General features: G+C 32.4%; 4 protein-coding genes across 9 annotated transcripts; 3 read left to right on the forward strand and 1 right to left on the reverse strand.

The window, feature by feature from the left end:
- The first annotated feature begins 2,285 nt into the window (after positions 1 to 2,285).
- On the forward strand, positions 2,286 to 33,232 carry LOC148620194 (ethanolamine-phosphate cytidylyltransferase-like). 2 transcript variants are annotated; one of them, XM_088580881.1, is made up of 16 exons: positions 2,286 to 2,460; positions 3,861 to 3,903; positions 8,757 to 8,802; positions 9,753 to 9,838; positions 10,856 to 10,931; positions 11,381 to 11,447; positions 13,491 to 13,538; positions 14,122 to 14,203; positions 16,228 to 16,245; positions 20,970 to 21,108; positions 22,896 to 22,972; positions 24,246 to 24,323; positions 26,061 to 26,126; positions 30,102 to 30,167; positions 30,968 to 31,056; positions 31,471 to 33,232. In XM_088580881.1, the coding sequence occupies exons 1-16, from the start codon at positions 2,378 to 2,380 to the stop codon at positions 31,562 to 31,564; spliced, it is 1,158 nt and encodes a 385-aa protein (XP_088437007.1). In that variant the 5' UTR covers positions 2,286 to 2,377; the 3' UTR covers positions 31,565 to 33,232. The 2 variants fall into 2 exon arrangements, with proteins under 2 accessions (XP_088437007.1, XP_088437008.1); XM_088580882.1 differs by lacking the exon at positions 16,228 to 16,245.
- Positions 33,233 to 33,992: 760 nt separating this feature from the next.
- Positions 33,993 to 48,438, reverse strand: LOC148620195 (NADPH-dependent 3-demethoxyubiquinone 3-hydroxylase, mitochondrial-like). 2 transcript variants are annotated; one of them, XM_088580883.1, is made up of 7 exons: positions 48,304 to 48,438; positions 44,010 to 44,215; positions 40,571 to 40,685; positions 38,490 to 38,574; positions 36,711 to 36,765; positions 36,173 to 36,241; positions 33,993 to 34,300 (listed from the first exon to the last, which is right to left on the reverse strand). In XM_088580883.1, the coding sequence occupies exons 2-7, from the start codon at positions 44,193 to 44,195 to the stop codon at positions 34,223 to 34,225; spliced, it is 588 nt and encodes a 195-aa protein (XP_088437009.1). In that variant the 5' UTR covers positions 44,196 to 44,215; positions 48,304 to 48,438; the 3' UTR covers positions 33,993 to 34,222. The 2 variants fall into 2 exon arrangements, with proteins under 2 accessions (XP_088437009.1, XP_088437010.1); XM_088580884.1 differs by lacking the exon at positions 48,304 to 48,438 and adding an exon at positions 48,130 to 48,264.
- A 151-nt stretch (positions 48,439 to 48,589) lies between these two features.
- Positions 48,590 to 88,785, forward strand: LOC148620196 (uncharacterized). 4 transcript variants are annotated; one of them, XM_088580876.1, is made up of 3 exons: positions 48,590 to 48,769; positions 73,400 to 73,566; positions 78,942 to 88,785. In XM_088580876.1, the coding sequence occupies exons 2-3, from the start codon at positions 73,419 to 73,421 to the stop codon at positions 80,048 to 80,050; spliced, it is 1,257 nt and encodes a 418-aa protein (XP_088437002.1). In that variant the 5' UTR covers positions 48,590 to 48,769; positions 73,400 to 73,418; the 3' UTR covers positions 80,051 to 88,785. The 4 variants fall into 4 exon arrangements, with proteins under 4 accessions (XP_088437002.1, XP_088437005.1, XP_088437006.1 ...); XM_088580879.1 differs by lacking the exon at positions 48,590 to 48,769 and adding an exon at positions 66,918 to 66,958; XM_088580880.1 differs by lacking the exon at positions 48,590 to 48,769 and adding an exon at positions 69,626 to 69,757.
- Positions 88,786 to 111,464: 22,679 nt separating this feature from the next.
- Positions 111,465 to 117,948, forward strand: LOC148620197 (uncharacterized). The gene is made up of 4 exons (XM_088576987.1): positions 111,465 to 111,539; positions 113,184 to 113,321; positions 114,761 to 114,883; positions 117,730 to 117,948. The coding sequence occupies exons 1-4, from the start codon at positions 111,470 to 111,472 to the stop codon at positions 117,894 to 117,896; spliced, it is 498 nt and encodes a 165-aa protein (XP_088433113.1). The 5' UTR covers positions 111,465 to 111,469; the 3' UTR covers positions 117,897 to 117,948.
- The last annotated feature ends 5,588 nt before the right edge of the window (positions 117,949 to 123,536 follow it).

A 123,536-nucleotide genomic window follows, 5' to 3' on the forward strand; every position in this document is an offset into this window, starting at 1 on the left:
ACATGTGTATTTTATTGAAAATAAATTCTCCTTTATTTTGATTTGTTAGTTTTATTACAATAGATGCATCAGGGGGACATTTGAAAGTTCATTAAATAACAAATATTGCAATTCAGTCTTTGTTCTAACTTAAACTTTAGCCACATACTACCAAAAACACTTCTATTGTATAACCACAGGACATTGATTGAAAAGGGGAGATAATTCAAGAAATCATTTGATATGTTGAACTATGTTATATTACATTAGTCAATGGTTCCATGTTTTTTGTTGGTTTGGGAGGTAGACCTAGGATAAGGGACATAACTCTTGAAATCAGTGATTTGTTTGTATCATATTCAATTTCATCAAAGTTAGTCAAGCTTTCATTTGAAACAGAATGAAATCAGTCCTAGTTACTTTGATGCTTACATGAGATTGATGTCAAATGCTGAATACAAACGATCCAGTGATGTGTAAAAGTTGTGTTCCTTTACCCTAGGTCTACCTCCTTAAATAAGAAATTATATATCAGAGACGGGTCCAGGCATAATGGGTATATGCCCCCTTTAAAAAAAAAACAACAACAACTATCGTTATCTGCTAAATATTGTATTGAATATGGCAATTTATCATATTCATTCATTAAACAAATCATAATCTGGTTTTTTTTTATACTGATTCTTGTAATTACGCCTCCCCTGCATAAAATCCTGGATCCTATATTTGTATATTTGTATTTGCTAATTTCAATAATCAAAGTCTTAGATCATGAAGAAAATAGATGATAAAGGATTAGTGCTGCTGTAGGAATAAAAATGCTTATCTTGGTCAGTTCTTGACACATGTTTTATGACATTACAATTGAATTCAAATAAAGCATCTGCCTAGAACTAAAAAAAGTCTTTATGATCATTTACTTCATTTGGTATATTTAGCGTGATATCTGTGTGTTAGGATTACAGTTGTGCAATGAGCATATCAATTATGCTGTTCATTCTATTGAATTGATATTGAAATTGACAAAATGACTAAAAATGTATATTCTATGCACCATTTGTATCAAAGTTAAACTCAATATTTTAACTTATCATTAGCATGATATAGGTTATGCTTATCTAATATAGGCATAATCTTTCAACTCGGACTCCACTAAAAACTGGGAACATGGATCAGGTGCACTGATAGGGTAAGCATCCTCTGCTTTTCTAGAAACACCCACCGAGTTGCTCATTAAAAGTCAAGTCTGGGGTAGTCGAAAAAAGAAAAGGAAAACTATGACACACTGAACAAATCAGTTTTCATGGCACAGATGGACACACCTTAACGATCCACGAGTTCATATGATATTAAATTGACATATCTATCAATAAGACCTCTTTATCTTATATCTTCATCCTCTTAGGGATGCCCATTTGATTCTGAGGGGGGAGGGCTGACATATTTTGAAAAATATAATCTGACTTTCATTATGCTGGAACCAAAAAATTGACCTTTTATCATACCAGAAAATATTCTTTCTTCAACAGTTGCTTGCTTCTAATCCTGTGGTAACTTGAAAATAAATATTCACACACTGACTTAAAACTTTTATTTCTTTTTGCTCACTGCCCTTGCTATATTGAATAAATATAAGGAGAATGGATATGGTGAATATGTCAAAGAGACAACAACTCCACATGTACACCTAGCTGCACCTTGCACCTCTACCCTCTATAGTCTTATAGCATTTTTAGTATCTTAGGTATATGTTATTCTATTTTTTTTAATTTTGACCTATACTTACAATATTTATATAAAATATTTTTTTTTACTCTTACAAATAAAAAAAATCAGTTATGTCAGACTGGAAATGAATTTTCTGACGCGAAGAAATTTCCCATTTCTAACCATTTATTTTTTAAAAGGCTAATAGGCAGTTTTTTTCACAGATTGGCAGAGCTATTGTCTCCTTGACACATTCCCTGTTTTTTTTTATATTCATAGGACAAGTTGATTTTGGAATTTTCAAACATTTACTCTGGGTATTTGTGTATGTTATGTCATTGATTTAAGATATTTTTATATTGTAAATAGTATGTACCCACATTATTGGTGAATTAAAGAAAAATGTGAGACATTATGAAAAAGGTATTCATCAGATTGAAATTTTTAAACCAGTGTAGTTCTTGTTGTATGAATTTTGTGTATAGAACTGACTTGCCATATCCCAATCATTTTTTGAGTAAAAAAAAATACCAAAAACGGAATTATTACCGGTTATTTTCCGTCTTTGTATCTATTTTTACGATTTGTTTATACTGGTTTCCGTAGCTTTTTGGGAAAGAAGGACCAGGCGGTACTAGGTTAAAGTTTGTTTTGCAGAACGGCTCGTGTCTTAACAAGCACAATTTAAATTATGTCATCTAAAAGAACTCAAGAAGATGCAGGAGATGCTGTCGGGAAGAAACAGAAGAAAGTGCGAGTTTGGGTTGATGGATGGTGAGCACAAATAAAATTTTCTCAATAGCGAACGATATTAATATTTTATTGATTAAAAAAATTATCGGACGTGCACTGCAGCATAGTGTGTACGGAACGAAGTGTATTCACTCTTCACTTCAAACAAGGGATCCCAAATAAGATTAAAAAGATCAGTGAATGTCATTTCTGTAATTTGACTCGTGCTTAACAGTGCCATGAAGTTTTGAACCTGATACAGTGATAGATACATTGTAGATCTGCAAAATAAATTTCTTGTATTGACAACTTCAGTTCAGCCTTATAATATTTTTGACACTTAGTAAAGTGGTGAACACAAAATCTTCAATCCAAATAAAGAATTTGACCCATCTTATATAGGTGGGGGCTGAAACAATACAGTTACATGTACATGTACCTCACAATATGATGCACAATGTTTTTCTTCCAAATGTTACTATTACTTTCAATATGATACATTTTTACATTTTACATTTTGTGATTTTATAACTATATTTATGGATTATTATTGTTTTATTTTATCCTCACAATCAATTTGAATCCAAAGTACTTCTAAAATTGTGATGGGGAGGTAGCAGGGGAATATTTGATCAGAATTGGTCAGCCATGCTATCTGAGGTCACCATTTTGTTCATGAACTGAATTATAGCCTCAGTGTTTAAGATTTCTCATTGGGAACTACCAAAATAATGACTTCTGTGCCCAAGGATGTACCAAATCGGAAAAGTAGCAAGTTGCACCGTGCACCAAAAATGGAAGAAAAACTCTTATTCGACGGTACCTTAAGGGTATCGTTTCACCCCTAATTACAGGGGGAGTAAGAACTGTAGAGATAGAAAATTATGTGACAAGTTTAATATCCTGCAATGAGACCAACAAAAACTGCTTTAATTTTTGTACAAATTTCTGACTACTGCAATACAAAAAGTTTTTCAGCAGTACCATACATGTACTTGCCATGTATACCAAATTTGAAAATTAAAAAAAAAAAATTGAAACACATAAGTAGTGAGGCAAATAATAATATGTCTGTTTCCTGTTAGTACTCTACTGTACCCTACCCTACATACATGTATGTGCCTTCCCTAAACATTTTATGGCAATTTTTTCTCAATCACAGTTAAAGTCTGTATTGTTTCCCATTAACTCAAAGTGAATTATTTCGAAAAAAAATAAACTTTTGTGGGATTCTTACATACCATATAGAGTTGAGTTAAGGCTGTTATTTTGATTTGGCATATTATGATAACATGTGCGAAGTGTCTATTTTATGTACAATTTTAACCTCACAAACACAACAAACAAATGCTAAGACTGCTTATGCCCACTGAATAAGAAATAAAAGAGAAAGTTACTGGTTTTTTACTTGCATGATCATTTTCTAAAATTTTTATTTTTAGCTTTGACATGGCACATTTTGGACATGCAAATGCATGTAGACAAGTAAGTACACATGTTAACTTCCCATTTTACAGTATTGAAAACTATTGAAATTGAGCAATTTTATCCTGGTTTTTACTTTGGTGTAGTGGCAGTGGAGTCGCATTGGAGGACATGAGTGACTCCACTGTAAAGATTGGGGAAATTAAAATTTTGGTTGACAGTAGTGTAAAAATCTACCATTCTGATTATCTTCTGCTTTTTGAAGTTAAGTGTAAATTATACAGTACTGGGTAGCATGTTAATTGACAGTCACATCATTCTTCAATCTTACCTGTGTCACCAATGGTGGAAGCATGTCCAGTGGCTGCTCAACTCCGTCTGTAATGCTTATAATAATAAACAAATTATTTATTATTTATTAAATGCTTAAGGGTACCTACTTCATGTTTTCTGTAACTCAAACAGTACATGTATATAACCAATATTATTTAAAAAAATATTATCAAAACTTTGCCCTGTGCTTATATACATATTGAAGATGTGCACCTCCTGTCTTTGACATATTTTATATTTGACATGATTTTTTACCAGTTAAACTTATATGTTTATATGTATATTAAATTTATTACTTTGAATACCACAACTACAATATACATGTTTAAGTAATGTGATACTGATGATGTGCAGTATGTGTCCACTGTACTTAATTCTTTGGTTGAGCAAATCATAAATTTTGACTCAGACTAGAGTTAAGTTCAATGAAATTATATTTATTTTATGCTGGGATGTGATTTTTCCACTGATTTGGGGATTTCTACTTCTACAAATTTGTACTGTACCATTGGAAATTTTTATTCATTGTTTATTTGCTTCCCATTTTGTCCATTTTCTGTTGTCCCTTATATCTTATCCCTGTTTTATGGGAATTTAATTGTCAACCTGAAGTTCAGGCTAGTACAATATATTTTTTGATACAGACTGTGATAAAATTTTCATAGAAAAATTATGCAGTTCATGAATTACATATTAACAAATGCATAACAATTTTTGTCATATGCAGTCCTTTTAGTAACATCTGTTAAAAGTCATGTCATTGAATAGCGACAGTATATCATACAGATCAGATGTGTATTCATTGATTAAATAATATATATATTTACCTGAAAAAAAAAGACTAATATAAGTTATTACATCTGTATTTGTAACATGAGGCAAAATTTCATTCATGAACTGATATTCTACATTGATCAGTAGTGAATTCTACCCACACAGTCATAACTCATTAACTGTACATTTGAACATTATATTATGATGTCAGTACCAGGACTTTTGAAAAAAATTGGACTTACAACTTTCGTGAGATTCTCCCACACAATCAAAGTTGAGAGAAGTATAAAAAAAATCACCCTGTCACATTTCCCAAATACAGTTACTAGTACAGAGAAACCCGTCTAAACCAAACTCCATTTTGGACTTTAAGATCAGTTTGGTTAAGACAGGTGTTTGATTTACCAAGGTTGAAAATAAATTAAAATTTATATAAAGGGACATTAAAAGTGTCTTTTTTTAGACAGGTTTCAGAACTTTTAAAGGGTCTGTTAAGACAGATTTCACTGTACTACTAATGCACTGAAGCTCTTCATGTTTAAAGTCAATTGGTCCATCGTTGGGCCTGTAATTATTTGGTATGTGTGAAAATGATGGTTTCAAGCTAGGTACCAGTGGCACAAAAAGATTGTAATATAAATCTATTGTAAGTTTGGACTTTACAATACAGTATATTAACCTAATGTTCTTTCAGAACCTAGAGGCACTTTTAGACTTTCATGGAAACAGATAACTGTTATGAATATGTGAAGCTTTTAAAACTAAAAAAAATATTGTAGAACCTAAATTAGTGCAAGAAAGACACATACAGTTACTTTATTTCACCCCTTTATCAACATGTACTACATAATTATCTTACCCTTTATCTACTTAGTGTTGCATTGTAACTGAGGGCTTGATATATAGGTTGTTGAAATTTAGAGTGAAAGTCAGTGATCCAGATTGGGGTGCATGTAGTATAAATACAAAGTTCACAGGACTTATCAGACAATGTTGGGTAAAAATTCCCTGGTCTGATAAAAAAAATATTTTTGTAAAACATAGGAGAAAAGTGTAAAATTATAGATTCAGTTTGGTCATCCCCGAACCGTTTTCACGTACATTGCATCTTTCACAATTCACCTGAAAATATTCCATTAATGTCATACAAATTAACAATGACTTTTAACAAGTAGGGTCAATGACATGTACATGTAGAAGTATGAATGTCAAAAGAAAATTGCTTAGTGTCAAAACACCAACGCAACTACTGCAACAAATTTTAAAAAACTTCGTAGATGATTAGGACATGATTTTATAGTTGTGCATAATACCAGGAATTTGTGATCCGCTGAATTTTGTGCAGTTTTACCCCTTTAACTTCAGATGGTAGGAGAGAAAAAGGCAAAAAATAACTAGGTTTCACCATCCTTTTTTGTGTTTGATTGCTGATTGCATTAATACAGTTTTAAATGGGTAAAATGTTTCTTAACCATTAGAATATAATCTTAATTATGACAAATTCATCTTAACTTTTTAAATACTTATCCATTTACTGTAATTTCATACATTATATTGCGTCGTTCATATGTCTGTCTCAGTTCCCCAACAGTTTTTAGAAGATATTGAAGAACCTTTTTAAAATTTGTGTAGTAATTGTGTTCTGTGAAAGTACTATTGATCATGGGGTACCAATTTTTTGTGGTTTTCATAGGTGAACCAGACCATGAAATTTGGTTCCAAACAAAAAGAAGATTCCCATGGATGTACTGAAAACCTCAAAACCACGAATTCAAGAATCCATCAACTTGTGTATTTCCCTGATCCACAAAAATTGGTTTTGTTTGTTTGTTTGTTTGTTTGTTTGTTTGTTGGGGTTTAACACCCGAGCATCAATATTTCAGCTATATTCAGGTGATTAACATGAAATGGATGATAAAATGAACATGAAATGATGATGAGATGAAAAAAAGGATGGGACTCAAGGAAAATAGGGTCGACAAATTTTGATTGCCACTAGAAAAAGGAGGGGGGTGGGTAAAGTCGGGCAATTTAGCCTCCTGTGGCAGAGCACAAAGGTTCCTACTCCTATTGAATACCACAGCAGGGTTCTTTAACGTGCGAGGAAGATGACATCTTTTCCAACACGGTGCACCACTATGGTTTGCGGTCTGGTTTTCCATTTATAGCCGCCCGTGCAGGTCTTGGTGTTAAAAGAATAGGCCTGCAGCAGCGCTAAGCTCATCGTAAAAGGCGACTAAATAGTGCTCAGAACCCTAGCCAGGGGCTAGGACGCTCTGCCCACTGAGCAACTGGGATGTGTGCCCCAGGTGGTGGAATGGGGTGCCCCTGGCGTGTTACAGGCTGGGGTTGTCAGGATATAATACGGAAAACCTGACCGCAAACCATAGTGGTGCATCATGTTGGGAAAGATGCCACGTTCCTTGCACGTTAAAGAACCCTACTGTGGTATTCTCCCGGAGTAGGAACCATAGGGCTCCGCCACAGGAGGCTAAATTGCCCGACCCTACCACCTCTCCCTATTTCCAGTGGCAAAATTTGTCGACCCCATTATCCTTTTGTCCCATCCCATTTTTCATTTCATCGTCATTTCATTTTATCATCCACTTCATGTTCATCTCCTGAATATAGCTGAAATATTGCTGCTTAAACCCCAACAAACAAACAAATGTATTATAGCCTGACAACCCCAGCATGTAATATGCCAGGGGTACCCCATTCCACCACCTGGGGCACACATCCCAGTTGCTCTGTGGGGCAGAGCGCCTAGCCCCCGGCTAGGTTACTGAGCACTATTTAGTCGCCTTTTACGACACTTAGCACTGCTGCAGGCCTATTTTTTTTTACACCCGGACCTTCATGGGGCACAAAAATTGGTATCCACAAATTAAAGTACTTTCACAGTATTGCATAATACAGATCAAGTTCGAATTTCAGTTTGATCGGGTTATATACACAAAAGTTGTGGCCATTTTAAGTTGTTTTTTACCCAAAATTTTTATGCTACATGGAGGGGTGTCATTTTATGTCTCATTATATGCTCATATTTATTTTAAATACCAGTCCATATAAAATTCAGACCATGTCCATATTAAAGTGATTAATGGTGAAGAAAAACCCACCAAACAAAGGTTTTTTTTTTCAATCTACGTTGGCTATATTTTTATGTAGCAGTTGTACTTTCCATATTCAGATCTGTACTTATGATAAAAGTCATACATTTATCTCCCACTGAAAACAACCAAATCAAACAAAATCAAGAAGGATGTAAATTTTATCTCAAAAGTGCAACACTCTAATGAAAAACTATGACTGGTTATGTGGTTTGTAACTGATTCTGAATAAGAAATAAAAGTAAATTTGGTGGGTTTTTGACATGAATGAATCACCTCCTGTCTGATTTTTATATGGACTGCTAGTAAAGTGACAAGTCAGTCAATTTTTTTCTGACACAGTCGGTATAGTTTCGCTTTTTACCATTTGACTTTAAGTCATCTGATCACAATTTTGTTTCCTGATTGGCCAAATACTGATAGTGATAACGTAGTGGCGTTAAAACAAAATTGTATCGAAACTTTGTAATTGCCTGCCATGTGTTATTTTCTTCAAAAAAAAGTAGAAACTTAGAAATAAAAAGAAAAGTTTACTGCAATGGTTATCATTTTTTTTAAAGATATTGCTTGTTCACAATAATATGGCAATTATTTCTGAATTTATACTACTGGTATTTGTTTTGTTTAACATAGGAAATATTTTTGTATACTTACATGTACATGTAAAATTTTAAAAAATATTGTATTTCACAGGCTAAGATGATGGGAGACTACTTAATAGCAGGTGTACATTCTGATGGTAAGTATGGTGGTTAGATTGATTGATTGTTGGGGTTTAACGTCTGAGCGGCAATATTTCAGCTATATTCAGATGATGTATGGTGGTTAGTATTCATTGTAAGACTCATGAAATAGAAAAGATATTTTATTCTTTCTGTAAAATACCACCAATGGAATGTCAGATATAAATAGATGCATTTACACTTGTGGATGCCGTTGACAAAAATGATACATTTTCCTGTTGTTTTCGTACAAAATTCTCCTTCAACTTACAGATTAACAATATCACAATTTGAAATTACATTGTTTCAGTGACATCAAAAGGTTATTATGAGACAAATCTGGGGTCATTTGGAGCAAAATGACAAGTGTGAATTCATGTATTCTTGAAAATACTCAATAAAAGAAAATTGCAACCAGCTACTTTTAAAGATCCTTATTGTTGATTTCGTAATGGAACAAGGTACAGTAAAACCTGTCTAAACAGAACCCTTTTTGGACGGTAGAATTTGTACTGTTTAGACAAGTGTTCAGTTTACTGAGATTCTAAATACATTTAAACTTATATAAAAGGACTTCAAAAGTGTCTGGTTTTCACAGGTTTTTGGTTAATTCAGGGTTTGGTTTTTGACAGATTTCACCTCATCAACATTGTCCAGTGAAAATAAAAGTCCTCACTGGCTTTATTTGTTTAAACAGCAATATTCGTTCCACAACAATGGCAATGACTAGGAACCATTGTTGGTGTCATTTTTTAGTTTTTAAAAATTGTTCACTGCTGAATATCAAAGAAATAAATAGGGATGGAGATTTATTTTAGTATCTTCCACATGCTTGTGTGTGCAAAATGTCTTTCTCTTGTTGTGGTAAATTCCAGACTGAATTTGTCACATTCATGGGAGACAACCCAGATCTTCACTATGCAATCATGTAAGAACCTCTTTATCATTACAAGTTGTATCTTTTCAGAGGAGATTAAGAAAAATAAAGGTCCTCCAGTCTACAATGAGGAAGAGAGGTATAAAATGGTTCGAGCTATTAAATGGGTCGATGAGGTAAGGTCCTATGATTATGTTACATGTGTCACTGTTTTTTGAATAGACGAAATATGTTTCTTAAGATAGAACAGTTCTATTAAAACATTAAAGTACAGGGATGGAAGACACTTTTTAATTTAATCATGAGTGGCTGTCAAAACTGGTGACAAATTACATGTACTAAGGCAGTACTTTACTTCGTAGATACCAATTTTTGTTATTTAGGGAAGAAACACAAGTTCAAGGATTCTTGAATTTGTGGTTTTGAAAATTTTCAGTGTACATATCAATGGGATCTTCTATTCATTGGGTACCAAATTTTGTGGTTTGTCCTACCCATGAAAACAATGAAAATTGGTACCCCACGATCAATAGTACTTTCACAGTATATGAAATATATATATATGTACATTTACACTTAAAATCGATTGTTACTGTGGATGAGGCCTCAAGCAAAGAAGTGCCTTTCAAATAAAATTGTTATAAACTAGAACCTGATACATTTTGATGGAACAGTCCTAGAATACAATCTGAATATTGTTATATCAAACTAGTCATCTTTTTTTCCTAATTAATTTTGAGAGATAATTTTGTCTCTGATAACGACAACAGTTGATTGAAGGGAAGTGTAAATACACTGAATCTTTTATAAAGTTCAGATTTTTTCAATTTCGTTTATTTTCTTTATGTACATCTTTCATGGTAAATACTATGGATGCCTGTGTTTACTCTTGTACTATATTTGATATTTTACCAACTTTTCTTGGTGGTAATGTTGTGCCGCCTGTTTATATTTCAATATACTGGATACAATTAATCGTAATGGAAGCTGGAGGTTTAGCCTGTTGTAAGACCTTGTTTAACCCACCATTTGCTGTACCAAATCAAGACCATTTTGGTCACTTCCAAATTTCTTATTTTTCACCTTAATATTGCCATTTGTTATACATGCTAACTTAATATAATTATTCCTTTTGGCTATTACCTGGAATTTTTGCCTATCAGATCTATAATTTTGTTTTTACCTTTATTTAGGTTGTAGAAGGTGCACCATATGTGACAACATTAGAGACACTAGAAAAATATAACTGTGATTTCTGTGTTCATGGAGGTAAAGCTAAATATGCTCAACCAATTAGAACCAAACTTAGTATGAATGTTCCATAGGGTATTCTGCATAGAACTGATGTGGGGATTTTTTATTTGTTAAAACCACAGCCACTGTTACTAAAATAGATCATAAGGGTCAGACACAGGTTTTTAGAGCCTCTAGTTTCACTTATAAAAAGTAATGCATAGAGAAAATGTGAACAGTGGATACGAAAAATATCAACTTCCTGTTTTGGGGGACTTTGCCACTTTTCACTATAGGGAATGACATAGAATGTTTTGATCTAAAAAATCTCGTCTCAGAATGGATGAATTGATTTCATATTTGGTATGGCAGGACATATGTTGTAGGTGATTTTGGGTGCTCTACGATATCAACTTATGGTATAGGTTGGGGTATACCTAGCACAACAATGCATGTAACTTCCTGATTTTTGTTTATATTTTCAGATGACATAACAACTACTGCTGATGGTACAGATACTTACCACTTAGTCAAAGCTGCTAAGAAATACAAGTAAATATTTTTATGATGCAACACTGTTCTGGTCTGAGAGTACAAAAATGAAGATCTCATCATTTTTAGGACTCGAGCATTCTCATAAATCTGTTCACCAAAGTTTTATTCCTCAATTAATTTTTTATATGATAGCACATTTTTAGTGCAAAATATCAGCAATCTGTTGGGATGTTTTATCTTAAGTAGTACTCCAGCTAAGAATCATGCAAAATGTGATTCATGGTTAAAAAGTCAACATATTTTTATTTTTGATATTTTGTTTAAATTGCCTAGAAAACAGAAATTAACATTCCGTTTTGCACATAACCTGTGTTCTTAGGCGATAAAAATTATATAGAATGCACTGTTGATTTCAAAATTAAGGGAGATAACTCTGTCAATGACTCAAATACAATAGAATCTATTGGATTTTCAATGTTCATTATCTCCTAAGAGCAGACAGATTGGAATGAATAATTACACATTTCATAATACAGACCCATTAAAAAAACTCAATTACAAAAATAAAAATATGTAGCCTTTTTCTGGGTGTATCACATTTTTCAGATTTTACATGATTATCTTACAAAGACAGCTACTTAAAATTTACACATGAACCTGATTGATAGTAGAGATTAAAAATTGGATGGCAGGAATTACTTGCCAGCAAGAACAGCTCTTTGACCAGTATGTACTGGTGTTTTTTCTTGGTTATGTTTTCAGTACATATTTCTTCCTTTCTTGGAAATTTTAAACCACAAATTTTCCATCGCTATTGTTTTGTTTTTGAATTATCCAGTGATTGTATATTTAAGTAGCACTCCAGGTAAGGATCATGCAAAATGTGTATCATGGGTAAAAAGCCTACATATTTTTATTTTTGATATTTTGTTTGAAATATCATAGTAAACAGAAATAAACATGTGGTTTTTCATATAACCCATGCTCTTAGAAGATAAAAATTATATAGAATGCACTGTAGATTTCAAAATTAAGGGAGACAACTCTTTAAATGGTACTCAAATACAATAGAATCTACTGTATTTTCAATGTCAATTATCTTCTAAGAGCAGGCAGATTTGAATGAATAATTACACATTTCATAGTATAGACCCATAAAACAACTTAATTACAAAAATAAAAATATGTAGCCTTTTTTGGGGTGTGTATCACATTTTTCCGATTATGCATGATTCTTACAAAGACATCTTCTTAAATCATGCAAAAAAACTCTGTCTTTTAACAGAAAGGCAAGGCTGATGAAAAAATTAATATATTGATATGAATGTTAAAGACAGTTCTGGAAAATTCACTAGATTCCTCAGTGTAAATGCATGACAAAATGTACCACAATTACAAGGAAATGGAACTGTCAAGCTTGAATGCTTTTCATGAAAATGTTTCTCCAAGAAATACTACATTTACTGTTCTTGAATTACAAGCAGTTGTGTCCATTCACAAATTATGCTTTAAAATTAAAGTTGTGTATTAGATCTGTATAAAACAGAAATATGTCAATTTACATCTTTGGATGTCTTCCTATTGAGCTATCACATTATCAGAGAACAAATATTGTTTTTATCTATTAAAAAAGAATGGTCTAGATTGTTTATTTAAGGAGTGTAACTAATATTTGAATATATTATCTCATATAAAGAATTATGGTTTAATTTACACAGAATAAACTGTGAATCTGTTTATGTTATGCTCAAATCGAACCAAAGCTCTTTATACAAAATAATATATTCAGATATAAGTTACATTCCTTATAATTTAGTATTTTGGCAAATACTATGATAAATTCATATTTATTTATTCCAATACTCAAGCCTTTTATTTTTTAGATTGGATTATTTCATTGGTAAAAGTAGTCCAAATAAAGTGGGTGTGGTCTAAAGTTCATGAGCTTGTTTATTGATCAGGTGATAGGAAAATTTTGTATCAAAGATAAAATGAAAATGATGGCATCTTTTTTCTAACAGTAAAAATGGTCATATTTAATTACTTTATTATATGGGAAATGTAAACATACACCATATTAATATATTTTTATTTTTCCAGAGAATGTAAAAGAACTGCTGGAGTCTCCACAACAGATTTAGTAGGAAGGTATTAACAGTCTAACAAGTGTAATACATACCAAGCTTTTTCCGCAGGATAAGTTTGTTTAAAAATGTAAATGAGTAAGGCTTGGTGTATATCTTTTGTAACATAATACAGGGATGATTTTCTTTCATTGTTTTAGGGGATTTCCGCTATTTCAAAACCTGATTTTTACCATTACGATTCTTTTTTTTACTGTATATTTACATCCTATTTTGCCAATTTCCACTTTGTTTGTTGACCTCGTAAGATGATCTCTGATAATGTTCAACCAATGAAATTGGTCATAGGCATGCAATTCTAGAGCTCTAAAAATAAAATTGATTCAGTCTGGTACTGCACATTCATTATTATATCTTAAATATGGATTCACAGAAGATGTAAGCTGAAGATGAATTTGATTTGTCCATTAGTAGTTCTCTAGGCTGTTTCAAATGATTTTATTTTATTATTGTGTAGAAAACTGTTTACTGCACCTTGACAACACCGCCCAATATTTTTTTTTTTTTGAAAACAGTTCTATAATTATGTATAAATACTCAACACTATTTACAAGAGAGGAACAACCTAGTTACATGCTCTATTTCAGAATGTTACTGGTAACAAAACAGCATCATGAAAGAGATGAAGAAAAGATGATGGATAAAGAAAAAGTTGAAGATATTGGAAAGGTTTGTAGCATCTAGCAAATGTCTAAGAATGTAGATTGATGGTCTTAGTATGTATGATATGAAGTGGTTGTTGTGCTGTAATTTTTTTTCAATTGCCACCAACAGAGTCAAGGTTTTTTATATATGATATCAGGGCCTAATCCAATTATCCATGACAAGAAGGAGTTTCAGTGAATTCTGTTGAAAAAAAAAAACAATATTGATACTTTTGTCTATGTATTCTATTATAAAAACATCTCCCTCTCAAAGACAAATAGGAGAAGTAAGCATGAACAAGAAGTTTTTCACTGAACATTTTTCCTTATAGTTAAAAAATGAGCAAAACTTATATTACATTTCTTTGAACATTTTCTGCCAATTATCTCCCCTTTGAAGGAGTTTTTAAGTAGCACTCCACATAAGAATCATGCAAAATGTGATTCATGGTTGGAGAGCCTACATATTTTTATTTTTGATATTTTGTTTAAAATGTCATAGTAAATAGAAAGTAACATGCGGTTTTTCATACAGCCCATGTTCATAGGAGATAAAAATTATATAGAATGCACTGTAGATTTCAAAAGTAAGGGAGATAACTCTGTAAATGATACCCAAATACAATAGAATCTATTGGTTTTTCTATGTTGATTATCTCCTAAGAGCAGGCATATTTGAATGAATAATTACACATTTCATAATACAGACCCATAAAACAACTGAATTACAAAAATACAAATATGTAGCCTTTTTTGGGGTGTATCACATTTTTCCAATTTTGCATGATTCTTACAAAGACTGCTACTTAAGATATAAATTATTGTTTGAACTCACAAAGACTCTGTATTGATTTTTTTAAAGAGAATTTTTATTGGTAATATTGTGTGATGTTTTTATTTCAATACATGTCGTTTTTGTTATTGGTTTCTTAGTGTTGTCTTCATCTATGCATATTTGAATTTTGAACTGGTCTTGTTTGATTTTATATTTTCATAGATTTACATTATTCTCCAAGAAAGAAGATCTTTATTTTATTGTTGCATGGAATAAATGTACATTAATTTTTAAGCCAAATGAAATAAAGTCTGTTCCTTGTTACCAAGGCAAAAAAAATCAAGGTCTGGATTTTATTTTTTTTTTTAATTTCTTTTTATGAAGATATAACAAACAAGACAAACATATTCAGTTTTATTTGGGGTAACAGGGAACAAACATATGTTTTTGTTTTTGGCCTTACTCAACAAGCAAATGATAATATAAGTAGTTGCATGTAAGTGTTCAAATTTATCCCTCTTGTCAGAAATCTAAGGATTTCCTAGGTTAAGAAAATGTAATAATCGAATGCTTACTGAGAAAGATTCTGTTTCTAATTCTTTTTCTTACAATAACCATCCTTACAAGTACAAAAAAAACCACATTTTTCTCGCGCTTTTTGTCCACTGTGAAAATGAGTACACCATGAAAATCAATACTTATACAGTAACCTTTAAGTAGTAACTCTTTGCATAATGTCACAGTTGTTTGAAAATAGAAAAAACAGAAATGGCAGACAAAAATTGACTAAAATTTGATAAATTCAATTACGGGAGGTTTTTACGGGAGGAATTCTTGAAACCAGGAGATCGCTGCCTCCTGCACGAAAGACTCTTTTGGGGGGGTCAAAAGGTAAAATTATGGGAGACTATTGCAAAAACAAACGGGAGGATTAACACCTATGATTACAGATTTGTAAATGTGTGTACCTTATGCATTGAAAACTGTTTTAACTCTTTGGGACTGAAGGACTTATTCTGTTTATGAAGATGTTTGTTTTATATATGTTCAAAATGTATCAAAATTGATGCAAAGGAACTTCAGAATAAGTCTGGTTTGGAGATGGTCATCACTTTATTCTTTATTCAGGTTTTGGTTTAGACAGGTCTCACTGTATGCCTGGTAAAAACTTTGTTATAACTGAATGTATTTCAAGTTCATGAATGAAACATGCTATTATTGTTTTATTTTACTAATTTTTTTTTTCATCCATTTGTGCAATTAATTTTGTATAGATGAGTGGAACTAGCAAGGTGAGGATAACAACAGTGGTCACCTTCATTCCTTCTCTCCATTTCATTCATTTGATTTGCTAGAACAGTTCATTTGCACATTACTGGGAATGTTCTCTTTTCAAATTTTTACAGCGAGCTATATAGTTAACTTCAAAGAATAGAGTTGATCTTTCCTAGGTTAAATGACAATCACCTGATGAGCTGCCTTAGGTAGTTAACTGGATAATTGACAAAGAGATTTCAACTTTCTATCAAACTGAAGATTAAACATATGGAACGATAGAAAGTTTAAATTTCTTTGTTTAATGTCCAGTTCTCTCCCTTAGTTCACTACCATCAGGTAATTGTCATTTGATCAAGTGAAGACAAACTCTATTCCACGAAGTTAACTATGTTACTGGCTGTAACATTATGTGAATTATCGTGCTAAATAGATATGAAAAATTTTTTGGCTTGCCATATTAAAAGCCAAAATTGGACCCTTACATTAAATAATAGCTGATATTTACTGTGAATGTACATGTACTTATATTTGTGGGTATCAATTTTCGTGGTTTAGGGGAAAAGGAGAAGTTCGTTGATTCTTGAATTTGTGGTTTTGATAATCCTGTCATGCAATTTGAAATAGATAATCTTTTTCATTGGGAATCAAATTTCCTTATTTACCTTACCCAAGAAATCCATGAAAATTGATATCCCACAAACAATAGTATGTTCACAGTAGTTCCATCGTAAATCATTATTCTGAAATTTACAATTTTGACAATAATGTGTTGTCAAAAGAAAATAATATAACAGACTAAACAGTCATGAAATCAATTTTGAGCAAAAGTTTTGTATAGCTTCAAGTCACATAGCTTTCAGAAAATTCATTTGAATATGGCCTACTAGTACACTTAATTGTTAAATAAATTGAATTGCAAACAAAAATCATGTAAATTTCATATAAACTTTTGCATATGTGTGTTTCAAGAACCCTAAGTTCAGTAATATGCAAATGAAATACAATTCATCAGTTCTGATACATTGTGTTTGCTGTTAATAGAAATTATTAGATTGTTTTATCATATACACATACAGTATTGATATTTTTGTTTTAAAGTTGACAGAGGTCTGTACTCCTTTATAAACCTTTTTCAGTCTTTATTTGATAATAGATCTACTATATTTTTTTATTTACACATATACATTTAGGGCATTCAAATGTGTAATTATTTGCTTCCTAATAAATGATAGTCATATGATGCTCCATTCATATGAATCAAGTGATTCATTTGATTAACATATGTAATTATTTGCTTCCTAGTATATGAGTATCATTTGTTTGTGGAAAACATGATTATCATGTGAATATCATATGTAAACTGAAGTATAGGTTAGTCATATCACAATTGATTCATATGATAAACACATGTTGTATTTCATATGATTCTTATGTGAAATGATAAATCAATCGTATCAAAAGTAGGATTTGTCAGTGTGTTTGCTTGAACTTTCCAATTCTATGAGAATTCTCTGTTGCACTGTTATCTCTAATTCTTAGATTTAAGCAGAACACTCATAGAAATTCTATATTAAGGCAATGATTTTTGTGATGCTGCACAATTGTTAATTCCAAATATCCCAGTCTAGCTGACAGTGCTCCAGCTAAAACATTAGGATGGAGGGACACAATAATAGATTTAGGGAACTTTGGTAGATTTTAGGCCATTTGAATATAATTTCTTGGTTGTCAAGCCATTTTTCAAGACAAAAAAATATGTACTACCAATATATTCAATGATTGAAAGTTAATTCAGACAGTTTACTCATAAGTTATTATCCGTTTTTCTTCTGAAGGCTACATCAAAAAGGGGGGACTGCACTTTATCTCTCTACGGAAGCCTGGCTGGAATACTGGACTATAGAAGATAGAACTTCTATCATCTAAGTTATTATTGTTAAACAGTATCTTCACCAGTATTATCACGTATTGTAAATTCAGAAATTTTCTTGATGCTTTTAAGAAGTACTCCAGCTAAGAATCTTGCAAAATGTGATTCATGGGTGAAAAGCCTACTTATTTTTATTTTTTATATTTTGTTTGAAATGCCATAGTAAACAGAAATTAACATTCAGTTTTTCATATAACCCATGCTATTAGGAGATAAAAAAAAATCATATAGAATACACTGTCGATTTCATAATTAAGGGAGATAACTCTGTAAATGACACTCAAATACAATAGAATATATTGGATTTTCAATGTTGATTATCTCCTAAGAGCAGATAGATTTGAATGAATAATTACACATTTCTTAGACCCATAAAACAACTTAATTACAAAAACATAAATATGTAGCCTTTTTTGGGGGGTGTATCACATTTTTCAGATTTTGCATGATTTTTACAAAGACAGCTACTTAATAATGCAAAAAAATGTGGTCGCATTAAAAAAAACTCGCATTTTGAATGTCTACACTTGTGTCCTTGATTTACTTAGTATCTCCTACACTAAATTATACAACAAATGTAAAACGTGAAATTGTATATTTAAGTTTCAACATCCCTAATAACCACATTTACTTAAGTTCTAAAACACAACTTTTTACCTGTGGTTGGATCCCCATTCAGGTTGAAGGTAATAATTGAAAGAAGATGTATATTGCATCCAAATACAGGTTGGTTGACACTTTTCAACATTTGTAAGGTAAACTCGGTCACTAATTAAATAATAATTGAAAACACGGAAAATTCTCAGTTTTATTTTTTTGCTCTAAGAGGAGAATTGCAAAAATAAACCTCACATTTTTTCCCAAGTGACTGAATCTTGAAATGAAATGCAAACAAAAATTTCTGAATTCACAGTATCCTCTTTCAAACATTTTTTTTTCATTGTATATATAGAAAAAAACGCAGCACAAATATCAAATCAACATCTTTCCAGTGAAGATTTAAATTGCAGTGTTTGTAAGAATCATGTAAATTCTATAAATAATATGTGATACACCTAAAAAAAAAAGCTACACATTTTTATTTTTGTTATTAAGTTGTTTGATGGGTCTATATGGTGAAATGTATTATCATTCATTACAATCTGTCTGCTTATAGGAGATAATCCACACTGAATATCCAATAGTTTCTATTATAGTTTAGTGTCATTTATAGAGTTGTCTCCCTTAATTTGGAATTTTATAGTACATTCTATATATTTTTTTATCTCCAGAGAGCACAGGTTATATGGAAACCACATGTTTTTTTCTGTTTACTATAACATTTTAAACAAAATATCAAAAATAAAAAAATGAATCACATTTTGTATGATTCTTATCTGGAGTGCTACTTTATTCTCTGTCTGTAAATAATGTGATAATTGTCTCAACTTACATTTGAAGATATGATTTTTTTTTATTCAAACTTAAAAGTAAATATAGAAATTGATCAATATTTAATCTTGAAAATATTTAATGACTGGCACTGCAGTATAGATATTTTTTGTCTAAAATTTTCCATCAGGGTTCTATCTTTTAAGAGTAACAAAATTTGAGGGTATACTTTTCTGTTCGCTTCTAAATGGAATGTATATGTATATGTGTGTTTTTAATTCAAATTTAGACACTAAGTACAATTTTACTTAAGAACCATGCACCTAATTTTGATAAAGTAATTTTATTCTTCACATTGCATTGTATGACTAAATCAATCTCTCCAGAATTTTAAGACATTTTATTTATTTCTATGGTTTTAATTCCCAATGACCAGTATTTTCCGTCACACCATATAAGGTAACACTCTATGTAAAGGTTGGTAAACCATTAATTGCAGTGGTCATTTATCTATCTGTCACATTCTTTCCCATCTATCACATTTCTACTCTCCATTACTGTTCTAATATCATCAAAGGAAATTTTGTAAAAATCAGTACTATCATTAGATTTTATTTTGCTTAAAATTTTGTTATGTATATTACTGTAATAGGTCAGAATAGTGTTCCTATATACTCTACAGAGTTAGAAAACAACTTGCCAGCAAACTTCTAGAATTGCTTAGGTGTGGATCCAGGTTTTAAGATGGGGGTTCAAAGGGATTTCTATGCTATTATTTGCTCATTTTTGCCAAAATTTTGCATAATTACACAATTTTCAAAGGAAAGAGGGTGTTACAGTCCTTTGATCCCCCACTGTTGCTGGATTACTGTACACACCATTTTGTTTAGATAAAATGGTACACATACCAATTACATGTGTCTCTTAAGGAGGCTTTTAAATTTTGTATTTAAATTGAAATGTACATGTAGTTTCATAAGTGGTTTCTTAAGCATTAGGTTAGATTGGAATAGTTTGAATTACATGTATTTTCAGACGTGCAGAGGAACATATAAAAACACTAAGATTTTCAATATTTATTTCTTTGTGAGTTGTATTACTCAATTGAACTTGTGATTACTATAAAAAAGAATGTCAGGTATAATGTAATCCCATAATCAGTTAGTTCTATTATGTATTTTAAATTAATTAAAATGTCATTTTCAAGAATATTTAAAAAATGTTAATTTCAAAAAATATTTTTAAACATGGCAATTTCAAGAAATGTTAAAAATGTCTATTTCAATATTTAATCAATTTGAACCTAAAAAGTGAAAATTTCTTCAAATTATCAGTGAAGTGAATCATCTTAACACTAAGGAATTTATTATTATTTAAAACTGTATATGTTGTGTGATTTTAAGTACGATTTAGATGAATGTTGTGTTTTATTTACAGGGAGCAACAGCTAGAAGTCCATATACTGGTGTGTCACAGTTCTTGCCAACCTCCAATAAGATTATACAGTTCTCAGATGGGAAGTCTCCTCAGCCGGGAGATAAAATTGTTTACGTTGCAGGTGCTTTTGACTTGTTCCGTATCCTTTAATACCTGCATCAACAGTGGTGGGAGAAGGTCTAGTAGCCACTCTACTTTGTGCATCCTTTGGTTTCGTCCATTATTTTAGGGGGTTCCTTCTTCCTGTAATCTGTAGCTCAGAAAGTAGTAAAGTAGTCAATCAATATAATTCAGACTTGCACAGTGCTAATTTACTTGTTGAACATCAAAGATATGATGGTGACATTGGTCTAGTCATGTTGTGGGAATTTTTTTTGCCAAATTGTACACAGAAAAATTTTTAAAAGGTTGTCCTTGGAACATGCTTGAAATTTTCATTGTCCAATTTTAGAACTTTTGTTGCTTTCAAATACATTGAAACCTGTCTGAACTGAACCCTCCTTGGACTTTAAATTTGGTTTGGTTTAGACCAGTGTTGGTTTACCAAAGTTCAAAATACATTTCAACCGATATAAAGAGCCTTAGAAAAGTGTCTGGTTTAGACAGTTATTTTGATTATTCAGGGTTTGGTTTAGACTGGTTTTACTGTATATATTTCCCTTATAAAGTTTTTTTTTAAATATTGATACACTATTGAATGAAATATATCCATGTTGAAGTTAGTTGGATTTTCAGAGTTTTGCCTTGACATAATACTTTGAGAATTATATGCTATTTTGCTTCCATTTGTGGTGAATTTTAAAGGTTTTAGTTGCCGGCGTTATGCATCAGTATGAAAATTAAAAATTTTGTTTGATTCATGTTTTGAACAGAATCATCATTAAATGTCACTTTGACAATCAATTTGTAAAGGTATTTTGCAAATAATTTAAGTGTTAGTCTCTGTAAGATATCAGGCAGTGGGTGAAACATGGTATTTCAAAATATCAACCATTTTGAAAATAATTTAGTCTCTGTAAGATATCAGGCAGTGGGTGAAACATGGTATTTCAAAATATACTTCATTTTGAAAATAATTTGACTATTTGCACCATCGGAATCAGGGAAAAAAACAATTTTCCTTATACCTTTGGTAAATTGAGTTAAAACATCATTGAAATGAGCTAAAAATGAACAATTTAAGAGCTGATAAGTCTTTCAAAAACCTAATTTTTACCTTATTCTTACAAAAACTCATACTTTAATCCACCATTCCTCTACAAAGACAATTGTAGTTTCCAAGTTTCCAGTTTTTCCATTGGTATTGCCATTTGTTAAACAGACTTGCCTTTTGATTATTGCCCTTCATTGATTTTATTTCTTTGTTACAGTCTCTGAACTGATCTGTACAACTATTTGATGGATCTATGAGCCATGATTGCTGATAGATCAATAAACAATGACCAATCTGATTGCATATATGTTATGTAAAATTACAAATGGTCGGTTCATGTAAATTTCAGAATTTTAATTGGAACGAATCAGATAGTTTTATTTTTAATGTACTGACCGCATGCAATGATAAATGTTTTGTTTTTCATTAAAAATAGTAAATTTAAGGAAAAGTCAATGAATTAATGTCTGAATTTAGATTATTTACATGTAGTAAACTTGTTTAAAACAAGACATCAAAACAAACCAATCCGTATATTAACCTATCACTGGTCAAGTGATGTAAAATAGAAGCGATCACAGGTTAAACTGATCAGTTGATGGATCGATGACTGATCAGAAACTGATCAGTGATCAATGAATGATCAGAAACTGATCAGTGTTCAATGAATGATCATATGTGTAGTTGCACAGATTGGTTCAGGTACTGTAAGCATTACACTGATATTTATGACATATTACAATATAAAGTGTTTGTACCTTAATTAATATTAGATGTAGGATTTGTAGATTTCTTAGAGAAGGTAGCAAAAGAGGGAGACTTTGTTATTGTTGGTTTACATACAGATCCTGTAAGTTAAATATATAGAATAACACAAGTTTTGAAAATAATGTCAGAAATTATGAATTGTATCACAGGAAGCCTGAAAGAGTCTGAATAATATGTGTTGGGTTGCCTATCTGTGTGTTATTGCTTCTGTGAGCTTGCACATGCCAGTAAACATAAAAAAATCTTGCTCAGCACGTCGAACTAGTGCAAAGCTGGCTTTGTTGGATTGATCTAACTTTCTCATCCTGAAATACACAAATTGTCTGTCTCAGCGTCTGGTAGTAGTACTCTTATCAGTCAAAGTGTAAAATCATCCTTAAAATGAAAATATCAGGTAAGTACATTACAAAAAACAATCAGTTGTATAGAAAATGATGAAATCAAGGAAAAATCAAATTACCGTTAATCAGATAGTAATTGGAACTCTTAATTTGACACAATAAATGAGCTTGTACACAGGATAATAACAATAAAGGTCTCGGAACTGTCACAAAATACAGTACTACACAGGGTTTTGAATACTCATTTGTCAAATTTGTTAGGTTCTACGTAATACTCACAATATCAGGAAATATATCTTAAGTGTGTATTATACTTTTCCTTGGTTACCGTTTGGAGAAAAATCTGTTGGGTGTATGGAGAGGTTTAAGATTTCAAGTTTAAATTTATGAACCCTAGTTATAATTTTAAGTATCATTTACTTTTCATGTAAAAAAAAACCACAGACAAGAGTAAATCAGTATACACCTTTGGAGTGGGGTATAATTATATTTTTAAATATTTCTTGGCAATAACATTTTTGTGATTGAGTAGCAGTCTTGTGTGAATCTTATATTAATATCAGACAGCAGGAGATACAAGCATGTCAAAAACCCACAAAATTATTTTTTTTCTAATTCAGAAAGAGTTAGAGACAATATATTGTGAAGTACTATTGTTCGTCTGGTACCATTGTTTGTGGTTTTCGAGGAAAGGCGAGATTTTCATATGTGTGTTGCACTTATGAGATAAAATTTATGTAGATTATACGTAAAAATAGCACTTTGCAAGAGTTATCATTCTTGATTTGGTTTTATTTGGTTGCTTTTAGTTTTTTTTTTTTCAAAAGTGCAGACCTAAATATTAAAAAGACAATTGTCACATAAAAATATAGCATATGTAGACCAAAAAAGCATTGACTGATCCATGGGTTTTCTACACCATGAATCACCTTACCATAGGCAGTGCCTGAATTTTATATGGACTGGTACTTAATAAGTGCAAGATCATATAGCATGTTAATTTGAATATTTCAGGTTGTTAACAGATATAAAGGCTCTAATTATCCTATTATGAATTTACATGAGAGAGTTCTTAGTGTTTTAGCTTGTAGAGTAAGTACATGTAGTTATATTGATTTGTATGGCCTACCATTAAGAGATGGGTGTATAGTTTCCTGGTCTGTCTTTCCATGCTTAATCAACTTTTAAAAACTTATAAACTTTTCTTTGTTTTTTGTTTATTATAAATCTTCAATAGCAGGGATGATTTTCATGAGGACCAAGGCCAAAAGTGAAATTTTGTTTGTTTCCCCAATCCCAACCCAACCCTTTTGAAATCCCCACAACCCAAAACATTTTATTTCAATTTTAGGACAATTTTTTTTTATAGAAAATTCATTGTTTTCTTTTCAAAATGCATTTGAGATATATTGCATGCTGAAATTTTACCTATCGGTACATGAAAGAAGAAAAAAATTGTTGCCTAATGACTTACCTAAACTTTTTTGTAGGGCTGAGGTTTGGGAAACAAAGAATTATTTATTTAAGGCCTTACAGAAAAGTTGAAAAATTGGGGTCATTTAAAAAAATTTATCTGTCTTCATCAATGTTGCCTATGGAGCTAATCAGTACTTGCTTTTATTGGGATAATATATGCATCTGTATGACAATTAAACACAAAGATGATACAGTACGAAGTATTCTTCTTTCTAAGATAAAGGCAAAAATGTGTATAAGGCACATGGAAAAAAAATGCAGAGATATTTGCAATATTTAGACTGTAAACGTATTAATTTTCGAGGTTGCTAATTTTCACGGATTGTGTTAAGTGAACATGTTTGTGGTTATCAATTTTCACGGATTGTGTCAAGTGAACATGTTTGTGGTTATCAATTTTCACGGATTGTGTCAAGTGAACATGTTTGTGGGTATCAATTTTCTCAGATTGTGTGAAGTGAACATGTTTGTGGGTATCAATTTTCACGGATTGTGTCTAGTGAACATGTTAGTGGGTATCAATTTTCACGTATTGTGTCTAGTGAACATGTTTGTGGGTATCAATTTTCACGTATTGTGTCAAGTGAACATGTTTGTGGGTATCAATTTTCACGGATTGTGTCTAGTGAACATGTTTGTGGGTATCAATTTTCACGGATTGTGTCTAGTGAACATGTTTGTGGTTATCAATTTTCACGTATTGTGTCTAGTGAACATGTTTGTGGTTATCAATTTTCACGTATTGTGTCTAGTGAACATGTTTGTGGGTATCAATTTTCACGGATTGTGTTAAGTGAACATGTTTGTGGGTATCAATTTTCACGTATTGTGTCTAGTGAACATGTTTGTGGGTATCAATTTTCGCGGTTTCAAAAATTGATAAGGGTTATATAGTGATAAAAATCAATTTCGTGTGTACTATTTTTTGGTGATTTTCTGTCAACAGCAAAAATAGCAAACCTCCAAAAATTAGTACGTTTGCAGTACCTTGTAACCTCCATAAATTTTTCCACACTTTAACCCTATATAAGCAGTCAAAAAAAATGAGCACAGATGCTGCTGAATAAATTTAAATACCTCATTGTTTTTTACATGTGTTGAATATGTTTGAGGCAAAAAAGACCAAATGGAGAAAAATATTGTGCCACCCATTGCCTGATTCTAACACAAAACGGTACTTAAAAACAAGTGGTTATAAACATTTGTATTGTATTGACATATGTAAGACTCCCTACTTTTGGAGTAAGTCAGAAATAATGATAACAATATACTTACCATACTTTGTGATATGTTTTTAGATACGAAGATTGTATTAGCATTGTTCAAATTGAAGCTCTGGTTTATATTTTGTAGTATGTCAATGAAGTTGTAATAGGTGCCCCATATGCAGTTACTGCAGAGTTGATGGATCATTTTAAGGTAATTAAACTACAAAATGTTTGTCAACAGGAAGGTACAGACCTATAAGCAGTGATTTTATAGCACTTGTCACTTTTTTCTTTTCGTAAATACAGAAAAAAAATTGTCTCCTTTTGTCACCCCAAAAAAATGTAATGTTGGTTATTAAGCTTCAGATGGCTTAGGTGGAGAAAGTGACAGTTTTATTACCTAAAGTTAATTACCATTTTCAACATTGTCAATATTCTGTCAAAATATGAACCTTACTAGCCTTGAAAAAAAAGCTGTTCTGATTGTATTAATCTAACCGAAGTATAGGAGAGGCAAGTATTATTGTTTGGGGATCAATGCTGTCTGTTGTGTCAAAATTTGTTCATAACACAGGTTATGTGTAAAATATTCCTGCCATCAGTGGAGAATTCTCTACAAATTATGAATCAGTCCTGGGCCAGTGTCATAATTTTGCTAGCCGAGATTCCTCAGAAAAATGGGGAGGGGGCTGCTAGGATATTATTTGTCATTATTTGTCTATTTTACACATGAAAATGACAAATTTTCCAATAAAAAGAGTGTGTTGCCAACCCACTGCACCCCCTCTGGATCTGCCATTGCAATTTTGCTGAATGCAAAAAAGTGCTTGTAGGGGTAAAATGATGTTCCAGGTTACAGACCACCAATTCAACCAACGAGCATTTGGAACGTACGCAAAAATAGTCCTACGCAGAAATTACCCCTGTTCCTCATAGTGCTGTGAAAAAAGTTTAAAGTTAAAATTTAAACAGTTTCTGAAAGGAAAAATATTTCTGTACATTTTATAGGTGCATTTTGCTTCTTGTGATGTGAAGCCTAATCTCCATAATGATTTTTAAATATACCCCTATCTTGTGAAAACACTGTGATTTCCCATGCTATTTATAGACCCTTCACTTCCGGTGACCAGTACTGCACTGCAAGTCTGCTAACCCCACATGCCATTCTGAGGATTGTGAGCTGACATATGTAGAATCATGCTGATATATAATCCTCTGCAGGTTAAAGTTAAGGTAAAGTCCAGAGAAGCCATTGAATATTGTGAAATTAGCATAGAAGTCTATGGGAAGTGGAATTAGTGGTTTTTAGCCTTAAGCTGAAGCCATGGCAAAATGAAAAGTTTCTTGAAATAGCTTTAAACTACTTGAAGATCTTGTTAACTTTGCCATGAGAGGAATACACTACAAAAATCCTTCAAAATAAGCATTTTTTTAAGTTATAGGTCCAAATTATGGAAAATTGGTCTTTTTGGCTGATTTTTATGTCCTATCTTGTAAAAAGTGTAGAAAATTAGTAAAAATATCAAATATTAAACTTTGAGGGCTATATTTACCTAAATATGGTGGTAATAAGCACTTGAAATCAAGTTATGTGTAGATTTGAGCAAAAATTAGGTTAGAAATGAGGAAAAACTCACTTTCATTACTGCGGTTAAGGCCATATAAGCATTCCCCTATGGCAACATGGAAAATCCATTATTGAGTACTTTTTTTTTGCTTTAGGTGCCCTTTACTGGTCATGTTTTAATGTGAAAACACTGTATTTACAAATTTAAAGCCAAATATATCACCTTTTGTGAAAATTTAAAGATTTAGGATTTTTGACATGTGATCAAGAAAAAGGGGGAGGCATGTCAGAAATAAATTTTTAAAAATAGACCAATTTCTCAGAAAATGATTACCTTTAAAACTATTTCTTCATTAATATTGTTAAAAAACAAGTTGTGATTGATATTTTTTATTTGAAAAGTCAGAAAAAGTTCTTTGCAAATATTTAATGCATTTAAGTATGGTAGAATATTGTCACTTTTTTGCTCGCACAACTTGGTTACCCTATATTAAAAAATCAAATATTTAAAAAAGAGCTTGTCACATTTCACTGAAACTTTGCAAATGCATTCAGTATGTGTGTAGGAAGATACCTGTATAGTTATTTATTTTTTCTAAGACAAAAAGTGACTCTTTAGGTTACAGACCACCAATTCAACCAATGAGCATTTGGAACGTACGCAAAAATAGTCCTACGCAGAAATTATCCCTGTTCCTCATAGTGCTGTGAATAAAGTTCTTATCTTATTTAAAAAATTTAAACAGTTTCTGAAAGGAAAAACATTTCTGTACATTTTTTAGGAGCATTTTGCTTCTTGTGATGTGAAGCCTAATCTCCATAATGATTTTTAAATATACCCTTATCTTGTGAAAACACTGGGATTTCCCATGCTATTTATAGACCCTTCACTTCCGGTGACCAGTACTGCACTGCAAGTCTGCTAACCCCACATGCCATTCTGAGGATTGTGAGCTGACATATGTAGAATCATGCTGATATATAGTCCTCTGCAGGTTAAAGTTAAGGTAAAGTCCAGAGAAGCCATTGAATATTGTGAAATTAGCATAGAAGTCTATGGGAAGTGGAATTAGTGGTTTTTAGCCTCCAAGTATTGTGTAGTTAAAAGTGCCCGCTTATACTCTGGTTGTTGTGCCCTGTTCAAGCAAGCTTAAAGGTGTGGTTACACTTTTTGTGACCTCTGAAAGTATTTATTATTGGCTCACCTGGCCGAAGGCCATGTGAACTATTGCCATCACTTGGCGTCCGTCGTCGTCCTGAACAATTCTGCAAACTCTTCTCCTCTGACGCCACTGGACCAATTGGAACCAAACTTGGTATGAATGTTCCTTGGGGTATCCTGCATAGAACTGATGTGGGGATTTTTGATCCATCGAAAAACATGGCTGCCACTACTAAAAATAGAACATAGGGGTCAGACAGTAGTTTTTCGTGTAAATCTCAAAAACCATTAGATTTAGCCAAATTCTGACATGGGTTAAAAGTGTTCAGCATGATGAGATCTATCTGTGGTCAAATTTTCATTTTTCATCTCACTAACCACTTCTAACGTTTCCATTACTTTGCATGTTAAAAAAGTAATTTTCAAAGTCTCACTGTAAATTCCCAGGACAAATGACATCTTAAAGTTGCATACCGTTGCAAAGCTTGGAAAATAAGGCTTCCGAAATCATTATGCTAATGGTATGATGATAGTAGAAATTCTTCACAAAATTTACTTGAATAATTAATACTGAAAATCCACATTTTTACCTGTTCTGCTAACTGACAGCATGGAGGCAAATTAACTCACACATGTGAACAATATTCATACACTTTTGTAGTTAATTACATATATGATTTTAAAGTACACATTCTCAGCTTCATTTTGACTACTTTTAATCATAATACACACAAATAATGCACTAACAATGCATATGTCTAGGTTCAGTGTGATTTTGGTACTACATAGGGGGGTGGCCATTTGACCCGGAAGTGGTTAGTGAGACCTATGCCATGTTGGAGTTATTGCCCTTTTTCGAAATTTTTTGGCTATTTTGAATGTTATTTCTTTCAAAAATCATCTCCTCTGATACCACTTGACCAATTAGAACGGAACTTGGTATGAATGTACCTTGAGGTATCGTGCATAGAACTGTAGTGGGTATTTTTGATCAAAGGGGTCAGACAATAGTTTTTCATAAGTATCTCCAAAACCGTTAAGTTTAGCAAAATTATTTCTTAGCTGAAATGACCCTTATTATAAGGCCTTCAAAAGTCGTCAGGGATCAAAGTTGTCAGGTGACTCCTGTAAGAGTTATTGCCCTTGAAAGATGAAAAATGACAGGGTTTTTTTTTCAGTTTTCAGCCAATATCTTTAAAATTAAAAGAAACTTTCTATCGCTGAAATGATCCTTATGATAGTCCTACCAAAGTCTTCTTGAGTCATAATTGTTGGACAACTCCTTGTTAAATTTCTTGCCCTTGAAAGCCAAACTTAAACAAGGTTAGCAATTCAGGCTCCTGGAAGCCTTTTGTTTTGTATTTAGGCTATATTCTAGTGCATTTGTTGCATTTCACCATATCTGTTATTTTTTCTGTCCTTATTATGATATGCCATAAATCTTATACTATTTACAGGTAGATTTAGTATGCCATGGGGATACCCCTATCATGGATGATGTGAATGGTTCTGATCCATATGCTGTAAGTATTAACACGTCAATATGTCTCGTGATGCTAATTTTGGTATATTTTAGCTGTCTGTCTAAAAATGCCAAATAGATTTTGCAAAATATTTACTCTTGGCTTAAGTACTTAGTGCACCACTTATCATATGCCGAAATTAGAAAAGCCAAAGTTTTTTTCGTTTACCTTTTTAGCACCAAAGTAACCTGCCATAAGGTATTACATAGGAAAGTTGATTTGGGCTTTACCTTATTTGTAACATGGCTGTTAATCAACCAAATTATCAATATCAAATTAATGGCTTTTATAACCCACCAGTGGTAAGGTATTATGTGATACCCTCTGAAAAGTTGCTTGTCCTTCCGTCTGCCTGTCCATCTGTCATCCTTCTGTCTCCTGACAGTTTTCAGATGATCAATTCAGAGGATATTAAAGGATCCTTTTCAAACTTTGTATAGTGTTATTCAGTATTATAAAATTCAGATCAAGTTTGATTATTTACACAAAATTTTTGCCCATTTTAAGTTAGGGTTACCCCTTTCCGAAAAATTTTTGTAATGTGGTGGGGTGTCATTTAATGTTCTATAAGATGCCCTATATTTCTTTATCTTTTTTTCAGATTGATTTCATGTAATGTTACTGTCTTGATTACTGATTGACAATTAACTATTAAATAATAAATATAACATTTGCAGTTTATAACTCATCACAACTCATAGTGTCCCTCAAATTTGATTCAAATAGATAAAGTTTGCTTTTTTCCTACAAAAAGCTGATGATACCTCGCTCTGCCCTTCTCATATTTTTTTTCTTTCTAGGAACCAAAGAAGAGAGGAAAGTTCAAGACCATTTCTAGCAATAACAATATGACAACAGCTCTGATCATAGAAAGAATTATAGCTCATAGGTATGTTCCATATAGTACTCCTACCATTCATAAAGCAAGGAGATGTAGAATTAAGAACAGAGATTCTGCAACATTTTTTTTAATCTGGATTTCATAGTAATGACCCTTATTTTTTTACTGCATATTTACTTCCAACAACAGTCAAAATTTTAAAACCTGTAACTTTTCATTTCTGATATAAATAGTGCATTGCAAAATTTATTAGTTTCCTTCTGGCAACAGATGTCGGTCAGTCTGTTTGTCAAACATGTTTTCCAACCTTTTTTTTTTGGAAATGAATTTTGGTATGAGAGTATTTTGAATACCAACAGATCAAGTCTCCTTATGGGTTGCACATAGATGATTGTGATGAAGTTTTCCAGCTGGTAGCTATATGTAATTCTTGTCTCAAATCTAACCATATGATTTTTCTAGGCTCCAGTTTGAGGCAAGGAATAAAAAGAAAGAAGAGAAAGAAATGAAAATTGTCCAAGCACAACAAGCAAGACAGGGTCTTATTGAAAATTAGTGCAAAATTTTCACATCATGTGACATTGGGAAAATTTTTAATTAGAATCATAGGGTATAGATTCATCCTGTGGGACTTAAATACTTATATGTCGTAATATACTCGTCAGAGTTGTATTTATTTATTTTACAAATTTTTAAATTCAATTTTTATTGTTGTTATGGCTTATACTAAGCCAAGAAATATTCTGTGTTAATGAAACATACGTCGATTTATTTCTACTTTTTTTTAAACATTACTTTAAGGCTAAATAAAATTAATTGGTGAATTCTCATCTTCCACTCCTTAAAAATTGACAAAAATGAGAAAATGGGGCAGGAAATTCAAAATCAGTTTCTAGTATGTGTTGAGATACTATAACACAGAAATCTTTCATTTCTTGGATAACTAAAACCATGTTTCTTCTCTGAAACTGATTTGGCTATGGATTTAGAACATATCTATTATAAACCAAATAGCTAAAGTTAGGCTTGCAAATATCTGGTAAGAAACCAAAAAAAAACAAAAAAAATAAAATCCCCCCACCATCTATTTATTTTTTGTGAAGGTTGGTTGAGAATCTAATTAAAATATTTGTTATATTTGATGAGAATATACCATTTAAGTTTACTTGGCCTAATTTCTATAGAGTCACAATTCTAACAGATACTGATGGAATAATTCCAACAACGGTTCAAATAGGCACTGGTTTGAGGTCCGAGACCATCATTTTTGTGATGCAGGACCATTGACATTTTATTTTCCTGGGTCCTGGACCTATCATACTTAACATTTACTTTTATTGAGGACCTTTACTTTCTTCTGGTGGACCTTTCATTTGGATACAAAAGTCCAGGACCTGACCTTTTACTCTTGGAAGTTAATTTGAACCTCTCTTCTAAACAAGAAAGGGTGTGTTAAGTATAAGTTAGAATGTTATTCTAATTTATCATTTATTTAAAAATTCAATATCTCTTTTATAGGCATGTGTTATAAAATTTATATGCATAGTTTCAAAATTTATTAAAAAGCCATGTTATACCTTTGTTGAGGCTGCACCTTTATATTGTAGTATTGGTGATGTCTTCACCAATGTGACTTTGTGAGGCTTCATAGAACCCATGCTCAGCACCTGCATTTAAACTCCAAACAATCATTTCCAACAGATTGATTTTGACCTATTCATGTTTCAGACTCCGTACCTACATAGAACTTCATTGACACTCTGCCACAATTGCTGCTGGAATTGTTGTGTTTTTGTTTTCTATAAAAATAACAATCAGGTCTGAAGGCAGCATCCTTATACCTCATATATGAACAAATGTCATTTTGTAGGGGTTTCATATTTGAATTTTGTAGCATGGTGTTTCCATTCCAATTCAAATGTATATTACAATTGTTCACGTCGTTATCCATAGCATGGTGTATCGCTTCATTTCATGTTAACGAAAGCTTGCGCTTGTTACTGCTTTATAAGAAACATTGAACCATTTTAACCCCCCCCTTTTTTATGCTAGCTAGTTCTGATGGTTCTTTATTGTCTTCATCTATTTGAAAACCATATTTGACATTCTAGTACATGTAGTAACATGTATTCATAGTAACTGTAATTTATTTCTATTTAATTTGTGATATTTTTCTCTATATTAAGACTATATTACCATTTTTTAAATAAAAATTATTTTGGTACTTTATCATTTTCTTTTTGTGTTGAGTGTATACACATTCAAGCTTAGAAAAGAGGGTATTTTTTAAACTTTTTAGTATTTTGAAGGGAAGGCATACTTGCAGCACACCACATTTAAGCATACACAGCACATGAGTTTTAAGTATATGATATATATCGACAAAAAAACTTGGGGAAAAATCAGGACAATTCAGTGACATAAAAATTCAAGTACCAGTACATGGCTAAAATGTGATAATAGGGAAAAAGGGACAATCTACATACACAAAGTTAAAACAGAATGGAGCACAATTGCCTATAAAAACTTCAGATATTTAAGGAAAGCAAGACATCACACAAAAAACTCAATATTCAATATGAACTAACAAAAAAAAATCAGAAGTGACATCACATGCTCTGGAGGGGTAAGCAGGTCCTGTTCTGCCAGCAACACCAGTGATCAAGATGTTGTGGAGCTCTGATGCATTTTGTCAAGGCAAAGCAACAAAGGGCCAAAAAAAGCCCAACCTCAGGTGCAATTCACAGCTGGGCAATACAAATTCATTTAAAATGTTTAATTATGTAAATAATATCTAAATGGTGGAATATCATCCAAAAGTAGATTTTAAAAAATCACCTGGAAAACTAATTCATTGGACGATTCCACCTTTCAATGCTGAACAATTGATCTTGAACTTGATAAATCATGCAATTATTTACAGACCCAACATTAGTAAATATTTTCTTGTACTGGATTGTACTTGAATGGTCAAAAGACTGCAACTGTTTTAAAATTTATTCACAGATCATGTTACATGCAGTTTATAAAGCTTACAAATATTTACAATAAAAAAAATGTTAACAAGATTCATGCATGTCAATACAGTAAAACCTATCTAAATCAGAATTTTATTCTTTGAGTCCTAACTGGGTTAGATTAATGACAGGTTTTACTATTTAACAGCAGCTTCTTCTTTCATCATCCATTAATACAAGAATTAAATCTCCTTTCATCAAACCCTTTCTGATATCCATATAGCTCCTTTGCATCCTAACTTTATAACTTGTGACATAGCTTCATAAAATGGAGCCTGCAAAAAAAAAAAAAAAAATTATACATTGTAAAAGATCAATTTTTTCTTAACTTCTTACATGTAATGAAATTAGTAAGGCAAGTGATACCCTGCCATGTAAAGGTGAAAAAAGGGGATGGCAAAATGTTCAAATCGGCCTAACTCTAAAACTACACTTTGCATTTGCTAAAAATTTAACCCACTCTGTATTTTATGGTACTAAACAACTGTGCTTTTTAAAAAAACAATTCATTGATCCATTCTCAGGTTATCATCTGGAAACTGCAGGGGGAATTAACAGATGGATAGACAGAAGGACATGAAACTTTTCGTTGGGTATCACATTATAACTCTCCACTTGGTACAGTATAAAAATGTGGTTGAGTGAAATCTATCTAAACCAAACTCCTTTTGGACTTTTAAGTACTGCTCCATCTAAGATTCAAGCAAAATTGTATATAAACTTTGGCACATGAAGGAAAAAAATGCAGAGATGTTGCACTAACCAATTAATTATACCCAATAACCACAAGAAATAACTATCAAAGTGTTTGTAAAATTTGCCTTTTTAATATATTGATAGGTCAAATTCAGTTCGAATGCACTATAGAAAAAATGGGGGGAAATTTTCCTGCACTCTTTCCCTATAAGCAGTAAAGAAATATCTATGTCACAGATGCTTCAGGATAAACTTAAATAACTTTTTGGTTATTTTCTAGATGTAATGAATATATTATAGGCAAAAATGAGTAAATTGGGGAAAATGATGTGCCACCCACTGCCTGATTCTTACACAGAATGGTACTTAAATTGTTGATAATATGGGGAAAAAATGTGTGGTTTTAACAGGTTTCCAGATTATTTAGAATTCAGTTTACACATTATTCCCTATATTTGTTGCCATCAAGTACCTGGTAGATGGGTAGGCAGGCCTGGATCTACAAATTTTAAAATTGGGATGTTTCTAACCCCCTGAATGAACCACTAAGTAGGCAATTTTTTCTCTAGGATTTGTCTCTCAGGGGTGGATTTGAAGATAAATCATCAAATGTATAATTCATATAGTTGAAACAACAAAACTCTCCAGTAAGGACAAATGTACCAAAGAGTAGTCTCTGAATTTTAAATCAGAAAAAATATGTCATGCTTAACATCCTTAAAAATTGATAATTTTCACAGTTATATCAGTGAAGTTTGAAAGTACAGATGCTCAGAGTGCACACAGCACAGATAGAAGGAGGTTGACTGTTTCTAGGCCCTTAAGTTAAATAGCAGCAAAATAAACTAGAAAAACTGAGAGCAAAGTTCACAAGCCCCAGTTAACATATGGGTCAAAGTATTCATAGAGTTGTCAGACAGGCAGTCAATTCCACTACAATCTAAAATTGAATCCCTTAATAATGCATAACTATATAAAGCTTTTGTCCAAGCCAAGTCTCTGTGATTAGTAGTTGAACAGTTAACTGTAAGAAAAAGTTATGGAGGGATGAATGGACAAACACTACAGTAACTTCTCTTACAAAGTAGGGTATAACAAGTCTACAATGCAGGGTCTTCCCATTGTTGTCACTGAATTGAAATTTAAGTGTAAATGTTTGTAAGAAGCAGGCAAAGAGGCTTTGCTCAGAAAATTTTCAATACAATCTTAGAAAAATGAGGTTTTTGACAGAGTTATCTGCTCTTGAAATATTCATTTTTCAGTGCATTGCAATGAAATTGTAACTCAAAGGTTCAGCATGATATGGAAAATCTTGTCTGTTTTCCTTAATTATGATGGTGCAAATAGTCAAATTATACTACCAAAATGATGGGTTTTTCATACCATGTTTCACCTACTGCCTGATTCTTACTGGAACTGACAAATAAAAGAACATGTAAAATCAGTTATACCTTTTCTGCATCATGTTCTAGGCCTGTATCATGGTGATGAAGTTCCTCATCTCTAAATCTTTTTATTAACTACAATGATGAAAATTACTTTACCAATATCAAGATACGAATATACAATGAATCAAATTATACCTTATAAATTTTGCAGAAAATGTTGACAATGATGTCCTGTTAAAAAAAACGACCTCAAAAGCATTAGCTGACATTATTACATTTTTTTCTAGAAAATCTTAAAACGATACAGATAATATAAACAATCTGTCAAATTATCTTAATAATGCAACCCTTTTTGCATTCAATAGATCCTCAAGGCAAACCATTATCTGAGAAACTACTGGCGAGGGGAAGCACAGACCAGGGGCACTTTCCATTCATTCCAATTGAACCACAGACTTGTGTACCATTACTTGTTTGTATCAAGTGGTTTGTCTCAGATGATGAATCAGATGGACCAGAAGTAGAATTAGAGAAAGCTGGTTTGTACCGATGAATAGAAAAAAAAGCCAAGAGTGTATAAAGATATCAACAAAAAAACTACCTTTAAAATTTCTTTATGTTTCTCTGGATCATCCTCCATTAACTCTCTGATCTGACTACAATGAAACAAAAACATCCTTCAAAAATATTCGATCATTTATTTCTTGGAACATAACTACAAAGTTAATTTCTACTGTCCATTCAGACAATGGTCAGCTAATTTTCATGAATTTAAAACCCTAAATTAATGCTACATAATAACTACTGAACAGTGCTACTTGAGCTCATATTATGCCTGTCAAATGTTTTTGTGGTTTTTTTTTAAACTTTTTTCTCAGTGTTTTAAGGAGGTAGACCTAGGGTAAGGGACACAACTCTTAAAAATCATTGGAACGTTTGTATTCAGCATTTTACATAAATGTCATCTCAATGCATCAAAGTAACTTAGATTGATTTCATTCTGTGTCAAATGAAAGCTTGATAGGATTTGGTGAAATTGAATATGATACAAACATATCACTGACCTCATGACTTATGTCTCTTACCCAAGGTCTACCTCCTTAAGTCTCATTACTCTGAAACAATTATACATGTACAAATTTGGGACCAAAACATTTTATTGCAGTTGCGTAAAAAATCAGACAAACAATGACAAATTTATGGGGGGTTCCCTCTACAAGGACAATACAGTGAAATTTCTCCAAACCGGCCACCACTGGGACAAAAAAAAATGGCCGGTTTTGTAAAAAATAGCAATGCATTCTAAGATGTGTTCTATAACCCTACACCTTGACAGTTTGTTTGTCGAGACATGTTTAATGCCAATTCAAAACTTTTGGCTTTTTATTACATTTCAAATCTTGCATCATTTGTAAATGATTTGAATTTACAAACGGTACTGATGACAAAATAATGTTCACGGTTTTGAAAGAATGAGTATTAAAGAACAAAGCGCTATTGATGGTAATTAATTATTTGTATTGTTTTCATAAATTACCTATCAAAAAAGTCTAATAATTTCACCGCTATGTTGTTTTAGGTTGGGTACAGGTCACCTTAATTGAAGTTAAAAGATAGTAAAGATCGTACTATTAAATGACCCTGGTTGCCTGACGTGTGTACATACCAATTAACAGCCAACCAGTGACAAAATGTGATGCCTGGATTAAATTTGTTGTTTAAATTATTGTCCCCTTCAGTTATCATCTGTCCACTGATGAAATGCAAACTGGTCAGTGAATGAATTATTAATTACGTAATATTGCATAATCATTTACAGTTGTACACCTGTAATAAATGTTGACACATTTATTACAGGTGAACAATAATTGGGTGGCTGGAATTGAACTAAAACTGTGAAAAACTGGCCGATGTACTGTTTTAGGGGGTGGCCAGTCTATTGAAGACAAAACACATAGGTTTTAAGGTATATCGGCAGGGACTTTTGAAAACGGCTGGTTTTCAGGGACAACCAGTTTTCTGAGGGTCCGGTTTGGAGAAGTTTCACTGTACACTGTACGTAGCAAAACAATTTAATTACTGAATTTGTACAATTTGATGACTAGGGGAATACCAAAAGATGGATGTGTAATAATTTCAAATAGAATCACACATCTATGTAAAAATAATGGCTTTGTCAGCGAGTTTGCATTCAGTCCCTCAGCAGTTTCAATAAATATCAGACCTATCTATGCCACTTAATGACTGTATTTTATGAAAATGGTCTGTGATTTTAACATTGATAGTCTGGAGAATTCACGAACTGTAGAGCAAAATTCACTGTCAAAATTTGTAGAAACTACAGAAAATCTGTAAATTTAAAACCTACTGTTATACAAACCTATTATAGTGATCACCTATGACTGATTCAACAGCTACTGTACATGCCATGGCTCCCTCTTTTCCCAAAAGGGCAGTTCCAGCACCTAAATAAAAACAAAACATTATTAAAAGGAAATCAATGGAATTAGGACTAAAACAGTATTAAAGTTGGAAATATTTGAACAAATAAAATGACAGCAGAGTTGATTGTTCAAACTCTCCCCAGAAATATGGAAAAGGTTTGGACAGTCTTGGCAAAAACTGATAGAACCATCCGAGTTTCTACGGCCTAGCATAAATTTTCAATAAAATTTCTACAACTTCACAAAGAAAGCTCAATATTCATGGAAACATGAATACACGGTTCAATTAACCCAAGAAATCTAAATACTGCTACCACAGTAAAAGATAGGTGATGTCCTGTAAAAATGGTATTCAGCTTGGAATTTTCTAAAAAAAAAAACTACAGCTTTTTCATAAAGTGAAGGAAATAAGAAATCACTGTAACTTATTAGACAAGTAAAAAAATAATGAATATGATGACAGAAATAGCGATTGTTAATCCTATATTAATACAGTGCACATGTTAGCAACACATATTTTTTCCAATGTGGTCACGTAATTTTGATGCTTACAGAGAAATGATGTTAAGTTACTTGAAGTACATAATGTAAAGGCTGCTGCCCAGGCAGCAAAATTGTTACATTATTGAGCAATATCCCTAAAAAATTTACACAACATTGTTTGGCCTCAAGAGTCAAAGGACCCAATTTTTGTAATCAATAACCTACAAGATGGACCTCTTTTAAACTAGAGGCTTCCATGAGCCCGAATCACTCACTTGGTTCATGTTTTACCTTTCAAGGTTAATAACTAAACAAGGAGTCATTCAACAACTTTGACCAATGGAGACTTTTGTAGGCCTTATGATCAATCATATGGATCATTTCTATCATTAAAGATTTTTTTAATCTACTTTGTTTTTCAAGATACAAATGTATTGGCTTAAACTGCAAAAAATACCATTTTTCTCCTTTCAAGGGTAATAAACCTAACAAGGAGTGGTCCTACAACGTCAACCCAATAATAACATTTGGAGAACTCTTCAACCCAAGAAAAATGGTCACCTTCATTTTTCTCTATTACTCATATATACCTTAAATAAAGTGGCTTTACCCTTGTGTTCTATAAATAGACATGGTAGCCACGTTTTAAATGGTAAAAAAAATAAAAACACAACTTATGTGCAGGAACATTCCAGCCAAATTCATTAAAATCTTTTAAGTTGTTTTAGAGAAGAAGATGTTTGAAGAAAAGTTTTCAGACATCGACGAAACCGTTGATGCAGAGGCCAAGTAATGGCAATGGCTCATATGGATCTTTCGATAAACGTGAATGTGCACATGTTGATTTGCTAGGTACATGTATATCACAACGTGAATGTGCACATGTTGATGTGCTAGGTACATGTATATCACAACATGAATGTGCACATGTTGATGTGCTAGGTACATGTATATCACAACTCATACAAGAAGTTTACAATCGACAGCAACCAAAATTGCAAACAATGTAAACCTAATCTATATAAAGTCCAGTAGAGCTGCCAATGAAAAGTTATGAAAAATAGAAACTGCTGGAGTTTTCTGTGAGGAGAAAACATTTTTACTGTATAAAGCTTCTACATGAGCTCAAAATCCATGAGGTTCATTTTGAACAGTAAAATACATTACTGGCAAATGCCAAAAAGACTGCAAAGCAGATTTTACTGATTTTTAATCCAGAAACGGCAATGGCTATGAAAAAAATCTGGATTTTCTTTTTCTTTTTTTCACAAAAAAACCCCCAGAAAATCGTAAGATAAACTTCCTTTTCTGTACACCCTATTTTAATGGTCAAAACTGAAACAGAAAGACTAATGCTAAAATAGTAAGGGTTGTATGAGCTCTGAAAGTCCCATACTACATCTGAAATAATTTGTCCAGTGTCAAAAATAATCCAGCAGATAGAATTTCAGAAGGGAGAGACAAGGTGATTTCAATATTCCATCCACTTTTGAGTGGAGCGAGTAATGAGTAATGTGACCGAATATATACTGACCTAATGCAAACCCAGCTATATTCCACAAAGGTAGTAATGCTGTTGGCCTGGCTCTGTGTTGTACCATCAGTTTATTGAAGGTTTCTAAATGTTCTTTCTCCTGTTCCCACATTTCCTGTAAAATATGAAAAGTGTTCAGTGTAAGTGTTTGTAAGAATCTGGCAAAATGGGAAAATTCAGAAACATGCATGTCAAAACCCCACCAATCTGACAATAAATATCACTCAAGGATGATTTCTCTATTTGAAAAGACCATTATTTCAACCCTGCATCATTGGATTTGCTCAGCCATTTTTCAATGGAATCTTAGAAAAATGAGGTTTTTGACAGAGTTATCTGCCCTTGAGATGTTCATTTTCAGTTTCAGTGCATTTCAATGAAATTGTAACTCAATGGTCCAGCATGAAATGGAAAATCTTGTCAGTTTTCCTTGATTCTGATGGTGCAAATAATCAAATTACACTATAAAAATAATGTTTTTTTTTCATACCATGTATTACCTACTCCTTGATTCTTACAGGGACTGACACTTAGTTAAGAAATTATTGCAAAAAAATGCCACAAACTTGAAATCATTGCAATTACAACTTAGATTGTGGAATTTTTACCATGGATAATGTTGGATTCTCTCATATTGCACACAAATTAGAAGTGAATTTTCTGCTAACAACAAATGACAAAATTGCAATAATTGATGCATGTAATAATATCTGAATTTGCAGTATTAAGACAAAAAAAAATGTCAGACTAGTATGTAGTGACAATAACTATGAGCAATTATTATCATCTGAATAAATATGCCACAAATTGTTAATTCAGAATTTTTGGTCGAATTGTATATTGTGATTTTGTAAATTTTATTAAAAAAACATTATTTTTGTTTAGTAATGTCCAAGATTTAATGAGAATTTTGATTATTTGCCATTAGAGTCGAGTCTTATCTTTTGTAACAACAAATAAATACATTGCAATAACTAGTAATAAATTTTAATAATGATTTTACAATAACTGTTTCTTAACACTTTTTTTAACAGCAGATGTTTATGAGCACTTTTTGTAATAACTCTAATTAAAAACAAGTACATTTCTTTCAAGAAAATAACACATGGCATGCAATGTCATATTTTCGATTGTTTTTTTCTAACGCAATTTCAAATTTTCGATATAGTTTTTTCGAACGCCACTAAGTAAGCTTTATTTGGCCAATCGGAAACATAATTACGAATACGAGCGTCCATAAGGTCAAAGGGTAAAAAGCGAAACTATACAGACTGCGTTGGAAATAATAAGTAAATAACCAAGAATATACCTATGAGCTTTCCAAGGAGGGCAAAATTTGTCCAACATATCTACAGTGAACCTTCCTAACTTTAACCCCATTTAGACTGTAGACTTTGTTTGGTTTAGTTGAGTGATTGGTTTATTCAGGTTAAAAATACATTTAAACTGATAAGAGGGGACTTCAGAAGGTGTCTGGTTTTGACAGGTTTTCAGTTTATTTGAGGTTCAGTTTAGACAGGTTTCACTGTATAAAAAAAAGTTTATCACAAATCACTGCATGAAGACATGTACTGCATGTTTAAACAAACTTCCCTAAAAAAATGATGCCTATATAAGTTCTGTAACAGGGAAAATCATTCCAGTCATAAATTCAGTGGGAAGTGTTTCAATTTTGAATAAAAGCAAATCATTTTCTCCTCATTTCTCACCAATAACAACTTTATTTGCACTCTTTTACATAAATTTAAAGTCACACAATCCTAAGTTCTTACGATTCATGTACTTTTAGTGAAGTTACATAATAATTCAGTTACACCACTTCATCAATTCAATAGACATTTCAAATTCTGACATTTTGGTCTTTTTTACAAGTTTTAAAAGCAAAACAATCATGTCTGACCTTTTTGTGTCTTCTTTTAAGGATTTATATACAGAAATAAAATCAGATAACTTTATCTTTGGTTTTAAGGGTTACAAACACTGTTCAGACAAAAATAAAATTTCCGCCCTTAAGCAGACTTGTATAAAAATCATCTTAAAAGCGCAAAACCTGACAAAATTAATTAACTGTGAAACAACTGAGTTTTATATGACGAGTTTTCATCATCTAAATTGAAGAAAAACATTGATTTTTCAAGTTACTGTAAGTACTTAAAAGAAAAATCAAGTGATTAGATGCCATAGACTAGAGCTAAATTGATCTTTGTCCTGAGAAAGTAAGATATAATTGAATTAGTCATATCTATAACAGAATAATGGCAGTTTTAAAGTCAAGACAGAAAGAATCACAACAAACCTGAATTAGACATGGCAAGATACAAATCAACAATGATTTTATTATGTTTACTGATAAAAAATACATCGCATATGCTGCCTGAAAAAAAGTTTTACTTATAAAATCAAGACCTTTATATTGAGAGATATTCTGCTTCTGACAAAAAGATTATAGATGATGAATTTTAATTATATCAAAATACTTTCAGTACCATTAGTTCTGACTAATGATTTTACCAACTAGGCCCAGCGGCAATTTTATGCTGCCAATTTGTATTACAATTAAGTGGAGACAACTGTAATAAAGACGGGAGGTTAAGCATGCTAAAAAAACCGGGTTTAAACGACCTTTTCATTGGAAATTCCGTACCAAGTTAGGACCATTATGGTTGTTTCCAACTGCCTGGTTTTTGCCTAGATATTGCCATTTGTTATATTTTCTTTTTGACTTTTCCTATTGATCATTGCCTAGAGTTCATCTGTCCAGTAATTTTGTTATTATCCTTTGTGATGATATGACAAATAGCCTTGTAATTGTAATGGTAAGTATTTTAAGTTCAAGACATGGATAAAATTACTTACCCATTTCAAAGTGGGCAAATACATGTACAGATGAAGAGCACTTTTTTTGGCTTTTAAGACACATTTGACATAATAGGAATCATGAGCATGTCAGTAGTACAAATTTGGAAATACAAGCAGGTAGCCCAGACCATATTTTTGTTTAATATTTTCTATATGTTCAACTTAATTTTACCCAAAAGTTTGGCAGCGCCAGCTCAAAATCTAGTAGCCATGGGCTACAGGGCAACTGCTAATTTTTATCCCTGCATGTAATACAACACTTTAAGTAAAAAATTTGTACAGTACATGTATGATTAACTACATTTGTATTTAAAGTAATATAAAACATCAAAATCTAATATTATGTCAACCAATTGTCAAACTATTTTTCTTTTGGAAGGGTAAGCATGTCCAGGGCCAGGTTTCATTGAAAATCTCAAATTGAGATTCCCTCAAATCCTTCCTAACCTCTCAAATATCAACCAATCAAATCACTTGAACTTGAAATTGGAGGACAAACTCAAGGATTTGAAGATTTTTTATGAAACAAAGCACTGCTACGCCAACAGCACCCGATAAATGTGTAATACATGTATCTTACCTTAATAACAGGTCCAACAGAAGTTTTCCCTAGAACAGCCAACTGGCCTGCATATATTCTGTCAGCTCCCAGTTCTCCAGCCTGGTCAACACGAATAATTCTGTCAAGCAATGCCTTAGTTCTCCTTTGTCTTGCAGTTTGACTTAAACAGCGACATGGTATCCTGGTGAATGATGAAAGAGCCATTTTATGGCACTTGTGGAGTTCTGAAAAAATTTAACAGCCTAATCTATACTTGATATAAATTTTATTCAAATCAATACAGTGGATTTGGAGGAGTTAGTCTTACAAAGTTCAATTACCGTATCTCCTTTTGCAAGCATCAAACAATACTTATCTTTCTTCATGCACATTTTCATATGATGCCTGTCTTATTAAGATCCTACAAAGGTTGCAAAAGGGCATCCGTTTGGTAAACACCTTAAGAGTACTCCTACCACGAAAGAGATCTGGCAGATGAATATTAAAATGTATCAAATTGATTATTTCATATAAATACATTGCCCATTTTTACAATATTCAACTGAAATTATATTTTCTGTAATTGATTGTCAAAGGAAAATTCAAATACATATATAGAAATTTGAACTATATTTTATCAATGCTTTTGATATCCATATACATGGATTCCACATGATTGACTATGTTTTAACTTAAAATTAGGATGTCAAGATTACAAATTGAGAAACAAAATAAAAACAAAATGAAACAAAATGCAAAAATGAAAAAGAAATTTACATGAAATTTTGAATCATCTAGTACTGTTTAGTAATGGTGAAAGTGCTGATCCCATTGTAAATAATTAAACTTTTTGAAAATACAGAATGAATAAATTGCCATCAGTAGATTATGATTAGCATCTTATAAGCTTTTAAAATACTAATAAATATCTCATGATTTCTGAGATTCAGCACCATCGGCACTTTGACTCAATAGAGTGACTTAGGAGCATTTAAGCATAGAAATGTACTTCAGACATACATGATATTTGTCAGGTCACTGCAAGGGGGGATTATTCAAATTAGGTTTGAACATGATTTGAGCCTACTTGCTGCATGAGTATTCTCTTTGTAAGAATGCTCATAGCAATTCTAGTTTTTATCATACAAATAGAGCTTAAGTAGCAGTCTTTGTAAGAATCATGCAAAATCTGAAAAATGTGATACACCCCAAAAAAGGCTACATTTTTTTATTTTTGTAATTAAGTTGTTTTATGGGTCTATACTATGAAATGTGTAATTATTCATTCAAATCTGCCTGCTCCTAGGAGATAATCCGCATTGAAAATCAAATTAACATGCAAACTTGTACACATCAACCACAGCCACAGGTTCTTTGCTTATAGCCTTTAAATTACTGGTATGGTAGCTTCTTTCATAAAGAATCCATACTGATTACCTGGTCAATTACTAACCAGAACTATGAAGCCATTCTCTTATACAAAATGGTAGCCATATTGCTGAGTTGTTCTGATATTAGACAACTCAGCCCAAGTCGTTCCAAGATTACTAATCTGTAACTCTGTAAACCATTGTATCAACAGCCGTTTTCATAATAAAGTATACATACTAGTACAACATCTAACAGGATGAGTGACATACAATATGTATCTATCAACAGGGATTGAATTTAAGAATTTTTTCCACTAGCTAAATTTAGAAAGTACTGAAAATTTATGCTTGCAAAATTGAAGTTTTTTGGGGGTTATTTCTGAACTTTACCTTTATTACATACAGAATTCCACAAGCAAGTTTTAGCAAGTGGAAATAATTTCTACTAGCAAAATTGAATTTCAACTTGCATTTAGCAAGAATTTCCCCTTAAATTTGATCACTGATCAATAAAAGTTTTTTGCGCATACAAAAAAACACATGTATGTCTCCCCTCATTTCAAAGTCCAAGTGGTATAACTCCCATAAAATTCACCTGATCATAAATTACACAACTACATATCATTTCTAACTACCTACAGTTTCCTGTAATTTGGTGGAGTTGTTTTTCAGGAGTTGTACGTACAAAGGTGTGACAGACATAGACAACCGAAAACAATATGTCTCCCTACCAAAGTGGGACAGACATAAAAAGGCCACTACAACTAATTACTTCATACTGTGCAAAAGATTAAACCCGCCTAATCATACTAACAAAAAAAATAATAGAAAGCGGACAGGAATGTCAAACACCAAATCAATATCATCAAATTGAAATGTCTTTTCTTCCATCTTGCGGCTTCATTAAAATCATTTTATCATCATCACCAGCTGCATTGTTTCAGGTAGCAACCATTTGATTTTCTGGAAGGGGGCCAAATGGATTTTTTTTAAGTTTGTTTCTGGAAAATTTGAAAAAAAATTATTTGATTCATCACTGGAGAAAGAAAAAGGTTTGTTTAAAAAGAATGACAAAAAATTTAATCATGTTGACTATGTGGAAGATACTATGCAGTAGCGAGATGACCAAAATAGATAGTGAAAAACATATTTGTGTTTGATTGGTCCAGGAAAAAATTACAAGTCATTTAGCTCAAGGTAAAAAAATTGTACCCCCCAAAAAAAAAATCCACAGCCCTCCCCCCAGAATTCAAATGGTTGCTGCCTTATTGAAGTACAGAACTTTTGTTTTTGCAGCCAATGTACTGGCATTAATTTAAAACCAGAGGCTCCTAGGAGCTTGAATCGCTCACCTGGTTAAATTTTGTCTATTAAGGGCAATAAATTTAACAAGGAGTTGTCCAACAATTTTGGTAGAACATAACATAAGAATCATTTCTGCGGTAGGACTTAAAAGGATCATTTCCGCATTTAAAAGTTTTTCTCTATCTATCATAGTTTTCAAGATATTGGATCAAAACTGTAAAAAAAAACTTTCAAGGGCTACAACTCTTACAAGGAGTTGTCTGACAACTCTGATCCCTCGGAAACTTTTGTAGGCCTTATAATAAGGATCATTTCAACAACTAAAAGAATTTGGCTAAACCTAATAGTTTTGGAAATATAATAAGCGAAAAACTACTGTCTGACCCCGATGTTTTTTTTAAGTAACAGCGGTTATTTTTTTTGACAGATCAAAAATCCCTACAACAGTTCTATGCAGGATAACCAAGGGAACATCCATACCAAGTTTGGCTCCAATTGGTCAAGCAGTGTCAAAGGAGAAGATTTTTTAAAGAAATAACATTAAAAATAGCAACAAAAAAAGGACCATAACTCCAACATGGCTTAACAGATTAAAACAAGAATGTCCCCTCATATAGACCTCATCATGCTGAACAATTTCACCCCATCAGAATTTGGCTCAACCTAGCGGTTTTGGAGATATTTGCAAAAAAAAACTACTGTTGGATCCCTATGTTCTATTTTTAGTAACAGTCGCCATGATTTTCGAAGGATCAAAATTCCCCACATCAGTTCTATGCAGGATACCCCAAAGAACATTCATACCAAGTTTGGTTCCAATTGGTCAAGTATTGTAAGATGAGATTTTTAAAAGAAATTACATTAAAAATAGCAAAATAAAACATTGAAAAGGAGTGATAACTCCAACATGGCTTACTAGATTAAAATAAAAAACGACCACAGATAGATCTCATCATGCTGAACACTTTCACCCCATGTCAGAATTTGGCTAAACCTAACCGTTTTGGAGATATATGCAAAAAACTACTGTCTGAACCCTATATTCTATTTTTAGTAATGGCAGCCATGTTTAACAACAGATCAAAAATCACATCAGTTGTATGCAAGATACCCCAAGGAACATTCATATCAAGTTTGGTTCCAATTGGTCAAGTGGTGGCAGAGGAGAAGAGTTATCAACAATTGTTAACCACAACGAGGGGCACCAACACGCAACGATGACGGATGCCGAGTGAAGGCAATAGCTCACCTGGCCTTTGGCCAAATGAGCTAAAAAAATGACTTATTCATAGCTACAAATACTAGTAAATTAATAGCTACAAATGTAAGCAAATCTATGCGCAAACTTCTATGTCACATACTTTCATAATATCATTATCAAACTATATAATTTCCACAACTACAGCTTCTGCAAGTGTTCCACGTGTAAAAAAACATGTGAATTCGTTATTAATGGGATTGCAGAATAAACCAAAGACACTTACCACGCAAATTCTAGTGTAGTTTTACTGTTTTAGATCTTTAAATTCACTTTTTACGTACGTGATGAAAGTCAGGTCACTCATTGACTCATGAATTATTGAATGTGACTCAGGTCAGGTAATGACATTTCACACGAACACTTGATTCTGAAATAACCAAAGCTTACTTGAACTTACCACAGGGTTTATAATATTTTTTTAGCAGTCGTCACTCGAATACGCTTACTTATCAAAGAAAATTATATAAATCGTCTGCAAACCCATGGAGGCTGACATGTTGAAGTATCGCAGTGAATATTATAAAAACCCACAACAAATATATAAAAACATTATTTCTCTGTAACCTTTCCATTATTTTTCAGTGGCTCTTGCTGTACTCAAATTTATTCTGGGAAAATTATATTTTTCATTGATAAAAAAATATTTTTGACAGTTATGTTTTGACCAATCAAATCTTTGTGATTTCGTAATATTTTGACTAAACAGCTGAGAGCAGGTGCACCAGATTTATGAAATTTATGAATGGAATTACTCATATTATGTGTATTAAGAAATTTCATCAGATACAGGACTAACAGAATACACAGAAAAAGATTAAAGAGAAATAAATAAACACTGCTTGATAGCTGACATGATAATTTAGGTAAGAAAATAATATTCTATTTGCCAGTATTGTAATTACGGCTTTAATTAAGTATGAACTGATTGTCACTGTGTGTATTGGATTGTTGAATGGGACTAGACAACTGTGTATTGCAACTCTTGTTAATTAAATGTATGAAGATAATTGCTGCAAATTATTGTCAGCTGAACGAATTTTCATCCGTCAGAAAATCTGTTATTATTTCTGGAAAGTGTAAAAATTAGTGACATATAATTGATTCTGAGCCAATATTTATTAACATTGTATGTACATGTATTACCTGGATTGAATGAATTAACTTGGACTGTATTTTCCCCAGGAAATTATAATTTAAAAAATTCAATACAATATACATGTGTGCAAAATTGCTTTTGATAATTACTAAATGATTTTTAAATGGTGCAGAATGGTACTAAATGTAAGATATTTATGTCTCCATGGTTCTGACATAGCTGTCATGTCTTTTACTAACACATCCTTCCCAGTTTTATCATCTTTATCTGCAGTCCCAAACAATTTTGAATTTTCAATACAGATATTGCTGGCCTGTATTTTTTTACCAGCTTCAGGCTTTGGACTACTGCATACCTGTCAACTGTCAATATTTGTATGAGTTTTCCCCCAGGAATGATCCAAAATTTAAATATACAAGGAGTAATATTGACCAAAATTTACAATTTAAGATTCAGATATAAATAAATGTAAGAAAAAAGTGTGTATATTGAGTCAGCACATAGAAGTCCATGAAGATTTCAGTTTCACCACAGAAGGTTGGCAGGTATACTATTGGTTTATTGTGAAGACTGCAAATTCATACCTTCAAAACAATTAATGAATTGATTTATAGACTGAAAGCAGTTTGTGGCACTGGTTTTACACTGAACATATGTATAGCTAACATTTCAATGAGGTGTTATCTAACTAATTACATGCAGCCTCAGCATTTGTGTCTATTTCTCTTATTATTCAATTGAATTGCAGATGTAATCATTCCTGTATATGTAACTATAATACAGGACAGGTGGTTCATTGTATTTGTGTATATGTTTGATGTCTGGCTGTCTGCCAGTATCTTGGACAAAGACAAAGACCAGACATGGAAAACAGATATACACAACAAAGAACATAAAGTAACTAAAATCATACATACAAAGTAACAAAGGCAAATGAGCAACTCAGACTGCACTAAAAACTGGGAGCATGGACCATGTGCACTGGTAGGGTAAGCGTCCTCTGCTTTTCTAGAAACACCCGCCGAGTTGCTGAGTAAGTTTCTAAGTAGTTGTGATAATTTGTTGTAGTTGATTACTGATAATGTCATAGTATTTGATAACAAAGGAAATGAACATAAACATGAAATTTACTACAATTTACATCTTACTACATTGATTCGTGAACAGACTCAATCGTAACTGTTACATTGTAATCCTTTATTGTATTTCCACCAACATTTTCTTAGTAGATCCTTAAAAATAAAAAAAAATTTAAAATGAAAAACCCAATGCTATGAGAATAAGATTCATACATGTACTTATATCTTCAAACATTATTCTGAAATTCATGTTTATGTAATCAGATGTGCAAAAACTTGTCAAAAGTATATGTACTGGAAATAATTACATGTAGTCTGATATAACATATTTCCCTGGTGGTATCTGAAAAATGACAAATGGGCCATGATTTATTTTAAAAAAAAATCTCAATATTTTGATTTAAACAAAGACATGAAGGGTTTTTCTTTATGGCAAATGAATGGTCACAAAACCCTAATAATCCAGTTATTATTAAGTAATCAGAAAAAAATGGAGCGGATCTAAAATCTTAAGGTGCCTTTCAGCATGAGTGTTATAAGGCCTGGTCTGTAGTTAACTGTTAGATTTCAATGTTCTATGTTTTTACTTAAATGGGCAGTTTGGAGAAGTTCATTTTTCCGACACAGTCGGTATAGCTTCGCTCTTTACGCTTTGACCTTATGACACTCTTCTGTGGAAACGCAAGTCACGTGATCACAGTTCTTTTTCCCGATTGGCCAAATACTGATAATTTAGTGGCATGTGAAAAATCTGTATCGAAAATTTCGAAATTGTGTTGGAAAAAAAAATTATTGGAACCTTAAAAATTGTGTGCCATGCGTTATTTTCTTAAAAGAATTGTAGAAACTTAGAAGTAGTTTTTCTGCGTCTGCTATCTTTTTGTTAAAGATAGTACTTGTTATTTCTATCTCTTATTTTTAATATTTCCAGAAAATTTCTGCTGTAGAAAATTAAATTGCAAAAAAAAACTATAAAAATGAGTGAGGTAAGTTGGAATACATGTGCTTGTTTATGAAAATAATTCGAAAAATTATGGAAAAGAAATGGTGAACATGTAGAACTAGCCGGCATTAAACATTGTATGCCCTATTTGTATAAAGGGATTTGGGGAAATTATCAAATGGGCCATGATTTATAACAAAAATCTCAAGTCTTTTTCATTTCAAAAAAGTTCAACAAAAACTCCAATAACTTTTGAACTTAAACGATATACATGTACATGCAGTTTGAATAAAGGGATTGCATGTAAATCTGGATAGATTCGTCATCATTCAAATTTTGTACTTGTACATTTTTAACATGAAAATGAAATAAAACATATAGACAATATTTTCTCCTTTCTTTTAACGTGCAACAGTTCTTTCCTTGAAGATTTTAGGAGAATCAAGATATGTGTAATATTATTACCAAACGTAAAATTTAAATATCATACAAAATCCTATCAATTTTATTTGTCAGGTTCAAGTCCCTAAGGATTATCATATTCTGTGAAAATATTTACATTGTGCTTGTCTAGATTGGCCCTATTATCATAGTCAATTATGGATCTATTGCTAAGTTTTGGTTATAATATAAACAGCTATAAAAGTCAATCTTAATAGCCTTTGTAATATAAGGTCAATTAATGCTAGATACATAAATGGAAAACAAGGCATATTATTTAGACCTACAGGTATATGTAGTTTAATGATATCAGTGTTTAAGTAAACAATAAACAAATGCATTAAAGTGAAAGATTTTATTTGGAAAAAAATGCCCTAATGGATTATTCTCTTTTATTCTATACTTTTTTTTTTGTATAATTGATTTTACATGTGATTGTTTTTCAGCAAAGTAGTCTTGTACAAATCAAGGTATATGTACAATGTATATGTATTTTGGTATTGTCTGAAAAATCCATATACATTGTTGCTACATATACTTGTACATTCACTAAATTATGCCACACCAAGCACAGATGCAGAGACTTTGAAAAGGGAAGTTCCAGGCTATTATTTTTTTCTTTTTTTTTACCTCCACATTTTGCGAGAAATTAACAAACCTTCCCACCAAAAGGGGGTTTAATCCCCCAGACCCCTAAAAATACGCAACTGCAGACCCACTCTTTACAATATCTTTTAATTATATTTTTCAAGCCAAAGCACATGTAAATTTAAAAAGGCAATGATCTCAAAGGAATTTAACCAACAACAATAAACTTATGACAGAAAAACATAAGTTATGAAAATAGAATTTAAGTTGTGGTGCATGTACTGAAATATAGTGCCATCTGAATAGAATAACCAAATGAAACTTGAGGGATTTTATAAAGGTTTTCATTTTTCTATGAATTGTTAGCATTTATATTTACCCGATAGGAGATTGGAATATATATGTACAAATGTACATTCATTAGACATGAACATATTTAGATCTGAATTTCTTTGATAGCACTCAAGTCATAAAAATGTTAAGTATTTATTTCTTTTGTTTTTTTTTTCTTTGAGGAGTCTGAAAACAAAAGAAAGATGACTTGTAAGTTTGAAGCTTGGAAAAATTCTGAAAGTACTTCCTTGATATTTTGATATACAAGTACATGACAAGTGAATCTGATTATACATGTATACATATATTTTTATATGTACATGTTTGTGTTTCATATAAGGTCTTTTAATTTTATGAACGTATGTTTTGAGTGATTTTAAAAGAATGTAAAGTTGAATTTAATTGCATTGTGTTTACATAGCTGCAGAATGTACAATCGTATATATACAGATGTATATTTGTACACACCATGAGAACTGATTTGTTCCACATGTTATAGTTTTCCTTTCCTATTTTGTCTACCCTAGACATGACTTTTTATGAGCAACTTGGTGGGTGTTTCTAGAAAAGCAGAGGATGCTTACCCTACCAGTGCACCTGGTCCATGCTCAGAGTTTTTAGTGGAGTCGAGTTGCTCATTTGCTTTTGTTACTTTGTATGTATGATTTAGTTAATCTATGTTCTTTGTTGTGTATGTCTGTTTTCCATGTCTGGCCTTTGTCCCTGGATTACATTCTTCTGATTACCGCTAAAGCCTTGGTTCCCTTGATTACTCTTTCAAGCAGTGAATTAATTCAATTTTGGCAGTATTGCAGGGTTTTTTTTGAAACAATAATATAACAACATCAAACTGCTTTTAAGAAATGTAATAAATTTGTGGTTTTTGTTTTTTTTCTATGTGTCATCACTCTCAATTACAACCGTTTCTGCCAAGAATTGAGTTTAAAATTGGATCGACATGTTTTCCATAGAATTCAGTCACATCTGTATAGAACATTACATAACATTTGATATAAAAAAAGAACAAACTTAAAATATTATATGGTTCAGAATTGATGGCAGTCAGAAATAAATGCAATTTTCATAGTTATTGATTTTTTAAGAATGATACATGTAAGGCATACTGGTATGGTGGATTTACCTTCACAATTGTAAATTTCACTGTGCATTCCATACAAATTATCTCCCTTTGACAAAAGATATATGTAAATATGAAAAGCATGTACATGCAGTTATTTGATAGTGTAGTTGACAAATTACGCATAGAATCTCCTTTAGTAATGAGTGGTTTTAACTATTTCTCCACTCAAGATGGTAAAATTAATTTTGATTTTACCATACGAAGTGCCGCAATAATTTAAATCAAGAATAGGCTCAAGAGAACCATTTTCTCCTATAGAATCTTCAGAAACCTGTGAAAGTGTAAAATGACAGGGAAACTCTCCCAGAAGTTTAATCACCACCTGGTGTTTAAAAAGTCACATGCATTTTTAATCACCAGCTTAGGATAAGAGAAATAAATTGTTAACTCTTTAATGAAGAATTGGTATATAATGATTTTATGTTGCTATATGGTATTTCAGTAAGCAATAAACAAAACTCTTGAATTTTAATTTTTCTGCATAAAAAAAATAGCTTGAAGAAGAAAAGAAAAAAAATCTGCAGGTACACATGTACTTTAATGATGGACCAACAGAATTTAAGGCCTTTATGATAGACCCACCAAGATTAGGGCCCTATTGATACAAGTACTTGTATGTTCTGATTTAAAAATGTTCTTCTAAATGCTTCACTATGAATGGAGAGCTTTAAAAAAAAAAAAAACTGTTGTGGTTTGTCGTATTTTATGATGAATTATGCATCAAATGTAATGTGCCATTTGTGACAAACATTTTCTAGGCTACAGCTACATAAATGTAAATAATGATTTTATTTTTTACAAGTTACATAATACATGTAATTATCTGATGCATATTAGTATTCTTTGTTTATTTAATTTTTCCAGTGGATTTTCCTACTTTGTCAAAGTTCATGTACAGTATGTGTGTAAATTCTTGTGGTTATTGCTTGTAATGTAAGTTTTTTTAAGATGATGTTTTATTATCGTTCAGCTAATAGTTACAATGTAAATGTGAGCATTACATATGTTGGGTGACATTTGATTCTGGTGAAGTCATACTCAGGTCATGTTAAATTCTGGTGAAGTTGTACTCAGGTCATGTTTGATTCTGGTGAAGTCATACTTAGGTCATGTTCGATTCTGGTTGTTGTACTCTGGTCATGTTGGATTCTGGTGAAGTCGTACTCAGGTCATGTTCGATTTTGGTGAAGTCGTACTCAGGTCATTCGTTGATTCTGGTAAAGTAGTACTCATGTCATGTTTGGTTCTGGTGAAGTCATACTCAGGTCATGTTCAATTCTGGTAGTCTTACTCAGGTCATGGATTCTGGTGAAGTTGTACTCAGGTCATATTCGATTCTGGTGAAGTCATACTCAGTATTAAAAAAAAATCTCAATATTTTGATTTATACAAAGACATGAAGGTATTTTTAGCTCACCTGGCAAAAGGCCATGTGAGCTATTGCCATCACTTGGCATCCGTTGTCTTCGTCCGTCGTCGTCATTAACAATTACACAAAATTCTTCTCCTCAGAAACTCCTTCATTTATTTGAACAAAACTTGGTATAAATGTTCTTTGTGGTATCCTGCATAGAACTGATGTGGGGATGTTTGATTCATTGAAAAACATGGCCGCCTTTACTAAAAATAGAACATAGGGGTCAGACAGTAATTTTTCACATATATCTCCAAAACTTAGGTTTAGCTAAATTCTGAAGGGCTAAAGTGTTGAGCATGATGAGATCTATCTCTAACCAAATTTTGGTGTTAATTCGTGAAGCCATGTTGGAGTTATTGCCCTTTTTCAACGATTTTTGCTATTTTTAATGTTATTTCTTTCAAAAATTTTCTCCTCTGGCACTACTTGACCAGTTGAAACCAAACTTGTTATGAATGTTCCTTGGGGTAGCCTGCATAGAACTGGTGTGGGGATTTTTGATTCGTTGAAAAATATGGCCACCATTACTAAAAATAGCACATAGGTTTTTGCATATATCTCGAAAACCGTTAGGTTTAGCTAAATTCTAACACAAGTTAAAGTTTTTAGCATGATGAGATCTATTTGTTATCAAATTTTGGTTATAATCTGTTATGCCATGTTGGAGTTATTGTCCTTTTTCAACGATTTTTGCTATTTTAATGTTATTTCTTTTAAAAAATCTTCTCCTCTGATACTACTTAACCAATTGAAACCAAACTTGGTATGAATGTTCCTTGGGGTATCCTACATAGAATTGGTTTGGGGATTTTTGATCCATCAAAAAACATGGCCACCATTACTAAAAAGAGAACATAGGGGTCAGACAGTAGTTTTTTGCATATATCTCCAAAACCGTTAGGTTTAGGGAAATTCTTTCATTTAGATTAGGATTGAATTGTTGGATAAATAGTAATAAAGACTGAGTAAAGACAGGCAAAAACATTTATAGGGTACTGGTTGAATTTGTAAAAAAAAATATTTTAAGCCCCCCCCCCCCAACAAAATTATACCAATTTTAGAGGAGGGCATATGCCAGGTCCGTCCCCCTATGAATTTGCAACTCGTCTCAAGTGAAATGATCTACTAGTGAATATACATTGTACACTTACATCTAGAAATGTTTTAAAATAGGTAGCATCATTTTATGGTTCAAACTATATGAGATGAGTATCAGGAGTTCAAATTAGTGGTGGTCTGAGGTCCAGGACCTTCTATATCTAACCTTTGAAAATTCATTTACAATTAGTGGTCCAGGCCAGGGGTTCATAAAAATCTTAAATTTATATTTTCCTCAAATCTTCAATTTCAAGTGATTATAATTGGTCAGAATTTTAGTTGAGGAAGGATTTGAGGAAAATCTCAATTTGAGATTCTTTATGAAACCAGTCCCTGGACCATCAACCCTTTCAACTGACACTTTATTATGAAATTTTCATTTTGCTCAAGTGGGCCTGTGATTTAAAACTTGCAAAAATCGAGGTCCAGTTTCATAAAGAATCTCAAGTTGAGATTTTCATCAAATCTTTCCATAATTTAAATTCTGACCAATCAAATCACATTTAAATTGAAGATTTTAGGGAAAACTCAAGGATTTGAGGAAAATCTCAATTTGAGATTTTTTATGAAACCCATGCCAGGATCATCTTTTTAAGGTAAATTTGAACCACCCAGCATTCTTTGGCATCAGTGTAGTATTGAAGCATTTTTTGTGTGTTTTTTTAGTGTGGTATACATATGTACATGCATCTTTGATAGTGTACATGTACATGTACAAAAAATGTAGCTATCCTTCTTAGATGTTTGACTAACCAAAAATGAAAGATAAATAACAGAGTGCTATTAAACAACAAAGCTAAATCGATTTTCTGTCAACTTTTTTGGGACTATATAAAGAGTAATTTTCCCTTGCCTCCATTAAAATTTATTGTGACTGCCATTAGAGCACCATTAAAAAGCCTTTGGGAAAGTGCTCTGTGAAAACAAACAATTAGTTCTGTGCTGTCTTTGACATAGTGTTTTACTAAAAGCTAATTCCAAACCTTTTCACTTGGAGTCACTTGCCTTCCTGCATGTAATGAACAATAATTAGCAGCTGTCAACAGTTAGAGTTGTCCATTATATGCAGTACTGCAGGGAAAAGAGAGTGCCATAGTTACACAGCAGGCACAAGTGGAATTATCTCTAGCAGTTTCAACCTTAAATTTTTTATTTGGTTAAAAATGCTTTGAATTGTTTTATATTTTTTTAAATTATAATGTGATATATAACAAAAAAGAAATTGTTGCAAAATTTGGAATGCTGTAAATGTGTTTCAAAGATAAAAATAGATTGCAATTTATTGTAAAAAAAACACAGAGATTTCTTTTAAATTCACTATCTGCTTATGCTTAAAAAAAACCTGCATTTCAGCTAACCCTACCGATACACATTTTTTGTGCTTACCCTTTTAGTTTTTTTGCCATTTTTTGACCAGCACTTTTTTATTCTTAATGTGTCTCCAAAACAAACCAGAATAGAAAGTTTTGCCTACTTACTGACCCAAGTATTTAAGAACATGCTAGCAGAAACACATGTATATTTTCTTGGCCTTATTTGATAGAGTATGTGTATGATAAGTTAGATTTAATACTTGCCATTGTATCATAAATAACTAAAATTGAAATTTAAAAAAAAATTCTTCCCAACATTTTTTAATATGACATCTTAAAAATTTCTTGAATTAACAGTGAAACTTGTGTTAATAAAACCCTGAAATAAAAAATGAAAATCAGTCTACACTTAATTCTTGTCTACTTGACTATTTACATGAGATACCTGTTGATTGCCTTTGTATCAGTATACCTGCATTTTGAACCTTAGAAAACCAAACACTGTCTAAACCAAACTCTGTCTAAACCAAACCCTCTCTTAACCAAACACATCTAAACCAAGCTCTGTCTAAACCAAACAAATTTTACAGCCCAAAAGAGGCTTGGTTTTTAAAGATTTTACTATATAACTTCTCTTTATTGTTTGGTTTTATACAGCTATTCCATCTTTGATTTTTATTATATTCAGTACGTGACTTTATTTGAGCAATGATAATAAAATTATTATTTCCATTGGAAATTTAGATATAAGGAAGCAATGAAATTTTAATAATCTATTTATGATTAAATAGCACATGTACTTTTTCACCTTACGCTTTTAGAGTTATTTTGTATAACCTGTTGAAAAATTTGAATCATTCTGTAGGTTTAATTTTTAATGAATTCAAATCTAAATATCAGGATTTTGTCCATTATCAAAAAGAAATTTTGTTTGGGATTATCTGAGTTGTGGAGTGCAGACCAATCAACATTAATGAGGTCACAGTACCGAAGCAAGTTATACAAAATAACTCGAAATGTTCAAAGAGGATCAACCAATCAGAAAGCTTCTTACAAATTTCATTAGGGAATGCCTGAGACTTCTTTCTTTTAACCCTTTTTAACTTAATTTGGATCTAGTATAAAAAGCATGTAGAACAATTTTTTGTAAAATTTGGTTACAAAACTTTAGTACCTGTATGCTTTCCTCTGAACTATGAGCAAAAGGAACCTTGTCAAATCTTTAAGAAGGGAATCAACATGAATAATTTATTGTATCCTAGTAGCAATAATTCTAAAGAAAATTGACTTGGCAATCAGATCGAATGATTCTGTCTCCAATTGCTATTTATGATCATGTCCTTATAAAAGAAACTATCAGGATACTTAATGAAAATTTTAACCCTTCAAGTATAATTGTCTTGTTCCAAAAATACAGGGCTTCAAAGAAATAAAATACAGGCATTCTGATTGGGAGGTTGGTTAACCAGACTGTGGCTACGATAGGATTATTTCCATTATGAATGACCTCGGAAACTTGTCTTAGTTTGCTATAAATTAGGATTTGTTTTGCTCTGGTTTTTTTATTGCTCTTTGTTAGGTGAAAAAAACCTTATTATGTATCTTTCTCATGAGATTTTTTTTTTAAAGCAAATATCTATAGGACAATTATTGTCAATATATTTACTTGGATAGAATGAGAGATCTGTTGATGAAGACATTTTATGCATTACTGGACTAGAGTATTTTGTCATATGGAGGACCTCACTTTGTTATATGAGGCAAGTTGAATATTTTGTCATTTTTACAATTTGACTTGATTTATTTTCATCATAATTAAACAAAACTTAAAGATGTGAGCAACATATAATTTTGTTAAAGATACATAACTAGTTAAGATCTGTACTCTAGTATTTCAGGTAATGAGGTTAACTTCCTGTCAGACTGAAATTTGGCTCTCAGTTCTTCTAAGGTCAAAGGTTATATTTGTATTGATTAATATAATGAGGACAATAGTAGTTTTAAAGGTTGATGGTATGTGTATTTGTTCACAAAACTCTGGAGGAAGACAAGTTGTAGCATTAATCTTACTCTGGAACAGTACCAATAAGATAAATTATATTGACTAAGAAGACAACAAGACTTTATGTGGAAAAGACTATAGTTAGGCTGTAGTCACTCTTAACTTACCTTATGAAATCTTTGGTCAAGGCCTAACTCATAGGAAGATGACTTCTTGGTATGGTGCATTATTTACCTATGAGCTTTTCCCTTTTCATTACTATAACCATATATTGGTAGTAATATTGAATTGTTCAAATGCTAATTTTGTAGATTTTGTGAAATTAAGATATTTGCAAATATAATTTAAAAAAAGGATTTTTGCAGTTTAAAATACTATATATTATGAGATCATCATTTGTCTGCTGCTAAAAGGCTTATATCTATTGTTACAACTTATATCTATAGCAGCACCATATTACACAGAGTAATATTGTTAACTTAAGGAGCAAGGTATGGTCTTCCCTTCATTGAATGGCCATTACCTGATGAAATGTCTTAGGTAGTTCACTGGATATTTAACTAAGAGACTTGATCTTATGAAATGATGGGAAGTTTAAATCTCCTTTATCAACCTTATGAAATGATAGAAAGTTTAAATCTCCTTTATCAACCTTATGAAATGATAGGAAGTTTAAATCTCCTTTATCAGCCTTATGAAATGATAGAAAGTTTAAATCTCCTTTGTCAGGTGATTGTCATTTAATCAAGGGCAGATCAACTCAATATCCAGAAGTTTTCTTCGTTACTCGCTGTGATAATATCTTCTGTAAGATTCAAAACTACATTCGATTCTTGTACTGTAGAGGTAACTTCTCATCCATAATAAATTAATAGCCCACTCCATAACCTCAGTTGGTAGAGCAGTGATTTTCCTGCTGTTTTAGGATAGGGGTCCAGAGCCCATGCAGTTGAGAAAAAGAGCATGAAAATTGTGACTTAGGGAAAAAATATATATATACACCTTTTGTCATATACAGGATTTTTATACAGTATTTTATCAGAACTTCTTTTTCAATTGTATTGAGTCTAATTAAGTCTAAGAGGTTACCTCTAGAAAAAAACAATTGTCTGGAGAGAGGCTTTTAATTGTCTGGAGAGAGGCTTTTGTATTTCTTTCAAATATCCATTTTAGTCATATACAAATTATGAGGTGATGGTTTTAGTCACAATTGTGAATTTTTCTGCAGAACAGTGCCGTAAAACCGCCAAATGTTTCTCTTAAATATCATACACGTGTTTGCTTGTATGAAAACGGGAAGTTTACATTAAAAGATGAAATGATTGGTTATCATTGAAATAAATGTAATATTACTTAGTCTCCAAAGCATATTTCTCTTTGGGAATGAGGCCTAAAACCTGAGCAAAAATAACTATTGGTAAGTTGCTAGAGAGCATCAGTTAACAGTGTCCAAGATCTCTGGTTCAACTCCTAGCAGGTACTCTTGTGAATTTTTGCAGTGCACCGTGTTCTGCTGTTAAATTTAATTGTAGGAAATTTATGATATTGTAATTACATTTGCATGTATGTATATATAACTGGTAAGGACAGATGGTGTAGTGATACATGAATTCACACTTGTCCTTTTGCTCCGAATGACCCAAGATTTGTCTCCGAATAATCTTTTGACGTCAATGAAACAATGTAATTTTATATTGTGATGTCATTGATCTTTAAGTTGAAGGAGAATTCAGTAATATAACAATGGGAAAATATATTATTTTCTTCAATGGCATCCACAAGTGTAAATTTGTCTGTTCATAGCAAGAACACCTTCGACCATCATCTGAAACTAATAACATGAAGATTATTGTCTACAAGATATTAAGAATGTCGGGATATAATCCCCCTGTCAAGGAGGTATGACAAAAAATATTCTAGAAAGTCATTGAAGGAATAAAACACCATTTTTAAGATATTGTTAATGATGAAACCAGGCAGATCCTTTGATATTGTTGGTAGAAAGTAAATTTTATCCAACAAATTTTATTGCCTCAATATAATTATAAACTCATAATGATGTCAAAAGGAATCGAAAGTGGATGATTCAAAGTTAATTGAAATCTAAACTAAATTATGAGCTGATTGAAGAGTTATTTGCCTTTATTTTAAAAATTTTAGTATTTATTTTTTTATTCTTATTACAAAACAAGATTCATATCTAAGAAAACGTTAGTCTGTGATCTATACTTGATGAAATCTTTTTGAAAACAAAATCAAGCATATACTACCCATTTTCTTGGTCTTAAGTGGACAGCCTTATAACCCATAGCATATATGGCCAGTTATAATGTCCTAAACAAATTCAAATGCACAGATTTATGGACTTTGTACTGACCTTAAATTTACGTGCAGATCAGAGTTAAATTCTCTGAAGGCAGGGTCATATAAATCACTTCTACAGACTATTTAACAGAATGAACCTTTGAATCACCTTATCAAGTTCAATGTTTAAATGGTTGGAACCTTATTCAGGAAGTCTGCAATTAAATGATTGATTTGGATCAGTTAAAAGACACTATTGGTTGTGTATTAAGGCTAGTATTATTTTTTTTTTTTGCAAACACTTTATGAAGACATCAATTTTTTCTGATTTAATTTGTTCTTCCACATTTTATAACATTCTGTGTGTGTGTTCCTTTTTATACTGTATATATACCTTTGATTTCATCAATTTCCTTGGCTTTTTTGTTGCCTCAGTAAAAGCTTATCTGTTTATTGGGGTACTGCAGGTTTTTTATTTTTTGATTATGTAGTTTTAGTTAACATGAAAAGTTTTTAAAGTTTTAGTTAAAAACAATTGAGTTACTTCTCCGTTTTAAAGTATCTGAGAGTAAAAAGATGATTGCTATAAAAATTTATCATCAATTTGGGAAAAATGTGTCAGAGAAAGTTTCTGTGATTCACCTGTCAAGGCACACAAATCAAGAATACCTCCCTACAGTTCCAAAGTAGAAGATACTGGCTTGATTTATAGTGAGAAATATAGTGAACTTTATGAAATAGAGTTGGTCTTCCCTTGATTGAAAGACCATTACTTGATGAATATTATTAACAGGACGAAGAGGTATAAACTTTCAGGTATTCCATAGGTATTTTAATCTAAGTTTGATATAATTAGAATTTCTTGTCTATTGTTGATTAATTAATTAAGGAAGTTCATCAGGTAATAGTCATTCAGTCAAGGGAAGACCAACTCTATTACCCAAAGTTAACTATGTTACTCGCTGTAAGAATTGTCTAAATTTATTTAAGGATATCAGGACCCAGGTAAAATTTCAGTAGATGTAATTAACTGATGTAAAAAGCTTTTGTAACCTTCTTTACAAAGAGATATAGGTACAGCATACCTATTCATTAGTAAAATGAATCTAAATCTGTAGCATTATAAATGTGGCCGTTTACCCCAGATTTCAGTGAATAAATGTATGTAATTTTAATTAAATTTTGTGGACCAAAATTGTCTTTAAAACATAGTATTGCATGTAAACAATATGGTTTTTTATTGTCATAAGACAACTTTTTTTTGTTACAATTCTGAATGTTAAATTTCTGAATACAAATTATACTGCAATAAACAGTCCTCAATCATGAGTAATTAATGAAACCAAATTTGAGTGGTAATCAAAAGAATATATTCAAGGATAAAGACTGAACATGGAAGAGTAATCAAGGAACCAAGGTTATAGCCATAGTCAAAAGAATGTAATCCAGGGACAAAGACCAGTCATGGAAAACAGACACACACAACAAAGAACATAAAGTAACTTAAATCATACATACAAAGTAACAAAAGCAAATGAGCATTTCGGACTCTACTAAAAACTGGGAACATGGACCAGGTGTAACAGTACGGTAAAACAGACATACACAACAAAGAACATAAAATAACCTAAATGATATATACAAAGAAATAAATGCAAATGAGCAACCCTTACTCTACTGAAAACTGGGAGCATGGACCAGGTGCACCGATAGGGTAAGTGTCCTCTGCTTTTCTAGAAACACCCTACTAGTTGCTCATAAAATGTTACATTAGGGTATCTAGGAAAACTGGGAGCATGGATCAAGTGCACCGATAGGGTAAGTGTTCTCTGCTTCTTATGGTATCTAGGAAAACTGGAATCTTATGTACATGTAAAGGTTCCTTTCATTAATATGATAAAACTTTGAATTATTCAGATTCATGATTACCAGATTCTATAGATCTGTGCCAGTCATAGCCTTGTATTCCCATGATGAATCATTCTTTGGTTTATCATATATACTTTTCCCAATAGAGTCATCATGAGATAATGCTTTACCCAGAAGCTGACTATACCTGTAAGAAAGTTGTTGCTTAGGAAACCTCCCAGAACAAGTTGCATACATGCTGCTGACAAAATGCATCAGAAAATCACTGCATGCTAAACCTGGATTTTTTTTTTAAACTGACAGAAAACTAATATAGCTACGTTATTACATAACATTAAACAAAATCATTACAATATTCATCAATTGTTAGAGATATTTTAGCAGATTGGCGAGTGTGTGATTGATTGATTTATCGGCTGGAATAGAAGCTGACCTTCACCTTAAGATAACGTCTGATTAAGTACATAAACCTAATATGCTTTATGCTTGGACAGATTGAGACTTCTTTCCTGTCAGAAGTGCAGATCTGCAACAAAATGGCTCCCCATATTTTTTTTTTTTTAATGAAATTAGATTGTAGCATTTAAAACAATTAGCATGTATATTTAGAAGTACTTTAAAGAATCTTGATCATCCCGTGATTGCATGGAAGTTTAGTTCTTGATTTTAAGACCAAGCCAATTTAAAGTTTGGTGCTTTGTTTTATGAATCCTACATTTTGATTTGTCCATTTGTGTGTTTATCTATCCACACAATCCTTTGCTTTATGAGAGTAATCAAGGGAACCAAGATTCTAGTGGAAATCAAAAGAATGTAATCCAGGGACAAAGACCAGACATGGAAAACAGACAAACACAACAAAAAACATAAAATAACCAAAATAATACATACCAAGTAACAAAATAAATGAGCAACTCAGACTCCACTAAGAACTGGAAGCATGGACCAGGTGCACCGGTAGGATAAGCATCCTCTTTAAAAACCTTTTAAAAGCAATTGTTTAAATACCAAACCACAAAAAAACTCCAAATATGTTTATATCCATGTATTACAATATATATAGTGAAACCTGTCTAAACCAAATCCTGAATTAAATGAAAACCTGTCTAAACCAGACCCTGAATGGTCTGAAAACCTGTCTAACCAGACCCTGAATTAACTGAAAACCTGTCTAACCAGACATTTTTTGAAGTCTTTCATATCAGTTTTATTGTATTTTAACCTTGGTAAACTGAACCTTTCATATTATGTTTTGGTAGTTCTGATTTTTTTTATCTCTGCTTAAAGAGGGATACAAGCATACAAATATTAACTGGACTGGAACCTTTGCAAGACCATCCAAGTTAGGACTGCTACATGATTCTTTGTTTTAAACTCTTGTTCACACCATCTTTTCTTTAAAAAGATGTAAGATATGATTCCTAACTCCATATTTTTCATGGCTGGATGGTACAGACAGATAGTATTTGTTATGAAGCTGTCTTAGTAAGAATCATGCAAAATCTGAAAAATGTGATACACCCCAAAAAGCCTACATATTTTTATTTTTTTGTAATTATGTTGTTTTATGGGTCTATATTATGAAATGTGTAATTATTCATTAAATCTGCCTGCTCTTGGGAGGAATCAACTTTGAAAATCCAATAGCTTCTATTGTATTTGAGTGTCATTTACAGAGTTATCTCCCTTAATTTGGAACTTAACACATAATAGAAAACCCAGTCAATAAGACTTCCAGATGCAGGTCAATTACAGCCATATATTTAAAATTTGAACAAGTTATTCATGATAAAGATGTTGGGATGTCATGAGGTATTACTCAATAATGAAGATAGAAGTTGACACCTTATAAAGAGTTACTTAGATAAGCCCGAAAGAAGGTGTAAACCACTGCCAAGTATAAATTTTGGAGTACTCATCTTTACAAATTTGACAGCAAGACACTTTATTCCAAAATAAGTTCTCAACAGCATGGAATATTGCAATTTGAATTAGAACATCATTGACATTCACTAAACAGTACTTTCAGAAAGATGTGAAAAAAAAATGCTTTTGCACATAAGTAGTAGTCTTTGTAAGAATTGTGCAAAATCTATATGTGGTACACCCCAAAAAATGCTACATATTTTTATTTTTGTAATTAAGTTGTTTTATGTGTCTATGTTATGAAATGTGTAATTTTTCATTAAAATCTGCCTGCTCTTAAGAGATAATCAAAATTGAAAATCCAATAGATTCTATTGTATTTGAGTGTCATTTACAGAGTTATCTCCCTTATTTTGGAAATCTACCTTTCATTCTATGTAATTTTTTTCTCCTAAGAACACGGGTTATATGAAAAACTGAATGTTAATTTCTGTTTACTATGCCAATTCAAACAAAAAATATGTAGGCTTTTTACCCATGAATCACATTTTGCATGATTCTTAGCTGGAGTGCTACTTGTATTCATTGATTTTGAGTCACATGTCTTGCATAGAAAGACAAAGATTACAGTTGTTATTGAATTATTGAATCAGAGGAGCAGTATTTAAAGTTCCTGAAATGTTTTAATTTGTTTATTTAATGAATTTTATTGTAGATGTTCACAAATCAATAGGCCCCAACTCCTGGTCCATGACATGTGCTAATGTGTGACTAGCTCTAGAATTCATGACATTTTGAAAATTCTTGATGAGTAATTCAAGGGCCATTACTTTTGACATCTTGGGACTACTTCGTGGGTCATAGGATCAGTTCCCTGAGGTCAAGGACATGTACTGGAATATTGCAGATTTACGTTGGGCATTCTGTAACTCCCTTTGGAAAACACTTTTGGTTCAGGGAGGCTCTAGAGTTGGAAAACCCTTTCATTTTGTTGGATTTAATTGAACAATTTGAAAATTTTGTGTGTACCGGTATTTTTAGGAAAACTAACAAATACTGCAAATAGTTTAGATCGCCACTTTTTAAAATCTCTGAATCTGTGACCTCTGTTGTTTTACACAACTTTAACACAATAATCTGTCGTTTTACGTCTCAATGAAAATTGTTGTATAAGATGTTCAAAGATGTTTAGGAAAAAAACATTCAAAGTTTACATGACAACATAATACAGGGTCAGTACAATGTCTGCCATGTATGCCCTTTTCACTTAAATAGTCTGATTAATAGGATGTTGTACAAGCTTTTATGAAAGAGTTCAGAATGATAATTGGGCCAATTTGTAGTCCCGATAGTGTTCAACTGAATAGGTAAAATTTGAAGTTTATATCTCTTATGCCAGCAGACAGATGAAGTACATATATCTGATATGCCTTTATTAACCATCTCAAGTGACTTGTAGTTGACCTTTGAATCTGAAGACAAGTGCAAGTTATTATAGTCAACATCTTTACTTAAGTACCTATATGCATGTGGAAATTGAAGTGCACTATTCTGAAAATTCGGTAGGTCTTGCCTTTGAAAACAAAAAAACATATACTTTTTTTTATTAGTTTAAACGCTTTTTATTGTAGAGTATACATTTTCAAATTGATTCAATTTTGTAAAGAGGCATGTGTAATTGTAAATTAATTGAATTAAACTTTCTCCACAATACAATTCTGGTCATGAATAAAATGTCTATATTGGAACAATCCAAATTTTTAATAGATATATTCAAGTACAGGTAGGTTTTGAAATGTCTGAAATATATATATTTTGAATTATTGTTGTTGATATAAAAAAAATGGTTGTTGATGCTTTAAACATCACTGTATGTCCTTATAAGAGTTATTTGTACTTAGACTAAAAATGATATACTTCCTGTTCCTGTTTAAAGATTTATAAACCTGAATATTTTTTTTGCTGGCTGGAAAAAAGCTGTGAAATCTATCAAAACCAAACATGAGAATTTTTTTAAAATTAACACTTTTTAAGTAGCACTCCAGTTAAGAATCATGCAAAATGTGATTCATGGATAAAAAGCCAACATATTTTAATTTTTGATATTTTGTTTGAATTGCCATAATAAACAGAAATAGATATTCAGTTTTTCAGGTAACCCATGCTCTTAGGAGATAAATATTATATAGAATGCACTGTAGATTTCAAAATTAAGGGAGATAACTCTGTAAATGACACTCAAATACAATAGAATATATTTTCAATGTTGATTATCTCCTAAGAGAGGCAGATTTGAATGAATAATTACACATTTCATAGTATAGACCCATATAACGACTTCATTACAAAAATAAAAAATATGTAGCATTTTTTGGATGTATCACATTTTTCAGATTTTGCATGATTCTTACAAAGACAGCTACTTAACACTTTTTAAAGTCTCTGAAAGTTTCCTTGTTTGTTGCTATGGTATATCAAGTCACGATCAGATATAGTGTTTTTTTTATATATTGGTATTGTCCCATGTTTTATTGTATATTTATCTTAACTTAATTTGTCTTTTTTTTATTCGGAAGTGTGAATTGTTAATTTATGTTGGGGAGCTGCATTATTGTTGCTTGACTATAACTGGATTTTACACTCACTCTCAGTATGACAGTTGTTGCTAGTGGTGCCAGACAAACTAACTCTTCCAGAGCACCTGATGTCACTTCCGTGTTTTTGAAGGAGTTCTTATTGCTAGTGCTTTAGTTTTTTGTATTACGTCTTGTCTTCTTTATGTTCAGTTTTTTTATACCCAAGCAATTCCATTGTGTATGTAGATCATCTTTGTTTCCCATTTTCACGTTCTGGCCATGTTTTGGGATTTTGACAAATTTGAATTGTTCACTTTAAATTGTCCAATTTGAATTGTTCGTGCTTTAGTATTGTTTTGCAGATATTTATATCAATCAAAATGTATTTTGAAACTTGGTAAATCAAGCACATGTCTGAACCAACCAATTTGAAATTCGAAAAAGGGAGAGTGGTTTAGACATGTTTCATTGTATTTGTTTTGAAACTTAATAAGGTAACAAATGTATGCATGATGTTTGACCTTTCATTACGATAAGAAGTATTTATCTTTTTTTTATCCAGTCTATTTTCATTCATTGTGACTACATGTATCTTACATAATAAAATATTTATGAACTACCGGTAGTAACCTTCAAATTTAATCGGATATACTGATACATGTAGGAGTTCATATTTGGTCAAAATTATTATTAATCAGGATTTTGTGTTACGAAATTCTTATGTAAATTTAGATAGTAAATAATCAATAGAGGGACAGTTTATATTGAAAACAAAGGTAAATTTATGTAAAGGAGAGATAACTCATAGGTATTGGCATGATTTATTGGTTATTTATAGAGTTCCTGCATTATTAAATTAATTGAATATCTAATAAAGATGTGTTTGAGATTTTAATAGCTTTTAATTGGTTCTGAAAACTTGATAATCAAAATGTGGATACCTAATTTGCTCAACTGAAAAATCAGCTGAAACTTACAGATAAATATGATTTTCTTTTTACCCATAATCTGCTTACCTGTTTAAGCTTTTAGTTTGTTTTTCAGGTTACACCAATTTCTGTACCTACCATTTTTTGAAAATGCAGAAAAAGACACAATGGTTTAGAAACAGAAATTTATAAAGGGGGTTCTGATTTTAACATTTATATAAAAAGGGGTTCAAACCCCAAGACCCCCCCAAGGGGATCCCTGGAAGCAACTCACACATCATGAATAGTAACTATACGATAAGATCATGATATTGAGAAGAATGTCTGTGTAAAAGGACAGGAATCACCCTTACACATTTTAGGTGCAAATTTCATCTTTTATTAGTATGGGTAAGAACTTAAATAAAGGAAATCTCTGCATGTAATGACTTTTGAAAGAATTTTTTGAACTTTTTATGTATGTTCAGATAAAAATTCCTGTACTAGCCTAGAATTAAAGTTATGTACACTGTGGGATCACAATTTTATTTACTCTGATGTTCGTAAATCTCAGTATAAACTGTTTCCGAACTACGAATGCCCTTTCTTAAGTATTGAATTAACAAAACGTCAGGTACCCAGCATACCTATGCCAGTAGAAATAGTTTACAACAGAGGAATTCTGTGTTATCTTAGATTTACCCATTCTGTAACTATTATTAGAAAAAATTGATCAAAAGTGATAATTCACAGATCTAAACAAAAGCATATCTTTGATTAAACAAGTTAGCAATTGCATATTTTGTGATATAATACAATATAGGTGAACAATTTACATACTGTTGATAAAACAATATTGAACCAGATCTCATATCAGGTAAGGTGTAAGAACATGTAAACTGGATTTTTGAACAACATAATTAGCTGGTTACATATGTATCATAGAACGATTTCCTAGTTCAGAACAAGGTAAGGGAAGTGATATTGTTGTAATAGATTATGACATAAAGTAATCATTTCCTTTTGGTTGTAAAGTAGAACTCAAATTTAGGTGACTGATGTTTTTTGTATTTGTGAAATGAAATAGCCTAGTAATTGGCTTTATATACTAGTTACAATTACATGTATATATTGCAATACCTTTTGGATTAATTAAAGAGAGGAAACACAACCTTAGAGAATTATTTTATTTTTCTATTCACTTGAATTACATGTATATTATGTAAACATCATGAAAGTACTATTGTTTGTGGGGTACTAATTTTCGTGGTTTTCTTGGTTGAGCCTGACCACAAAACTTGGTTCCCATTGAAATGGAGATTCTCATCGATGTGTTTACTGAATACCTCAATACCACTAAGTAAAGAATCCATGAACTTGTTTATCTTCCCTTATCTACAAAAATTGGTATCCACAAATTAAAGTACTTTCACAGTAATATAAAGATGAAAATTTTTGTAAACTATTAAAATTGATGAAAATTTTTGTTATTTGTTAAATTGGTGATTATTATTTAAATAGATTTGACCGTACTGCTGCTTTGTCATTTTATATTTTTTTTCAGGAAATGGCTCATACCTTAACAATTTTCTGGTATTACAATATATCCTGTCAAAACTCCAAATAATCCCAAAACCTGTCTTTACCAGACACTTTTTAAAGTACCTTTTTATCATTTTAAATTTATTTTGAACCTAAGTAAACTGAACATCTGTCTCAACTGAACCAGTTTTGAAGTCCAAAAGGGGTTCAGTTATACTGTGTAAGTACTATTGTTTAATTTTTCATGGCTTTCATGGATAGACCAAACCATGGAATTTTGTTCCCTACGAAAAGATTTCCATTGATGTGTATACTGAAAACCACAAAACCATGAATTCAAGAATCCACAAACTTGTGTTTCTTCCTTAATCCATGAAAATTGGTGTCCACAAATTAAAGAGCTTTCACAGTACACTGTAATTGATAAAATTTTACATGCTTGGTTTCTTTTTTTTTTTTTTTTTGTAATATTTTAGTTACTCTAAATCTTTGTCATAGCTACAATATCATTAGAGAAAACTCTGTAATACTGAAAATTCAATGGTTTTAACTGCTATGATAGTGTTCTAACAGATAAACACATTGCAATAATTGCTAAGTGTATATTGCATAACTGATGAAGTTCCTTCCCAAAGTTTTCATGCACTGTAGATCAGAGAAATTATACTTATTTTTTCATCAAATTATGTAACTACTTTGTAAAGGTAGGTTTTAATATTTGCATGTCATAAAACCAATAATTCAAAATTTGAATTAAATTAAGTATTTGTTATTGAAATTTAGATTTTTAGGTATGCATTTCTCATATGTATGCACCAAAGATGTAAGATTATTTATATTGTTATTTATATTGAATATTGACTTTTATACCTCGGTAGTTTGTAACTATTTAAATTTGCATTGGTGCACTAAATGTAATGTAACATTGTGACTTTTAAGATTGAATCAAAGTAGGATCAAACCTATTTATAAACTTGTTAGTTATTGCTTAGGAAATGTACCTTTGTGAACTAGATTTTGGATACATTTTTAAGAGACTTATTGCATAGGCCAAAGATAAGTGAATATAAATTTATATCTATATATCATTATATGGTTATTTTGGGCCATATGTTGTAGGTATGATATTATTTTAATTTCAATAGTGAGTTTGGATAAAACTTTCAGAAGATATGATAAAACTTACATTTCTTAATGTCCAGTTTAGAAATATGGTAGTTGAATTCAACACATTCCAAGGACCGATTCTGTATTTCAAGTTGTAATATGCCACTTACTCTGTTTTCTGAAATAAGACACACTGCAGCCCTTAGCGGAAGAGTTCTTGGGTTATAATGCCCCTCTTTTAGAAGCAATATGTTGAATTAATACAGTATAAGAGTTTTACTCCCCTTTTGCACCCCCCTTAAATATTTATGACTGTGGGTCTAATTAGCGAATATCTTTTTTATTGTGGCCTTAAATGATGCATTGTATCTCTGATTACCTTTAGTGTCTGATTTCATCAGATTTGTTGAAGATCATGATGTTAAGGTATGGAAAGCTGAGATGGGATGCAATTAGGGTTTTATCTCCTGTTATTTCATGCCTCATCTCAGGTTAATTGCAAAGGCATTTTATTTCACCTGTATATAAATCAAGGTACATGTATAGATCAATTAGACAATAATACCTGGTTTAAGAAAAGTGACCATTTAAGGTAATAATAAGTACTTGTATACAACAAAGGTAAATTTTTCATCCTAACTTTATCTTGACATTGAAATTTGATAGTGGGATTGCTTCAAAGTAAAGATGTTTTAGTTTTAGATATATTTGAAACCACATGGTGGGGTCAATTTGATATCATATTTATTTTTAATTTTGCTCTACTTGTTTTCTTTCTTCAGTTAGTTTTGAGTACTTCTCTGTCTAAGAACCAGGCAAAATGTGTATAAGGTGTAACAAATGAAGAAAAAAACACAGAGATTTATTGCATTATCTAAGTATTTATACCTCATTATCCCAAGAAATAACCTTCAAAGTGCTTGTAACATTTGCTTTTTTTAGATATTGATAGATCAAATTTACTGGTATGGTAACATAGTGGGGACATTTTCCTGCACTTCTTTCTATATAAATCGGTAAAATATCTATGCACAGTTTGGTTGTTTTCTAGAAGTATTGAATATATTTGAGGCACCAACAAAAAATGTGAAAAATGATGTGCCACCCTTTACCGGATTCTTTGTCAGAGGAGTATTTTAGTTGTATGTTTTGTTTATATGTTGTTTCTTGCTAGTTGGAAAGTAGCTTTCTATGTATTTAGCTAATCTACTTCTTTCTTGGTGTTGAGATATCCTGTTGTAGTACATATAGTTCAAATCCATTTATTGGTAAGTTCTCTGCGAAATAATGATTAGTCAATAATACATTTGGAAAAATGTGTAAAATTACATCATTGAGACAACATAACTTGAAGAGTATGTCTTCATAAATTTTAATTTTTTCCAAGGTAAATATTTTACTGATATGTTGTATTTTAATTTTTTTCATGCATCAATAATTTTTTAATGTTTTTGGAATTTAGTTGATTTGTACGATTGCAATGCTGTTAAATGGGGTTCTTCATATTTATTTAGTAGAGATTGTCAGAAATTGTGGTTTTTAATATAGTTATTAGTCTGTTAATTGCACTCAGGACAGTTACTTATCTCAACTTAGGCAATTCTATTTTGTTATTTTTGTGTGTCTGTTTTCCCTGTCTGGTTTTCGTTCTTTTGATTTCTGCTAGAATCTTGGTTCCCTTGGTTGCTCTTTCATTCTGTTGATTAGGGATCTTTAATTATTTTGAGTAGAGTGTTTGTCTTTTAAGGATGTTTTTCATCATTTTTCCAATTTTTCATTTTCAAAGTCACACAAGGACAAATTTTGAGGATGGGGTGTATAATGTACTTTAAAATGGGTGGTAGTTATAAAGGTTTTTTTGTCATTTCAGGTGATATCTCTAGTCAGCCATGGGGGCAGAAGAAAGTAAAGGGCTTAACTATGGGCTGATGGGCCCTAGTGCTGTAGTGGCCAACATGAATCGCCAGGCCCAAGCTGCCAGACCATGGTCTCTTTTACACATGTGTTCAGTGGACCAGTGGAAATCAGGACATGCAGGTTTGTTAATGTTGGTTACCATGACAATGGACCAAAACCTTTTATTGTATTCAATGTTGTTGATTCCTTGTGTTTTCGTTACAGTACACCCCAGCTTTGTTGGGGGTATATAGTGTTAAAGTTTTCCAGTTGGTCTGTCCACCAGTCCATCCACAATTTTTTCTTTAACAGTTTTCTCTGCAACTACTTACCACAGCCACTTGATATTTTAATAGAAGTTTTATATATGTATGCCACAGTTTCAGTTTCAATTTCAAACTTGAGCAACATCAACTTCTTGTTTTCAGATGTTTTTTTTTGTATTTTGACCATACAATTTTTTTAGCCTGTTTTCTCTGCAACCATTTAATCAGGGATGTCAGTAGGGACTACTACTAGCTCATCTTTTGATGGCTACTCTATTTTCAAAAATGGTTGAATTCTTGCAAAATTTTTATCAGACTACCTGCTAATTTTTCTTCTTTTCCTACTTCTTAAATTACTACTGAAATTCTTGTTAATTGTTATTTTGTCAAAGGCATGAGATTTCAGATTCACATGACTTCAACACACTGTTTGAAAACTGTCTATATTTTGACCATATGGTGTCTGAGTTACGAAGATGGGGTTTCATTTATATTTCTGGTTTATGTTTGTTTTTGGTAGATATCCAGGTTATTAAACGGGATAAATTATCAAAATGAAACTTTAATCTGTTTCCATAAATATAGAGGGTGACAAATTTTTGGAAGTATTTGACAGATAACAAATTTGCAAGGAAAAACTTTACGACTTATGTTGAAGTTGGAATCATAAAAATTTAATTATATTACTCAGTGTGAAACCTAGATTATACCCTCTGCTCAAAATATCTGTAATAAGTTATGAATTTGAACAGATATGATATTGAAATGACGAAGGGAATTGTTTTCAACTTATTTGTATAGGGTTGAAGATTAGACTTCTATTGAAAGATTCTTTCATCAAATATGTCATCAGTTTGTTTGTTGGGGTTTAACGTCCGAGCAGCAATATTTCAGCTATATTCAGACGATGAACATGAAATTGATGATAAAATGAACATGAAATGATGAAATGAAAAAGGGATGGGACACAAAGATAATGGGGTTGACAAATTTTGATTGCCACTGGAAATAGGGAGAGATGGGTAGGGTCAGGCAATTTAGCCTCCTGTGGCGGAGCCTTATGGTTCCTACTCCAGGAGAATACCACAGTAGGGTTCTTTAACGTGCGAGGAACGTGGCATCTTTCTCAACACGGTGCACCACTATGGTTTGCGGTCAGGTTTTCCGTATTATAGCCTGACTACCCCAGCATGTAACACACCAGGGGTACCCCATTCCACCACCTGGGGCACACATCCCAGTTGCTCTGTGGGCAGAGCGCCCTAGCTCCTGGCTATGGTTCTGAGCACTATTTAGTCGCCTTTTACGACAAGCTTAGGGCTGCTGCAGGCCTATTCTTTTAACACCCGGACCTGCACAGGGCGTCATCAGTTTGAAAATACCTATAGAACATTTAATTTTAGGGGCTGATGTACTTTATAATTTCTCTTTTCCAAAATGTGGTTTAAAGTCAGTTTTAGTCAAGTGATATTTGTTAAACTTAAAACTTGTATGCCATTCAATTACTTTAATACTTTATTCAAGAAAGTGCATAGAATGATTGATCAAAAGTGTGATCTGCATTCCAGTCATTTTTTTTCTTTTCAATCTTCTATGCAACAGATAAATAATACATAAACTGGCTTTTAACAGTGACCGATTTGAGAACATATATAGTAAAGTTTCATTGTTGATAACTGAATGCAAGGACGGGTACATAGATCTTACCATGTAGATCTTCATTGTAATTACTCTCACGTTTTCATCTATTGATGGATTTTGATCAAACTTACGTGGATGACGTGTTCATGTTGTAAGTTTACTGCGTCACATCCAGGCACTGTTAAATTTATCATCATTCTTGTCCAGAAATGCATGAAATATCTACCTACCACTATTTATTTGTCATGTTTACCTCATCTACAGATCATATACATTGATTTAAACAAAAATTAGGGTGAATTTCTTTACATAAAACCTCACTTTTAGTATTTTAGTCTCGTTAGATTTTTTTAAGTTTACACCTGTGGAATTGGCCTGTATTTTTCTAATTTGCATTTTTGAAATGTACTTGAAATTTAATTGTAGTCTCATGTCTAAGTCCACAATTCCCCCCCTACCCCCCCCCCCCCCACCCCACCGGCCCACCACTTTTTCAGCCCACTTAGTGCATGAACACCCATTTAAACTATGAACCATTTACTAAGTTTTCGATATCGTTCTGTAATTCCTTCTTTTTCAGTCCACTCTGAGTACATATGAACCACATGCTCTGTTATAAATATTTTGTTTTGTAATCCTTCTTTTCCTCAGTCCACTCATTTCATATAGATTTGCAATCCCCCCCACCTTTTTCAGTCCACTCAATGCAAATGAGCATTTTACAAACTCTCTCATCTAATTTGATCTGTTTCCCCCTTTTTTACAGTGGAACAATTATATTGTTCTTACACCCCATCCCCCTTTTTTTCATTTAGACCATTTGTCATCAATATTGTTCTGTAATCTGTGTATCACTCATTTAATGTCATCATTACCTATTAATGAACTTCCAGCATGGAATGATGCTACTTAATCACTCAGATCATCTAATGGGAATTAGACTGTGTGACTGGAGTTTATTTGTTAACCACTGAATGTCATTTTTGATCAAGTTGATGAGTAATTATGTCTCAGGTGTATTTTAAATGATGTTCAAAATTTCTTTTCCAATTATGCTTTGATTTGATGGAATAGTATGTAGAGTGGAGGCTTTTAAGCATTTTTTATCCTGAAATGTGATATAATTATTATACTATGGAAAAGGTCAACTACATGTGATTCTTTAAATACAAGTCTTTGTATGAATCAGGCAAAATCCAAAAAAAATTAGAACATGAATGTCTAAAACCTACCAGTCTGAAAAGTATACTTCCACACAATAACTCTTTTTTGTTTTGAATGACAACCATTTGACTTTTGCCTCACTAGGATTTTTTTAGTCCTCTACCAGCTTTACCCAAAGGGTACTTTAGATTTGTACTACTTCCGTCCTTCCATCTGTCAGTTTTGAACAAAATTTGAAGTTTTCCACACGTTTTTTCTAAACGCTTGCAGATATTAAGCTGATTTTTGGTATGTGAGTCTACCGTTATGAGTTACAGATCAAGTGTAGGTTTTATTCTGCTCCGCTGAATTTTGTCTGAATTATGATCCTTGAACTTTGAAAAATTTACCAAAATTTAAGTTTTTCTCACTTTTCCTTAACACTTGCAGATATTAAGATGATTTTTGGTATGGAAGTTAACCTTTATGAGTTATCAAGTTTACGTCTTGTTCCATTTTGCTTATTTTTCCATAGTTACCAACTTTCAGTTCTATACTTTATTCCAAAATTTCAGTTTTACACGCTTTTTTTTTTTTTTTTAAAGAAAACCTGTTAACATTATCTCAATGTGACAATATGTCAAAATAACAAAAAATCTGGTAATTATTCATTTAGATTGGTATAGAATTTGACACATAATCTTTCCAAATGTCCATGCATAAAAATTTGCAAATCTGCATCTGTTAAATGGATTTGAACATCAATCTTGTCTTTGTCCATATCAAAGTCAAGGTCATTTCCTCAGTTAGTCATTTATACTTGATGATCCAAGGTAGAATTGGGTCAGTGATGTAAACAGCTGGTAGGGGATCATGTATTGTTTTGCATTACTCTCAGAGTGCTTGTTTTATTAGAGTGTTAAAAATTTGACAGGTCTATCTGCCCATGGTATGTTCAGTTGCAGTGTATTTTATATTTTTTTACTAAAATAATATGAGAAATTATGGCACAAGTAGTCAAAACTTTTCAAAGTGGTGAAAAAGAATTAATTTTCTACCCTGTTTCACCAACTGCCTGGTTCATACAAAGAATGGTACTTAAAGGGGTGGTCTCACCAGTCAAGGTTTTGATACATATCTCTTAAAAACTATTGGGTTCAAAGTTGGTGTAGGTCCTTGCAGTTAAATTTTCCTTTTGATGTTATTTGTACATATACTTGGGCAAAATTTTAATTGTGTTCATGTATTTGATAGCAATCTTACCTCCAAAAACAAAATTTATCAACACAGGTGATCTAATGGCCATCTATATTTTCAAGTTTTTCATCTTGTTTTAAATGTGTTAAAAGTATTTTTTGATTTTTTCAATCTGACTCTTACTAACTGTTTTTAAGGAGAGTTAATTTGTGAAACAATCAGAGAGAATTGTCTTATGTTCTTCTTATTTTACCCCCACAAAGCAACTATGGTTTATATACAGAATTATTAACATCCATTTGTTCAACCTTCTGCCTGTCATATTGTCCATCCCTCCATCCATTTGTCCATCTGTCAATCCATCCGTCAAATTTTTGTCAAAAATTTGGCTCCCATCAGACAGATTAATATTAAATTTGATATGTGTGTTTATATAGACTGGAAATACACTGTTAGTGATTTTCATTGCTGTATGGTATATAAGTCCTATTTGAGTAGGGGTATACATAACAGGGTTAGGGGTGCAGCTTCTTTTGAGTTTTCTTAGTACAGCTTTTACTGACTTTTCAAATCTCAAAGCTTATAGTGATAAGTTAATTTGTGAATCAGTCTAAGAGAATTGTCTTACATGTATACACTTGTTATTCCTTTCCCACAAACCAAGTTTTGGAGTAACTATATATAGAAATGATCTATTCACCCATCAACCCATCATACTGCCCTCCTGTTTATCTGTCTGTCTGTCCATATGTCAATTTTGTCATTTGTCCTTCCATCAATGAACATTCTCTGAAATTGTTAAATGGATTTTTATGAAACTTTATTGAGAGATGTTCAACTTATGTAAAAGTGCATGAACATACTGATTATTGATTAATGGTTGAAAAGGGTGACATTTAAGTACCATTCTGTGTAAGAATCAGGCAATGGGTGGCTCATCATTTTTCTCAATATGGTCTCTTATGCCTTAAATACATTCAGCATATCTAGAAAAAGTTACTTAAACTTTGATGTGACTCCATCTTAGCTGTGCAATGGATTTTTATGAAACTTTGTATGCAGAAAGAGAAATGTTTATTTTTAGATTTTTGTAAGGGGCATAATCTAGCTTAGGGGTTTATTTGTTGCCTACTTGGGACATCATGGAGTGAGCTCACTTACAGTTCAATGGTAGAAGTGAAATGTGAAGACATTCTTATAATTGCAAAAATGTGATTTAAGTACTTGTGTGTTTAAAAGTACCAATAATTACATGTATGTATTTTTCAGAAGCTGCAGGGTTTTCAGAGACAACAATGTCCTGCAATGGTGTTGTGTTTAAAGACTGTAGTCCGACGTTTTGTATTAGCCGTCAGGGTATCATTAACCTTAACAAGTCACACTCACTCTTCAGTTTCCGTAGACGGAACAAATTCACCAAAATGGCAGAACATTTTGAATACAATCATATCCCTGCGCAATTGTCGTCTATCCAGAACTTTCATGTCAAAAGTGTTCTTTGTTACCACGAGTCAACTGTAGTCCTTCATCTAGTCAGAAACATGATGACACAGTTTGGTGTTATAGATTTAGAGACAAATAAATTCTTAGGGGTGTTCGGTAAAAAGAATGTTGAATTTGTGAATGAGGCTCTTAGAGGAGAAATAAGCCCTGACGGAAGTGTGTGCCTGATTAAAATACCCAGCATCAAATCAGATGCCAACAGTGTGTTTGTGTTTCAACTATTTGGTCTCAAAAATCGTGAACTTTTACGAGAGGTCACAGTGCCATATCACCATAGCTTATTTGCATTTGATCCTAGGTTCAGTTCATCGAGAATAGCTGCAACTAGTTTTGTTCGGGGTGAGGACAATAGTCTTAGTATGGTGCAAACAGATTCATGGTCCGTGCTTTGTACAAATCCTAGAGTTGATGACATGCATTCTAGTCTACATCCAAATTTGAAGGATATTTTCTTTGCCAAAGACGGCTATTTATTATTTGCCATAATGGTTTCTGGAGGTAGTGGCTGCTGTTGCCGTGAGAAGCGAACAAGACGTATGCAACCGGTTGATGTTTGCGTATACATTTTTAATGCTGACACTACACAAACTCTTCATTGTATTCAGTACAATCGCTTTGTATGTTCAATTCATTCATGTCCAGTCAACTATCTTCCCATTTTTTCCAACTGTGGAAGTCGTATGGCTATTGTGTTGAATGATAAAGAGACTCAGTATGACCATCTGCAGATTTATAAGCTGCCAACTGCAGGAAGTCTGCAGAACAGGTGTCGTATCCGGATTTTACAACAGTTCCAGTCACCTGACATTATTCAACGGCTGCCATTGCCAACCAGATTAATTCAATATCTTCAGTTTCAGCCAGAATTCGCTTAAAAAATGCGGAAGTTGTTGTATCTGCTGAAATATTTAAAACATGCAGATGTGCTTTCATGCCAAGTTTGTTATCTGTATCACAGATGTTTTCATCATTATTGTATAATTTTCAAGTTATTTCTGTCATAGTAATCAATTACATCCCAATTAACTTAAAAGTACTTATTTTTGTTAAAAAAAGATCTTTTTAACAAACTAATTATTAATGGGTTTTTTTAAACATATTTTTTTTTACATTATACACTTTTTATTGCCTATTGTATAAAATAGAAAAAAAAATCAAAATTTCTTTTAATACATGTGTATGTACCATTTTGGACAGCTCGTAAAAAATTGTAAGATTTTTTTTTATTCAAGTATATCCAATATCTTTTTTTTTAATTTGTTTGTGGCCATAGTATCTGTTTATGATATGAGATGAACTAAATGTTTTCCTAAGTAAATATTTAGACATAATGAAACTGACATGCATGTACGCATGTTGCGTAATTTATTGCATTTGAGCCTCAAAATAAGCAGATTTGTCTGTGTGCAGCAGCAGTTAAGTGGATACAAGGAGGAAAACACAAATCAGTTTTAATTTATGTGGATGTTAGTAAGGTACTAGAATTTAATATTATTCTTCTGTGAAAAAAAAACGGTAGTCATTAGAAATTTATTCCACACAGACATACTGACCAGAAACAGTGGTCATTACCTTTAAAGCAATATTGAACCTTATTTCTTATAATACAAGGATTGTTTTAATCTTCAGCAAGTGGAAATTTGTATGGTATCTAAAAACCCAATTCATCAAAATTTTCCTAATTCTCACATGAAGAACTAGTCCGTTAGATATGTAAGTGAACAAAATTCATCCATCCACCATATTAGGGTAATAAATATATGTGTGTTTGGATTTTGTAACAGAGTATGCTGTATCAGCAGTTTTCTAATTTTTGTTTCAGTTGACCTCCTTTTCTGTTCTATACCTCCTTATAAAAATTGATCAAAGAACTCCTGTTTTTGCTTTTACCAGTAGTTTTACATTGAGAGTGTAACTGTCATCCAAACAGTAGGCACAGATCCAGATCTGCCTCTAAGCACACTACAGGGCTTATAAATTTTTCATGTTAACTTTGAAAAGAATGATGTCAAGTCATTTTATTTTTTGAAATGCATGCATAAGGTTTAAAGAGTTTTACCTGATTCTTAAACGGACTGACATTTGAATTTGTTCAGGTCCTTTTGACAGCTCTGACTGAACTGTTATTTTATTTTTCCTACCTCTTTCATGATAATGTCCCCTCTGTTTTTCTTTGTTTACTTTCTAATTCTTTCTTATAGTTCTGCAAACCTTAGCACTATCGATACTTTTTTATATTGATGACTAGGACAATAGCCAGTGGTGTCCAGGTTGGAGGATTAAGATTCCTATGAAATCAAAACAATAATGCTGAAAACATTGAGATGTGCTTAAAATTGGTTTAAGCACTATAAAAATTTGGAAGTTTTTTTTTTTAACTCTCCTCTGAATCCTCTAAAAAATTCTGGCTATGAGCCTGAAGACATCATACCATACCCAATCATGATGTACATAGGACCAGTTTTAATGAATATACCAGTACTGGCATTATTCATTCTGATGATCCACCTTCTGCATGATTTTTAGATGGAAGTATAGATTAGTGTAATCTACATCATACATGTATGTTCACTGTGACACTGTGCATGTCATTACATGTACTCAGAATCGTAGCTTTTTGTCATGTTAACTATGTGTGTGTTTGTTAATGTTATCAACTGTTAATATTATTGGTGCTGTTAGTGAATTGTTAGTGATGATATATATTCTGCTTTGTTTTGGTAAATGTGATGCTTATGAAGTGCTTTCTTTGATGATAAGCTGCTAAGATGTTCGTTGAAATAAAAATGCATATGTATGTCTATTATCAAACATTGACTGATCTAGTCTCGTCATCTACATTGTAACAAAGAACATGCATATCTGAAGTTTTGAAAAACATACTGTGTCTTATAAAAATCATTTTTCTGTGTCAACCCAACCTCTATGCTGCAGAATGCAATAGTTGAAAGCAATGTCTGTCAAACTGTAGATTAGACTTAAGCCATGCAATCAATATTGCAATGTTTAATGCTGACCTAATGCTTATCATTATGGTATGAATATAAATGTCTATACATGTATGAATGTATATGTATTTGAATGTTATATACAGTAATTCATGTATATATTAGTGCTCTGATCAAAATTATTGTCGCAGCGAAAAACTTGTTGGTGATAATTATTGTAATGTCCATAGGCAGATTCTGAAGTTAAAAAAAAGGGGGAGACAAGGCCATCATCATTTTGAGGCAATCTCCTTCCTTGATGTATTACCACTTCCTGATTCCCAATATACTGTAAATGTATTTATTTTCATGGTTGCTAATTTTTGCAGATTTTGTCTAGTGAACATAAATCCCCAGGTATCAATTTTCACAGTTTCAAAAAATGATAAGCGTTCTATAGTGTTAAAACTCAATTTTGAGGGTACTATTTTTTGCGCTTTTCTGTCGTCTGTGAAAATAGCGAAAATTAATATTTTTACAGTATCATTCTGCTAGCTAATAGGCTCTGCTATACAGGAAATGAAAATATCCACATGGCTTGTTCGCTACTCGTTACAAATTTGTGAAGTTGTACCCATTGTAGTTATCTGATGATCGTAAGGTGGCTGGGTTAAGCATTGGGTGTAGCTGAGGTGTAAAGCTTTGAAATAGTGACTAACCCTATGCGCAGGAGGTTGACTTTGTAGTTCAAAGTGTACACCCTAAAAAAATCTCAGAAAATATATGCGAAAACCCTGTATCCTGTGATGTTGTAAATTTTGGGTACTTAATAAGAAGCAAGGCATTCCTCAGTACTACCTGGATCTGCCCATCTTTTTTTATATTGTTTTGTTATAAATAAGGCCGAAGCAGTAAATTTTATGTTTTCCCATCCCCAACGTACCCAGAAAAATGATGGTACCTAAAATATTTTACTGTCATTTTCATGTCAGTTTTGTAACTAAAATTTAAGAAATTACTGTATGCATTTAATATTGTGAATATTGCTGTCATGGGCAAAAACTATGATTTTATTTTGTATGAAATTGTGAAAAACCCTTTATTGTTACTGCTGAATGTTAAAAAATGCAAGTTATGATTACTGCGTTCACAAGGCTGTCGTTAATATTTGTGATTATAAAAATATTGCAATAATTTTTATAATATTGTAGTCATTTTAGTACAGTTGGAAAGGGAAAACAAATAATTAAGTTTGGGGAAACAAAAAAAATCATTTTGGTTGACCTGAAGGGAAACAAAAAAATTTTCCAGGTTTATCTGAAGAAAAACAAATACATGTAATTGAGTAAACAAAACCTTTAGGGAAACAAATAATTTATTAAGATTCACCTATAGAGAAGCAAATGATTAATTAAGTTTGACTTTTAGGGAAAAAATAATTTATTAGGATTGAACTAATGTGTGGTATCTGTGTTTCTCCTTCAGTCTTTTGGTCAATGTGGAACAAATACAATAGGCCTGCACCCATTGATATGTCTTAAAACCAAAACCTAGAAAAACTGGAAACCTGTCTAAACAAGACATCTTCTGGAGTCGCTTTATACCAGTTTCTGTTCATTGTGAATCGGTGTAAACAAAATTGTCGCTCGGAAAAAGATTTGGTTCAGACAGGTTTCACTGTACGATTATTTGCTGATCATGTAAAATTTAAATGAACTATGTACTAATTTTATTGAAACAATATAGCGATTGATGTAGTTAATTTTGAGGAATGTAGAGTTGGACATTCCTTGATTGAGTGACCATTACCTGATTAGTTAACTGGACAGTTATCAAGGAGATTTAAACTCAGGTAAATAGGTATTTAATCCAAGTTTAAATCTCTTAAGTAGCAGTCTTTGTAAGAATCATGCAAATTCTGTAAAATGTGATACACCCCAAAAAGGCTACATATTTTTATTTTTGTAATTAAGTTGCTTTATATGTCTATATGATGAAATGTATAATTATTCATTTGAACCTGTCTGCTCTTAGAAGGTAAATCACATTGAAAATCCAACCGTTTCTATTGTATTTTGCTGTCATTTATAGAGTTATCTCCCTTAATTTTGAATTCTATAGTACATTCTATGTAGTTATCTTCTAAGAGCATGGTTTATATAAAAAAAACCTTTATGTTTATTTCTGTTTACTATAACATTTGATACAAAATATCAAAAATAAAAATATGTAGGCTTTCCAACCATATATCACAATTTGCATGATTCTTAGCTGGAGTGCTACTTTAATAATTGGCCACTTACTGTGTAACTACCAAATGAAGTTCACCAGATTGTTGTCATTTATTTCCCTGAAGTTTACTATGTTACTTGCTGTAATTGTATTGAACCAATCAAAACATTATTTAAATGACCATGTGATATTATTGAGCAATGTAGGGATTTATTACCTCCTTTTTATTGAAAAATGTACACATACAATGTTTTTTTTTAAATATAGTCCTGAAGAAGAGAAATACTATCCAGTACAAGGAAATGCTCAGACTTGTTGTGTCAGTACATTTTACTCAGTATCCAAAGCCAGTATCTCCACAAACTATCAATTATTGCAAAAATTTACAGCTTGCATTTATTTCAATTTTGTAATTGTACACCAAACTTAGTTAGTCATCTCCTTTCATTTTTAATAATTCTAAAACTCAAGTTGAAATTATTGCAAATATGACCTGCTGCAATTTTGCAATAATTTGAGAATTGAAATTATAGAAAGAGTATGCATGTATGTTCATGTATTTATTATAAGTTACTTTAGTACATGTAGCAATTTGTTGCTTAATGAAAAAAGAAAGAAAATTAAAGATCATGAATATACATAATTGACAATGTTACAATTATTGCTATAAAATATACTCATATTTCACTGATGGCAGAAAATGCAATAGGGAAAATATTGCTATAACAGTGAAATTCATCATCATTGTTTCTTACTTGTACATGTAATTATTTTGATATATATACCTATTCACTGTACCAAGCTTGGGCTATGCATGTGATTAGGATGAGTTACTATGATGCAGTTGTGGAGCCATTTGATTACAGATGTTTAACACGCCCCATCCCCCTTTTTTGTCGAAAAATTTTGTTAATTTTGTGAAAATTTGATAAAAATATACGCAAAGGATAAACTTGAACCCCCTTTAAAAAATATCTTGATCTATTTTTCTGTTACATAGAGTATGATTCTGTGAGGCCATCATAAAAAATTTCCTAGATTTACATCCAACATTTTTCATAATTAAGGGTCGGCAAGCAAAATTTATTTTTTATTTTTTATCAATTGAAGTGAAAAGTGTTGTCATATTTTAATTAAATTGACCTGAATTGAAAAAAAACAATAAAATTTTTCAGCAGGGTGAAAAATTGGGGTGAGGAAGGGATGACAATCTAGGCAATTTTTTATCTTGGCCTTAGAGAGTTTGAAAATACAGGTACTGATATAAAACAGATCATGTTAACATGTGTATGCTTCTATCATGTAGTCTATTGTTATTATTCACAAAAAGCCTAAGAATTTCATTGTATTTTTATTTAAAAGAAAAACATGTTGGTCATATGTTTTTCATATGTTTAGGACCACTTATATGAGAAAATGTTTAGAACTTGAAAATTAATATATAAAATACAAGTAAAAAAATCCTATGGATATACTATATGTTTTCTATAGGATGTGATATATGAAACAAGTTAGGTTTTCAAATGGTTTTTGAAAACATGTGTTCACATATGTATTAAATTCTTGTAAACATAAGTTTCTACATTGGTCCTAAACTAATGTTGCCATATGATCACATGAACACATGAAAACGAGTACTGCATTTTTTCCCAGTGTATATACTTGTTTCAATTTACGCAAGTCACTATCTGAATATTTCATCGCTGTAATTGTTTAAAATTAGTCATGAAAATCATAAAGTTCTCTTTATTTTGCTACATACTTGATTAGGTAGGATAATATGGCATTTTATGGAAAATCTCTGTAGAATTTCATAGATATAGACACCTGATTTCTATTTGCTATCCATTCATAATCCTTTTAAAGTATGGGTCTATCTAAAAATCGGGCTGGAGGCTATTCATTATTTCCCACGATAATCAATGAAATTTCCTTGTTCTTTTCTGTAGCAGAATGTATCAAAATTTTAGGTGTTAATATCTCAAGTTACTAACTTCCATTTGCACTCTTATTGTGGAATACAGCTTCTATGAGGCCTTCTGAAGGATTTCCAATCAAAATATTTTTGGGATAAACAAATGCATGAATCACTAATCATAAGCTTCTGCCTGGTTTTAAGGCAGAGCAGTACTGAACTACTCAAGCCTTACTGTCTGTACTTTTCTGTTTTTCATGTTATATTACTGTAGTTTCATTGAGAGTAAATTATACTATTGGGAGATTTTTGTCATGTTTCCATAGAAACAACATGGAAACTTATGTCATTTTGTCTGCGGCTAAGTACCTTGTTGCCCAAAAGGTCTCGTGTGAATAGCTTTTTTGTACGTCAGATAATGTGCATTGATTTTTGTAATGAAATCTCTATTGTAATTCGCTATGGTGAATTTGTTTACTACATAATGGCCCCTTTATATGCCATAATTTTATTTACCAAAATATTCTAGTCCATTCCCGAGACATTCATGCTTCATATTTCCAATAATTTCCTGTATGTTCACTCCTAGTCAGAACAAAGCATTTTGTAATAGTAGAAGAATTTAAGGCTAGAATGGAAGTGTTAAGTTTGACAAGAATATGTTAAATTTCCTGTGGGACCAAGTTGAAAAATATGCTCTCTTTAGATGATGATGACATTAAAAAAATATATGATAACATAAATATCTTCTGGACACTTCCATATTTCTATCTGTTAGGGTTAATGTTTCAAATCCAGTTATTATCTTGGATATCTGCATCATATTATTGAATTCCTATTTGTTACATTGAGCAGATTCATAATTTGGTTTTTGTCATATTTATTTGGTGGTAGGAAAATGTCTCTGCTTTGTATTAACTTGATTAATTACATCAGAGATCACTAGGTATTTCATGTTTACTAGTTTGACTATTAATGTCATTGATGCCATTATAGTCTAAGCATTGTTGCATATAGAAACATGAAAGCGACGGGCCAAATTACTCACTTGAAAGTAAAAAAGAAATTCTCCAATCCTGATGGTATCCATTGTGTTCTATTCAACCTGGTACTTCTTGTAAGTTAAGCTATTATGCTATACATAAACATATGAAATGTATGCCAAGTTAGTGTATTTTTGGTTAAGAGAAACAGCCTCTTACTTTTTAACTTGTGGGCTATCTTAGTCAAAATGGTTAAATCATGGAATTTTAAGCCTTTATATACTGGAAGCAATGTTAATTGATAGAATTGAAAGAAACACGTAGATGCAGTTTCTCATTCAGGAAGTACTCTGAATTATTTCTCCCCACAAGATACTGTATGCTGGGTCACTTTCATGGATGCGAAATTTGGCAATTTTGAGGGGAAATGGTATACAAAAAATTGCTAGTCTATTTTTGTTTTTTGTGTGCTTAGCGATGCACTAAATTCTGTTATATGAGTAAGCTCATTATGGATATGGTATGGAATTTATTTTGGTGTTTTAAGACAGACTGCTAAAATGTTCCCAAATAAGCACTACACGAAAATTACCTGCTTTATGGAGGTAGGCCTTAGGTAAGGGACACAACTCTTACAAATCATTGGAAGGCTTGTATTCAGCATTTTCTATCAATCTCATGTAAGCATCAAAGTAACTTGGACTGATTTCAGTCTGCTTCAAATGAAAGCTTGATGGGCTTTGGTGAAATTGAATATGATACAAACATATCACTGATTTCAAGAGTTATTTCCCTTACCTTAAATCTACTTCCGTAAACTGTAGTAAAATTCAGATGCAACATGCAAGCCCTTTACTGAGCACCTTAAAATTTTAACTGAAGGAGAATTGTTTGTTTTTTTTTCATGAAAATTGTTGAAAACTCTTGAGATATTGAATGCAGATTACTGCTGTTGATAATTAAATTCTGTAGATATATTTTTTATGTTTGTCAGATGTATACATTATTTTAGTTTTTGTGTAAAGGGAGCAACCATTTAACTTTTACCGTGGTAAAAAGTTTTAAATCTTAGATTTTATTTCATTGTTTTATCCCAACATGCTGTTATTTTACACATAGAAAAAAGACATTTTCTAGTGTAAAATAAGTTGCATCCTGACTATAATTTCTCACCCTGGATTTATGTAAATAAATATATATGAAATAATGTCTCCCTGTCCATCGTGTAATGTTGGCTTTGCATCCCTAGCTTGTATTTTTATTTTACACATTTTAAGCATTAAAATCATTTGTACTGTATGATTATTTTACACATTTCTCTAGTTAGTCACACAATTGTGCAATTCCTAATTGTTTTGTATCATTTGTTAATTATTTATTCATAATTTGTTGATTTTACATTAAGAAAGAAATTATGCCTGCCAAAATGTATTACTCAGTGCTAAAAGGTGTACATTATATATTGTTGAATTCATGAAGTCACTGTGGAAAATAAAATAAGAACAGTATAATTTATTTCTTATTTATTTTCTATTATAAAATTACCTTTTATATGAAGTGTATTGTATTTCTTCTGAAGACCTATTTCTATATGGTAACGAGTTACATTCTTAAGTTTGAAATAACTAGATGCCCCATAGCCCAGGGCAAGTAAACTTCCAAAAGCAGCAGCCGATTGGGGAAGTCTGAATTTTTTACTTTTATCAATATATGAATAGAACGTAAACGGAATTTACGCATAACATGAACATATACAATTTAGAAGCCAGGAAATGCATGAAATGCATGATTTTTGTTGCTCTTTTACATTTGTTTCTGTGTATATGTTATAGTTATATTATTTCATGTTCTTAGTTGTATTTTCGGGTTCGGTCTAGTCTTTATCCCTGGGTCGCATTCTTTTGATTTCTGCTAGAAGAATTGTTCCCTTGATTACTCTTTTAAGACCATTTACTCAACAGTTTCTTGAGCCCACGGGCGTCCGAAGACCCACTGCCATAGTTGCACATTGCTTTTTGCATAACTCATAAGTCAACTTTGTAATAGGTTGTCACCTGCCCCCTTGCCTACCCACCTCTCCCTATTTCCAGTGGCAATCAAAATTTGTCGACCCCATTGTCCTTGTGTCCCATCCCTTTTTCATTTCATCATCATTTCATGTTCATTCTATCATCAATTTGATGTTCATCGTCTGAATATAGCTGAAATATTGCTGCTTGGACGTTAAACCCCAACAAACAAACAAACAAACAAACAAACAAGCCCCCTTGTTCAAATATTTAAAAAGACAATTACCAAACTGTCTTAAGAATTTCAGAATGGAATAAACTCGGTTAAAATATTCATTTGTTTCTATTGTATCGGAGACCAATAACAGAACTGCTGACACCAATACAAAAATTAACCGATTAACTGTTTACCATGAAAACAGTCCCATGTGAACTATCTGACAACATAACTAAATTGAAAAGATTTACGGTAACAGTTTCATTACAGAGTTATTTTTCTTTCTGTTGCTTATCAAATAACAAAGTATATTCTTCAGTTCTTGCCACTTGATGTTAACTAGGAAGAAGCAATGCCATTCAAGTGGATACCACTAAAAGCTTTGAAAACATCAGTTACACAAAAATATATGTATTAAAATTGAGCCACGTGGTGTCATTAATTATATTATGAAAAATACCCGCACATGTCTTATTAAACGGTTGGTTTTTTTTTCATTTTTGTAACAACGCATTGCCCAAATAATGTTGAGGATTTGTTACCAGTTAGTTATATAGTTAACTTTAAGGAATGAAGTTGGTCTGCCCGTGGTTAAATAATTACCTGATGAACTTACTTTGGTAGTTAACTGGACATTTGGATGATTGCAAGGAGATTTAAATTTTCTATTAAAATTAAATTGAAATACATTTTAAAAAGTGTAAATTTCCTTGTAAACTTCAATTAACTGCTATATGTTAGACAATTCATCGTTTGATGGTCATACACATGTTATAACGGGAAACACACAACTCTATTTCATGAAGTAAACTTTATTAGTCGCTGTAATATTCGATCCAACTAGTCTAGCCGTGCCCTTATGCCATAAAATATAGGGTAAAAATGTTCAAATTAGTTCAAACTGCTGTTATCATGGCCATAATTCCTAAATTGATAGAGACACCGGAGCCGTAAAGGCCTTCTATTATCGTTCGCAAATAAACAGAAGGGATACATCTGGACAGGATGGTATTGTATTCCCTTAAACTTTGGTATTGATTTTGTGTTCAACAACAATCATTGGAGGAGTTCAGTTGTAAGTATAGAAGGAAAAGATAGTATTTAATCCTAGTATTACTTTCAAAGATGAAACTCGGAGCGTTGTCTAACTATAAGACAAAAAAACAGAGTATATAGAGTTCATCTTCATATTAGTCTTTGCCCATAAAAGTCTGTTTATCCGAAAGAAAGAATATCATTTAGCTAGATCCTTTAATCTCAGTTTCCGGTATATAGATGACGTATTATCTTAAACAATCCTAATTTCGGGGATTTGATAAATCGCATCTACCCCAAAAAACATGAGATAACGGATGCTACAGACACTGTGAAGTCAGCCTCATATCTTGACCTACACATAGGAATCGATGGTAAAGGAAAACTACTGACCAAACTTTACGACAAACGTGATGACTTTTCATTCAGAATTGTCAACTTTCCTTTCATCTGTGGCAAAATCCCTTCAGCACCTGCGTATGGAGTGTTCATATCACAACTCATACGTTATGCCAGAGCTTGCCGAAACTACGCAGACTTTTTGTATCGCGCTAGAACTCTAACAAATAGGCTTCTGGTACAGGGTTATGTTGCTACAAGATTGAAGTAAATAAAACTGATTTATTCAACGTGTCATAGTTTTCCTTTCCTCGTTTGTCTACCCCGGACTTGACTTTTTATGAGCAACTCGGCGGGTGTTTCTAGAAAAGCAGAGGACGCTTACCCTACCGGTGCACCTGGTCTATGCTCCCAGTTTTTAGTGGAGTCCGAGTTGCTCATTTACTTTTGTTACTTTATATGTATGATTTTAGTTACTTTATGTTCTTTGTTGTGTATGTCTGTTTTCCATGTCTGATCTTTGTCCCTGGATTACATTCTTTTGATTTCCGCTATAACCTTGGTTCCCTTGATTACTCCTTTGATTACTGCTATAACCTTGGTTCCCTTGATTACTCTTTGATTACCGCTGTAACCTTGGTTCCATTGATTACTCTTTCTTAAAGATAGTACTTGTTTTTCTTTCCGAGGATTCTATTTTTTTTTATAAAGGCTAAGCTTGCTGCTCTCGCCCAGTTTTTCCAATTTGTTTTTAAATAATTTTTTTGTTTTATTTTGTTGATCTTTCTCTTTTGATATCTAGTTTTAATTGTTTAACATCCTTCATGGTCTTACAACTTATAATTTTATCCATTTGAACCCTGTCTATGCCTTTTTACATACGTGTACTTAGAGTAATCCCCTTTTGAATTAAGAGATTTTGAAAGCTCAAAAGCCTCTTTGAGGAGGTATACCTAAGGTAAGGGACAGAACTCTTGAAATCAGTTATATGTTTGTATTATGTTAAATTTCACCAAAGCCTATCAAGCTTTCATTTGAAACAGAATGAAATAAGTTACTTTCACTAAATTGTTGCTTACATGGAATTGGTGTAAAGTGCTGAATACAAACGTTCCAATGATTTGTAAGAGTTGTGTTCCTTACCCTAGGTCTATCTCCTTAATTAGTGAGTTTAAATTTTCAGTATACTTTCTGGCAAGACGTAGAAATGCTTGCATGTTGATATAATTTTAAACAGGTAGTCTATCAATCTTTTTTTGCTCCAGTATATGAGAAAACTTTTTTGTTCCCATGAGATGCTTACAAAATAACAAGACTAGGGTTTTTTTTTTTTTTTTTTTTTTTTTTTTTTTTTTTTTTTTTTTTTCGAAATGGGAATCTATCAGTAAAAGTGAAATGCTCAATACTACCATTTCCAAGCACAGCTCTCTATTTTGTCCCATTGGTAAACAATAAAATACTGCATTAAAGATATTTCAGAGTTGTTGGTCAAAGTATGTCAGGGTCCGGTTTTATAAAAAAAAAGTTGAGATTTTCCTCAATCTTTGAGTTTTTTCTCAAACATCCAATTCCAAGCAATCTGATTGGTCGTAATTTCAGTTCAGGAAATCCTCAATTTGTGATTTTTTTTTTAATGAAATTCAGACTTCACCAACATGCCAAACAGATTAATGTCAACAGAAATAGATAATATACCAAGGGAGGAAGTCTCTTTTTTTTAAAAGAAAATAAAATTTTCCGACTTTTTTTACAAGTTCTTCTTGCCATAGTATAAGGTTACCAATACACGTAAATATGGTTCAGCCTAATAACCAGGCAGGGTGTGATTCTTCATATCTTAAGATGATCAATGAAACTGTATAAATACATTTGTCTTGTCCTAAAAATAACTGTTCCTAGTATATTCATGTATGTCCTTGGATCTGCTACTTGCCGTGAAATGTTTTTTGACTTGTTATAGTGTAAATAAAATGGTGGGAAGTTTTTCTATACTTTGGTTGTAGTAGAACATAAGTAAATTATGAGTTTTAATATCTCCAGTGGACTTCTTTTATTTGCACTCTGTACAGTTTCTATGGGCGTACAGAAGGATTGCAGTAAACATATTTGGGATTCAGAAATGCATGAATCACCAAATATAAGCCTCTGTCTGGTTTTTAGGCAGAGCTGTACTTAATAAGGCAACCAAAACAATAATGTTCTACATTCTGTATCATGTCACGTTTGAATTTACAAACGGGCTTACTTGTATCATATGCTACTGCAAAACCCATAGTATTTGTCGTTTTGACATTTCAAGTTAGTTGCCTGCTATAAAAATATCCCAGACTTATTAACACTATTTTGGAGGCCCTCCTTATTTTCAGATACATGGAGGTCGCATGCAAAACAAAATGAACTAAATATGGAATTCAAAAGTGCAGGAGATTTACTGTCTTTAGCATTAAAGCTCTCACTGAGTTCATTTATGAAGATATTAAATAGAGTAGGGCTAATGGAGTCCCCTAGTTTATTACCTCTAGAAATTTCAAAATATCTAGAGTGTTTTTGGTCAATTTTTAAAAGCTATCTCAGGTTTGGAGAGCATACTCTTAATATAGAAAACAAAACTTTCCTGACTTCACATAAAATGAATAAAAAGATAAGACGAAGAAACGGAGTAACTGCGAGGCACCACCGAGCAGTTATCCTGTTTTGTGCCGAATCCTTTTATTCCTTTTATGTGAAGTCAAGACATAATATTATTGTGTCTATACTGCAATCAAAAATATTTTTATGAGCGGGAAATGTTATTAACAATACGAATTCTATAATATGTTCCCTGTATGGCGCCTTCCGTATGGGCGGAATGTTATAGGTGACGTAGACAAGTGTAAATTTGTTAATCTATTAGCGATCAATTTGAGTGCGACATATTGTGCTAATATTTACAAATAACTGACTCATATTGCAACAAAGATAATTTTACGTATTGTGGTTAACAAATAATAACAAGTAACATTATTTTGCTTGAGATTCAAAACATTGTCCCACTTTGTTATCGATTCAACGCTTGATAGGTTTTATAACTGTAGTGTCACATTGTGTATTCAATCACAATCATTGGTGGTCGGACATGTTAACATTCAAGCAGTGGGCGTGGCTTAAAGTAATACTATGACATCGGCATATTAAAGCCTTGTATGGAAGTCTATTTCTGTCATCAAGATAAATAAAAGTCGCGAAAAATTATCTCGAAAAGTCGTGATAATTTGGGTATTTTGTCGACATAAATGACACTTTTATCTCAAAAAGTCACGATAATTTTTCGCAATAGTTCAGATAATTTTGCCGACCCGTTCGATATCATTACATGAATTATTGCGACTTTAAGAGAACCGACGACAACTTGTGCCTTTGACATAAAATATTTTCACGATAAATTATGACAACTTTATACTAATACAACGACTTTATGTGCTAATTATCATGACAAATCGTGATATATTATCTCACCTGGTCGTAAAAGTTATGATATCTGTCGACATAAACTATCGCAATTTTATAGTTTAAAGTTGTGAAAATGCCAAGTAGTGTCAACAACAAAACATGTGAATTGCGGTATATTATGTGGATTTTTTCGTAAATTAACTTGAGTTATTGACTTAATATCTCGACAAAAGCTAGTTTTTCGTGGTAAGTTGCGATAACTTATCACAAAATTTAGCGTTCGTCGAAATAATAAGTCAACAATTCAAGTTATTTCACAAAAAGTCAACATGATTAATAACAAAGTGTATATTTTGTAGCTGACACTACTTGGCATTTTCATAGCTTTAAACTATCAAAGTGCGATAGTTTATGTCGACAGATATCAATACGTTCACGACAAGTTGGGATAACTTGTCTCCATTTTGTCATAATAATTAGCTCTAATGTCGTGATATAGGTAAAAAGCTATCGCAAAAATATTTATGTCGAAGCTACATATTGGCATGACTCTCTATAAGTCGTGATAATTAACTCGAACGGTCGACATAATTTCCTTACTATCATGAAAAAGTATCGCGACTTTTTCAGATAAAATTGTCATTTCTGTCAACAAAATACCCAAATTATCACGACTTTTCGAGATAATTGTTCGCGACTTTTATTTATCTTGATGACAGAAATAGACTTCCATAGCCTTGCATTTTTTGCCATACAATCAATAAAAAAATCCCTCTGTTTGAGGTATCACACTTGTTACCAGGTTTATGGAGCGGGATAAGATATGACTTATTCCATTGCTCTGCGAATTATCCTGTTATTAAAATCATATTAAAAAATAACGCCATCTGAACCATTTAATTTTATTAAACCCTTTTCGATACCTATAGTATTTCTTGATTTATCTTATTTTCAAAAGTTTTACGTTTTCCTTTGTCCTGAACATGTTTCACAATATCATCAAAATCTAAATAACTTTAGTGACTGCCTATAGATTCACCCAAAATAGCTTGAGATGAAGGAGTAATCAAGGGAACCAAGATTCTAGCGGAAATCAAAAGAATGTAATCCAGGGACAAAGGCCAGACAGGGAAAACAGACACATATAACAAAGAACATAAAATAACAAAATTAATATATACAAGAGTAATCAAGAGAACCAAGGTTATAGCGGTAATCAAAAGAATGTAATCCAGGGACAAAGACCAGACATGGAAAACAGACATACACAACAAAGAAAATAAAGTAACTAAAATCATACATACAAAGTAACAAAAGTAAATGAGCAACTCGGACTCCACTAAAAACTGGGAGCATGGACCAGGTGCACCGGTAGGGTAAGCCGCGTCTGCTTTTCTAGAAACACCCGCCGAGTTGCTCATAAAAGTCAAGTCCGGGGTAGACAAACGAGGAAAGGAAAACTATGACCCGTTGAATAAATCAGTTTTCATGGTGCAGATGGATACACCATAACGAGCCACGAGTTCATGATGACAACCATAAAATTTCTGTAGTGATGACTTCAATCTTGTAGCAACATAACCCTGCTCCAGAAGCCTATTTGTTAGACGTCTAGCGCGATACAAAAAGTCTACGTAGTTTCGGCAAGCTCTGGCAAAACGTATGAGTTGTGATATGAACACTCCATACGCAGGAGCCGAAGGGATGTTGCCACAGATGGAAAGAAAGTTGACAATTCTGAATGAAAAGTCATCACGTTTGTCGTAAAGTTTATTCAATAGTTTTCCTTTACCATCGATTTCTAAGTGTAGGTCAAGATATGAGGCTGACTTCACAGTGTCTGTAGTATCTTTTATCTCAAGTTCTTTTGGGTAGATGCGATGTATCAAATCCCCGAAATAAGGATTGTTTAAAGATAACACGTCATCTATATAGCGGAATCTGAGATTGAAGGATCTAGCCAAACAATATTCTTTCTTTCTGATCAGATCAGCTATAAAGTCAGCCTCATAAAAGTGAAGGAATAGGTCAGCTAGTAAAGGAGCACAATTTGTTCCCACTAGAATGCCGACCGTTTGTTGAAAAACACGTCCACCACACTGGACAAATATGTTGTCGATTAAAAATTCCAGCATTTTGTAAACATCTTCCTCTGTATATTTGGAAGATGATTTGGAATTATTTCTTACAAAGTATGAGGAATCTCTACCAAGAACTATATATTTGTATCTAGGTGTACCATCTTTTTTTGGAAAAACAACGATGTACAATGTTTTTAAGTCGGGATTTTAATTGAGTATGGGGAATAGAAGTATACAGTGTTGAAAAATCATAGGTTTTAATGCTATTATATTCAGATAATAGTCTTGAACTGATTGTCTCCAAAAGATCTTTTGAATTTTTCAGGATCCACATTGAATTAATACCACTACGGGAGTAACAAGTGTTGTGGTAGGACTGTAGACCCTCTTTGACAGTTGTGAGTATAGAAGTTAAAAGTTTTGAAAGAGGTTTGGTGGTACATTTTGCAGATCCAGCTATGAAACGTTGTTTGTATGGATTCTTGTGAAGTTTAGGAATCCAGTACATAGACGGTAAATCACAATCATCGTCCTTGGTAGAGAGACCAAAAGAGGATAGCACAGATTTATGGTTTTCCACAATCTCTTCTTTGGAAAGAGTGGTAGCAGTGTAGGTCTTATCACTGCTATTATTTTCTACGTCTACCTCTGATAATAAACATTGGATATAAAACGTTTTGCAGACAAAAACAATGTTGTTTTGGGCTTTGTCTGCTGATACGACAACATATTTGTCATGTATAGTAGACAATGTTTTTGCTACATCAGGGTCTTTGAAAACTGATGTATCCTTGGCACGCATTGACCTACTTAAAACTTTCATTCGTTTCAAAATTAAAGACCTCACGGCCTTTAACCACTCTGACAGAGAATCAATGTCTTCTTGTTCTCGTTTTATCCATTTTCTTGCATAGTCCTCGACGGCATCCATAAGAACTTTAAAGTTATAATTCCAATTTATGGAGCGTGGTTCACGGTACTTGGGAGCTTTAGAAAGGATATTACGCAGAGATTCGTTTTCGATAATGGTTAAATCTCCCGTAACGACGTGACCAGAAGGACCATATTTGAATGGAGAGGTTTTGCAAGAACAGTCAGGTGGTTTAGCCTTGAAGTCCTCAATCTCGAGGTTCTGCAATAGCCTTTTATAATTGAAAATTTTTGATGCGATGGGTGAAGTATAGGAATATGAAATAATTGGTATGGATTTGTCTTTGAAATATGAGGGAATTTTGTTGGTAACGTTTTTGTGATGGTAGTAACAAAGGTAGTAACAAGGTAGTAACAAAAGTAAACGATCAACTCGTACTCCACTAAAAACTGGGAGAATGGACCAGGTACACCGGAAGGATAAGCTTCCTGTGCTTTTCTAGAAACACTCGCCGAGTTGCTCATATAAAGTCAATTCCAAGGTAAATGAAAGAGGAAAACTATGACACGTTGAACAGTTCTCATGATGCAGATGGATACACCGAAACGACCATAAAACTAATGTAGCGATGACTTCAATCTTGTAGCAACATAATCCTATTCCAGTAGCCTAACTGGAAGAAGTCTAGCGCGGTTCAAAAAGCATGCGTAGCTACGCCAAACTCTGGTACATGTAAAACGTATGAGTTGTGATATGAAAACTCAGTACGCAGGTAAAGGGAAGTTGCCACAGATGAAAGGAAAGACGGCAATACGGAATGAAAAGTCATCGCGTTTGTCGTTTACTCAATAGTTTTCCTTTACCTTCGATCTCTAAGTGTAGGTCAAAATATGAGGCTGACTTCACAGTGTCTGTAGTATCTTTTATATCAAGTTCTTCAGGGTAGATGTGATGTATCAAATCCCCGAAACTAGGATTGTTTCACGATAATGCGTCATCTATATAGTGGAAACTGAGCTTACAAGATCTAGCTAAACGATGTTCCTTCTTTTGAATAAGATCAGCAGTTACAAATTCGGCCTCATAAGAGAGAAGAAATAGGTCAGCAGGTACATTAACGATACCGCTTGAACCAAAACACAAACACAGTCTTGAAACAAACCAGAACGACAACAACAAAACAAAAAAATTATAACATAAAACGCAACATAAGGTTAAGAAGAGAAATAGTTTTTGTTGTTTCTTTTTTTTGTCTTTCGAGTTAATGGTTTTCACGCTCCGACTATATTCCACTAGGTGGCGCAATGGTCTGTCAGTGGATCAAGTCCAAGATGGCGGACTCATCACATTGTGTTTAAGACATTGTATAAAATATTCGGATCCTGCTAAAGATTTTTTAAATTTCAAAATGAGTATATCTGGCTTACCATTTCATCATCTTAAATTCCATTTGCATCATATTATTAAGGCATGATATACCAAACAGGAATTTTAAGCATTTGTTGACATAATCATATTTTTTCCTGACGCAGTCGGTACATTTTCGGTTTTTACTCTTTGATCTTAAGGACGCTCTTCTATGGAAACGCAAGTCACCTGATAGCAATTCTGTTTCCCGATTGGCCAAATACTGATAACTTAGTGGCGTTCAAAAAAAGTATAGAAAATTTGAAATTGCGTTCGAAAAAACTGTAATGAAAATTTGAAATTGCGTGCCATGTGTTATTTTCTTGAAAGATATGTAGAAACTTAGAAGTAAAATTTAACTGCGTTGGCTATCTTTTTTTTTAAATAGTACTTGTTATCCTTAGCATCATTTTCATAATACCAAGGATTTATATAATTTATATTTAACTTCTTGTTAATACTGATTAAGTAATTGTTATTTTTGAAATATTATCCGTAATGACAAATTCAGATTCAGATTCTTTTATTCTCTAAACACCATTACAGTACAGAGAAGACAATACAGTTAATACATAAATATTCAGCGCATGACAATTGTGGAAACTATAATAAGATAACAGAAAAAAAAGATTAAGTAAATAACATTTTAACACATTTTGACAAATTTCAGATAGTGGCATTGTAGTGGACTAACCTTGAGAAACATTTTTAAAATCAATTTCGATGAGTTTAACAAAATTACATAGGTTTCGTAATTCATGCTTGTTTTTTGTCTGAAACAGATCTTTAAATTTCAGAACATTCACTCACTCTAAATATCTTTTGTTTAAAAATTGCTTCCTCGTGTCCGAAAAATGGAGACATTGGAAAATGACATGGAACTCATCTCCATGTTCTCCATTATTACATAAGGTACATAAACTTGAGTTATCAAAGTTTTGCCAAGTTGCTGTTTCGCTTGGTAGTCTATGGTTGCCTACTCTGAATCTACAAAGAGTAATAGCATCCTTTTCGTGTAAAATATCTAAATAGTTTTCGAATTCAAATTTTTCTTTAATCAATTTATAACAAAAGCATTTATGCGAGTTTTCTACGTCGGATCTCCATGTTTGTTGAAACTGGTCTTTTAATCGCAGACTAATAGATTTTGTAAACCACTCTGAATGAAAACCTCCCGCAAACTGAATGTGCCAAATGTTCCCAAACCCACAATTATCTAGAGTGTTGTTAAATCATGTTCAAGAATATGATAAATACACTTCTCTTACACAAAGTAAGGAAAATACTTCTCTATAATAATTTATACAGACGATGAAAAGACACTGGAGCCCCATTTCAAGAGTTAATTATAATAAAACGAATAAGGATCCAGAAAAAAAATATGCATGAAATAACAAAAACAAAAAACAAAAACAAAAACAAAACAAAACAAAACAAAACAGTATGAACTAAATATAACTTTAAACAGTTTTGGAATATGAAATTAAAACTCGTATTAATTTTTTTGTCTCTTTGCAACCATTATCGAGAGTTTCATTTTCAAATCACAAAATCAGATTGTATCACTCAATTCATAAGCTTATGTACAATCAAATCTGCAACCAGTAAGAATATATCGGACACAAATAACTTACTTGAAAATAAGATTTGGGATATCCAAAAATACTTCCATGCCAAACTTTTACTTAAGGCCTTGCCTTACAAAGCAGTGGGGGTTAAAATATCATAACGGGGGGTTAGTTTTTCGCAGCAGGGGTTGAAATATCACAATGGGCCGAAATTTATCGCTGCAGGGGGTCAAAATATCAGAACAGGGGTTTAATTTATTGCAGCAAGGGGGTATGTATCACAGCAGGGGTTTAAATATCGCAACAGAGGAGTTAAAATATTTATACAGGGAGGTTTAATTTAACACAACGGGGTTAACTATCATAACATTACCGAAGCAAGGAGTTAAAATTTCACAGCGGGGGAGGGGGGTTAAATATATCAGGGGGTTAATTTATCGTAACTGAGGGGTCAAAATATTACAACGGGGGTGGGGGTGGGGGGGGGGTTAAAATATTGCAGCAAGGGATTAAAATCGCAGCAGAAGATTTAAAGTAACTTAACAGGGGGTTAATTTATCGCAGCAGGGGATTAAAATATCAGGCCAGGAGGTTAATCTATCACAGCAAGGGGTTTTCATATTGCAGCTGTGTTGTTAAAATATTGCAGCAGGGGCGTTATTAATATCGAAGCAGGGGGTTGAAATATCATAACGGAAGGGGGTGGTAAATATCACAATTTACATGTACTAGGGAGTTTATTGTAGATCATAAAAGAGAGGTTAAACTATTGTAGTATTCAAACAGCTTTTTTTTTTTATGAAAATGGAAAATGGGAAATGTAAAATGAAGCATTTTAAATGACAGGTATATTAAATACATGTAGTTTTCTATTTATTCTGGGTGGGATTAATAGTAACGTTCATTTGATAGTTCAACATAAAGATAGAAAGTTTAAACAGACATCAAACTCTGTCAAACTTATTACAGATTTGATTGAAATAAAAAGTCATCACAGTTATCTGAATCATTTTTTGCGTTACTGTGTGAAAAAAAACCCAACCCACTCAAACCTTTATAAATATAATAACAGCTGACAAATAGCTTAATATTACTATTATAGTATTTACTAGCTAAAATACATCTATTATTTCTTAACTGTTGACTTTTTGAGTAATCAAAGACGGTTATCTCCCTCTTTTCAGCTTTTCAAATATGGAGATTTAACGTGACATATTTTTTTAAATTTTTTTCATTAATATGCAATCTTTTTTCATGATAGTGAAAAAAAAGGCTAAATCAGAGTGCCTCCTACTGCATGAAGGAACAAAATGATGATATATAAATACAAAATCTTGCATATTAATAAAAAATATCGAATAAGAATTGAAAGATGATGAATTTTGCAACACATCACTTGCCATATTTCCCAATTTTTTATCATTCTGAACGCAGGTGACATTCCTGTTTTAACGGAATCGGCTGGCGAGCTCTAGGGAGCGCTTAATTTATTTAACAATTATTGTAAAACCTGGCATGAATGTCATTTTATTTTCAACAATAGCTTAGTTCGTCTACCCCGGACTTGACTTTTTATGAGCAACTCGGCGGGTGTTTCTAGAAAAGCAGAGGACGCTTACCCTACCGGTACACCTGGTCCATGCTTCATGCTTTTAGTGGAGTCCGAGTTGCTCATTTGCTTTTGTTATTTTTTATGTATGATTTTAGTTACTTTAAGTTCTTTCTTGTGTATGTCTGTTTTCCATGTCTGGTCTTTGTCCATGTATTACATTCTTTTGCTATAACCTTGGTTCCCTTGATTACTCTGGCAAAATATTACATTATTTTGGTTACCGCTATAATCTTGGTTCCTTGATTGTTCTTTCATTATAATAATGATATTCTATAAATATTTCTAAAACAAATTGCATTTTATTACATCTCTTTTTAATTGTATTTTAATATATATCTTATTTTTTTTATTGTGACACATCTAAGAAATGTATGTATGATATATCTTACTTTATAAAATTTTTGATAGATCTATTTGCAGAGTAATTGAACAACATACCCTTCAAAGTACTTTTTAATCCCCCTCTCCTTAATTATCTGTTTATTTTAAATTTGCGAATAGACGTTCGGTGAACACTCCATAGTATTACATCAAGTAATATAAACATTAAGTTGCTACAATTACAGTGTTTTTACAACCATTTATGTCTTCCCCCATAAATGAAATGCATTGACACCTTTTATTATATCTTCTCGAGGACTTCTTTACAGCAATGTCAAATCTTTGCAATATACATTTTTGATTTGTAACTTTTAAAAAAAAAAAGGTGTTTAGACTTTGCATTATGTTTTTGATAAGAATGTGATAGATATAGGAAACAATAGCTCAGTATGCATTTTAAGTGGCGGATCCAAGGGGGCCCCTTAGAAAAAAATAGTTGAAAACCGTGTGCGTTAAATCATGAAAAACACTTACTTCGTGATCCTCACCGGTGATCCTGTCAAGAATTTTTTTTGCTCCCCCCTTACCTAAAACTCTGGATCCGTGAATTTTTTTGGTGCCTGTCACATGAACAGAAACTAATCATGTAAAAAAATCATGAATATTGAACTGCAGAGAAAGGGATGTAAGTCATACTAACTAAACTACTGACAATTATAACGGCCATAATTATAATATTTTACATTCTTCCCTGCTGTGATAATTAACCCCCATGCTGTCATACATAAATTACCCTGCTGTGATATTTTAACACCATTTTGCAAAATATTAAACCCTCTGCAACTTTTATTGTAATATATATTGTAATATTGTAACTTCCCTGTTATGATATTTTAACCCTCCTGCTGCAATAAATTATCCCCTATGATGATATTTTAATCCCCCAGTTGCAATAAGTTAACTCCCTTGTTATGGCACTTTAACCCCCTGCTGCGATATTATACATGTAACCCCCTTGTGTGATAAATTAACTCCCTAAGCAATATTTTAACTTACCTATCATATTTTAACACCCCTGCTGTGATAATTTAACCCCCTGTTGTGATAGTTTAATCCCCTATTGCAATAGATTAACCCCTCTGTTACAAGTATTATATTCTTACCCCTTTGCATTGATAAATCAACTCCTTGTCATATTTTAACCCCTTGCTGCAATATTGTAATCCCCTGTGGTGCGATGTTCTAACCTCTCTGTTATGATAGGTGTTGGTTTGTCATTTAACAAAACGAAAAAAAAATTAAATTAAAATAGATTTTTCACAAAGACATTTCAAAATCGCCGATCTTGCGCGTTCGTGGTTCGCGGTTTAAAAGTGTAAATAGTTGCTAACTAGGTTATTTCGTATCATCTCTTCCAAAATAGAAATATATTTTATTCCCAATCAATTGTGTTGTACTCGATATCATACACAATATCAGATTCATTTCAGATATAATTGTGTTGGAGCTATGGACATGTCAAAGCGTGTAAAAACTAAATGTTAGGCCAAAAAGCGTCGGGTTCAACTAGTATCCTTGTGTTAACCATTTGATTACTTTCATGTTGTTCGTGAGAAAATGTTGTTTTTTCTAAAAAAAGAAAATGCCGAAAGCGCATGCATTTAGCAAAATCCTTTTTACCATATGTTCCCAATGCAGGAAGAGTTAGCGGCACTGGAAGTTATCAGGAAATCTGCAAATACAATAATTCTTTATCAGAAACAGCGGTTTGAAGGTACAAAACAATCGTCGGTAAGATCTTTACTTTTTAATTGATTATAGTAACAACGAGATGTAAAAATGCTTGCCGATTTAGTTTTTGAAAAATGAAGGACAAAGGTAAAAAAAAGATCAATTTTAATGCTTGTTATACAAATTTTGATACGATTATTTCAAAAACAGTTTACAGCCTTTTAATTAGAACTGGATATTAAATCTAGGCTGCCACCCTTTTTTAACAACACGATTTGAAAAAATCTAAAAAGGAAATTTGGTCTATTTTTGAATATTTGCTATCATTGCTGATTTCATAAAAATATTATTTTAACTGCCTCTGCCTTTAAATCACGAAGTCGTAACTTAATCAGTAGAACATACTGTAATAAACGACATGTATGTGTTTTTTTTTTGCTGTTACATTTAAGCCTTTTCATTTCATTATGGTGAATCCATCTGCGTCATGAAAACTTATTTGTTCGATGGGTCATAGTTTGCCTTTCCTCGTTTGTCTACCCCGGACTTGACTTTTTATGAGCAACTCGGCGGGTGTTTCTAGAAAAGCAGAGGACGCTTACTCTACCGGTGCACCTGGTCCATGCTCCAAATTTTTAGTGGAGTCAGAGTTGCTTATTTGCTTTTGTTACGTTGTATGTATAATTTTAGTTACTTTATTTTCTTTGTTGTGTATGTCTGTTTTCCATGTCGGGTGTTTATCCCTGGATTACATTCTTTTGCTATAACCTTGGTTCCCTTGATTACTCTTGCAAAATATGGCTCCGGGGTTTTTCGAAGCATTCGTAATAAGGCACCGACCATTTTTATACTGGGGGCTGGGATAATTTTGAAAAAATAATGTTATTCCAAATTTGAGTAAACATTTTTTTAACTCAGCCATGGACAGAAAAAAAATATGATTGAATATTTCCCCATTACTTAACAATGTAGATTTTCAAATATTTCTTTTTAACTCTGATTGCTGCTTAAAAATATTATTTGTGCGCTTGCGAGGAAAAAAATTCTAACTCAACATAAATTCCAACCCCGCCCCCTCGAGAAGAAAATTGTATGAGCTTAATTTATCCGTCATTCTTAGCACCTAAAATGGACCAGACCATGTAAAAGTTTTAAAGAACAATGAAATACTACTATTTATATTACTTTTACATCATGGTTAATGTCTGAATTAGTATCTGTGTCTTGTATTGTAGTGGCGGTGTTTAATTACTGTTATTGTCTCTACAATATATCTTTGAAAAAAAAAAATCTATCATTTATACCAAGCAATGAAAGAACGGACGATGAGCAGTTCTGTACTATCACACATCGTGTTCTAAATGACAAATCTAGATCTATCCAACAAAAAGGAATGACCCGGCCAGCGAAAAAAATATTTTTATATAGCCTTGCTGCCCGAATGCTTTATAGGTCTGGATTGTGTGTAGGCGGTTTTATCATAGATGTCAAAGCGGTACTAGCTTGGATTTTTTTTTTCGGAACCTTGTTACCTCAGTTAAAAAACCCAAACGAACATTGAACCGTCATTACCCTCAAGGTGGGAAATTTTAGTTCTTTGTTTGATCATGTATGCCAACCACAACTCTTCCGGTGTCACTCAACCCGGATGCATCAGCGTATGAACTAAAATGAATAAAATAATAAAAACTTTCAGATATTACGAAATTTTAGTTCATTAACACGTAACACTCCTTTAAGTAAGCAATGAAAGGTCCCGACAACAAAAATAAAACTCATAGTAACAGACCGATGACACTTCTAAAAAGAAGAATAAATGTGCGTATATAGTAAACATTGAAATACATTTCTGATGAATACTGGACACTTGGTGACATAAAAATTAGAGATTCTAAGAGATCATTTGTTGATTAAACAATAAGTCAAGGTCAAATACACGTGACAAGATCAAACAGTTTTTATTATCAAAAACGTAATAATTTTCAAACATCATATTAAGCCTTACAAAATGATGACAATTGTTTATCACAATATATTTACATTGAAAATGCTTTTAAGGAGGTAGATCTAGGGTAAGGCACATAACTCTTGAAAGAGTAATCAAGGGAACCAAGGTTATAGTGGTAATCAAAAGAATGTAATCCAGGGACAAAGACCAGACCTGGAAAACAGACACACAGCAAAGAACATAAAGTAACTAAAATCATACATACAAAGTAACAAAAGTAAATGAGCAACTCGGACTCCACTAAAAACTAGGAGCATGGACCAGGTGCACCGGTAGGGTAAGCGTCCTCTGCTTTTCTAGAAACACCCGCCGAGTTGATCATAAAAAGTCAAGTCCGGGGTAGACAAACGAGGAAAGGAAAACTATGACCCGTTGAATAAATCAGTTTCATGGTGCAGATGGATATATCATAACGATCCACGAGTTCATGATGACGACCATAAACCTTCTGTAGTGATGACTTCAATCTTGTAGCAACATAACCCTGTTCCAGAAGGCTATTTGTTAGACTTCTAGCGCGATACAAAAAGTCTACGTAGTTTCGGCAAGCTCTTGCATAGCGTATGAGTTGTGATATGAACACTCCATACGCAGGAGCCGAAGGGATGTTGCCACAGATGAAAGGAAAGTTGACAATTCTGAATGAAAAGTCATCACGTTTGTCGAAAAGTTTGGTCAATAGTTTTCCTTTACCATCGATTTCTAAGTGTAGGTCAAGATATGAGGCTGACTTCACAGTATCTGTAGTATCCTTTATCTCAAGTTCTTTTGGGTAGATGCGATTTATCAAATCCTCGAAATTAGGATTGTTTAAAGATAATACGTCATCTATATAGTGGAAACTGAGATTGAAGGATCTAGCCAAACGATATTCTTTCTTTCTGATCAAATCAGCTATAAAGTCAGCCTCATAAGAGTGAAGGAATAGGTCAGCAAGTAAAGGAGCACAATTTGTTCCCATTGGAATGCCGACCGTTTGTTGAAAAACACGTTCACCACACTGGACAAATATGTTGTCTATTAAAAATTCCAGCATTTTGTAAACATCTTCCTCTGTATATTTGGAAGATGATTTGGAATTATTTCTTACAAAGTATGAGGAATCTCTACCAAGAACTATATATTTGTATCTAGGTGTACCATCTTTTTTGGAAAAACAACGATGTATAATGTTTTTAAGTCGGGATTTTAATTGAGTATGGGGAATAGAAGTATACAGTGTTGAAAAATCATAGGTTTTAATGCTATTATATTCAGATAATAGTCTTGAACTGATTGTCTCCAAAAGATCTTTTGAATTTTTCAGGATCCACATTGAATTAATACCACTACGGGAGTAACAAGTGTTGTGGTAAGACCGCAGACCCTCTTTGACAGTTGTGAGTATAGAAGTTAAAAGTTTTGAAAGAGGTTTGGTGGTACGTTTTGCAGATCCAGCTATGAAACGTTGTTTGTATGGATTCTTGTGAAGTTTAGGAATCCAGTACATAGACGGTAAATCACAATCATCGTCCTTGGTAGAGAGACCAAAAGAGGATAGCACAGATTTATGGTTTTCCACAATCTCTTCTTTGGAGAGAGTGGTAGCAGTATAGGTCTTAACACTGTTATTATTTTCTACGTCTACCTCTGATAATAAACATTGGATATAAAACGTTTTGCAGAAAAAAACAATGTTGTTTTGGGTATTGTCTGCTGATACGACAACATATTTGTCATGTATAGTAGACAATGTTTTTGCTACATCAGGGTCTTTGAAAACTGATGTATCCTTGGCACTCATTGACCTACTTAAAAATTTCATTCGTTTCAAAATTAAAGACCTCACGGCCTTTAACCACTCTGACAGTGAATCAATGTCTTCTTGTTCTCGTTTTATCCATTTTCTTGCATAGTCCTCGACGGCATCCATAAGAACTTTAAAGTAATAATTCCAATTTATGGAGCGTGGTTCACGGTACTTGGGACCCTTAGAAAGGATATTACGTAGAGATTCGTTTTCGATAATGGCTAAATCTCCCGTAACGACGTGACCAGAAATCAGTGATATGTTTGAATCATATTCAATTTCACAAAAGCTTTCATTTCATTTCATTTTTACCTTATTTAAGCATGTTTTGTCATGCTTCTTAAATCACGCTTTAGATCAAAAAGTTTTACTCTGCACTTTTACCAAGTAAAAAAAGCACAGTAAAAATAAAAAAAATATTTTGACTGAAATTATTCTAGTTGATGCATATACAGCTTAGTAAAAGAGTAGACACATATCTCTATGAAAAAAAATAGATCGAAAAACAAAGGGTGGTTAAGATGTTGATTAGACTGAAGATGGAAAATATAAGTTTTAATATTAAAACATGTATTGATGTAGTGATACTAAATGATGTTAATTTCCAAACACATGACTGATTTATTTTAACTAAACATCAGACACATTTGAGAATTCAAACGAATTTTTCAGTCTAAACCCTTTTGTATTTTTGTTCAGACTGTTCCTTTACACATTAAATTTTTTGTACCAAAGAAAGATGAGATATTCTTATCGTTCAAAATATGATCATGTGGTATTCATTATTGTGAATTGAAATGTCAAGAGGGCATTACCACATGATAATGCCTGGGACATTGCCACACGATAAAACCCGCTTTAAACCCGCCTTGGGAAGTGATATTATCTTCATTATTGATAATTTCCTTGCCTGAGTCTTATTATTATTATCTACGTTTCAGGCAATATTACTATTCCTGGAGCCGTCAACTTTTCATGATAATGTCCGCTGATAAATATTGTATACATATCTTAAAGCTGCATTACCTGCCAAATTTGTTCAGTTTTGATTCTACTGATTTTTGCTGATTCAATGAAATAAGTTTGTAGTAGTGCAATTGAAGCAATATATGTCTATAATGCCTACAGAATATTGTGAAAACAACGTTTTTCAATCAGAAAAAATCGATAGCTCTGAGCTAATTATTTGTCGCCATTACTTCCGATGATTGCCGACGAGACATTCACTTGGGTTAAAAATATCGGTAAAAAAAAAACAACAACAATAACAAACACAAGTAAGCACGTGTCTTGTTTTCATTTCATTTCATCTATTACGATTAGTTTTCAAATAAATAGTGACCACATTTGAACCACACTATATCACAATATGTAAATTTCAAAAAGATCCTTGCGTTATATTCTTTTACGGCTTGAGTCCTTGTCGTTGAATAACCACTTTCGCTTTGCAATCAGATTTGTTATTAAAGAAGCGATCCTTACAGCACATGCGCGGATTAAGGTCACCAGAAGTCACATGCATACGAATTTATCTAGGTCGATTTTTGTCTTGCAAGACAATAAATACATAGACACCTATTTCATGTATTAAATGCATTTTAGTTGTGGATATCAAATGAAATTATACATGAAGGGTACAATTTTGTAGAAATAATTCAAAGTTAAGGTATATTTCAACAAAAACAAAATTTTACGAAAATGACAGCTAATACAGCTTTAATTACAGCCAGATCGGTCAAAATATTTCAGAGATCGTAATCTATCATAATTTCTTTACTTAACATTTGTCATAGTTAAGGACGTATTTTTGGGATGATTTTTTACACGTTTCAATTGTATATTGAAGGTGTGTTATGGCCGTAATATATATAAAAAAATCTAAGTCTTGTTTGACAAAAAATACTATATTTTGTTCATGTAAAAACAAAGCTCATCCCAAAGTATCCTTTAGCGAACTAATTTAACTGTCTATTATAATTGATTTCAAGATTTCACATATACAGAATTAGGATGTGGATAGAACATATTTTTCTTTTGCATTTTGCGTTAATCATTGTACAAAGTATTTTTAACTACTATATTCAGTATCAATTTTCGTAACAATAGAATTATCAATATGAATATCGCGATTAAATAAATCATATCTTAGATCACTATAAGTATCACAGTTCACTCAAAAATATGTCTATGAACCTTCACATTTGTACCACTGAGCTCAGCCCGAATTTGTCTTCCTCTGTTGATCTGCTTGGATTATGCTTTCATTACGATTTTGCACTATATTTGTTGTATGTTTATGAACAATTTGACTTTGTATTTTTGTATTCTTATAAAATAGAGATGTGCCTTCTGAGTCAAGTTACTATCAAAGCCTTCAGTCATATCTTATTATTTTGAATTTGTTCTTCACAGTCATTATTTATAGTATTCATCAAATAAAAATGAAACAGGTGATTACAATCAGGAAGAAAAAAGGCCATTAATAAAAAAATATTTTGACAGTAACCCAACTAGTTCCAATTAATCATTCCACACACACAAAAATAAATGTTAATTGCTATGAAACACAAGTACTACTTAATTATATGTTTACACAAGTTCCTATTTTGCCTAAGTTCACTCTTAGGCCAATGGAAATAATTTGATGTATCAAACTTGACAGCTAGGGGGAATGGGAACAAGCCGTTTGTATTATATTCAGTTTCACCAAACCCTATCAAGCTTTCATTTGAAACAGAATGAAAATCAGTCCAAGTTACTTTGATGCTTACATGAGATTGATGTTCCAATGATTTGCAAGAGTTGTGTTCCTTACCCTAGGTCTACCTCCTTAAGGTAAAATTGTATCATAAATATGAATAAGAATTGAGCTGTATTTTAGCTAAACCTGAGAAAACATCACTGTAGGTGTTAGGATCTAATTACAATACATTTTACAACAATAAATGTTATACATACGTCTCAGAATGTGACGACTTTTTACGCTACACTGCTCCATCAGAACAATGTTTGCTACATGGAGCAGTGTATCGTAAGCATTTAAGGGTATGCAAAAGTCGAACGATTTATGAACTTTCAAATTTGCAAAACCAGTTTTCCCACCTGGTGACTAATTTTCAAATAGCCCAAATGACCTGCATATTGTATTTTTGTTTACCAAATAGATATCTTTAAAGGGAAAGACAATAGTAACCCAGGTATTCAAAATATAGTAACAATTTAAACTTGACATATACGCTTTTATCAAAAACATAATCAATTACTTACTTAGTCCTCTTCGTGCTGGTTTGCACAAAAGGCCGTCAACAGAGACCTCAATGACCGTCTGTTTTGAGACCAATGCTGGACTTGTCCTCATGTCTAATCCTTTACTTTCATTTCTTTTTCTCCACAGACATACTTCATGCCTCCTTTGGTCTGTCTCTTTTCCTGTTTCCAGTTGGATTCCATCGTAATGCTACCCCGTTGATTGAGTAAGGGTGCATTCTACATACATGTCCTATCCATGACCATTTTTTCCTTTTTATCTTCTGTGCAATTGTATTAGTTCTTGTTCGCAGGTATAATTCCTCATAAGATATTTTATTTGGCCAAGCCAGAAGACGCACAGTATTCTTCGTAGGCACCGGGTCTGGAAAAATCAAGCTTGGATGTGGCTACTGATGTAGCACCATAGATGAAGATTCCGAGTACACTGCTTTTGAAGATCCCAATTTTAGTATGTTGCTGATTTTCAATGACCTCAAGATGTTACAGAGGGCAACATTAGCACCATAAGAATATTTTAATATTTTTGCATTGACTATTTATTTCTAGGAAAATGGCCGACCTGTCAAGAAATTTTATCCGTTTCTCTCCAGTGGAGCCATCTGGAGGTTCCATGTTGAGAGGTAAATGTCGTGCCTGTCTGCTTCGTTATACTTTATTCGGGCTATGGAGCAATAAACAGAATTTTGTGGAACACACCAAGTTATGCACGTTAAGTGTGTAAAACAAAATTGTTTTCCGTTCGAATAAACCGAACAGAAGTTACAATCGTTCTTTCCTATTTTATTCAAAAGAGGATTCGTATAGCACGTAACGTAATGGCTACAGAGATATTATGTTTATTGAAAAAAGAACACTTACGATTTCCGCCAATCAAAACACGTCCTCCAATATAAATTTGTTCTTTGAAATATCTTAAGTATTGAGTTATCTTAAATTGTAAGCGACTCTTACCTGAGTACGCATTGACAAATTAGATATTTAGACAGAAAAAAATGTGAACATTTTATCAGTTATTTGTTATTTATCCTAAATTTTTTATTGCTTCTTTCATATTTTATCTGAACTTTTTACAACTGTAAACCGTAGACCACGCTGAATACAAGATATTGCCAAAGGAAAGACAACTCAAATTTGTAGTGGCAATATCAATGATGGCTTTTTTGTCAGATTATAAAGTAAATTGTAAATTATAAGACAAAACTGGAGTTTTAAATGTAGAAAATATTTACTTATATAAATGGAAAGGAGAAGACATCCAAGAGTACCATTTAAATATTTTTATCTTCCCAACACGTTCACATAAGACCAAAATCCATCTCTGACGAGTAGTAAAAAAGAAGCTGCTGTCATATTAAGCTGTAAAACAATAACATATTATAAATTGTGTGTTGTGAAATTATTTATCATGATACTGTAAGAGAGGTTGCATTTACTTCAATGGTGGGGGGTTAATAGTTCACGGACTATTCATGGTTAGGTTTAAAGAGGTATAAATGTACAAATAAGTTATGCAATAAGAAGTCAATATGATTTACATCATCTAGAATCATTCACAATTACATGGTAATGCAGAACATTTGAGGAAGTTTATTTCTATTACACAGTGTGTAATTTTTGTCCAGAAGGCGTTCGTGCATACCTCGGACGTCTACCGGGCATAAACACATTAAGAAATAAATTCGATCGATCATATTCCTGCATTTCCTTGCACTTGTGATCGAGAACATTTCAATTAATTTTATATCGTTAAGTGACTACAGTTATTAAAAGGAATTTTGCGATGAATGGTGAATAAATTTACTTTTGAGTGTTTAACTGACTATTAAACTGTCCGTCTGTATTTTAGCGTATTCAAAAAGGGCGTCAAATAATTTTCTCTTTCAAGGCTATAACACTTATGACACTCTTTTTATATGCGATCTCACGGTCTGTATAAAGTAACGTTGTCAATTGTTAATACGATTATCGCTACCGCCTGATCTTATTTTTGTCGTTTATGGAAAAAAAAATAATGCTGAAAAATAAACAGGATCATTATAAAAACAAAATAAACAAAAAACAAAAACGAACAAAAACAAACAAACAAAATAAAATGTATAACAAATCAAATCTAAACACAACAAAAAACATAACCCCTGAAAATCCCGGAAATCAAATGAATTAAATAAAAATGAAATAAGACAACACGACATACCTGGTTAGACAAGAATTAAATATAAAACATCTTTATGTAGACATGAATGACATTTAATTTCTATTCTTAGACACTTTATTAGCAATTGTAATTGCAACCTTGATAATGGTGAATGTTGGTCTAATTAAAGAAGCTTTTGATGACAATTTTCAACCAAACCGTGGAACCATTACTGCATCGTCTACTTCTTCACAGAGCGCTGCGTTAGGTAAGTCATATTGCATTTGTGCGAATGTTTTTAGAAGAACGTTGCTGTCAAAAGAAATGCTTAAGTGTCAGTATTTGTAAGAATCAGGCAAAATAAGAAAAATCAGAAACATGCATGTCAAAAACCCACCGATCTGACAATATAATTTCACTCGAGGATGATTTCTCTATTTGAAAAGACCATTATTTGATCTCTGCATCACTGGCTTTGTTCAGACATTTATCAATAGAATGTTAGAAAAATGAGGTTTTTGACAGAGTTATCTGCCATTGACATGTTCATTTTCAGTGTATTTCAATGAAATTGTAACTCAATGGGCAGCATTATATGGAACATATTGTCTTTTTTCCTTTATTCTGATGACATAAATAGTCAAATTAAACTATCAAAATAGTGTTTTTTATACCACGTTTCACCCACTACCTGATTCTGACAGATACTGACACTTAAATTATGCAGTACTTTTAAGGAATCAAGTTGATAGTGTAAAATACAAAAATATCACTTTCTGTAAACGCATTAATTTTCGCGAATTATGGCATGTGAACATATTCGCGGGTATCGATTTTCGAGGTTTCAAAAGAAATGGTTAAATAGTGTGAAAAATCCATTTTCTATTTCCGATGCAATGGATTCATGTACTCTCAAATAAGAATTGCTTGGGAAAAGAGTTAAAGTCACATTTCAATTAACTTCAAACCAAAGATAGAGTACACGCACATGACTGTATATGACTTGTACAGTCACACTACCAATGATACAAGTGTTTCAACGTGTAGAAAAACTCACAGAACAAACAATGCTTTCTTGATCTATATACGCCATATTTTTACATAATAATGCTCCTTTCTGCACTGCATACACATCTGCATTTTGGAGAAAACTCTACATTTTTCTCCTTCTTAAATCAAATTATAAACAATAACACTTTGCAAAATGCCAATTTCAAATACAATCTATAAAATTGTTATCTCAAAAATGCAACAAAGGACTGGGAACCACAGAAAATGGGCATACTGGCCTTAAACTCTTGAAGGGTTTTCGCGTAAATTTCAAAATATACAAAAATGATACACGTTTTGGAAATAGTTTAGTTCAATTAAAACCCAAAGACAATGCATATACGTTATACGTTAAATTCGAAATTAAGTAATTAAAAAAAAATGGATCTTAAAACGTGTATTTTATAATTTTGGTTTCAATTATTATATGAGCATTACCTCAATTCACAGTAGCTTCTATCATGATCATGCCTATTGTAATGAAAAGATAAATTTGCACAGATGTCAGACAGGGTCAATTATGAAGAAATCCTAATTTGTTTTTGTTATTTGTTGTGCTCTGTCTTGATCACATCAGCTTTATGATCATTCACAAAACATTGCCAAAAACTTAGCGATTTGAAAAATATATATATTTATTAAAATAACCTGCAACAGGAAGTTCAGCCGGACAAGCAACTGGAATTCTACCATCAACAGGATCTGGATCGGCTCCTGGATCAGCATCTGCACCTGGGGGAGCGCCATCTGGAGGTGGATCTGGAACGGCAACTGTTCCTGGTAAATGAAAATATCAGTTTTAAGCTTATCTTTTTTTTTAAAGCATAGCATACAGTGATTAAATATTGTTCATTTATTAATTCTATTTCCATATTATTCGTGTAAATATTTTCTTCAACACAAGTAGAATCAATTATTCTGATTAATGGTAAATTGATTGATAAGTTATTCACTTCAGATAAAAGTCTGGCTTAGGTTTTTTTTTGCTTTGCACATTACTACCAGTTAGAAACAAAGTACCACATAATATCTTGGGGTTTGATTCTAAATGAATAATCACAACTTTTATTTGGGTCTCATTAACAACTTTATAACGTAATAACAATTTCCTTTACTTTACATATGTACACGTAAATTTTAAAATTTTACTGTCAACTTCCAGGACAAATAAGGCCTTAAAGGATCAAACGATTGCTAATTGTAGAAAATAAGGCTTTCAAAATCACTATAGTAATTTAACGATGTCCGTAGAAATTTTTCACAGAATTAACTTGAATAGAAGATACTGAATATCCACGTTTTTACATTTTCTGCTAAATGACAGCAATGGGAAAAATTACTAACATATCGTAACAAAATGTTCATACACTTTTGTAGAAATATATGAATTTAATATGGTTCCCTGGTCAATATCATAAATGACCCTATGATCGCTAAAATACTCATGTCACCAGCGACGGGTATGCACAATATACATGTAAAAGTAAATTGCCGCTTATGAAATAAAATTAAAACAAAGATTAGATTATCTAGATTAACTTTATAAATGTGCATTTATATCGAAAGACGATATAAGCAAGGAGTTAAATATAGATGGATTCGCATTTCGTAAATTATTGCAAAATCTCGCGTGACGAGATTTCAGGTTACTAGCAACAGCTACTCGCCGCCTATACAGTCAAAATTAGGTCATATAAAACATTGATATCACAAAAGCAGGGGAAGCTGCAGCTATAAACATCCTTATATACACCATTAGAACATTTTTTTTATACATTTAAAACAAATTTTATGTCGATTGTTCGAGTTTTGAAGAAGGAGTTAGACCTTTAATTTAGAGGGAATGCCTTTCTCGAGGGCGTGACTCCGGCCGCCATTTTCTTTTAATAATCAACAGTAGGTCAAATTAAAACGTTGATATCACGCAAGAATGTGATGCTACAACTACAAAATTTCTTATATACACCCTCGGACCATTTCTGATCAATTTGAAATAAAATTTTATGATGATAGATCGGGTTTAGAAGGAGTTTAAATTTTAAATGAGGAGGGTAATCGCCTTCGAAGACGGAGCTACGAAGTCAGGAGTAAAAACAAAAGCTTGTATAAACGTTGATATCACAAATGCGGGGAAAGCTTCAAGTATAAAACTCCTTGTATACGCCCTCATACTATTTCTGATCAATTTTAATAAATTTTATGACGATTGATTGGGTTCGGAAAAAGGACTTTGAATTTTTAATGAGGAGGGAAGTACGCCTTCGAAGGTGGGATCAGGTTGAAAATTTGATAAGAGATTAAGGTCTCGAGTATCGAGGTATTGATCAAAACAAAACATTGAAAAAGTCTGGAGGCAACTTGAGGTGGGATATTTTTAATTTATTTTTCAAACCATATGGGTCAAAACACATACATATATCGTGATGAAATGTTGAAGCGATGGAAATCGTCCGCCATTAACAGGGCACAATCAGCCTTTAATTTTGAATATTTTTCGGATAAAATATAAATCGATAACGTGGCTTACAAGTCCTATAGAGTGTAATATAAAGCTGCACAATAAAAGAAGACAATGCTATCTGTAAATTTTTGAAAGAATCTGGCATAATGGGAGAAAAATAGAAACATGCATGTCAGAAAACCACCGATCTGACAATAAAATTCCATTCGAGGATGCTTTCTTTGTTGAAAAAAAAAAACATTATTTTATCTCTGCATTATTCAGAAATATTTCACTAGAATGATTTTTTTGACAGAGTTATCTTTCCTTGAAATGTTCATTTTCAAAGCCTTTTATGAAATCATACATTAGTTATCAAAATAATATTGACAATCTTGTCTTCTACCTTTGATTCTGATGTCACAAAGAGTCAAATTAAACTTTCACTACTTATCTTTATATAACCAGTCATTTGTTCCACTTCAGATATGTATATAACCAGTCAATTGTTTCATTATAGATGTCTTTATAACCAGTCATTTGTTTCAATACAGATCTCTATATAACCAGCCATTTGCTCCAATTCAGATCTGTATATAACCAGTCAACTGTTTCACTTCAGATCTGTATATAACCAGTCATTTGTTTCCAATCATTCGTTTTACTACATATCTTTTTATAACCAGCCATTTGTATCACTGACTGGTCTTGTATAACCAGTCATTTTTTTCACCACAGTTCTTTATATGACGAATCTTTAGTGTCTACCTACTCTTCCTACCTTTTTTATTTCATTTCTCGTTCTCAAATAACAAATGGGACAGATTTGGTGCATGAATATTATTTAGGACGTTGACAAAATGTATGCAAGTATAACTCTCTGCCTGATTCTTAAGATAACCTGTATTAATGTTTGAAATGTCGATTTCAATTTCGGGGTACAGATACTTTTTGTATTTGGAATGTACTGAATTATTATTAGTTTAAAGTGATAATAATACAAAAACAGCCCACCCACCAAGCAGATAAAAAAATATCTTCTACCCCCCCCCCCCCCCAAATGGTTGCCTACTGCGCCGTGTACTTTCAAATAAAGGTATTATTGCTTATTTCTGCTTTCCGAATAAGTTATTCTTGTCTATTTCTATTTTCTGATAAAGTTTTTTTTTTTTTTTGTCTTTTTCAGGTTGTATATCTTCGTGCCAAGGTGTTGCTAACGGACCTTATTCTTCTTGTACGTCATGCAGACAATTTGTTTCCTGTTCAAACAATCTCTTGTTCATTTTTGACTGTCCTGCGAACTTATTTTGGGATAACGATAAAAAACGTTGTGAATTCATTTGTAACAATTAACAGTATGTAAATACACGCACGTTTTCTTCAAATTATTGATTAATTATTAATACTTTGTTGTGTATGATTTTAGTTACTTCAAGTTCTTTGTTGTGTATGTCTGTTTTCCATGTCTAATCTTTGTCCCTGGATTACATTCTTTTGATTACCGCTATAACCTTGGTTCCCTTGATTACTCTTGCACACATACATCTCATTTAACTGTGTAAGACGGTCCAACAGAGGTAAATTCGCTATGCCCCCACTGTTTTTTCTCAGCTAAGAACATGAACCACTGCCGCTTTGTTTATATCAAGAGAGGCCAAAGTTCTCATACCAAATTTAATTTTCTGTGAAAGTACTTTAATTCGTGGGTATCAATTTTCGTGGTTTACGAAAAAAATCTGTTGGTAGATTCTAGAATGCGTGGATTTGACAACTCAATTCCGATTTCGTAGGGAACCATTCGCGGTTTACCAACCCACGAAAACAATCAAATTTGTACCCATTGAGTAATAATTCTTTCATAGTGTGAGTAGAGTTTTAGTTTGACACAAAGTTTTTGTTGCAAATCACGTGATGGCACACATATTAGTCGTCTACATCTACAAGCACCTAGGACAGCATCAAGATTATGACAAGTGACATACCAATCCATCAGGGCTTTTAAGCTTATAAAGTATTCATATGATATAAGGCTGTGCCTATGATGGACGGAGCTTAATGTCGTATTAAAAGACAACACAGCGCCTCCGCACTTTTGCTATCGTCTACTTCCGTGTCGACAAATTTCGTCACTTCTGATAGAATACTTTAGCCATTCATATAGTTCTGGTATTGCATTCTAAATCACGGAAGGTATTTTGACCGTAAATTCTAACTGCGAAATCTAAAATCATTATATTTAAGCAGATTAAGTCTAACAATAAAAGCACTCGTACATCTTTTCTTGATTTAGATTTGGCAAACATCATACTTAATTTACACTAGAAAATGGCAAACATCATACTTAATTTACACTAGAAAATGGCAAACGTCATACTTAATTTTATGACAAAAGAGATGGTATGATTTTCCTATTGTTTATTTTCCATTCCTAGATGGTGATATTCCTGAAACATGGAATTTATATTTCACAACCGGTCCGTTCTGCTCGTATTTGTGACAAAGTGTCAGATTATAATTAACGCAATAAATTCCTTACAGAAAACCTTTAGCACCAGGAATATCGATTTAACCAACTTATAAAAAAGACATTTACTAAGTTTTTTTTTTCACCATGACAAAACTTTGATACAAAAATATGCACCCGCAGGTTTAAATTAAATATGGTATAGCCCACCCATTTTTGTACGGAAATATAGTCTATAAAACAAATTCCACTTAGTTTATCACTTAATCGGATTAATACCTAGATATTTTATTGTATCATACAATAAGTATTTTTACCTCATAACCTCAAGAAATTACTGTCAAAGTGTTTGAAAAGTTTGCCTTTTTAACATATTGATAGATCAAATTTATTAGAAATGCACAATGGAAAAATGGCGGGAAATTTTTCCCGAACTGTTTTCATACATAAGCAGTTAAAAAAAATCTACGTCACCACTGCTTCAGGATAAATTTAGATAGCTGTTCAGTTGTTTCCTAGAAGTATCGAATTTATTTGAGGTAAAAAAAAAAGCACAAATTGAGAAATATGACGTGCCACCCATTGCCTGATTCTTACACAGAATGGTACTTAATTGCTAAACAGAAAATCGATATAGGTACACTTTTTGTTTAGGTAGAATTTTTTTATGCCATTTTCGTTTTAATATGTTTAAATCAGTCACCAGTGATTATATTGCAGATTATATATTAAGTTCCCGGAGATACACTCATACATCTTTAAACCAAAACCAACAATAACAATGAATCCGCCATACATGTACCTGTAGTAGCGCGATATGAAGGGAATAACTCAATTTCTAAGTGCATAAATGACTATTTTGACTAAATTGATAGGTTTAGTAAGGAAGCACAATGTTGATTGCCACTTTTTATCAAATGGGCCTACTGCTAGTTGGAACGAGGAAGCATCATATACATGTAATTGAAAATAATATGAACAACCGGACAATAAATCAAAATCTACATGTGTGATCAATATATACACTGAGCTACAGATAACTTTAAAGAACAGGCAAATCCTGATCTGATAATATTAAATATGAAAATAACACATAAAAAAAATCCGATACACTTGAAATTAAAACCTTAAACAAAAAATTTGTGTTCATTAATAGAAGCAGGAAATGGATACATAAAAATAATAACATACATGTATAACATACATGTATAACAAAAAGTTAATATCATACTATGGTCATGTTTATATGCCGACAAATCCTAAATAGGACTTTTTAATGTCATCCCCTTTTTTGTTAGCGTAAGGAGACTACCCAAGTTTTTAGGGTGGGGGAGTAATTTAATTTATCTATTATATGATGTATTATTCTCATTTTTATACCTACCTATCCTTTTCGCTCCGGCCTCGCCAATCAGTTCGTCTTTTTGCCTTTGTCTCTGCCTCTCCCCATGACATCTGCAGTTCCATGAGTTCGTGTTTTACTGTCTTCCGCCAAGTTATTTTCGGTCGTTCTCTTGTCCTCTCGCACTGTGGCGTCCATCGCAGTGTTGTTTGGTAACGCTTCAATTTTCAATTCAGAAAACATGTCCCAACCCTGTGTGTAAAAGCACAGAATGAGGGTCACTATCTTGTCTGGCACTATAAAGGATCTCATAATTTCCCATAGTGTGTCTCTGTGGAAACTGTCAAAAGCTTTTTGAAGTCGATGAGATTGACATAAAGTTGTGTTTTCCATTCTTTTGACTCTTCAATGATATTCTTTACCGTACAAATTCGGTACAACATTTCCCTTTCCTGAGGCCTGTTTGTTCTTGCCTGAGGATTTTGTCCAGTTCTTTGTCAATTCTGTTTAAGATGACTCGACAGAAAACCTTACTATTTTATACCCCCTTTTAATAGTTATATGTACATATTTTCTGTGTTTTTAAGTGCCAGTCCACATAAATTTCAGACACTGCCAATGATATGTGATTCATTGTGAAGATGCTTTTTCTGTCTCTATATGCTATACTTTCAGACGATAATCATTCCTGCATTCGGATCTGCACTTTTTAGAAAATCTTATAATTACATTCATTTCCCACTAAAATCAACCAAATGAAACCAAAATAACGAACGATAGCTCTTGCAAAGCCCCAATTTCGTGTACAATTTAATTTGTATCTCTAAAACGCAATAGAGTAATAGTAGTATACATGATGGTTTCAGGTCGTATTTCTCGAGGGAGCCGGGCAGCACCCAATGCGCATGCGCATGACGTCACATCCGGTGGCCATGGACAGGAAGTGACCGGTAGGGGAAGGGACTGGAAGTGGACCCTTGGTGACCGGAAATGGATGGGGGACCAATATATATTATATAGTATATAATGACACTAATAAGGACACTTACTGAGAATACATAAGGAGGTCGTTTCCACCTCCCAAACTTTCAGACCCCTCGTTCCTACTTCATTAGGTCCCCATGTTCCCTTTATTAGTCCAACGTCCACTTCCGGTCACACAAGGTCCACCTCCGGTCCACGGACACCGGATGTGATGTCATGCGCATGCGCATTGGGTGCTCCCCGTTCCCCGAGAAATACGACCTGAAACCATCATATATACTACTAGTAATGTTAGGTGAATTAGTATGCATGTCTTCATTTCATAACAGACCAAGAATGTATTTGAGCCTCTTTCAGATAAAATTCATCCATACAATCTTTGTTTGCACCTAGGAATAATAATACTGATATAACGAGAATGGAAATGATTGATATTTCAAAGAGAGAAGAACTCCACAATAATGTTAAATGTTAGGTCTAGACCACCATGGATCTTAAATGAACGACGAGAAAACCTCAATACCTGATACCACAATGCAGACTGCTGCTGGCCCCAAAACAACATTTTACACATGTACAGGTAATAGTTGCCATGAAATACTTCAGCAACATAAAAGAAAACTGAAGATGAAAACGAAACAAAACACACAGGGACCCGATATTCCTTACTAAGACAGGCCATTTCTTTTAAATTTGGAAGTTAAGTCCTCTATCCTACATTTTTTTCTCTGAAAAAAAGAAAGACAGCAGCCCAAGCGTTACCTTCTAAAGTAAGTGACCAGATTCAGACGATTGAAGATTGATGTTCTCACTATAATACAATCATATATAAACCTATATTATTGAGAAAATTGTAAGCATTTACAATAAAAACATGAATAAGAATACTATTATATAACATATAAGTTTATATCTTCAAAATCGTGAATTTTTACTGAATAGAACAATAAATATCAGTGTTCATGAATAAATATTCGCTACAAAGTGAATTCAATCAGAATTATTTTAATACAACGCTCTACTAAGCATACATTTCATTTTTTTTAAATAAAAACTTCACGTTAACATACATTTAAAATGGTGCCCTAATACGTCATTACAAGTTCTCCATTTATTTGTTCGTTTTGTTCATAAACATTTTGGCTCAGCTCAATACATGTTACACGTACAATACCAACCTATCTCTTTGTTGACAGCATGAAATATCATTAATTTCGTATTACGTCCCTTTTCAGTATTGGTCTTCCAAGAAATTTAAGAATTTGATTGTTGATTTTGATTTTTTTGTTGTAAATATCGACTGATTTACCGAGAAGCGTTAGTGCTGTAGTTTGCTTCTTTAGAAATGACGATGATGAATTGTCGAATTTGATTATCAGAATATCTTTTATCAAACGCGAGATAAAGTAATTCCAAGCATATCTAAATTCGCACCGCCTTCGTGTAGCAGCTATTTCATTGCATTGAAATTTGCCAACGTCCGTGAATGTTGCATCTGACAAAATTACGATAATATTTTTACTCTTTTTAAGATTTACTGTTACATTATCTTGGTCGAGTACCCCAGGCAACGAATCTCGACAGTGTATATATAAATGATACTTATGCCTTCCCTCCAGAAACGGGACCAATTGTCGTAAAATAAATTCTTCAACGTCTTTGTCAAACTCGTTAAAACATATGTAAAGGTCGAAGTCCCACTGTTTAGTATGTACGCCATGTATAAGTCTCTTTATAATAAGTAACTCGTACCTGCAAAAGAATAAAATCCATGTCATTGTCACCAAAAGTACGATCATCGATAATGTAATTATTAGGACAGTGAAGTCAGGTATTGCGCAATCGCGTTCAAGTTTAAGTCTCATTGGTACAAATGTTTCTTCCTGATTTTTACAGTACATCGTATGATCGATTGAGACATTTTTGTAAAATTGCCAATTCGAAATCCATAAATGGCTGCAAATGCATTTCAAACCATGTTTCCCAAACCAGAAAATGTTAAGGTCCAAAAGCTGAATAGTTTTAGGAAGTTCCATCAATTTGTGCTGTTTCAAATAAATTCCTTTGATATGACTCATTTCGTTCACTCTTTCACTTAGACGTTGGACAGGGTTTTCGTTCAAGTCCAGAATTTCCATTTTACTAAAGTAGTAGCGATAATCCACAGTTTTAATTTTGTTTGATGACATGTTAAGCACTAATA

The sequence above is a fragment of the Perna viridis genome, chromosome 4 (assembly GCF_037379345.1).
Source record: "Perna viridis isolate PV_CMFRI_1.1 ecotype Kerala chromosome 4, ASM3737934v1, whole genome shotgun sequence".
In the NCBI taxonomy this organism is placed as follows: domain Eukaryota; kingdom Metazoa; phylum Mollusca; class Bivalvia; order Mytilida; family Mytilidae; genus Perna; species Perna viridis.

Excerpts from the sequence above, each read along its gene's own strand:
- LOC148620196 (XM_088580876.1), top strand. The coding sequence starts at position 73,419 with ATGGGGGCAGAAGAAAGTAAAGGGCTTAACTATGGGCTGATGGGCCCT. Across the intron at positions 73,567-78,941 it reads GTGGAAATCAGGACATGCAG|AAGCTGCAGGGTTTTCAGAG; the intron begins GTTTGTTAATGT and ends TGTATTTTTCAG.
- LOC148620195 (XM_088580883.1), bottom strand. The coding sequence starts at position 44,195 with ATGGCTCTTTCATCATTCACCAGGATACCATGTCGCTGTTTAAGTCAA. Across the intron at positions 40,686-44,009 it reads CTGTTGGACCTGTTATTAAG|GAAATGTGGGAACAGGAGAA; the intron begins GTAAGATACATG and ends CATATTTTACAG. Across the intron at positions 34,301-36,172 it reads TAGAACATGATGCAGAAAAG|GCTCCATTTTATGAAGCTAT; the intron begins GTATAACTGATT and ends TTTTTTTTGCAG.
- LOC148620197 (XM_088576987.1), top strand. The coding sequence starts at position 111,470 with ATGGCCGACCTGTCAAGAAATTTTATCCGTTTCTCTCCAGTGGAGCCA. Across the intron at positions 111,540-113,183 it reads TGGAGGTTCCATGTTGAGAG|ACACTTTATTAGCAATTGTA; the intron begins GTAAATGTCGTG and ends TTCTATTCTTAG. Across the intron at positions 113,322-114,760 it reads TTCACAGAGCGCTGCGTTAG|GAAGTTCAGCCGGACAAGCA; the intron begins GTAAGTCATATT and ends AACCTGCAACAG.
- LOC148620194 (XM_088580881.1), top strand. The coding sequence starts at position 2,378 with ATGTCATCTAAAAGAACTCAAGAAGATGCAGGAGATGCTGTCGGGAAG. Across the intron at positions 3,904-8,756 it reads ATGCAAATGCATGTAGACAA|GCTAAGATGATGGGAGACTA; the intron begins GTAAGTACACAT and ends TGTATTTCACAG. Across the intron at positions 9,839-10,855 it reads CTATTAAATGGGTCGATGAG|GTTGTAGAAGGTGCACCATA; the intron begins GTAAGGTCCTAT and ends ACCTTTATTTAG.